General features: G+C 46.2%; 1 protein-coding gene across 2 annotated transcripts; it reads right to left on the bottom strand.

The window, feature by feature from the left end:
- Window positions 1–32,495: 32,495 nt before the first annotated feature.
- TET3 (tet methylcytosine dioxygenase 3) lies at window positions 32,496–138,745 on the bottom strand (the record flags this gene model as incomplete). Of its 2 annotated transcripts, none has more annotated exons than XM_082672455.1 (11): window positions 32,496–34,300; window positions 34,929–35,265; window positions 38,823–38,960; window positions 39,475–39,564; window positions 42,163–42,313; window positions 43,710–43,918; window positions 51,216–51,309; window positions 58,590–58,680; window positions 84,751–86,872; window positions 124,068–124,124; window positions 138,443–138,745. In XM_082672455.1, 11 exons carry the CDS (start codon window positions 138,743–138,745, stop codon window positions 32,496–32,498), a joined length of 5,397 nt encoding a protein of 1,798 aa, XP_082528581.1. The 2 variants fall into 2 exon arrangements, with proteins under 2 accessions (XP_082528581.1, XP_082528582.1); XM_082672456.1 differs by lacking the exon at window positions 138,443–138,745 and adding an exon at window positions 124,438–124,461.
- Window positions 138,746–144,179: the final 5,434 nt, after the last annotated feature.

Here is a 144,179-nt window from a genome sequence, read left to right as displayed (position 1 = left end):
AGGAAAAGGTGAGTGGGAGAACAGGAAGAAAAGACCTCATAGGAGTGTGGAGACACTAGAGAAACTGGGACTCTTGCCTCTGCTTCATCACACCCCCACCCCAGAGGACTCTTCAGACCCAGTGAAATGTGTCAGTCCTACCACCTCACATGTCTGCTCCCAAATATGGCAAGAACTTTTTAATGTACCCCCCCGCCCCCCGTCAAACACACACACATACACAGTTGTTCTTACCCACAAATTAGAAGGCAAGTTGGGAGAGGAATGACTGGGTTTCTTTTTTAGTTGACTGAATAAGAAGAAATTGTTTCATGTTAGCAGCCACGGTATATACATTGCATCTGATACAGCCAACTCCTAGAGTTTAAGTGCTACTTACGGAAACTGCTGAATTAACCTGAGACATTTTCTGAGTCAAGGGTCCTTTTGAAGACAGTGTGCAGTTTTCCAGTGGAAAATCCAAAGTGTCCTAGGGTAGGTGATTGCTAGCTAGGCAAGTCAACCTAAGTAAGAGACACTGCCGGGTCCCAGGCCTGTTTTGTTCCATGGGTTCCTGTGGTGCCCCTCTCACCCCTGATTAGAGCACCCAACTAGCAGTTGTGGGACAAGCTGGCCTGCAACCTGGGAGGGGATTAGGGCCACAAAGCCCCACCCAGACAATGGCAGTGGCAGGGGATCAATAGATTCAATTTCCTTTCATGGGAATCCAAACTGGAAAGGGTAAATGACCAAAGGACAGATAATGGTTGGTGGAAAGCTCTGGGAAAACAAATCTGGTTCAAATCTGGAAATACGGAGAGAATCAGTCAAGGAGAAGCGGAAGTTGAAAAAAAACCGGCCTGGGAGCTGTCATGAGGGGCAGTGGCAAGTCCAAGTTAAGAGAAAGTCAACACTAGGAAATAAAGACAGCGATTCTCAACCTACTGCAAGTCACAACTACCTCGGGTATTTTAAAAATCCCCATACCTGGTCCCTGCCAGGTCTAAGAGACCAGCTAGCGAGGGGTGGGGAGAGTGGATTCCAGAGCCCAAGTTTAAGACAGACTCCCTTAGTGGCCCAGGAGTCGGGACCCACCCCCTACCCTAGATCCCTCACCTCTGCCCCCCAGACGGGTGAGGCCTGCCCTGCCCAGCCCCTTTTCCCTCTAGGGAGCTGCTGCACAGAGGGCAGGTGGCCAGCTCACCTCCGCCCCCACCGTCTAGGGGGAGCCACCCCCAGGCCCCTAATTGCGCAGAGTAAAGCGTGGCAGTGCGCGACGCCCCCCAGCCAGGTGCAGCTCCGACCTAACCTGGGCCGAGGGCACGCTGCCCTGGGCGGGATCCGACCCGGGAACCAGGCCAAAGAGCAGGGCCTCCACCAGCCGCGACGGTCTCGGGGGAGCAGAGCCGGCCGCCTTCCCGCCCTGCGCTTCCTTGCGACGACTCAGACACGCCGGCCGGCGCGCGGCGGAGACTCGGGCTGGGGTCCGTGGCCACGGCTCCGCGCCGCCGAAGACCCAGCTCCCTCCACCCCAACCTCTGCGGGGCTCCCGGCGCCCCTCGCCCGGCCGGCGGGGTCTCTGCTGCTCGCCCGCCGAGCCACGCTTTGGACGCCTTTTTATTTGCATTTGTTGTGGGGGTGAAGTCTGCCGTTAGGCACCTCATTTCACGGAAGTGAGCTCTTAGGCTGTGGTAAAATACCCTGACACTGTGGATTTATTTTTTAAAATTAATTATTTATTTTCGGCTGCATTGGGTCTTCGTTGCTGCGCGCGGGCTTGGGCTTTCTCTAGTTGCAGCGAGTCAGGGCTACTCTTCATTGCGCTGCGCGGGCTTCTCATTGCTGTGGCTTCTCTCGTTGCGGAGCACGGACTCTAGGCGCGCGGGCTTCAGTAGTTGTGGCTCCCGGGCTCTAGAGCGCAGGCTCAGTAGTTGTGGCGCACGGGCTTAGTTGCTCCGCGGCATGTGGGATCTTCCCGGTCCAGGGCTCGAACATGTGTCCCCTACGTTGGCAGGCGGATTCTCAACCACTGCACACTGTGAATTTAAAAGAACATTTATGCACTTTAATTTTTTGAGGAAAATATAATACTTATAAAAGAGGCAGATAAGAGGGTACAAGTAAAACGTGCCAGATGGTTTCATTTCTTTTAGAATAAGAATAAAAACAAACAATCATGTTGATCTTTATTCAAACACAGTTTATTCAGAACCCAAGTGTCTATAGTAGTCTCATGTGTCTCATCCAGCAGGCAGCCTCTCCGGCAGTTATGAAAATAAAAAGGTCGTTAGGGAGGAGAATAATCAGCTAAACAAATGGATAAAAGAGTAAAAAGTTAAAACAACTGAAGTTCAGGTAATCACTTTAGGTTTTTGTTTTTTATAAGCAGTTTTTAGAACAGTTTATATTGAATATAAGTGTTCTTAGAACAGCTTTAGATTTACAGAAAAAAATGAGATAGTATGGAGAGTTCCTCTGTACCCCAGTTTCCCCTATTATTAACAGCTTACATTATTATGGTACATTTGTTAGTAAACCCCGATACTGATACAGTATTACAAATTAAAGCCCAAAGTTTAGTCACATTTCCATCGTTTTCCATAATGTCTTACCCAGGTATCCCCTCCACAGCACCACATTACTTTTAGTTGTACAGTCGCCTTAGGCTCCCCTCTCCCTCAAAACAGTTTCTCATAATTTCCTTGTTTTTGGTGACTCTTTAAACAGCAGTATATTCTGTGTGGCGAATTATAGATGTGTTTGATTGAAAGCATTTTTAAAAGCAAAAACAAAACCACAAAAGGAGTCATAACCCAATTGGCCAATTGGCCAATTGAAAGTTATTCTAAACATTTTGGCAACCATTAAATAATCACATGTTAGACACCACACCGAAAAAGTGCCCTAGCATTATTAAAAAGAAAACAAGTGCCCTGAGTTTTGGACCTCAGGAAATAACAGCTTCACCCAAACAGGAGGAGTTTAAAGAAATGCATTGTCTGGGGTGAGGTTTGGTAGATTTATAAACAAGGTTAGGGAGGAAAGACTTCAACACACACATTATTAACCTGTAAGTGAAACTGCAGAACATGCTTCGGGGCTTAGTAGAGCATAGGTTCTTCTGTCTCCACGCAGAAAGAATTCAGTGAGAGGCAGAATGACAGGTAAGGAAAGAGTTTATTAGACTAGGACCCTTGTGAGGGGTACAAGCAGGCAGGCAAGGGAGTGCTGCGCCGAAAGCTAGGCGGGCTACATTTTTATAATCAAAGGAAAAGCGGGGAGAGAAAGAAGACCACCTTCTTCCTCATTCTTCAGTAGATGTCAAGCTTCTGTCATCAGTTCCTCCTCCATGTCAAGCGGGGCAGTTTTCTTGTCCCTACATGGTCATGGTCAAACTGGGACTGTCATGGCACAATGGAAATGGGCAAAAAGGCAGTAACATATACTAAAGTATGGTAAATCATCTCAGGTTTCAGTATAATGTCATCTTTTCCCTGTATTTTTGTTTTTAATATGCTCAGAGGAGCATGTCCTAGGAATCATTAACTTACTGACCTCACTGGGCAGGATGTGGGTCTCAGTTCATCATTGTTTTATTGTTTGGGGGCATGTCTCATGCTTCTGTTGCATGGTTTTGTTGCTAAGCAAGCCTGCCTTCTTCAGTGATCATTAACTTACAGGGGTCTCCCACACTTTTTTTTTCTACTTACAGTCTCCTAGTGGGATTAACTATTTAATCACCTACTTTGTCCCTTCACTCTGTCCCTATCATAAGTGTGTTATTATTAACCTGTAAAATAAAGGAAGAAAACTTTATAATCAGGCTGAGATTCTTCTTCTTTTATTTAACAGAGAACTGTTGGAAGAAAAGAATATCTTGGGTGGAAAAGGAAATTCCTGTTGCTTTGGAAATTGTTCAATACCTTTCCTAATACTTCAGGCACTGACTAAAGGAACTGCAGCTACAAAATATCTTGAACTCTTTAGTCAATGTCCCATATCTCCATCTGTTTTTGGTGTGGAGGCAATGGCTTAAAATAATGATCATAAGTTTATGCACACAACACTTGCTCTATACAAACAAATCGAGCTATTTTCTGAATCAAATCTGCACAATCCTAAAGAATAAAAAAACTTCAAAAAACAGGATGTTTTTCAAGGCAGGCTTTTTAAAAACTAATGTTGACTTGGCCTGTTCTAGGCTTTTTCTGGTAGTTAACAATGTGGAAGTGAGCTCATAATCTGACATGAGAAGGTCAGATTATGATACCTTTGGTCTCCCATTCATTTGGTTAAATGCCAGAAGCAGTTAGTCCACTAGTTTAATGAGCATTACGGCTCATTAAAACAAATCTCCCTCATTTAAGGGTCAGCTGATTTTCTTGATGCAATACTTGAAAAGGAGAACTGAAGGAAACAATCCCCTGAAGCGGTCTGGATCAAGACAGGTGGCTTTATCAATATCATGTCAGTAAAGGCATAATAATGCAAAAGAAATTTTAATTATAAAATTTAAAAAATTATATATGTAGTTGTAAGTTGGGCTGTCATTAAGTACAGTCTGCTGTATCTCACTTTGGTAGCCAGTATAAAATGTAAGCTGACTGCAGCTAACTTACCTTGAAACACAGGCAGGCCATCCAGAGCAACAAGTATGAGTCCCTCCTGCCATTTTCTGGTCCTCTGATATGAACTTATGAAATGAGCCCATAAAGTAGAGGCAAGAAGCTAATTTTCCTATCTAAATGTAGGAAAGACATGAATAAATATTTTTCAAAGCCAAAAAAAAAAAAGGGTATGTCTCAACCTGACACCTTCCTTCTGACCCATTTATAGCTGGGTCTTTATTGAGGGTAATCAAACACTCGATTTGGTGGCTGACTATGCGTGTGACCAGTTTCACTATCCATCCTCCCGCTTCAGTGCCAATTTAAGAATGCAAATCCTATGTGGCCAGATTTCTTTAAAGATGGTGAGAAATGTTTATTTTATTCTGGCTAAAGTTAATCACATTTTCTGAAGTGGGCCCTTACATTTACTACTTTTTAAAAATTTCAGTAACTAAAAATTTAGATCTTAAAGATGGGAATGATTTAAAAATCTACCCTTTGGAAACAGTGTGCTGCGTTCTTAGTCTGTGTATGACTGTAGTTATCACCACACTGCATTCAAATTATAGCCCGGCCTGGGGAAGTGTGAGCTGAACACAGCTTCTCCTGCCACCAAACCTCCAGCTGAAACAGAACCTAGGTGACTGAGAAGTGGACATGTGCTGTTTTCATGTAAGTGTGTCTGTACAGCACTAGAATATCTGATCTGCAATTGGTGGAGAGCTCAGCTGGTGCCGTATGTAAAAATCAACAGGTTAATTGACCAAACTTTTATAGATTTCAATTAGTGGTTTGGGATCAAATAGACAGGCTGGGATAATCATGATGAACTAGCCATGATCTTAACCACATTTAAGCGTTTAGTACCAATGTAAGTATTTTCTTATTTACTTCTTTACTCAAGTAGGGTGAGATTTTATTTTGTTCATGATTTCCTCTAAGTGAATAGTGGTAAAGTTTAACAAACTAGCATAGTTCAATTTATTAAGTTACAAAATGTAACATTAGAATATGCTTCAATTTGTGGCAGACACTGTATATAAAGAAGAGATCAGGGCTTCCCTGGTGGCACAGTGGTTGAGAATCCGCCTGCCAATGCAGAGGACATGGGTTCAAGCCCTGGTCCGGGAAGATCCCACATGCCGCGGAGCAACTAAACCCGTGCGCCACAACTACTGAGCCTGCACTCTAGAGCCCGCGAGCCACAACTACTGAAGCCCGCGTGCCTAGAGCCCGTGCTCCACAGCAAGAGAAACCCCGGCAATGAGAAGCCCACACACCACAATGAAAAGTAGCCCCCACTCACCACAACTAGAGAAAAGCCCACGTGCAGCAACTAAGACCCAACGCAGCCAAAATAAATAAATAAATAAATTAATTAATTAAAAGAAGAGATCAGGAGAGAGCAGAAGCACCCCCAAGATGCTGTGCTTTTTGATTCAGAAATAATGGTTAGAAGGTAGAATCCAAATTTTTTGTTATTTATAGATGTTGCCCAAGGAAGAAATGTTTATCAGATTTCAAATATTGTAAGTTGTAAATTGGTAGTTGGCAGCTTTGAATGTAAAACTTCAACTTAGCAGGAGAAACTTGACTAAGTCAAAACTCAAGGAAAGGAAAGTCAAGGAAAATTAGGGGTATGATGCCTAAAAGCTCACTATATGGCTGTATAAAAATATGTATTGTGGTGCTATCCAACCATCCAGTATTTTGAAGAACTTCCTGTAATAGTCACAGTTGTGGGTAGAAACAACTGTGTTTCAACAAACTCCAGTGTTGTTGAGGTGTTTTTATTTTAAGTTTTTAAAGTAATATTAAATACAGGCATACCTTGTTTTATCTCTCTTCACTTCATTGTGCTTCACAGATACTGCATTATTAGCAAATTGAAGGTTTGTGGCAACCCTGCATTGAGAAAATCTATAGGCACGATTTCCCTAACAGCATTTGCTCACTTTGTGTCTCTGTGTCACATTTTAGTAGTTCTTGCAATATTTCAAATTTTTTCATTATTACTATATTTGTTATGCTGACCTGTGATCCTTGATGTTACTATTTTTTAAAAATTTTTATTGGGACTATAGTTGATTTAAAATATTGTGTTAGCTTCTGCTGTGCAGCAAAGTGAATCAGTTATAGATATACATATATCCACTCTTTTAAAAATTCTTTTCCAATATAGGTCATTACAGAGTATTGAGAAGAGTTCCCTGTGCTGTACAGTATGTCCTTATTAGTTATCTATTTTATATAGTAGTATGTGTATTTCAATCACAATCTCCCAATTTATCCCTCCCCCCTTTCCCTCCTGGTAACCATAAGTTTGTTTTCTACATCCGTTACTCTACTTCTGTTTTGTAAATAAGTTCATTTGTACACTTTTTTTTAGATTCTACATATAAGCGATATCATATGATATTTGGTTTTCTGACTTACTTCACTCAGTATGACAATCTCTAGATCCATCCATGTTGCTGCAAATGACATTATTTCATTCTTTTTTATGGTTGAGTTGATGTTACTATTGTAATTGCTTTGGGGAGCCACAAACTGCACCCATTTAAGACAGCAAACTAAAAAAACTAAATGTTGTGTATCTTCTGACTGCTCCACCTACCAGCTGTTCCCTGTCTCTCTCCCTCTCCTTGGGCCTCCCTATTCCGAGACACAACAATATTGAAATTAGACCAGTTAATAACCCTCCGGTGGCCTCTAAGTGTTCAAGTGAAAGGCAGAGTCACATATTTCTCACTTTAAATCAAAAGCTAGAAATGATTAAGTTTAGTGAGGAAGACATGTCAAAACCCAAGACAGGCTGAAGGCTGGGCCTCTTGTGCCAGTTAGCCAAGTTGTGAATGCAAAGGCAAAGCTCTTGAAGGAAATTGAAAGTGCTACTCCAGTGAACACACAAATGATAAGAAAGTGAAACATACTTATTCTGATATGGAGAAACTTTTAGTGGTCTGGATAGAAGATCAAACCAGCCACAACATTCCCTTAAGCCAAAGCCTAATCCAGAGCAAGGCCCTAACCGTCTTCAATTCTATGAAAGCTGAGAGAAGTGAGGAAGCTGCAGAAGAAAAGTTTGAAGCTAGCAGAGGTTGGTTCAGGAGGTTTAAGGAAAGAAATCATCTCCATAATATAAAAGTGCAAGGGGAAGCAGCAAGTGCTGATGTAGAAGCTACAGCAAGTTATCCAGATCTAGCTAATTCATGAAGGTGGCTACACCAAACAACAGATTTTCAATGTAAATGAAACAGTCTTATATTGGAAGAAGATGCCATTTAGGACTTCCATAGCTAGAGAGGAGAAATCAATGCCTAGTTTCAGAGCTCTCTTGCTGGGGCTAATGCGTCTGGTGGCTTTATGGTGAAACCAATGTTCATTTACCATTCTGAAAATCCTAGGGTCCTTAAGAATTATGCTAGATCTACTCTGCCTGTGCTCTGCAAATGGAACAATAAAGCCTGGATGACAGCACAGCTACTTACTACATGGTTTCCTGAATATTTTAGGCCCACTGTTGAAATCAACTGCTATTAAAAAAAATAGATTCCTTTCAAAATATTATTATTCATTGACAATGCACGTGGTCACCCAAGAACTCTGAGGGAGATGTACAATGAGATTAATGCTTTTTTCATGCCTGCTAACACAACATCCATTCTGCAGTCCATGGATCAAGGGGTAATTTTGACTCTCAAGTGTTAGTACTTAAGAAATACATTTTGGATTTTGTTAGGCATAGTTGATTTTAACTAAACAAGAGAAACCTGGTAATATCTATTAAAATTAAAATTCAGATAGAAAAAGAGGATTACATTTTGTAAGGCTATAGCTGCCATAGATAGTGATTCCTCTGATGGATCTGGGCGAAGTCAGTTGAAAACCCTCTGAATTGGAAAGGATTCACCATTCTAGATGCCATTAAGAACATTCATGATTCATGGGAAGAGGTCAAAATATCAATATTAACGGGAGTTTGGAAGAAGTTGATCCCAACCCTCACAGGTGACTTTGAGGGGTTCAAGACTTTCATGGAGGAAACAAAAAAAAAAGGTGTGGGACTTCCCTGGCAGTCCAGTGGTTAAGACTCTGCGCTTCCAATGCAGGGGGCGGGGGTTCGAGCCCTGGTTGGGGAACTAAGATCCCACATCCCATGCAGGGCAGCCAAAAAAAAAAAAAAAAAATTAAGTTATATATGTTGTTCTTTCAGACATAATGCTATTGCACACTTACTATAGTATAACGTAAACATAACTTTTTTTTTTTTCATTTGTGCGGTACGCGGGCCTCTCACTGTTGTGGCCTCTCCCATTGCGGAGCACAGGCTCCGGATGCGCAGGCTCAGCGGCCATGGCTCACGGGCCCAGCCGCTCTGCGGCATGTGGGATCTTCTCGGACCGGGGCACGAACCCGTGTCCCCTGCATCAGCAGGCGGACTCTCAACCACTGCGCCACCAGGGAAGCCCCGTAAACATAACTTTTATATGCACTGGGAAACCAGAGAAATTCGTGTGACTTTATTATCATATTCGCTTTATTGCAGTGGTCTGGAACCAAACTTGCAATGTCTCCAGGGTATGCCTGTATACATCTTAGCACCTTTGGCATTTTTGTCCAAATAGACTTTGACAAATAAAGTATGAATATAACCCTTTTCATCTTCATTTCTCCAAATGCAGAATCACCTTCATTTTCCTCTATAACATACAATGTTTCTGCTTCAACTGCTGAAAGAATTCCTTCATTCTGACCTTCAAATATGTAGAGAATTTTACAAGTCCCTGTAGGGGGGAATATGTTCCTTGTCATCGAATTTATTATTAAAAGTCATGACCAGACCTGCACCTCACTCTCCTGACTTTGCTCCTCTGTGTAACTGGTGTCTGTATTCTTCCAGTCTTGTGCACAGTTATTTGGGACTGAGATTTTTATGCATTACACTCTGTTGTCAGGCCTCTTCACTTGGTGCTGAGAGCCTGCCTTCAACCTCAGCTAGCCAGACTTCAAGGTTCTGGGCCTCTCGTCACAGTTTTCCTACGTATATGTATATATGTATATGAAACTCTCTCTCTCTCTCTCTCTCTCTCTCTCTCTCTATATATATATAGTTAATTTGTGACCCAAACTGGCTGGATCTCCCATTTGAGGATTCATTAGACAGTCACTCTTCATCTTTGTTATACCATCTCTGATCCATTTCCATCTGGATTTCTTTATTTAATTCATTGACTTTCTTTATATAGCTTTTTCCTTCTTTGTTGAGATGAAAGATTGCTGAAACCCTCTGGTGTTGCCCCCCCACCACCACGCTTTAGGTTTTTAAAGTGAATTTGGGGTTTGAAGATCATGAACTCATTGAAGCAATGAGTACCCTTTACTGTGTGGGAAACATTTATTTTTATGAACAGCCATAACTTTCCTTTGGATTTGCTATCAGATTTGACCTCTGTTTTGTCTACTCTGGAATTTTAAACACGATGATCAGACACAGTACACTTCATTGGCTGAGTGTCTTCCTCAGATGTCTCCAGGAGGCTCAAACTCTGACTTGAAAGTTTCTGTTACCAACTATGACATTTATCTGATCATTGATTCAGCTGACTTAACTATGGTATCCAAGCATTTCCCACTGATTACTATTGCCTGTTGATCAACATCTGCATGTCTTCATTGATCCTCCAATTCTCACTGTCCTTCTTTCTTCCATCTCTTGTATTTTCTGAAGGATGTTGGATATATGAGGATGGTAATATGCATGCAGGTCCTGGTCCAGTTTCTTGAAGACTTGGTGAGTAATCTGCTTTGCTGTCCTCTGCTATTGGTGATACTTTTGAGTTTGTTGGTGTGCCTTTTCAACACCTACCTTTTAAACACTCATGTCAGCGTGATTTTTTTTTTTTTCCAAAATACTGCTGTGTTCTGTCAGTCTTTTGGAATCTCACACATACCGTCGTTTACTTGATTTACGTTGCTTCCAGCAAGTGTCTATCGGTGGCTCTCTTTTGTGCATCACGAAAAGTGCGATATCCACTCCTGCTCTGGTCTTGAACACAGCCCGCTAACTCCACGGTGACCTGTGAGGTCAAGTTCTCCAAGGTAAATGCATGGTTGCCCAGCGTGACCGCTCACTTCGCTCACAGGGTGGGAAGGAACGCTTTACATGACGAATATACTTGTATTCTTCCTCCTTCCAGTTCTTTTTAGGTTGGTATTTCTTCAAAAGATTCCTGAGTTGCTTTGTAAAGCTGAGTTCAGTCTGTCGTTTCCCTGACAAATGTGATGTATTTCTCAAGAATACCAACTCCTCACTGCTTGTGTTTTCCTAAGTCGAACGGATCCCCGAGCTCGGTGCCCCAGTCCGGGCGCAGGGGCGGTTAGAGGCTCCCCGCGGCGGGCGCGCCGCCCGCGTCCTGCTGGGTCTCCCCCACGGCCCCCCCGCCCCGCTCCGGGTAGATCCGCACTAAGATCGCTCCACCCACCGCCCGCCGTGGCCTCTTGTGTGCTTTAGCTTGTAAATGACCCGGATGTTCTCCCGAGTCCGGAAGCGCGCGCTCAAGCTTTGTCCGGGCGAATGGCGCACGGGCCCGGAGGGAAAGACCGAGGGGTACGGACGTCGCCTGTCAACGCTACCCTGGCCCTGGACCTAGCAGGATGGAGCGCTCCAGAGGGAGGTCCGACGAGTCTCTGGGATGCAGCATCCTGGGAGGAGCCCGGAGGTCCAAGAGGCCCTCTCATGTAAGAAAGGAGTTGGCCCGTGGGTGGTCCCAGAGCGCTTCTGGTAACAGGGCCCCTGGAACACTATTGGGTCTTCCCGCTGGCACCTCAAGCCAGACTTACCTCTGCCTCCTCATTCCATCTCTCTCGACCACCCATAAACCAGACTGTACCGCCCAACCTGCTCGCCCTCTTCTGGTAGAGGTGGACCAAAGCCAAAGCCAAGCATAAAATGGAATGCCATCATCTGAGAATAAACTTCAGAGATAATTAACGTCAGTAATCTGATGTTTTATGGTTAAAAATTCAACTAAAAAACTTAAAATTATATACTGGGTTGTACAGACAACATCTCAGATGTGTCAGGCTTAGATCGTTCCTGTGGTCCTTATATTACACATTTGTGGAATGAAAAAAATGTTTATGTTCATGTCATGCTATTGCATCATTATCATTAACTTTAATTCACGACGGAGATTTTTCAGTAAAATTTTCTAGAAGGAACTTTGTTCCTAGGATTCATAGCTTGAATAGACATTTTAAAAACCCTTTGTTTTTTGCTAAAAATTAGTTGGCAGACTATAAGCTATCTTTTGTTTAAAATTTTAGCTTCCTCAAAAAGCCAGAAAAAGAACTACAAAATTAACCAAATAAAGAACACGGAAGGAAATGATAACCATAAAAGCATAAATTAATGAGGTAGGAAACAAAAGATAGTGAAAATAATAAATCAAAATGCTGGTTCTTTTGGAAAAAATTAACAAGATCAACAAACCAGTAGCTAAACTAATTGAGAAAAAAGGGAAGAAAGCACAAAAATACAAAATATAAAGGGGCATAGGGGAATTAACCATTGAAACAGAGGAAACTAAAAAAATATATGAGACTACTTTGTACAACTTTATGCAAATAAATTTCAAACTACAGATGAAATCAATAATTTCAGAGGAGAATACAGTTTCCCAAAATTGACCCTCATGGAGAGAGAAAACATTAACAGACCAATCTCCATAAAATAATAGAGAAATTTATCAAATAAATACACCATATATAGGAGAATTCTATCAAATCCTTAAACACCAGACAAGCCTAATACTACACAAATTATTCCAGGAACTAAAAGATGAAAGGAAATAGCCAAATCCTTTTGCAAAGCAAGTATATCAATTAATATAAATTAATTAATAAAATTAAACCTGTTTTAAAAATCCTAAGGGATCCACAAAGAACTATTAGAACTAGTAAATGAGTTCAGCAAGGTTGCAGGATACAAGATCAATATACAAAAATCAATTGTACTTCTATACACTGACAGTGAATAATCTGAAAATAAAATTAGAACAATTCCACATACAATAGCATAAAAAGAATAAAATACTTAAGAATAAATTTCCCAAAATGAGTTTAGGATTTGTACACTGAAAACCACAAAACATTATTGAAAGAAACTGAAGAAGTTCTAAACAAATGGAAAGACACCATGGATTAGAATATTGTTAAGATGGCAATACTCTCCAAATTGATCTATAGATGCAACACAATCTCTATCAGAATTCCAGCTGCCTTTTTTTTGCAGAAATTGACGAGCTGATTCTAAAATTCATATGGAAATGTAAGGGGCCTAGATTAGCCAAAACAGTATTGAAAAATAAGTTGGAGAATTTGTACTTCCCAATTTCAAAACTTACTACAAGGCTACAGTAATCAAGACAATGAGGTACTGGTATAAGGATAGAAATAGAGATTAATGGAATAGAATTGAAAGTTCAGAAACAAACCTTTACATTTATGGTCATTTGATTTTCAGCAAAGGTGCCAAGACAATTCAAGGTGGAAAGAATAGTCTTTTCAACAAATATCGCTGGGACAACTGGATATCCAGATGTACAATAATAAAGTTGGACCCCTTCCTCACCCTGTACGGAAAAATTAATTCAAAATCTATCATAGACCCAAGTGTAAGAGCTAAAATTATAAAACTCTTAGAAGAAAACATGGAAGTAAATTTCTGTGACCTTAGGTTAGACAAAGCCTTCTGATATATGACACTAAATGCAAGTGAGAAAAGAAAAATAAATTGGAATCCATCAAAATGAAAAACTTTTGTGCTTCAAAGACACCATCAAGAAAGTGAAAATACAATTCAAAAGTGGGAGAAAAAAGTTGTAAATAAAGGACCTGGACCTATGTCTCACACCATACACAAGAAAAATATGCAAACGATCAGAGGTCTAAATGTTAAAGATGTAATCACACAAGTAGTAGAAGAAAGCTTATATAAACAATTCATACAACCCAACAATAAATACAGATAACCCAATTTAAAACTAGGCAAAAGATTTGAATATCTCCAAAGAAGATATACAAATTGCCAAAAGCACATGAAAAGATTCTCAGCAGAATTAGCCATTAAGAAAATGAATATCAAAACTACCATGAAATTGCACTTCACACCCACTAGCATTGCTAGAATAAAAAACATGAACAATAACAAGTTTGGAGAGAATGTGGAGACATTGGAACTCTTATACATGCTGGTGGTGCAGCTGCTTTGGAAAACTGTCTGACAGTTTCTCAAACAGTTAAACATAGAGTTACCATATGACCCAGCAATTCCACTCCTAGGTATCTACCCAAGAGAAGTAAAAACATATGTGGACACAAAATCTTGTACATGAATGTTCATAGCTTTGTTCATAATAGCTAAAAAGTAGAAACAATACAAATGTCCATCAACTGATGAATGGGTAAACAAAATGTGGTATATTTATACAATGGAATACTATTAAGCCATAAAAATGAATGAAGTACTAATACATGCGACAATGTGAATGAACCTTGAAATCATTCTATCAAGTGAAAGAAGCCAGACACACAGATTATATGATTCCATTTACATGAAAATTCCTGAGTAGACAAATTCTTAGAAAAAGAGAGTAGATAGGGTTAGGGATAAGATGTGACTGCTAATGGGTATGGAGTTTCTTTCTGAGGTGATGAAAATATTCTGGAATTATATACTGTTGATCCACACACACTTTATGAATATACTAAAAACCACTGAATTGTACACTTTAAAAGGGTGAGCCTTACTCTTTGTGAGTTATATCTCAGTAAAGCTGTTAACTTTTATAACCCATATAAAAGTGGAGGTAAGGGAATAAGAAAGAAATCTATAAATTGATAAGGAATTATTTCCAGTTTATGTTGTTAAGATATAAAAGTGCAATCAACTGGAAGCAACCCAAATGTCCATGAACCAGTAGAGGGATAAACAAATTTTTCTAGCCACACAACAAAATAGTACACAACAATAATAAGGAAAAGAACAAGTAGTACTTTTAACAACAGTTATGAATCTCACTTTCATTATGCTAAGTGAAAGAGGCCAGATGATACAAAGGGCTAAATACTGTCTGATTCCATTTCTATGATAGTCTAGAAAAGGTAAAATAATAGAGAGAGGAATTAAATCTGTGTTTGCCAGAGGCTGGGAGTGGAAGAAGAAGATTGACTGCAAAGGGACAGGGAACTTATTGGGGTGCGGACATGTTCTGTATCTTGATTTTGGTGGTGGTTACCTAGTTTGATAGCCAGCATCAATCAAACTGTACACTTAAAAGGAGTGAATATATCATACTTCAATAAACCTTCCTTTTAAAAAAACACAAAAGTTTGAAAGTATATTTCATATGCTGGCTTTTGTGTAAGTAAGGGAAATAAAAGTCTATATTGTGTCTGCTTATTTTTGTAAAAGGAAAGATTGGAAAGATAAACCAGAAATTTAATGAAACTGGCTTACCTAGAGGGGCTAGGTGGGAATGGAGAGAGAGGAAGAGAGAAAAGAATGAGACTTTTCTGAATACATCTTTTTCATATAGTGTTGACTTTTTAACTGTTAATATTTTACATATTCAAAAAATAAATCGATGAGGATGGGGAAAATACTTAACATTTAAAAATGAACCTAGTTGAAAGTCAAATTGATAACAAACTCATTTATACAGAAGAAAAAAATATGATTAGTTCAAGTAATTTTGAACACCGTCCTTTTAATTGGACATATTCTGAGAATAAGAAAAAATCTACAAAGAAATCTTGACTTTTACTTGATATTTTTGTTGTTGGTAGTGGTATAAGTGTAACAACTCTGAAACTATTTTGTGTGTATTGTAGGATTGAGCAAATGACTAAATACATCAATAATGTTGGGAGTGAATGTTTTCACTGTGGAAAAAGAGATATTGAGAGAGAGAATTAGCCCCTGACAGCTGGGAGCTGACCTGGCACCGGAGGTAGGCTGTGGTGTTTATTAAAAGTAAAAATTTCACAGAACACCAACGTCAGGGAAGGCCACTCTGTGATGGTGATGGATCCAAATAAAAAGAGGGCCACCTCATAATCGTGTCCACACAGACAAAAACTTGAACATTGTTTAAAACCACAAAAATGGCCTAACCCTGTGATTGGTAGCCTTGTTCCCATGCTTCTCTCTTTCTAGAAAAGAATTAAGATACCTGCCCATAGAGTTAGCCCTGCCTCCTTACAGCCATATCCAGAGCAATGTGCACTCCCTCAAACCTTCCTCCATAATCACCCAACACAAGCCCAAATCCTGCTAAGTCCTTTCTGACACCCTCCCCCTGGGACGTCGCATGGCTCCTCAAGTTGAGCAGTTTCCCTGTTGCAACAGGTCATAAATCTAACTTCGTTTAACTGTAGGTGTGCTCCTGGTGGCCTTTAGCTGATGAAGGAAATTTAAAATACAGATGTGGAACACAGAATGGAGAGGAAAAGCCCTGTGGTGTTAGAGGGGAATTAGGGTTATCTATTTGAGCTCATGATTTTTTAAAAAAATGTGTTCATGTATCTCCTAAATCTGTCAACTGAAAGGGCTGGGAAGCGATACTCCAAGTAGCACTGGACATGACTATCTCCCAGATTTTGATTTCTAAATATTTTCCATTTTAAAAGAACCAGGGCTTCTTGGAGAAATGGCTGATTCCAGGACTGGGGCAGGGAAAGTGTGAGATAAGCCTGGAATATATTGTGTGACAGAAAACAAGAAAACACTTGAATGATGAGGACATATCAAAGGTCACAGGCATGAGCTTGAGGGGCTGCCACTGGTTAAAGTAGAGACAACTTGTGTATCAAAAATGAATAGTTTAAAAACATGCAATTATAAATAAGAATCTACGAGTTCATAGTACTACTAATATTACTACGAATAATACAAAAGGAGGGAGAAGGACAAGTGCTTTTTTAAAATAGAAGAATGCCAACCAATAAATGTAGGAATTATAACATTGGAAAATTACCATTTTTGTAACAACCATGGTTAATAGTTGATTCGCACAAGAATCAATGGAGGACTTCCCTGGTGGCACAGTGGTTAAGAATCCGCCTGCCAATGCAGAGGACACAGGTTCGAGCCCTGGTCCGGGAAGATCTCACATGCCGCAGAGCAACAAAGCCCATGTGCCCCAGCTACTGAGCCTGTGCTCTAGAGCCCGCAAGCCACAACTACTGAGCCCGCGTGCCACAACTACTGAAGCCCGCGCGCCTAGAGTCCGTGCTCCACAACAAGAGAAGCCACCCCAATGAGAAGCCCGCGCACTGCAGCAAACAGTGGCCTCCGCTCACCACAACTAGAGAAAGCCTGCGTGCAGCAATGAAGACCCAACGCAGCCAAAAAAAAAAAAAAAAAAGGCAAAGTGCAGCAGAGATTCATAAAAGTGTCTTTTCACAATGAATTCCAGAAATTGCAATTATGTCTGTCTTTTTTTTTCAAGACTGATTCTAGTGGGTTTGATTTGTCTCCAAGTTAAAAGTTTTAAACATACAATTCAAAGCGGCCACACAGAATGATGGAATTGAAATAATATGTCTATTTCTTCATCCTTACATTTTATTGTGGGGACTGTATTTCAAATGTACAATTTAAAGCAGGGTATGGCGGGAGGGAGTAATTAGAGGCATTAAGGAGCTAAAAGCCAGAACCAAAGATTCAGAACCTTTACAAATTCACTCTTAAAACATGGCGGCTAATGAAATGTGAACTTAAAATATACAGTGGAATATTATTTGGCCTTAAAAAGCAGTGAAGGGCTTCCCTGGTGGTGCAGTGGTTGAGAGTCCGCCTGCCGATGCAGGGGACACGGGTTCGTGCTCCGGTCCGGGAAGATCCCACATGCCGCAGAGCGGCTAGGCCCGTGAGCCATGGCCGCTGAGCCTGCGCGTCCGGAGCCTGTGCTCCGCAACGGGAGAGGCCACAACAGTGAGAGGCCCGCGTACGGCGGAAAAAAAAAAAAAAAAAAAAAGGAGTGAAATTTTGACACATTCTATTCCATGGATGGATCTTGAAGACATTAATGCAAAGTGAATTAAGCCAGACGCAGAAGGACAACTATTGTATGATTCCACTTCTATGAGGTACCTAGGTAGTCAAATTCATAGAGAGGGAAAGTAAAAAGATGGTTGCCAGGGGCCGGGAGGGGAGGATGAGGAGTTATTGCTTAGTGGGCACAGAGTTTTTGTTTGGGATGATGAAAAAGTTCTGGGGATGGATGGTGGAGACTGCACAACAATGTGAATGTAATTAATGACACTGAACTGTAAACGTGTAAATAGTTAAAATAGTAAACTTTATTTGATGTACATTTTACAATAAAAAATAAATTGGAAAAATTGCTAAGTAAACAGAAACCAAGGGGAAAACTCACTTTAACCCAAATAATAGTAATAATTAAAAAAAAAAAAGCATGCTGCTGAGTCTGCGTGTCAGGGGCTGACTTGGTACTAATTTACCTGCAGAATGTAATGTTTATTAAAGAGTAATTTTTAAATGTGCTAATCTGCAGGGAGATCAGCTCGGTGCTTTGTGACCACCTAGAGGGGTGGGATAGGGAGGTTGGGAGGGAGATGCAAGAGGGAAGAGATATGGGGATATATGTATATGTACAGCTGATTCACTTTGTTATACAGCAGAAACTGACACACCATTGTAAAGCAATTATACTCCAATAAAGATGTTAAAAAAAAACATGAAATGTTAACATCAAAAAAAAAAATAATTAAAAAAAAAGTGCTAATCTGAAGGTTCTTTATTGTTAAAACAGTAACCACAACAACTGTTAGACCCACAACGTGGGCTCCTTGGGGAGGCCATCTGCAAGCGCCCGCTGAAAGCAAAGACCCAGCCTGGGGTCTCCAGGCCGCCTATGACGTGAAGTTTCTCCACCGCGCTTCTCAGTGCTCACCCAGCAGACAAAACACACGTTAATGCAATTAAAGTGTCAATTCCAGCAATAAAAAGAAACGAGCTATCAAGCCACGAAAACACATGAGGAAACTCAAATGAATATTGTAAGTGAAAGAAGCCAATCCGAAAAGGCTGCACGCTGTGGGATTCCAACTATATGACATTCTGGAAAAGGCAGAACTATGGAGGCAGTGAAAAAAGATCAGTGTTGGCAGGGGTTGGAGGGGAGGAAGGGATGAACAAGGTGGCACACAGGATTTTTAAGGCAGTGAAACTATTCCGTAGGATGCTGCAATGGTGGATACATGTCATCACACGTTTGTTAAAACCCGTAGAGTGTACAATACAAAGAGTAATCCCTAATGTAAACTATAGACTTTGGTTCATTATTTTGTATCAATATTGACTCACCTATCATAACAAATGTACCACACTAATGCAAGATGTTAGTAATAGGGGAAATTGGGGAGGATGGGGTGGGTATAGGGGAACTCTCTACTTACTAATAAATTTTTCTGTAAACCTAAAACTGCCCTACAAATAAAGTTTATTAATTTAAAACAAAGCATTATTTCACTTTTCCTTTTTTGTACATTAATATTTACCTCATTTATTGCCTTAGCAATGACATTGTTTAGAATTGCCAATGCATAGGGACAGTAAAAACCAGCCGGACATTTTAGTCTCCAGTGAGGTCCTCTGCTCTGAACTGCTTGGATGTCTGGGCCTGGCGGTGTGTGCCCAGCACCCAGCACAGTAGCTGCTGAGAGCAAGGCGTTCGGTGCTGGCTATGGACTGAGTGGATCTGAGACTTGTGGGCTGTGGGCCTACAGCTTTTGCTCAGGGTTCCGAATGTAAACATGGCTGAAGAGTTGAAATGTTTTTGCAGAAGTGATTCCTCAGCCAATGAGGAGGAGGTTAATCTCCAGAACTTGGACTTCTTGATCAAATGAGCCTGCAATGCCTTGAAGGTAGCAATTCCACCTGACCTCATTCAGAACATTTTTCTTCCCATAGACCTTTTTTTTTTTTTGCGCGGTACGAGGGCCTCTCACTGTTGTGGCCTCTCCCGTTGCGGAGCACAGGCTCTGGACGCGCAGGCTCAGCGGCCATGGCTCACGGGCTCCGCCGCTCCGCGGCATGTGGGATCTTCCCGGACCTGGGCACGAACCTGTGTCCCCTGCATCGGCAGGCGGACTCTCAACCACTGCGCCACCAGGGAAGCCCTTCCCATAGACCTTTGATTACTGATTCAGAACCGTTTATTCTGTGTCCTTTATTGGGAACTCCGTATTTTTTTTTTTTTTTACATCTTTATTGGGGTATAATTGGTTTATAATGGTATGTTAGTTTCTGCTTTATAACAAAATGAATCAGTTATACATATACATATGTTCCCATATCTCTTCCCTCTTGCGTCTCCCTCCCTCCCACACTCCCTATCCCACCCCTCCAGGCGGTCACAAAGCACCGAGCTGATCTCCCTGTGCTATGCTGCTGCTTCCCACTAGCTATCTATTTTACGTTTGGTAATGTATATATGTCCATGCCTCTCTCTCGCTTTGTCACAGCTTACCCTTCCCCCTCTCCACATCCTCAAGTCCATTCTCTAGTAGGACTGTGTCTTTATTCCTGTCTTACCCCTAGGTTCTTCATGACATTTTTTTTTCTTAAATTCCATATATATGTGTTAGCATACGGTATTTGTCTTTCTCTTTCTGACTTACTTCACTCTGTATGACAAACTCTAGGTCTACTCACCTCATTACAAATAGCTCAATTTCATTTCTTTTTATGGTTGAGTAATATTCCATTGTATATATGTGCCACATCTTCTCTATCCATTCATCTGTGGATGGACACTTAGGTTGCTTCCATGTCCTGGCTATTGTAAATAGAGCTGCAGTGAACATTTTGGTACATAACTCTTTTTGAATTATGGTTTTCTCAGGGTATATGCCCAATAGTGGGATTGCTGGGTCATATGGTAGTTCTATTTGTAGTTTTTTAAGGAACCTCCATACTGTTCTCCATAGTGGCTGTACCAATTCACATTCCTACCAGTAGTGCAAGAGTGTTCCCTTTTCTCTACACCCTCTCCAGCATTTATTGTTTCTAGATTTTTTGATGATGGCCATTCTGACTGGTGTGAGATGAATGTAGTTTTGATTTGCATTTCTCTAATGATTAATGATGTTGGGAATTCTGTATTTTCAAGAGGCATTTCATTGCTCTGTTCTCATAGTCTTTTATGGGCTTGTGCATCTCCCTATGTAATCTTTTGTGTTAAATAGCTGTTTCCTGATATACCTTAGTTATTCTGTTCTCAGCATATCAGTCGTGCTTTCAGCATCGATACTATTTAGTCTATTATCGAGGAATCTTGCTTTTGTTGAGTGAGATATTCTTTTTATTTATCTATTCATTTATTTATTTATTATTGAAGTGTAGTTGATGTACAATATTATATAAGTTACAGGTTACAGTACAGTGATTCACAATTTTTAAAGGTTATACTCCATTTATAGCTATTATAAAATATTGGCTATATTCCCTGTGTTGTACAATATACACTTGTAGCTTTTTTCTTTTGAGAATAGATTGCAATCACTGTCTAACCTTCTGTATTTCTTGCAAAGGATTCATTGCTAGTCTCTGAATTAATGTTTGAGGTTCTTTGTGCAGTAAAAGTTTTTCTTTGGTTTCAGAAAACTCGACTTCCTGTTTATTCATACTTCCTTGAGTAAAATCTTGTTGATCTTTTTGTTCTTATTGATAATTTATTTGGAGTAGTTTTATAGTTTATGTAAATATTTTAATGGATTTTAAAAGGAGTGAGTTCTTGGGGGTATTATTTGCACTACCATTAGCCTGAGAGCACTTTCATATGTGAGAAGCCACCTGGCCGGGGTGGGGGCAGGCACTGAGGAGATCATCGGACAAGGACACCGAATGGGCTGTGAACTGGGGCCATGTCCTGCAGGGCCTTCGGACGGAGTTAGGGAGTTGCACCTTACCCTGTGAGCTGTGCCAAATGGAGAGCAGTGAGGAGTATTACCGGGAAATAGTATCATCCTCTTTGGTTTAAGGAAGATTATCTAGGTAAGGAGATCAGCTTTGGTGAGGTGAGCAGAGAGACAAAATGGGGGCTAGAATGCAGACTTTCCAATATTGTTACTTTTGAAAAGCTCTAAAAAGCACAAGTCTTCCTGCAGAGCCACCTTGTCCTATGCCTCTTGTACTCATAGACCTGCAGGCTGCCAGCCATACCTTAAGCTCAGCTTGTGGGTAGATTCCTGCCAGTGAGAACAATGTGTATCCCTTGGATGCATGGCTCTTAAGGTGCAGAAGAAGCAGGGGTATATTTGGACAGGGCTCAGGCTTCGGTGTCAGACACACCTGGTTTGAGTCCGGATTCTGCCACTTCCTAGATGATGGTCATAGGCAAGTCACTTAATCTTTCAGAAAGTTCTCATTTTTAGACCAAAGTATGAGAGGCCTCTTCCCTGGGCCCCTGGCTTTAGAAGGCCCTGCTGTGGTCCTCTCCTGCCCACAGGGAATCTATGCCAATGATCAAGGCCCACATGTTAGTCTATGTGAATGGTGCCCCCCAGACTTGTGCAGTGCACATCCTGTGCAACTGCCCAGTGTGGACTGCTAATAATAGTGAAAAGAGGAGGCAGGATTGAGGACACTAAGGGGGTAAAATCCAGCCTTGGCTGGTGTCAGGATGTGACCAGTAGAATGACTGGGCCATCAACAGCCAGAGGAAAATATGGCAGAGACTTGAGAGGTCAATTTTAGGTGTGTTAAGACTTTGGCCCTGCCAAACAGCCATCCAGAGCTATCCAGCAGCCCAAACTCATGAGGGTCTCAGGGCTTGACACAGCTTTGGAAATCACTGGCATCAGGGTCATGGTTGAGGCCTGGTGGCTGAGCAAGGCCTCTGAGGGAAAGCCTATAGGTCATGGTGAGGATTGAGCCTATTCTCCTGGGGGGCATATGTGTTTAATGGACATGAGGGCAAAAAGGGGCCATGAGAAGAGCAGAGGGCTTTAAGGTTCTGGGATAATGGGACGTCACTGGTGGTACATCCCAGGAGTAGAGGGTTTTGAGAGATCAGTGAAGACAGAATCATTTGCCTAGAAGACAGTTCTTTCTGGAGGAACAAAGACACAGTGAGTGAGTAGTGTGGATGTTGAAGCCAGGAGGTTGTCTACACCTGCAGAAACGTGGTGGTGATAGGAAGCAGGGAGAAAGGCGGTGAGCTTGAGGGCAGAGCAGGATCAGGCCGACAGTCCTGAGAGCACGGTGAGGGGAGGAGCTGCAGAAAGAGGATAGTTGATGAGGCATGTCAGAGGGGAAGCAAAGGGTGCAAATCAAGAGAAAATGTCCGGGGGGAGGGGAGTAGTCCCAAGGAGTAGGAGTCAATGTGTGCGAAGAAAAGAGACAAAATAGGGAAGATGTTTGAAGGGTAGGGAAGGGGTATTGGGCCTGGGTTTGGGCTTGCTGGCAGAGGAAGAGAGCAGGTATCTGTCAAGGCTTCTGCAGGTGGGAGTCAGGGTAGCATTGGAAGCATCTAGATTTTTTTTTTTTTAAGGAGATGTTGGGGGTAGGAGTTTATTAATTCATTCATTTTTGGCTGTGTTGGGTCTTCGTTTCTGTGCGAGGGCTTTCTCTAGTTGCGGCAAGTGGGGGCCACTCTTCATCGCGGCGCGCGGGCCTCTCACTATCGCGGCCTCTCTTGTTGCGGAGCACAGGCTCCAGACACGCAGGCTCAGTAGTTGTGGCTCACGGGCCTAGTTGCTCCGTGGCATGTGGGATCTTCCCAGACCAGGGCTCAAACCTGTGTCCCTTGCATTGGCAGGCAGACTCCCAACCACTGCGCCACCAGGGAAGCCCTGGATCTAGATTTTGATGAAGCTTTGATTATGTCTTCTATGGTGTCTTCTATGTGTGGTCCTCTTGTGTCTTCTGTGGTGTGCTTGTATCTCTGACGGGAACGTGCGCTGTTACATGTGTTTAATGTATTTCAGCTGATCCCCCGCTCCCTAAGGGTATCAATTCATTTCTTCTTACAGAACAATGAGTGCCTGTTATTTTCAGAGTACAATGGGAGACATAAAATGACTAACAGCTCTCCTAGGTTAAGCAGCCTACAAGAGCATCAGCAGAACTTGTGATAAGGTTGTTGAACAAGTTTGCATAGCTAGCTATGTAGGGTTAAACAATATGGACAAAATTAAGATTCAACACTGGCGGGGAGGATGGGTTCAACAGCCCATTTAGGATGGTTAAGGTTCAAGTGCCGTGTGTAGAAGTAAAAACACAAGATGAATTGCATAAAGGCTGGAGCTCGGGAGCCTGACTTGGCAGTCGTTCACATAAGAGGTCGCTCTGTGGTCCATAACTGAGTCTTGGACTCTTTAGTGACTTAAAGCTTTGTATATGCCCAGAGTGATAACGATAGCTTCTATACCTGCCACATCTCAGATGGCTGGTACTTTTACTCCTCTAGTATTTCTTCCTGATCCTCATCTCCATATTATGTGGTGTTATTAGCCTGCTTTACAGACAAAGAAAAGGACACAGGGAGATGAAACAGCTCATCTCACGTCACACAACTGGGAAGTGAGGGAGCCATGTTCTCTCCACTGAGCCACACAGCCCTCAGCGTAACTCAGCTGCTTAAAAAGCTAATAAACTTTGGTGTGTGTTAATAAAAATGGCGTGTCCAGGTTGTGGGACTCCGTGGTGTCTGTGTGCTTGGTTTAGGCCAGCCAGATCCCATCTGGGACATTGGTCATTTCTAGAGATCCCACTGTAATGAAGGATGCTCTAGGTGTGAACAGGGATATGGTGGGGGTAGTATAGGGTCACAAGAAGGTTCAGGGAATTAAGGATGCAGTCATGTGGCTCAGAGGGATGAATTGAGATGCTTCTTGGAGTACAAAGAAATTTAGTGGAAATATGATGGAGGCAGATTTAGATTAGTTCAGTTTATAACTGCAACAAGTTGGAATCTTAGAGTTCAATAGTAATGTGTGAATGAGTAAATCCACACAATGAAATACTAGGCAACTCTTTAAAAAGATGTACAGTTGACCCTTGAACAACACGGGTTTGAGCTGCACAGGTTCACTTATACGCCGATTTTTTTTTTTTAATCTTTAAAAATTTATTTTTGGCTGCACTGGGTCTTCGTTGCTGCACACGGGCTTTCTCTAGTTGGGGCGAGTGGGGGCTACTCTTCATTGCAGTGCTCCGGCTTCTCATTTCGGTGGCTTCTCTTGTTGCAGAGCACGGGCTCTCGGCACATGGCCTCAGTAGTTGTGGCACCCAGGCTTAGTTGCTCTGTGGTATGTGGGATCCTCCCGGACCAGGGATCGAACGCATGTCCCCTGCATTGGCAGGTGGATTCTTAACCACTGCACCATCAGGGAAGTCCCAATGCAGATCGTTTTCAATAGTAGATACTACAGTCCTACAGGATCCAAGTTGGTTGAGTGGGTAGACGTGGAACCTCAGATACCAAGGAGCTGCAGATACAGAGGGTGGACTAGTAATTAATCTGGGGCTCTTTGTGCAGAGGGTTGGTGCGCCTAACCACCGCGTTGTTCAAGCGTCAACTATAGTTCTGTATTAGTTCTGTATTACTGATACTTGAAGATATGTTCAGTGAAAAAAGATCACAACATGGTATTATTGTTTTATTCCATTAAAAAAATATATATATATACACACACATATGGTTATATTTAAATAGTCAGAAAATGTTTGTGACCAATAATATGTGGTTCTCTTGTAGTGGGATTTCAAATAATTTTTTATAACTCCTGTCTTCTAATTTTTCTATATTTAATACGGAATTTGTATAAGAAGAGATGAAAGCATATTTATATTACCCAGTAGTGAGTCAGTCCCTGCCGAAGCAGTAATCTCCTAGCCCCTCACCTCAGGGTCTGGAAATGGGGCCAACACCACAGGGGCTGGGAAAGGGGACACTAGGTCTCTTTCAACTCAAAGATGTCAAGTGGAAAGCAGGTTACCAGACACAGTGTGACCCCGCTTTCATAAAACACACGAACATCTGTGAGAAGCTCTGGTGACCCTGGTGTGCCCAGGCATTTCCAGAGGGTTCCTTTGCAACTGAAACAGAGAAGAAAACCCCCAAGGCTGTCATCTGGCACCCCTATTGCAATGATGGGGTTTTCACGCAAATGTCCTCAGAGAGGAGCTTTCCTGTCTAGTGACCTAACGGGATACTGGCATCAACTGGAGAGAGTAATGGACTGCGGGGTTGGCTGTCCCTCAGAGATGCTGAATGCATTTTAGTCCGATGCTTCAAGCAGAAGGGATGGTTTCTCCTCCTCCCATTTGCCCTTCTGTCTTTTCCTTTCTTCAACTTATAGTTCCCTTTTCAGCCATCAACAGAATTGGCAATCTGAATGAAAAGAGGTAGCCCCAGGCATGGGACCTTATGGGAAAGCTCATCTCTCCAAAGATAGGCCCTTCATACTGGATGTGCTGCTGAGGCCATCAGAATGGAGCAGGATGCAACAATCCTTAGCAAACAGTACATCAGAAGTGAACAGTCTTAATGGGGGCGGGGGGTGGGAGTCTCCAAACTGAATGGAAAGAGGGGACAAAAAGATCAAAGGGGAAAAACAAACAAAAGGAGAAACAGATGAGTAAAAGGCCACATCTACTTTCCCCCTTTATAGCAGCTTTAACAGCTTCCAGTCTTTGAACATCACCTTATGCGGGAGGTGGAAGGGGAACAGGCTATTAGTCAGGGCTTCCTTTGTGTACCTACAACCTGCAGGGGGAGGGTGGGATTACAGGGAATCTTAAATACCGCAATCTGGGCCCAATTCAAGGGGGTGGGTGGGGTGGGGGAAGAAGCCACACAGAATTTGAGTGCAAAAAATAAATATAAAATTTATTAAAACACCCACAATATTTTAAAGATACCAGGAGTAATACAGTTCACAAACCCAGTTGTTTGTGTAAATTATAATAAAATACAAATCAAAAAAGGATACATACTTGCAATTTCTAGGCACCCTAAATTAAATCTGCTGAAACACTGGGGGAGAAGGGAAGGCAAGGAGGGTAGCTCAGGAGGCAAACCAATAAAGTGGGAGGAAAAAATATTAACAAAAAAGTAAAAATTATACAAAATAAAATTATCAGCATAAATTTACTGTACTAAGAATATCTACAGTTTAATAATACACATCCTATTGCCTTGAGACATTGCAAAAATCTACCATTCATCCATCAACCCCAGATAAACTTCATTTCAAGTAGCCACAGTTACAAAGTCAAGACGGAATATTCAAGTATGGTTGTTAAGTTCACCTCCATTGGAAGCCAAGTAACCAAACAGGAATTCAAAGAGAGAAGAAATAAAACACACCAAAAAGCTACAGGGGTTCTAAATGAAGTCTAATGCATTAATATGCCACAATATGACCTGTCCTTGTTTCTTTTTTTTTAAAATTAGAATACGTGAAAAAGAAATCACATCGCTCCTGTTTTTCTCCTCCTTTTTCCCCTCAAAAGAAAAAAAAGTACTGGAACCAAGAAAATTTGGATGTTCAAATGAGCCAAACAGTATTTTTTAAATCCTCACGTGAATAATGATGAGTTATCCCTGAATGACAGGTAGTCAAAATGAGAAAAGAGCGCAAACAATACCACTACAAAAAGCATCCCTGATATCAGAATAGAAGCAAACAAGGAAGTAGGCCAATTCTCACTGATTCTTAGGCAAAAAGCAACTTTAGACTTTGCATTTCTGTGCTGCAGTCTCTGCTCAGGGAAGAAGCCTATTGCTTTGCTCTTGTCGGCAGCTCTGCAGAAGGAAGGGCTGGGAGTGCCAAGACAGGGGCCTCACACATGGAAAAACTCTTTGCACATGTGGGTGTGGGACTGTATAACCTATGTTGGGGGTATGCACCCCCAAAAATGTTCATTTTGGTCCAGGGTATGTTGAAGCTGGCCATGTACTACAGCAGATGCAACTGGCTAATAAAACTAGGTTTTGAGGGAGTCATTTCAAATGACAGCAACGATGACTGAAAAAGCTCAATGAGATGGGCATGGGAAATTCACATTTTATTCAAAAGCAAAAAAAGGAAATGAAATAAAGTCAACCACAGTCCTTCCTTTAGGCATTCTGCCATTTTAACTGAAGAATGAAACACAAAATGACCCCAGATTCTTCAAGGTCAGGTATGTCACCAAATGGACCACCTGTATGTATCAGACCCTCACGGAATCTACTTTACCAAAGTTGTCACGATGTCCCGTTGTTGAGGTATTTAAAAAAATTATTGTGACAGTGGATGACACAAAATGGAGCTTCCTGTTGAGTTTTTAAAATATCAACTTTTGTGGACCCAAGAAGAAATTTAGAATAGCACCAACTAAAAAGAGCCTCAGTGGCACTGAGTGAGCAAAGAAAGCTCCTTCCTTTAAGTTTGAACATGAGGGGTTCCCAATGAGAAGCAGAAGCATTGCTGGGGCAAAGGCTGTGGGGAGCAAAGGAATGAGACCCCCGCCCACCATGGTCCTGGCCAGTGCTAGGTGAGGAAGGAGGCCCATCTGGCCCACCTTGGTATGCAGAGCACCTTTGGAACCCTCAGAGACATCTACTTGGCACCCTGGACTGCAGGAGGAAAACGTGTGTTGGCTATGAGAATGCCTGCCACGTTAGAAGAGGCAGGAGTACCCAACTCCCCTTCCTCCAAAAAAAAAAAAAGAAAAAAGAAAAGCCCTTCACACCTCCTTTCTTATCAGGCCTAAGAGGACAGATGTGAAACGAGAGCGCCCCGCCACCTCCAAGCCAGGAAGGCCCATTCCCCTGTCGTAGTAAGGGGGCTGGCTGCCTTCGAGACTTGCCTTTCTATTTGGCCAGCAAGGGAAGAATAAAACAAAACAGAAAAACTGCTCAGAGCAGGTTCTAGCACGTAAACAGAGGTCTAAGGAGACAGCACCAAAAGGGGGGAGGGGGGGAGAAGCCAAGAGAGACTGGAGCCCACCTTGTTTTTGGTTGGTTGTGGTTTCAGAACCTTGATAGCACCTCAGCAGGACAGGATCAGGGACAGTCACATTAAAACACCATAGCACCATTTTATTTATACTATTTCAATTCATAAAAATGCTTCCTAGTCCATAAAACACACTTCAGTAACAAAAGGAAAGAGAGATTGGTTGAGGCACGTCAGGGCTATCATTTTAATTTTCCACAGCACTGCCTTGGTGTGAGATCTGGCGGTGGTTAACTTCATGAAGCCTGGCCGGGTTCTCTCAGTGGAATCAGGTTACCATCTACTTACTCACTGTCACCCGTCCTCGCACACCCACTGCTGTCTGGTACAAAGCAATTAAGATCTGCTCTTTCTTTCCTTACTTTAGCACTTTAAAAGTCCCTTGTTCTGCAAACTACTGTTTCCAAAAGAGGCTGGTGAAAGGACCAAGAGGGGTGGGTATGATCTCTTTCCATGCATACCTGTCATCTCAGTGAGACAGCAAAGCAGTACCCACGAAGCCAGAGCGTGGGAAACCTAGGCCCTGCCAAAAAACACACCAAACAACAACAAAAACAAGAAACCTCAAAATCCATGAAACACCTTACTCAAGATTTCTGATGGTTAGATAACGGTTTCTTGAGCTAGCACCAGTTATTTTGCGAGAACCTGCCGCAAAGCGATTTTTATTTTAAAAACCTCTTAGCACAAAACTTTGCAAGTACTTTCCTTGCAAGCAAAAGGCAGGGAAAACAGAAGAAAAGAAGAACCAAATGTCTGCACTGCATGTGGATGGCGTCTGTGGACAGGGCACACTGGGGGATGACTCTTAAGACTCCATCATTTCCGCTGCTATACTATTATTAAAACTTGATCATGTTGTTAGGTTCTTTAGTTGCAATGGCTTTATTTTTCTTCTCATGATAAAAATGTCTGTTAATCATCTTTAGGACTTAAAAAATGATAGTGCCAGTAAAAAATAAAAATTTGATTTTTCTCTTTAAGAAACCTTCAGCAGCAAGGGGGGGCGATAAAGAGCTGTGCATAGTTACTTTTTAAACATACGTCTAAAGCATGCTAATTTAATGACTGAGATTTGAGGTAGGTTATACATGTAGTGTGTAAAAATCAGCATGGGCTTGAGCATGGCAACAGCACCACCTAATTTCTGAAACACCGTTCTGAAGGGCATGGGGACGTCCAATGGAGACTGCCTCTTGACTCGCTTCTCAGCAGTCTATTTGCTGATCTAGAATTTATGAACCGAAGGCTGTTTGGGCTGGGGGGACAGACATCACATGCTTTTAGCTTGTATTGGTTTCTTCTTTCATCTAATGGCTTTGCTACCAAAGGGGGATGAGGGGAAGAGTCTATTTAACACACATCAAGGAGATTCATACATGCCAAGCATCAGAATCACCTGGGTTACACTCAGGACCTTCCAAACCAACAGCCAACCTGGGGCTTTCCCGGGTCATACAGACGGTCACATTCTCCAAATGTTTTGTAAAATATTGTATTTCTTGCTTAAGATAATTTAAAATGAAGTTTTCAAGGCACCCCCGCATCTACCTAAGCACGGAGTCAAATGAGACCTGCATAAAAGTACTGATGCGATAAGCAAAATAGCATTTAAAGGACCCAACTTTTCCTCAAAACTAGAAAATCAGCATGCTCATTAAAGACTCTGCTTCCTTTAGCTTGTCAAACTGAAGGTCAGAGGTTTTCCTATAAATCTGAGTTCTGAATAATTCGAAATCCTGATAAGCTCTTGGGTATTTATTTCAAAAGCAATAATATTTCATTTTTGTCCTGTAAAATAAATGCAACTTTACAGAATATGGTAAAAGTGAAGGATAGACAAAGCACGTTAAATATTCAGCTACTATTTACAATTTCTCCCACAATTACATGTTAAAACATACTTTTTTTCAAGTTGCTGTTTAAATCTAGGCAAAAGTGCTTAAAAAAATTTTTTTTTTCACTATTTACAGTTAAAACCAGACCACATAAATGCTCAGGACATCTCACAGCGACTCTCCGCCAGTGCTTCTGGAACAGTTACAGTAAACACCCAGCGGGTCAATTCTCAGCTCTTACACAAGGCACCTGGAAGCTCAGGAACTTGCCTTTAGCATCATCATCTGATTGTTAAACTCATTTTATGAAGACCCACATCTGAATAAAACTGCTCAATAAATATCTGATGTTTATCTCAGGGCTTGGCTGTCATTCACTGTGGGGCCACATTCCCCTCTGTGTCCTTACGAAGCCTCCCACTCACCACACACATCCACATGGGTAGCTGGATATAATTTCTGCTAATACCACAGGAAAAACAGACACTCCAAGAAGTCTGACTTGCTGTCAACGCATGTTGCTTCCACCGGTCAGGCCCAACCTCTCTCAACGATGTTGAAAAAATTAAGCACCACATTCTCATTTCAAAGAACTGAATGAATGCACCAGAATTTTAGAACGGGCATGTTCGAGTGGGTGGAGAGGGGAGGAAGGAAAGGAGAAAATGACCAAATAGAGAAATGGCACCAATTAGGGAGGACAATCATAGCGACCTGCTGAAAACGTTTGACTCTTGCATTTTAAAATCATTAAGTGTAGGCTCCACTCCCCAGATGATAGCATGGAGGGGGTGGGCTCAGGTATGAGGCATGCACCATTGTCCGATGTGAAATCCAGGGATAAGGAGATGCGTTACTGCTGTCACACTGCTGTGCGGAGCTCCTGCAGACACAGCCTGCCCGAGTCAAGGAAGTCCCAGCACAACACTACAGCACCGCTGGCTTTTCACAGCTTGGGTTCAACTTCCTGTTTTTAAAGATACAGTAGCCCTTTTCGGTATCAGCACAGACTTTGGGGCATTTTTTAAAACAAAAATCTGCCACTAAGACGAATTCCTTCGGCCAGTATTCGTTGGCTAGTCAGCTCGGCGGAAGAGGCTCCTGAGAGCCTCTGGATTCCAGCGCCATCCCGAGGTGCTGCCGAGGGGACCACGGTATCACGTGACTTGATAGCTAAGGGACAGAGAGGATTCAGTGTGGAGACTAGCAAGCTTGAAGCTGTCTACTTCCAACCTGGTTTCTGGGAAAATCTATGCCAGCATCTCAGGTGCCTGGCCTGGGGTGCACCTGCCCCCATCCCCGACTCCAAGCCGGGGACTGGAAAAGGGACCCCAGCTGTTTTCCTACAGATTCTCCCATCCTACCGGAGAGGACAGAAGCTGTCCTGAGGGCTCCCTCCCCTGAAGGGAAGGCATGTCTGTCAGGAGGGATGCAGTGGGTGGCTACAACCTGCACTTGGCTCATGAGGGGCCGATGGCTGAGAGAACCTTGTCAGCTCCCAAGAGGGCCAGGCTCACCAGGCCCAGCACAACTGGGCAGGAATGAGTGCTTCTGGCCTTTCCTGCCGATCCTTTACCATTACAATTGTCACTTTTAAAAAAATCCAATAAATACACATTTTAAATGGAATTTAAAACTACTCCTTTGTGAAAGGACACTATAAACTTTCTTTCCATTATTGTGATATACAAGGATAGAGTTTTAAAAACAAGAGAAAATAAAAGGTCCCCCCAAACAAGGGAGGAAAAAAACCAACGTGGAGATATAAATATTAAGATCACGAAAAAATCACCCGACAGCCGTAGTTTCTTCTTCAAAGTGCTGGGGAATTGGGGGGAAGGGAGGGGCGGGTCAGTTCTGAGGTTTGGACCATAAATACATATATATGCGTATCTATATATGTATATATAGATAAAAAGACTTCTGCACCCCCAACCCGCCCCCAGGTGTGAGGGCGAAAGCACCACAGAGGCAGCTCGGGCCTGGCCCGACGCTGAGGTACGCTGGCTCCCTGGCACCCTGGCGCCTAGATCCAGCGGCTGTAGGGGCCCGTGACCTTCGTGTAGGCGTACGAGGACACGGTGACTGCTGAGTCCGTGGGCACGGCCAGCGCCTGCCGGGTGGGGACAAGCCCCTTCTTTTCCTTATGTTGGGGCTCGGGGACCATGGCACCCCCCCACTTGCGCTTCTTCCCATACAGCTTGGCCTCCTGCTGGCCCAGGCCCAGCCGGGCGGCCTCCTCCTGTCTCGCCCGCGCCCTCTCGGCCAGCTGCTTCATCTTGGCCTCCCAGAGGGCCAGCCCGTGATTGGGCTGGTTGAGGTTCTTGTGCTGGTAGAAGACCAGCGAAATGCGGGTGGGGTGGCAGCGGTTGGGTTTCTTGAGGGGTGTGGTGGCGTGCAGCTCCCGCCGGGCACACTCGATGAGGATGGAGCCGTGAGCGGGGGCCACGGCCACGCCGCCGATATTCTCGTCCAGGAAGTTGTGTTCACTGTCGGACCACAGCTCCTCCTCTGCCTCCTCTGCCCCAGCAGCGCCGCCGCCTCCGCCGCCCTTCTCCTCCTTGACTGTACCCTTGCTGGGGGGCTCCTCCGCCGTCCCCTCCTCCAGGCCGAAGGGATCCCACAGCTTCTCCTCGGTCTTCAGGGCCCCAAATAGCTTCTCAGTGGGGCCCAGGGGCATGCCAAAGGACTGCCAGGCTTTGTCCAGCTGGCTCACCCCCGGGGTTGGAATCCTTCCCTCCTCCCCTTTCAGGGGGCTCCACAGCTTGTCTTGGAATCCGGGACCACCTTTCAGGGCAGAGTTGAAATCCCCGGCTCCTACCGCCCATGGCTTCTCAGTTAGGCTGGGCCCAGCCAAGGCCGAGGCGCTGTTCGCAAACTTGCAGTGGCTCCACGGCTTGCCCCGCAGCCGTCCTCCGGGCTGCGGGGTTGGCTGCTGTCCCTCGCCAGGGAATAACCCCCACTGATGCTGTCCATCTGGGAAGTGGGAAGGGGCCAGGCAGCCAGCCCCCAAAGAACCAAGCTTATCGGGGACAACAGCAGGGCTCTCTGCAGGAGGGAACACACCCCAGCTGCCACCCACACTGTGAGTCCTCTTGGGGGACACGCTCGGGCCTCCTGAGTACTGTCCCCATAGGTGATTGGGTCCCCCATTCTGAGACGCCTCAGGCAAAGGCATTTTGCCCATCTTGCCGGGCTCTCTGGGTACAGATTCGGTGTGGACCAGTGGATCTACTGGCTCTTGCTTGATGGATCTGTTGTAGCAACTGGAGCTCTGTACAAAGGGAGAGGGGTCCCTGGACACTGGGTGGAGCTGGGGGGCCTTTGGAAGCAGGTACTCCTTGGGGCCTGGGTAAGCAGGCTGCTGGTGGTGTGGAGCAGGGTGGTGGGTGTCTGTGGGAACAGCCTGGCCAGGCAGCTCGGCAAACTCAGCACCACCGTAGGCTGGGCTCAGGCTGTTGTGCAGAGCGTGGAGGTCTGGCTTCTTCTCAAAACTGCTGTTGCTGCCACTGTGCCCCCAGGTGCTAGGACCCAGGAACTGAGAGGGGAAGACGGGGTTACTGGATGGAAAGCCATAGTAGCCAAATGATGGAAGCGCGTACTTGGAGTGGAAGCCGTTGACGGAGGCCAGGCCGGGCTGTGCATAGTAGGAGTGGTAGGAGTACACGCTGTTCACGCTGTACGGGTCGGAGGGCCGGCAACTGCCCAGCACCGAGTAGCTCTCCACCACTGCGTTGCCGCTGTACTTGAAGGAGCTGAAGTGGTTCTGTGGCTCCACCTTGAGGGAGGGCTTCAGGCTTTGCCGGGACAATCCACCCTTCAGAGACAGGCCTGAGGAAGACAGGAGGCAAGACAGAGAAGAAGCACAGAGAAGCACAGAGACGGACGCTCCCTCTTGCCAAGAGGTTTCCTCTGCTGGGCGGGCGAGACGAGTGAGGCTGGACTTGCTCCCAGTGCAGCGCAGCGTGGCCCGGCCCCACGGAAGCCCCAGAAGAGCAGCCGGCAGTGCCCAGGGCTCCGGTGTTGTCATTCTTCCCGACTCTAGCGAACTCAACCCGGCCTCACTGAAGCCCCCTTGTGCCAGCCACTGCAGGGACGAGGGCCGCCCCACACCCGAAAACCCTGCTGCAGACCACACGCCTGCCGCCTCGGTACTTTCCGCAGCGAGGAGAGCCGGTGAGCCGGGGGGACGCCCAGCTGCCCTCTGGGAAGACAGGGAGACCGCCTTCATTTGGCTCCCAGGTGCCTCCCATCTGGCCTGGTTTCCCGGGGCTGCTGCAGCTATGGCGCTGACTGACAAAATTAAGACAATTGATGGTCCAGGTGGCTGAGAGACCCCAGTACTTTTCTGTATGGAATTCTACCTCAAGGCAGGAAGAGTGGTGGTAAGGGAGCCGTCCAGGGCCCCCCACCCAACAGTGCCCGTGCCACCCCCGCCGGGCACCCTCTCCCCACACACCTGGGTCAGTGGGGATGCCAGCCAGCTCCAGGGCCTCCTGCTTGATCTTCTCAGGAGTGCTCAGCTTCTCCTTCTGAACCTTCTTCTTCTCGGCTGCCGCCTTCCTGGCTTCCAGCTGCCGCTGGCGGCAGGACTTGGCGGGCTCCGGCAGGCGCCGGACCTCGCGGGGGAAGGCGGTGAGCACCTGGATGGCCCCGCTGCCCACCTTGGCGTTCTGGTTCTCCTCACTGCCAAACTCATCCGTGTTGGCCATCTTGTACAAGGGGAGTACGTGCAGCTGCTCATCCTCGGGAATCTTGCCCACGCAGCGATTGTCTTCCTTGGTCAGGGTGCAGACCTGCCCCAAACATAGAGACGGGGAGGGTGCTTGGGCTTGGGGTAGCCAGACACTGCGCGGGAGGGGCTGAGCGTCCCGCACACAAGGCCGCCCCTTCCCCACGTCGTCCCAGCCCCAGCTATCCACTATTACTTTCCGGAGCATCTAAAAAGCGCATTTGTCTAGCTTTACAGAGTAACGGTATCACCAGCGTTTAGAGTCTGCTTGACAGTTTTCAAAGCACATCCGTTCACTTTGTCTAACAAGGCTCTGGGGGGATAAGATGACCTGCTCAGGGTCACAAGGCCAGAAAGGGGCCAGGTCACGACTGGGAGATGTGCTCTGCCCTCCACTGCCATCATTGCCATTACATGTCAGCACACAGATCTCGGACCTTCCACCATTACCCTCCTTGCCTTCAACACTCAGCCTCCTTTTGCCCTTAAAATTGAAAATTATATATGCTGGTTGTAGAAAATTTAGGCCAGCACAAAGGACATAAAAATTATCTCCATAATCCCACCAACTAGAAATAACCCTTGCATATACTTGGTCATATACACACTCACTTTTTTTTTTTTAGACTTTAATGTTATTAAGAACACACTCACTTTTTAATAATTAAATAGGATCATTTATATTATGCATACAGTTTTAGAATAACTTTTTTTTCTTAACACAGTATATTTTCTTACATGTTAAGTATGCTTCCCCAATATGATTTAAGAGCCACACAATATTATTCCACTGTATCAATGTGTTAATTTAACTAATCCCTCATGACCACTTAAACCTGTTTCCCTACCATAAATAATACTTTTATCCTTTTCACTGGATTTTCTAAGACACTTAATTCCTTAGAATAAAAGCCGTAAGGGAGAACTGCCACATATTGCCAAACTGCGCTCCAAAATGATGATCGTCAGTGTTTCACTTACCCTGGCAGAATGAGTTTCAATTTTCCTATACTTTTGCTATTAATTTCTTTAAAACTTTCGCCTGTTATCAAAATGTACCTCGTCGTTGGTATGTGTTTCTCTGATTATTAATAAGGTTTGATTGATTTTTTTTCTCATTTACGTTTTACTGTTATATTGACTATATTTTATTTTCTGTATTCCTGATGTTCTGGCATTTGGGGCCTTGATCCTGGAGGGACCGTCCCTCCCCTAAGACTAGCTAATTCCTATAGATAGCAAATGATCCCCTGCCAGTGCAACTCTGATACACAAACCAACCAACCCAGAGTTCCCACCCCCAACCATCTCCTTTATAAAACTCTCACACACCAGGCAAATATTCTCTCTGCCTTAAATCACCCCAGGGCTAGGTATTGACAACTAGGGACCACCTCTATAGCCCAGAGCCCGCAGAAATTATTCAAACTCTCCACCCTCAACTTATTCAGCTTACTTATCCTACCTTGCCCATTCCTTTCCACGAAATCCCCAGGAAAGCTCTGGGCTATTCTCTCCCCTCTCTGCCTCCTGACAAACCCTGCTGCTGCCCAGTGAGCTGCCAAATGAGGACTCCAGGGCTGTAAGTGTCCTCATCCTGGGGCCACTGCACAAAGCTGTGCTGAGGACGCCCTCCCTGTGGTCTCTAGAGGAGTCCAAAAGCACTGACTGCCATCCACAGGAGACTGGTCGATAAGTGGCGGCACAGCCACACACACAGCCTTAGAACGTGCTGCCTATATCCACTGACCAGCAAGCTGTCCACCACATATTCTTGGGTTCAGAAAAGCAAGATCATGGAACAGCACATACACATAGTGTGTAAGATGTATACAACTGTGCACACACACACATTCAGGTGTCTGAATGGACGGCCATCACGATGCTAACACAGGTTACCTATGAGATAACAGGCGTTTTTGCTTTATACTTGCTCGTAGTATTAAAATTATTTTTTACAATAAATAATTGTTTAATTAGAACAAAAAATATTATTCATTTTTGGAAAAAACTTATTTTTCACTCCAAACTCCGGAAGCTCTGGGATCCAAATAACCTCACTGTGCTCCTACCTCTTGGTGCCCCACCCTCCTTCCTTGCCCCCTCTCCTAATCCTGGAGGGCCCCTCCTTCTTTCTCTGTATTTTAGCTAGAAACCCTCACAATACAGTGTAGACAGAAGCCTGCCCCATCTTGCTTCTCAGTCTTGGACATGGAAAAGGAGGACAAGGTGGAGAAATGAAATCCTAGGGTTGGGCCATTCATCCCCTTGGGGACACAAGCTATACCGACTCTGGGAGCCCCCTTTCAGTTGAATATGCCCGTGCCCTTGCCTCTTCCACAGCCCCCCTGGGAGCCCTGTCTCCTAGGACCTAGTTAAAAAGCAGAGAAGACAGCCACATTACCCCTTCCAGGGTGCCCCCACCCAAGCCCAAACCTCCTCTCTTTTCCATCTGCACTCACTCTTCTGGGGCCAGCATCCAGGCTCATGGCCCTAACTATAAACTCAGTGCTCTCCACTGGCTATGAACTCAGTGCTCCCCAGTCTCAAATTCATTTCTCCAGACCCTCCCTCTCCCCTGCCTACTCTACATCTCCACCTGGACATCTAGCAGGCATCTCAAAATAGAATTATTGTTTTTCACCCCAAAACTGGTCTCTCCTGGTATTCTACATCTCAGTAAACACCAACACTTGCCTAGTTGCTCAAGCAACTCACACATCCTAGGTCCACCCCAACAGCAATTACTCTCAGCTACGCCTTCAAAATCAACCCACAACCTGTCCAAGTACTCCCCACACCCCACCCTCACTCCTGCCCAAGCCCTGTCACCTCTGGCCTGGACAAGTGTCCCAGCCTCCTACCTGGCCTGCTTGCTCTGATTCTCCCCCACCCACCCCTACCCCAACATATTTTATTCTCCATCTGCAGGAGCAAGAGAGTGCTTCTGACTTTATAAATGAGATCTCAGGGCTTCCCATCACACTTAGAGCACAACCCACAGCCCTCCCAGCCTCCCATGCTCCCTGCGACCTCACCCCTGCCTGCCCCTCTAATCTCACTCCTCCGAGCCTTTGCCTGCGCTGGTCCTTCTGCCTGGAGCACCCCACCCTCACGCATTCAGTCCCTTACTTCCGCATCTCTGCTCAGGTGCCCCTCCACATACAGGCCTCTCTCCATGTCATCTAAAATAGCATGTGCTGTCATTTCATCCCTTACCCTACTTCATCTTCTCCTCACAGCCTTCCTTGCTACTGGACATTATATCACATTTTTAGGCAGCACTCTGTCCGGTTTATTCCCCGGCATCTAGAGCAGTACCTGAGGCACAATAAACATTTGCTCAATGCATGAATCAAAAGGTTGTTTGGACTTAAATCCTAGTGCTCAGAGAGACCTGGAGCACACTTTAGAGAACTGGGAGACACTGGGTGCCCAAGAGGCTGCATTCTGCAGCACCCAAGCCAGCCTTGCCCCTGCATTTCCCAGAGAAGTGGGCAGGAGCAGGTAGTCTGGCAGGGACCCTCCCTGCCTTGAGCCCACCTATCTGCAGAGAACAGGTGTGCGCCCTCCCAGGATCGTCTCTCAGGTGGGGCTGTGACAGGTCACAGGCTTCCTTACCACCGTGCACCCGTTGTAGAGGTTATGCTGGTCCTTGTGGGCGTGGGCACAGAAGTCCATGCAGGCCGTGACCCCTGAGAAGGGCCGCCCTTCCTTCAGCCCCAGGCGGCAGTCAATCGCTATTTCCTCATTGGTCACCTGTGTGGATGGCCAAGGACAGCTGCTCGAGTGACCTGAGGTGAGTGGCCCTGATTCGGCATGGGGGAGGCCAGGTCTTAGAGGGAAGGAGGGAGGAAGGAGGTTAAGGACCACAGCCATCTTGTACTTGGGCTGTAGGAGGGAGGTTTTCTGGCTGAAGTCCCTATAAGGGGTTACTTCCTTCTGGGTTATCTCAAGTCCCTCTCACCTCGTCTATGGGGTGCAGCAGTGACAGGTGAGAGAAACTCAAGCCTCCCCAGTAGAAACCAGAGCAGAGGAGGTGGAGGATTATTAAGGGGAGAGAGACAAAGACCAAGGATACAGGAGAGACAGCCTGGGATGTGGTCGGCTTGGTGTAAACAAGGGATCTTAACAAAGACCTTAACAAAGATCACTGCTCTAGCTCTGGCTGGGCTTTTCCCGTAAGGAACCCACTCCGCTGTTCCCCCACTTCAGGGAGCCTGGGCAGAGATGTGGGTGACATGTGGGCACAGAACAGCCCAAGACTCAGTACCTGGTTCTGATAGGCCTGGGGGGCCAGCCGCTTATACAGGGGAGCAACTTCGGTGGCCAGGTCCTGGAAACTCTTCCGGAGCACTTCTTCCTGTGGACAGAAGAACAGTCACACACCTCCAGGGCAGCCCTGCCTGGCAAACTCTGCACATGGGAAATTGACCTCCATTCTAGAACCACTGCCGGGGTGCCACTGGGAAGGCAGGAAGTAAGGTGCTATCAGGTATCTTTATGGTGTTCCCTCTGGGAGGGGTGCCAGGTCTGTTTTAATGCTGGAGACGCTGAAGCTCACCAGGAAAGACACTGCCTGAGGGTCTGGTCACCCTGACTACTAAGCACCTGTTCTGCCAGGCTCCAGCCCAGTGCTGCTCAGAACACCTAGAACAGGTTCCTGCTCTTGCTAAGCACTTGCTCAACACCCTAGGTCGGAGGTGCGGGATGGCAGGCATGTACAAGCACGAGCGGCAGGCGTGGGTCCTTCTTGCAGTGGTCCAGACAGGTAAATAAAGGCAGGGAGAGGTGGGTGAGGCCCGTGCTAGAAATCCCACAGCCAGCTAGGCCCAGCGCCCATCACCAGCCAGGTACACGGCCAGACCACAATGTTCTGTCCTTTAGACCCGCACCATCTCATGTGTTTAGCCACAAGCCATGTGTGGCTATTGAAATATAAATTCATTTTAATTAAAATTAAATAAATTTTTTTTTAAAATTAAGAAGTTTCAATTAATTTTTTTAAATTTAAAAATTTAAAAAAATTCAGCCCCTCCACTGCACTGGCCACGTTTCAAATGCTCAGTGGCTACATGTGGCTCCCGTGGCTGTGTTTTCTACAGAGAACATTTCCATCATCACAGAACGTTCCACTGGATAGCGCTGCCCTCGACAGAGCAGCAGCCCTCAGACTGGCAGACTGGCAGAGAGTTTAAGGTATCTGCAGCCTCTCTCTGGCTCTCTGAGGGTAACAAGTTGGGCTATGGGGGCTCCTAGCCAGCCTTGAGCACAGGCATGGAGAGTTTACGGAGAAGAAAGAAGAGGAAGAGGGAAGAAAAAAGGTACCAAACTCACAGAATTAGAAATGGAAGGGTGAGACCAATGGCTCAGCTGTCTGTCCAGCAGGGCGGCCAGAGTTGCCAGCCAGCCTCACTGCACCTCCCTGGCTGCCTTCCAGACGCTGCCACCAGCATAGTGGGCCGGAAGCCAGCACAACACGGGGGTGAGGCTTGTGAGCTCTGGGGAAACACAGGCCAGGGTTTAAATGCTGACTTCATCATCACTGTCACATGGCCCTGGGCAAACCATTTGCCTCACGTGTAAAGGGAGCAGTAACAGGGCCTAGATCCTCAGGCTGTCATGAGATTAACTGAGACACCTGTGAGGTGCTGGGCGGAGTACCCAGCACTTAGTGCACAGGAAATGGTAGCTGATGGAACAGGGAAAGTATTTGTGAGAAATTAAAGCCATTATTTTCATTCATGGTAATTCCTAGTTCCTGGTGGCACTGGGACTCCTCCATTCATTGAAGCAACTGCATTTGCTGCTTCTGGGGGAGGCCAGGCACTGCCATAAGTAAAAGTCTAGTGTCAAATCAGACTCTTAGACTAGGTCGTGTAATAGTCAGAAAGCTGGGCTTTGAGGGGAAAAAAGGGGTTCTAAATTTGGACGTGCTTCCTTTTATTTCTGAAAAGCAAAGCTTGGAAGTCTGAGCATAGAAATTTACATGTGGTGTAAAAAAAATGTGCCCCAGGAGAGTCCCTGTCTCCTGGAAAATGGGGAAGCCCTTCTGGTAAAAGGAGCTTGGAGAGGTTTGGAAGGTAGAGGCTGGGATCAAGGTATTGCCTGGATCCAGTACCCCTCTCACAGTAGCAGAGGCAGAAGGCAGGGAGGCTGGAGGAGACATGACAGAGAGACCACTCAGGCCTATGCCTGCTTTGCATCTGGACTCCAAGTGGAGACCCCCTTGGGATGGCCCTCATAACCAGGGCAACAGAGAAGTGGCAGAGTGGGAGGTGACCTGACCTGACGCTTCTGGTTCCCAGCCTAAGCTCGGCCTGCAGAGGAGACCTTGAGGCCCCTTGTGCTGCTGTCACTGGGTTGGGGAGGAGCTCTGGTGGGCGGGAGGAGGCCTCAGGCCTAGTGGCCATACCATGTGGATGCCAGACCAGTGCCCGAGGACCGTGCCAGGCCCCCAGCAAGGAGACACCAAGGACCTAGACAACTGGACAAGTGCACAGAGATGTGGGCCCAGCAGCCGGGCAGGATGAGGGACACCTCGGGACATCCAGCATCGGCCAGAAGGTGGCCTGAGGGCCAGTGGCCCCTCTTTGTGCCACACGTCACACCCAGAAAGATGTCTTGAGAAGAATGGAGGGGAGAAATAACCCTTTAAGCGGGTCAAGTTCTAATGAGGAATCTGAACATTTACCTTAAAGAGACTTTTCTAAACTGCAAGAGTCTGAGGTACCTGTAATTGGTAAGTCTAATTTTTCACTCATCGTATTCCTCCACACTACACCCCACATACCTTATTTCACTGCAAGATAAGGTCAGTTCAAAAAAAAGAAAGGAAGTTCCATTTTCTACACATCTGAGTCACAGTGTGCTAATCCTACATCCCACCGGGACTATTAAAGGCAGTAGGTGGAACAGGGTGAGTGGGAGGGTCTCATGCTCCCTGTGGGGCTGTGCTCACCTCTTTGGGGTTGTCCCCCGCGAGGCGGAACTTGCGAGGAGTCTTGCTCCGAGCATATTTGCAGCCATTGAAGTACATGCTCCAGGAACAACCGAAGGAGAACGAGGCACCACAGGTATTTGGGTCTTTGCCTTGGCAAGCGCAGGTACGGCTGCAACATATATCACATGTTAGGCATACGAGGCACATTTTTAGTTCTGGAATTTTCCCCCTTCCTCGGGGGGAGGCCCTGTTGAGGCCTGGCATCCACTGGCCTCCCAGTGACGGCCATGACATCCTTCCCTGACCTCAGCTCCTTTCCCAAATCTCTACCCTTGTGGGCAGGGAATCAGCTCCGAGCAGCCTGTTTGGCTCCCACCCGAGCCTGAAGTCTGAGAGTGTGCTGCGGGGAGAAGCACACGGGCTGTTTGAGATGGCTGGGGAGGATCTAATCAAAAACCCAATAACGTTTACACTTTGCCTTAACTTTAATATCCTGACCAGCTCCAACACAGACCACACAAACGGGAAGAATGTGAACCACAGAGTTTGAACATGCCTGCTTCTTGCAGGCCCAGGTGCTGACAGGCCTTTAAACCAATGAACACTGACTTTACCATCCAACACTTAATAAAATCCAGAAACAACCCAAATGCCCTCCAACTGGGGAATGAATAAACAAATCGTGACACACCCACACAGTGGAATACTGCTCAGTGGTGAAAAGGAACGAGCTACTGATACACACATCCATAGATGAAACTCAGAACACTGTGCTCAGGGCAAGAAGCAAGACTCAGGAGGCTACATGATGTATCGTTCCATTCATATGACATTCTCGTAAAGGCAACCCTACAGGGACAGGAAATAAGATTTTTTTTTTTTCCCCTTCGGTACGCGGGCCTCTCACTGTTGTGGCCTCTCCCGTTGTGGAGCACAGGGTCTGGACGCACAGGCCCAGGGGCCATGGCTCATGGGCCCAGCCGCTCCGCGGCATGTGGGATCCTCCCGGACCGGGGCACGAATCCGTGTCCCCTGCATCGGCAGGCGGACTCCCAACCACTGCACCACCAGGGAAGCCCCAGGAAATAAGATTTGTGTTTGCCAGGGGTGGGGAGAAGCGCCTGGCTATAAAAGGGCACGGTGGAGTCTGGGGGGTGATGCAACTCTTCTATATCTTCATTGTGGCAGTGGCTACATGACCGTAAACATCTGTCAAATTCTTCAAACTGTACACCTCAAAGGATGAATTTTACTGTAAGTAAAAATATCTTAATTTAAAAAATGGGGGAGGGGACCCTATAAGGGTAGGTCTTGTGAGTACCACTGATGCCTTATATTAGCGGGGCACTCACACTTTTCCACACTTGTTACCACTATTAGAGCCTCAGAGTCAACCTGGGGCGGAAAGCAAAGCTAAGCTGAGTCAAGAGAGCCTCCCCAGCCAGGGCCAGACCCCAGGCCAGATCCGTAGGTAAGCATTCTTTCCACCACAGTCCTAACTTGGCAGGACACACAGGGCCCTGACCCCACTGCCCCACCCCTGCCCACTGGGACCGTCCACATACTCATCGTTGAGGCCACATCTCCGGCTGGTGGGGTTCCCGTACTTCCGGAGGGTATCGGTGAGCTCCTGGTAGAGGGTGTCTCCGAGGCTTCGGGGGATGCCCTCCCAGGCCAGGATGAGGATGACGATCACGGCATTCTGGCAGTGGTGGCCTGCCCGGTGCCGCACCAGGCAGAGCAGCTTCTCTTCCAGCGTGTGCCTGCGGATCACCTGCAGGGAGGTGGGGCGGGGGTGCTGTGAATCACAGGAGCCGGGCACCCATGATCCTCTGCATGGATGCCACACCCCCTCACCTCTGCCCAACAGACCTGCGGGCGCAGATCTTTAGGGCAGTGTACCAGGGGCGTCACGCCTCGGCGACAGCAACCACACAGGCTAAAGGACCATTATAATTAGGGAAAGAAAAACATTAAATAGCAAAATAAAAAAACAATTACTACAAAACCTGAGTCATTGGTGATGTATATAGACTTAGGGATAAGAATATCGAGTTGGCCAAAAAGTTCCTTCGGGTTTTAAGTAAAAATAAAAGACATTTTTTATTTTCACCAAGAACTTTATTGAACCATATATTCACCCTTTTGTTCCACTACCTTCTGCCATTTTTCAGGCAACTTCATAATTCCATCTTCCTGAAACTTTTTTTTTTTGAGCAAAGAACTGTTCCAGGTGCCTTTTACAGTCTTCCAGGGAACTGAAATTGTTTCCATTAAGAGAATTTTGTAAAGACCTAAATAAATGGAAATCCGAAGGTGCCATGTCTGGTGAATATGGCAGATGAACCAGAACTTCACAGCCAAGCTGTAACAGGTTTTGCCTGGTCATCAAAGAAACACGCGGTCTTTCATTACCCGGATGGAAGATTATGCGTTTTCTGTTAACTAATTCTGGTCGCTTTTCATCAAGCGCTGCTTTCAGTCGGTCTAATTGGGAGCAGTACTTGGAATTAATCGTTTGGTTTTCAAGAAGGAGCTCATAAGAGAGGACTCCCTTCCAATCCCACCACATACACAACATCACCTTCCTTGGATGAAGACTGGCCTTTGGTGTGGTTGGTGGTGATTCACTTCGCTTGCCCCACGATCTCTTCCATTCCACATTATTGTACAGTATCCACTTTTCATCGCCCGTCACAATTTGTTTTGAAAACAGAATGTTTTCATTAAGTTTGAGTAGAGAATCGCACGTGGAAATACGGTCAGGAAGGTTTTTTTCGCTTAACTTACGTGGGATCCAAACATCAAAGCGATTCACGTAACCAAGCTGGTGCAGATGATTTTCAGCGCTTGATTTGGACATTCTGAGTATGTCGGCTATCTCCCGCGTGGTATAACGTTGATTGTTCTCAATTAATATCTCGATTTGATTTGCTATCAACTTCCACAGGTCCACCCGACTGTGGAGCACTGTCCAGCAAGAAATCTGCACGGAACTTCACAAGCCACTTTTGACACATGTGATCAGTCACACCACCTTCTCCATACACCACACAAATCATTTTTTGCGTTTTTACCTTTCTTGAAATAATAAATCATTATATGCCAAAAATGTTGTTTTTCCTTCCATCTTCAATATTAAAATGTCTACACAAAAATTCACCAATTTTGATGTTTTTTTTTAATGCACTCTGATATGACAGCTGTCACAATCCAATCCAATTGTTTCGAATGAAGTTAAAGACAACTAAACGCTACTAGAGCCAACTGACGGAAAAAGCCAAACGAACCTTTTGGCCAACCCAAAACATAGATAAAATTATAAGCCAAAACATATTCAGAGATTTTTTATGTTGTCCTAAAACATCTGCAGAGAAAACGGTGCATATCTGTATGTTTTTAGTTAAAAAGCAAGGGTCTTGATGCTGTGGAAACCAGTTTTTGGTAGTTCCTCAAAAATTTAAACAAATATAACCAGGCACAACTAAGAATACACCCAAGGGAATTGAGAGTAGGGATTTGGACAGGTACTTGTACCCCCATGGCCAGAGCAGCATTACCTAGCAATAGCCAAAAGGCAGAAACAGCCCAAATGTCCGTCAACTGACGAATGGATGAACAAAATGTGGCACGTCCATTCAATGGAATATTACTCAACCTTAAACAGGAACGAAGGTCTGACTCATGCTACAACATGAGTGAACCCTGAGAACACTATGCTAAGTGAAGCAAGCCAGACACAAAAGGACAAATACTGTATGATTCCACTTACGTGAGGTACCTGTACGTGTTAAATTCATAGAGACAGAAAGTAGAATGGTGGTTACCAGGGGCTGGGATGGCGGAGAGAGAGGGTTTGGGGAGTTATTGTTTAATGGGTATAGAGTTTCAGTATGGGACGATGAAAAAGTTTTGGAAATAGACTGTGGTGATGGTTGCATAACAATGTGAATGTAATTGATGCCACTGAATTGTACACTTAAAAATGGTTAAAATGCCAAATTTTATGTTATGTATATTTTAACACAATTTAAAAAAATAATAATACCAAAACCCATTGAACTATGTACTTTAAATGAGTGAATTGTATGGTGTGTGAATTATATCTCAATAAGGCTGTTTAAAAACAAAAAAGCGGGCTTCCCTGGTGGCGCAGTGGTTGGGAGTCCGCCTGCCGATGCAGGGGACATGGGTTCATGCCCCGTTCTGGGAGGATCACACATGCTGCGGAGCGGCTGGGCCCGTGAGCCATGGCCACTAAGCCTGTGCGTCCGGAGCCTGTGCTCCGCAACGAGAGAGGCCACAACAGTGAGAGGCCCGCGTACCGCAAAAAAAAAATTAAAATAAAAACAAAACAAAACAAAAAAGCACAGGCCTTGGGCATTGCTCTCCTCTTCACTCATTCCCTAAACACCGTCCTGGCTCACACAAAGATGTGTCAAGGCAAAGGGTCCAGGAGTGGGGGATGAGGTGGCTGAATCTCCCCCCAAAATCCCAGGGAATTCTGTGACTCGATAAGATGTGGGGACCTGTGAAGAGGGGAGACTGGGAAGGGCTCTGAGTAGCAGGAGGAGGGACAACGACTCAAGGCGGGGCTTCTACAAAGGACTATAAGCAGGGGGCTCACTTATATACATAACTACATGTTTTAGCAAGGGGCGCAGATAGTCGGGAGAGGGGTGAAATGGGGAGACCACTGACGTAACACAAGCAAAACAGATGAAGTCGGAACTAGAACAATGGGGGGAATGAAACAGGAAAAGGAATGGATTCTAGAGACCTTTAGAAGAAAGGGAACTTTGGGACCACCTGACTATAGGAGCTGAGGGACAGGGAAAAGTCTTAAATCACTTCCACGTTTCGTGGCGCAGAAAAGTGGGTGAGTGTGGGCCGTGTTTCCTGGCAGGTTAGCAGGGAGCATGCTGAGGCCAGAGGCACTCTGGAACACTGGAGTGGCTATTCTAAGCAGCCCCAACAGAATGGGTGTGGAGCTCAGGAGATGTCTGGGCTGGAGACAGACTTGGTCATGAGTACGTCAGTGCAGGGAGATGCTGAGAGAGCCACCGGGCAGGAAATACCAATAAGGAAAGCAGGCCAGATGTACAACTGAAGAGTTGGGGGTGGGGGTGGGGGTGGGAAGCCAGACCTCTCTCCATCAACCATTGCCTGGTGGGAACTCCAGCCGAGTGTACCTACCTCTTCCAGTTTTGCAAGAAGAAAACAGAAATCCAGATTTTCACATGAAATCTCTCCTTTTAAACACAGGAACACCAAATTCAATTTTTAAAATTGTAGTAAAATATATGTAACTTAGAATTTAGCATTTTAAGTGTACAGCTCAGTAGCATTAAGTATATTCACGCTGTTGTGCAAAGTATCACCAGAACTTTTTCCATCTCCAGAACTTTTTATTTTCCCAAACAGAAACTCTACACCCATTTAACCCTAACTCTCCATTCTCCCCTGCCCACAGCCCATGGTAACAACCATCCTACTTTCTGACTCTATTAACCTGACTACTCTGGGTACCTCACAGAAGTGGAATCATACAGCATTTGTCCTTTAATAACTGGCTTTATTTCACTTAGCATAACGTCCTTAAGTTTCATCCATGATGCAGCACGTATCAGAATTTGCTTCAAAAATTTAAAGGACACCTTGTATGCTACACAAAACATATAACTGGGCCAAGAGTTCCTGTTTTGAGCCACAGCAATAATGGTGTCCCCCACCCTCACCCTTTGTGGAAGCACTGATTACATCATTATTTATAAAATTGTTTTTGTGGCTCAGTAAATACATGAACATGCCATTAATCACATCCCTGTGTGACTGGCCTACTGCAGACTGAGCCGGGCATTTCATGGGCATCTGCACACATCGTAGGTACTAGGGTTTCTGAGACACCACTGTCCACCTCTGCTCACTGCCTGGGCAGTGCATCGACTAATTGCACTCATGTGCAACACACGTTCAGAGCACACAGAGACACCCGACCTGTCAAAGTCGAGATTGAGGTCACGCCCTTTGGGTTTCCCAAGTGACAAACACATAAAGGTGCCTAGGCATGAGCAGACAGCCCTGTGGCACCCTCACAGGTCTCTGGGTACACTCAAAAAAGCTATAACAAAGCGGAGCTCCCTATCCACACTCTAGGAAGGAACCCAGCAGGGTGAAATACACAAAGTGCGAAAGTCAAAGGCCAACGTAAGGTGTGAACAAACCAACACTCGAGCACGGCAACGCAGACTGTTCACACGCCATCACAGGACTGTAAACAGATCACCTAGACTGTGGGCAGGAATTCCCTGAGCGCTGAACCTAGAACAGCACCAGGCAGAAACTCAAGTCTATTCCCCCATAACTCTCACCCTCGGTACTTAGTTCCAACTACTGGGGTTCCCCAGCAAGTCTATTCTACCATGCCCCTGAAGGGTCTTCAAATATCCGCCTTCTGACCTGTTACCTTTACAGGCTGGCGAAGCAGTATCTCTATGATTCTTCTACCGAAAGCCCATTTTTCCCATGTGCAGTGTTTGCTTCTGGCTGCCTCTGTTTATTCTGAGCCTTTGGAATGCTCCGTGGGTCACCCCCTTACTCCCATGCTTGGTGACTTCCATACTTTGTACAGGCCACCTTAAAATCAGAGACTACCAGCAGGCTCTCTGGGTAGTCCCCATTGCCTTCTTAGATCATTCTCTCAACACACATTTGCTGGACATCCATGAGGCACCTCAGCTTTGTCCCCCAAGATCCTAGCTGGTTAAGTCTAGAGCTTGTCGGGTACACTGCTTGTAATGAAGGTATTGGTTGGGGGTTCAGGCTGCAAACACAGACATGAACCCCAGTTGGAAAGAAGACCCAGGCTCTAGACATGGGACAGGGGAAGTGGGGAGAGCCACAGAAGGCACTGTCCACCACAGGCAGCTGGATGCTCCCAGTCCCCCGTGGCCAGGGACCACTTCCTGCGCTCTTGATGCCATGCCGCCACCAAGGATAATCTGTCCTTCTTAGCATTTGTGGGTCACTTCCCCAGGGGTGGGGGGCAGGGAAAGGGAACACCTGCCTCTCCTCTAACTTCCAAGGAGGTGGAACTCTAGATGAGTTCTACAACCAAAATACATAGGGTATTTGGTGGCTGTGTAGGCAAAAAATAAGAGAAGTCCACCACACTATGAGAGATGGTTATAAAAGAGGAAAAAAAAAAACCCCACAACTCAGCACGGCCTTTTTCTTGCCACTGTAACAGTTCTATGATCTACCACTCTTCTCATAAAAAAATTTTCTTTCCTCTCTCCTTTTATCTTCACTCATCAGATACAGAATTTCCTCACCTCTCTGTCACTATGTATTCCCTTCTATCTAAGCTTTTCTTTCAAAGCTGGCATCCCCCACCAGACTTGGTGATACCCACAAGTTATTCCAACCTTTGGACAAAGCACTGTGCTACATGTGTCCCGCTCTGGGCATTTGTCCACAGACTCTGGAGGACCAAAGTTCTGAGGACCAAGTTCCTCCCCCATCATTCTGCTTTCCTCTCACAGCCCCAGAAACTGATCTCACGCTTTACCTGGGCAACTTCCTCCTCAGCCCTCAGCAGAGACATACAAGTGCTGGTCAAGAGCTAAAGCTTGACCATGGGTGTCCGGGGACTGGAAATGCATGTTCTCATCCTCAACACCATCCACATAGCCAGGTGTTTTCTTTCTTTAAGGTGCTGTTTCTGAAGCCGAGAAGTCCCTCTCTCTACCTGCGCCCCAAGGATCTTCAGTTTCTTGCCCAAGACTTTGGAATTCCTCAACAACTGCCTGAATTAGCAGGAGAGAGGGACAATGCCATTTCTCTGACAGGTTCTCTGGGGGGTAACACCCCACCCTGCTCAGCCGCAGACATAGTCAACCTCCCACTGTAATGACCGTCTTTCACAAGGGTGGGGACAACATGCTTCTACATACCTGTGAATACTCTTAAGTATTCCAAATTTTTCCAGATAATTCTTCACTGTCTGAAAACGGCTACAAACGGATATGTGGTAGTTCAGGTTCAGACACCTTTTATTTTCGTTAAACATAAAGGTGCAAAGGCATGTGGTACAGACCAGATAAAAACAGGCATGTGTGCAGACGGACAGAGGATGACAAAGGTCATCTTACCACCATCCCTCACCCAAAGTGAGCCGTGTGTATGTTCACCCAGCCTTTTTGCCTTTGTCAACATGATTCTCCTCACCAGGAATGCTGCTACCTTCTCCTGGCCCATTTAGTATGGCCCCACGCATATCCACCTTCTCTGGGAAACTGCCTGAACACTCCTCCTGCCAGTCATGTCCCTTTTGCCCCTGAACGCTACAGCACCAAGTCTGCCTCTCAGTGTTAAAGCTCGATTATTCAAGTCTCCATGATCTTACTTCCTGTGTCTCTACATCATAAGCAGCTTGAACACAGGGATGGAGCCTTCTATGTTCCATGCGTATTCTCCCTACCAAGCACTGAGCAAACAGCTACCTGATAACCTTGCTGCTGCTCTGGGCACTGGTTCCACAGGGCTCTATGAGGACTGGAAGGGCAAGGTCAGAAAACTTTGGGTGAAACTGGGGTCTGAGTTATTGACCTCCCCTCTGCCAAGACACACAGGCTGCCTTATAGCAAACAGTGGCTCAGAAGTAAAACAGAAGCAACGCTGTCCCTGCCCCTGCCCAGAGGCTTAGTTCTTGTGGACAGGAGACAGGAACACCTGCAGCTCCAGGGCACACAAAGTGGGCAGAGGAGTCACAGGGACCGTGGTGGGGCTCAGCCTTGAGCAAGATGACATCTCCAGCTTCCGCTTCTCCTCCCTCCCTCTGCAGCCCTGAACCACAGGGGCAGTACGAGCTGAGCGTAATGCCCAGAGCAGTTCCAAGGCCAGCCTTGGACATCAGAGGCTGGCATTTAAACAAAGTGAGGACTAACAGCTGAGGCTGGGGGAAGATGACCCTAACCAGCACCAGATGCTGGCTCACAGCTCCCTGGACAGTGCACACGCCTGCCCTCCACTCCCCGGCCCAGCTTGGGCTGTGGAGCTTTGATACGTACCCACTTTGCGATGGGACAGCCACGTGAGCTCTTCCCTTCCTTCCCCGTGTAGATGACCTTCTCGATACGGATGGCTTTCCCCTTCTCTCCGTACCTGGAGAGGGAGACAGAAGGCACCATTAGCACAGCTGAAGCCCAAAGGAGAGCAAGTCTTGGTAAGAAGGCAAGCCTCAGTGTGTTTCAGCTAGGGTTTCTAGTTACTGTGGGGCAATGGAGAAGGAAGAGAAAGATTTAAATGTTTATTCCGTGTGAAAGCCTCTGCGGACACAGCTCCACTTACAGACTCCCAGGGCCTCTGGTCCACCCGGCTCCGCTCTGTCCCAGGGCAGAAGGTCTCTGATTATTACCTCTGAGCACTCAAACCCAAGGCTCAACACAGGCATTTGTATCCAGCCCTGTTAGCAGAGTTAGTTATTTATAAATTCAGTAAAATGCAACAGACAAAACAAATGGGGAAACCCTTATTATTCTCTTTCAACAATCCCCAACTGACATTTGAACAGATGAGGACAAGATAGCTGAGGCCAGGGGGAAGTGACCCTACCCAGTACAAACTGGCTCTGAGATTCCCTTGGACAGTAAACACGTCTGGTTCCTGCATACACCCCTGCCCTGGCCCATACATGTGTGCACACACTCAGGGACTCACCACATTCAGAGGTGATGAAACTGTGGCCCCCAGAGCTGAACTGACCTGCCCAAGACCACACAGCTACCTGGGGGCAGTGGTGGTTAAAGTGCAGCCTTGGAGGTCAGAGAGCTGGGGCTTGAGTGCCAGCGCAGCACTTCCTTGTTACAGGACCATGGCCAAATGACTGAACTTCTCTAAGCCTCAGTTTCCTCATCTGTAAAATGGATATAAAAATGGTTCCTGTCTCCTAGGCTTGGGAAAAGATCAAATGAGATAATCCACAGGGAGTGCCTTAAAGTACTCTGAAGTTCCTGGCATGAGGGAAGAGCCCAGTAAATATTAATTATTCTTAATACTGTAAACATCCATCTTGCTGAATTGTCTTATTTTTAATAGCTTTTTAGTTTCAAGTACAATAATATTATCGTCTACAAGTACTGGTTATTTGCCACCTCCTCCTTTCCACTTTCCATGCCTCTATTTCCATCTCTTTTGTGTCTGTACTGGCCAGCCCCTTCCAAAGCACTAGCAGGCATCTTTGCTTATTTCTTGACTTTACTGGAAATGTTTCTAACTACTCATCCCTGGGCATGAAGCTCGCTGACTTTGGGACAGAGATAGAGACTCCCTTACTTTGAAGGGCTCTACTAAGGGTTTCCTGTTCTAAGGATTTTTTTCTTTTCTTTTCGTTTTTTTTGCTGCATTGGGTCTTCGTTGCTGCGCGCGGGCTTTGTCTAGTTGCGGTGAGTGGGGGCTACTCTTTGTTGTGGTGTGCCGGCTTCTCGTTGCGGTGGCTTCTCTTCTTGCAGAGCACGGGCTCTAGGCACGCGGGCTTCAGTAGTTGTGGCACGTGGCTCAGTAGTTGTGCACGGGCTTAGTTACTCCGCGGCATGTGGGATCTTCCCGGACCAGGGCTAGAACCCATGTCCCCTGCAATGGCAGGCGGATTCTTAACCACTGCACCACCAGGGAAGTCCTTGTTCTAAGGATTTTTAATCAAGAATCGATCAATTTTATCAAATACATTTTTAGCAACTAAGGACACAGATGATTGAGTGGTTTTTTTCCTTTGGTCAATTAACAAGGTATGCTATTTTAACAGACTGTCTAAAGCAAACAATCCTTATATTTCTGTAATAAATCCAATTTGGTCACAGCATATTTTAATATACTATTTAATAGAGGATAATGTTATCATAGCTACTACATATTCTGTTTTACATATTCTTTATATAAATACATATATAGTTACACATAATTCTTTATCTCATCCACTCTACTTCTAGGAATCTCTACCTCAGACATAACTGTACAAATACACCAAGATTTAGGAACAAGATATTCATTGTTGCATCTACAAGAGAAAATTTAGAAAGAACTTAAATATCCAGTATAGGACTGGCTAAATAAAACATAATAAAACAAATGTCCATGCAATGGAAAACCATGTAGTTGTCAAAAAGGATTCTACAGAACTGTATGTACTGACACGAAAGAAATTAAGTGGGGTGGGGGGTAATAGCTACAAACATGGGGATAGTATGCTTGACCCCATTTTGTTCAAAATTTCTCTATATACATATGTGTCTCTTCACAAATGCTTAGAAAAAATAGTAACGTATGCGTCAAACTTTAAAAAAATTTTTTTTCTTCTAAGAAGGATAATTATTAGAGAGCTTTATTCACTCTAGACTTTTAAAAAACAGACTTTTATAGACATGTTTTATTTTTGTAATTGGAAAAGAAAACAAATATTTAAAAAAATGCTTCTGGGCTTCCCTGGTGGCACAGTGGTTGAGAGTCCGCCTGCCGATGCAGGGGACACGGGTTCGTGCCCCGGTCTGGGAGGATCCCACATGCTGCGGAGTGGCTGGGCCCGTGAGCCATGGCCGCTGAGCCCGCGCGTCCGGAGCCTGTGCTCTGCAACGGGAGAGGCCACAACAGTGAGAGGCCCTTGTACCGCAAAAAAAAAAAAAAAAAAAAAAAAAAAAAGTGCTGATCTAAGGTTTCTCTGAGTTCAATGTTCTCTATTTCACTCAAGACCTCAGGAATGAGGTGAAAAGCTGATAACTGCCACATTAAAATTCTAAGGCTACGTTAGTCCCTTATAGAATGTGTTTGGAGACAGGACTCTGGGGAGTTTATATAGCGTGGTCTGGCTCAAGAGGAAAAGACCAGATAGTGCTGCTTTTGTTTGGTTCCTGGAAAACTTTCAGCTCCACAAGCATCTATCAGGAGCGCAGAGCCTGGACACTCAGTGTGTCCTGGGGTCGCTGTGGGAAGAACAACCTGAGGTGACCATACTGTTCGCACTGGAACGGACAGGATATCGTGTTCCCCACAGGAGGGTGAGCTGAGGACACAGACCAGGGCTTTCTGACCAAGACCTTTCCCACCGTCTCATCCTTGTGAGAAATGCTTCCTGCAGTGAACTTCATATTTGAGAGCAAATAAAAGGGCCAAGCACTGTCTGATCAGTTAGAATTTTTTTTTTTTTTTTTTTTAACCAGAACCATCTCTGTGTTTAAAGACAACCAACCAACTCTGGATTTAGTTCTTTTTTCTTAAATGTCTTACTTTCCGGCCTATCATTAAGAGGCTAGGATACAGGTGAACTCCTAGACCCTACACTAAGTCTGGAAGGGTAGGCTGAAACCTTATTCTAAAGGGTAACTTCATCGTCTTAGCCAGTGATTCTCAAAGGTGGTGCTGGGACCAGCATCCCCTGGGAACTTGGGAGGAATGCAGACTCTCGGGTCCCATCCCAGACCTGCTGGGTCAGAAGCCCTGGGGTGGGGCCCAGCGATCTGCGCTTTCACAAGTCCTCCAGAGACCTGAAGCATGCTCAAGCTTGATAACCGCTGATCTAAAGTTGTGATTCTTCAGAGTTACCTTTATCACACATTAATAAGACCAGTTCCCCCCACACTCAGAGGATTTGCTGGCACGGTGTTGGTGCTTTCATTCCTAGCATGAACATTTAATGAACTCCTAGGCTGCAGAGAATCCCCTTTCCAGTTAGAGGACACGTGGCCCTGTGCAGCAGGCCATTCTCAGATATGGGTTTGAACACCTGACTCCAATTATCTATGACAACAAGGACCTGGGTACCCAGGAGGTATGGAACCCATTAACAAATCTGATAATATTTTAGGACTTGCTTTCAACCTCCTCCTTTCACAGTCTTTCCCAGATAAACTAAAAGCACCAACATCCCCTGGATTTCAGTTTTCTTCCCTCTTTGCCTTGGCCAACTCCTGGCAGTGGAGTGGTCCTGCAGAGTAAGGGTTGGGCGGGAAGTCTAGAGAAAGAGACAGCCTGGATCATTCACAAACTAGACCCCCCTCCAGGTGATTTTCAGCAATCATTCATTCCCCTCCTGTTCCAGAAGGAGCTTAAAAAGATGTCTATGTGATAAAAATAACAGGTGATGAAATCAGAGTAAAGGGGGAAACAGATAGACATGATGTTGTTATGCAAAATGCAGATGGTGGGATCTTGTGCATATTTTTAAGAGATGAGCCTAGAACATTTCATCACATGAGAAATCAAGGAAGCTAATGAAGACTCCTTAGGGTCATGTCAAAAGGACTCAGGAGTGAACCTGAATAGGCTCCCACGGGCCAAAGATGAGAAATTACGTTCCTCCTAATGAGGATACACAAATCTGGCTCTAAGCTTACAAGCAGCCAACATAAAGATGGAAACACAATCTGTTCCATGATTTACAAGGCCCTTAAGATAAAAATAAACCAGTTGCTGAGGAAAAACACAAGTATTCCTGGTCTTGAGAGGAATTCCTCCCTTGGATCAGTTTCTGGAGAATCTACACTTGGCTGTTATTTTTAAAGCAATGACAAAAAAAAAAAAAAGGACAAATCTCAACTTTATCATTATCTCTTAATCCTTATTTCAAAACATACTCTTCTATAACTAAAAGTTATTGAGAGAGCTGTCTAGAAATCTTGCAAAATTGCTACCAAAAAACAAACACACATAAAAACTATCCCAGATCAAACCTGTACATTTGACTCCCCTGGAGCCCTCAACCTGTAAACAATAGTGTCAAGATTCCTCACAAAAATCGCTGGCCAAAAAGAATGCTCAACATCATTAATCATTAGAGAAGTGCAAACCAAAACTACAATGAGGTATCATCTCACACTAGTCAGAATAGCCATCATCAAAAAACCTAGAAACAATAAATGCTGGAGAGGTTGTGGAGAAAAGGGAACCCTCTTGCACTGCTGGTGGGAACGTAAATTGATACAGCCACTATGGAGAACAGTACGGAGGTTCCTTAAAAAACTACAAATAGAATGACCATACGACCCAGCAATCCCACTACTGGGCATACACCCTGAGAAACCCATAATTCAAAGAGTCATGTACCACAATGTTCATTGCAGCTCTATTTACAATAGCCAGGACATGGAAGCAACCTAAGTGTCCATCCACAGATGAATGGATAGAGAAGATGTGGTACATATATACAATGGAATATTACTCAGCCATAAAAAGAAACAAAATTGAGTCACTTGTAGTGAGGTGGATGGACCTAGAGTCTGTCATACAGAGTGAAGTAAGTCAGAAAGAGAAAAACAAATACCGTATGCTAACACATATATGGAATATATGTTCCACATATATATGGAATCTAAAAAAAAAAAAAAAAAGGTAATGAAGAACCTAGGGGCAAGATGGGAATAGACACAGACCTACTAGAGAATGGACTTGAGGACACAGGGAGGGGGAAGGGTAAGCTGTGACAAAGTGAGAGAGTGGCATGGACATATATACACTACCAAACGTAAAATAGATAGCTAGTGGGAAGTAGCCGCATAGCACAGGGAGATCAGCTCGGTGCTTTGTGACCACCTAGAGGGGTGGGAGAGGGAAGAGGGAGAGGGAGGGAGACGCAAGAGGGAAGAGACATGGGGATATATGTATATGTATAGCTGATTCACTTTGTTATAAAGCAGAAAGTAACACACCACTGTAAAGCAATTATACTCCAATAAAGATGTTAAAAAAAAAAAAAACTCGCTGGCCAAAATAATGCCCGCTCCAACCTCGAAGCTGTAACACATACACATGTGGGCACATGCAGGCGTGCGTGAATAACCCACACACTGTTGTAAATGTTTCATTCTCACCAACAATGTACTAGGGTTCCCTTTTCTCTACATCCTTGCCAACATTTGTTATTTGTAGACTTTTTGATGATTCTTATGGACTCAGAGGTGCTCTTTCAATCAGTCTTGAATTTACAGATTGGGTCCTGGATCAAATGCTTTTCTGATGGGCTTCTATGAACATAAATGTTTCCAGATGGTACACGATAAGTGTTTACAGCAGATCACTGTGCTCCATCCATCTTACCTTTTATTCATTCAGGGATATCACTACAGTTATTTAGTTCAAAATCATGTTCCCTGCTATATTAATGACAGTATTAGTTACCCTGGTCAGACAAAATCTGGCCCCCAAATTTGTAGAAATTCTAAGCTATAATTCTCAGCCCCCAGCCTTCCACACATCTGTATGTCTACGTATATGTATGAGCAAACATGTTTATGTCTTACATAATTTACGCCTTTGCTATTAAAATACTAATGTTTGTTATAAAAATGCAGTCAGTAAATGCAGATATGATGTAGACACCCTGTATGTAATATTTACTAGTAAGCACTATGTGCTTTCCAGACATCAATTCAGTTTATCCTCATAACTCTCCTCCAGTGTATGTACTTTTATTTTCTCCATTTTGCAGATAAGAAAACCGAGTCACAGAGAAGAAAAGCAACTTACCAAAGAACTCATCAGTAAGTGGAAGGGCCAGGACTGGACCTTAGTCTAGCTCCAGTGTCCATGTGCTCTCAATCACCAAGCTATTTTTACCTCTCTACACACTGGAACTCACAGTATTTAATAGCTACTGTGGACACGTACATAGATTTTAAAGTTTCTATCGGTACAAAACTGCTTAAAAAAGCAAAACAGAGCTGTCAAGTAAAAGCCCTATAGTCTTGAGTTCGAATTGGAAGTGTATATAAACTCAGTGTATGTATTTAATCACTAAACAGTAGCAAAACTAAAAAACCTACACATACCTCTTGGCTCTTTCTACTGAAATGGCCTAGAAAAATGAGCACCCCCAGCACCCAGAGTCTGTTTTCTAAATATTTCTTCCCCCAATAAAAATACGAGAAATCAAGAACTAGGATCATGTCAAAAGGACTCAGGAGACAATGTGAATAGGTGCCCACTGGCCAAAGACGAGGCATACATTTCTCCTCTTGGTGGTACAAAACACCACCTAGGAAGTAATTTTGAAAGAAAGAAACAATCTGATTCTGATCAAGCCTTTAGATCTAACCAATTTACACGACACAGGGCAGAAGAACCTGTTAAACAATACCACAGGAAAGGTAGCAGCAAACTTCAGACCATGAGAAACTCTACAGGACATACAACTATTTAACCCCATTTCTTTAATAAAAACTGTTTCAAGAAAGAGTGAGATAAAAGGGGGTTATGGGGATCTGTAAAGGGCAAACCTATAGAAAAAAGAAACCCTGGGCCCTGGGGGTGAAAATCCCACATTCAACTTTTCAGTCTGTGTATCAGGGATTCCTTTCTGTAGGCTGTCTAGTATAAGGCAATGAAAACGAGAGGTGCTTAAAAGCCATATTCTGTTAACAACTTGCCCACTTCTCCTTGGACATCTGTGCATCACTCACCGCTCCTCCATGAGTTCCCGGATGGAGGCTACCGTGGGGCCAGATCCCAGATGAGTGTAATACGGACCTTCATCTTTCTCCACTATTTGTTCTGCAGAAATACAAAGTAAACATTATTTGGAGACATCAATTCATTAATATTAATTTAGGAAGACAAACCATCAATAGGAAAATTAATGGCATAGTACAAAACAGGAAATTCAATGGCTTATACACATGTGGAAATATGTTCACCCCCATTAGAAATCAGGAAATACAAATTAAAATCACAATGAAACACCATTACACACAGACCAAATTGGCAAAAATTTAGAAATCTGATAAAACTATGCATTATCAAGACTGAGGCTTAACCACTCTGGAATTTAGTTTATCATTATACATAATCTAGACCAGAGGTCAGCAAACCACTCCACTCCTAGATACAGACCCAAACCAGCTGAAAACAAGGACTCAAACAACACCTGTATGCAGTGTTCATTGCAGCATTATTACAAGAGCCAAAAGGTGAAAACAACACAAGTGTCCATCAACAGATGAACAAAATGTGGTATATCCATACAGCAGAATATTATTCGACCATAAGAAGGATTTATTCTGATACGTGCTATAACACGGATGAACCTGGAAAATGTTAGGCTAAGTGAAATAAGCCAGACACAAGAGGACAAATATTGTATGATTCCACTTACAGGATATATCTAGAATAGGTAAATTCATAGAGGTAAAAATTAGATTAGAGGTTACCAACCGCTGGGAGGAGTGGGGAATGGGAACTTATTACTTAATAGGTAGAGTTTCTGTTTAGTGTTGAAACAGTTTTAGAAATAGTGGTGATGGCTGCACAATATTGTGAATGTAATTAATGCCACTAAACTATACACTAAATAATGGTTAAAATGGCAAATTTTATATTATGTATGTTTTACCACAATTCAAAAAAGAGAAAGGAATAAGTACTGATACATGCTACAATGTGGGCGAACCTTCAAAAACATTACAGTAAGTGAAAAAGTCAGACACAAAATATCACATATATCGCGTGATTCCATTCATATGAAATAATCCAGGATAGGTAAAGCCATAGAAGCAGAAAGCAGAATGATGGTTGCCAGAGGCTGGGAGGAGGGAGGAATGGAGAGTTACTACTTAATGGGTACAGGATTTTATTTTAGAATGATGAAAGTGTTTTGGAACTAGATAGAGGTGATTATTTCACAATATTGTGAATGTACTAAATGTCAGTGAATTGTACACTTTAAAATGATTAATTTGGGGGGGGGGGACCTTCAAGATGGCAGATGAGTAAGACATGGAGATCACTTTCCTCCCAACAAATACATCAGAAATACATCTACACGTGGAACAACTCCTACAGAACACCTACTGAACGCTGGCAGAAGACCTCAGACCCCCCAAAAGGCAGGAAACTCCCAACATACCTGGGTAGGGCAAAAGGAAAAAGAAAAAACGAAGACAAAAGAATAGGGACAAAAGAACGTGCACCTCTGGGAGGGAGCTGGGAAGGAGGAAAAGTTTCCACACACTAGGAAGCCCCTTCACTGGAGGAGACGGGGGTAGGCGGAGGGAAGCTTTGGAGCCACGGAGGAAAGCGCAGTCACCGGGGTGCGGAGGGCAAAGCGGAGAGATTCCCACACAGAGGATCGGTGCCGACCAGCACTCACCAGCCTGAGAGGCTTGTCTGCTCACCCGCAGGGGCGGGCGGGGGCTGGGAGCTGAGGCTCGGGGCTTCGGAGGTCAGACCCCAGGGAGAGGACTTGGTTGGGTTGGCTGCGTGAACACAGCCTGAAGGGGGCTAGTGCGCCACAGCTAGCCGGGAGGGAGTTCGGGAAAAAGTCTGGACCTGCTGAAGAGGCAAGAGACCATCCTTTCAGCGTGCACGAGGAGAGAGCATTCCGCCCCAGTGTGCCCACAGAAAGGCAGAGCACCGCCTAAGCAAGCTCCAGAGACGGGCATGAGCCGCGGCTATCAGCTCAGACCCCACAGACAGGCATCAAACACTAAGGCTGCTGTTGCAGCCACCAAGAATCCCGTGTGCGAGCACAGGTCACTATCCACACACCCCCAGGAGCCTGTGCAGCCCGCCACTGCCAGGGTCCCGAGATACAGGGACAACTTCCCTGGGAGAACAGACGGCGCACCTCAGGCTGTTGCAATGTCACGCCGGTCTCTGCCGCTGGAGGCTCACCCTGCATTCCAGTTATGACTACTGTACCGCTCCCTCCCCCCGACCTGAGTGAGCAAGAGTGCCCTAATCAGCTGCTACTTTAACCCCCTCCTGTCTGGCCGGGAACAGATGCCTGAGCGTGACCTACACAGAGAGGTGGGCCAAAACCAAAGCTGAACCCCAGCAGCTGTGTGAACAAAGAAGAGAAAGGGAAATCTCTCTATGCAGCCCAAGGAGCAGCATATTAAATCCCCACAATCAACTTGATGAACCATGCCTCTGTGGAATACCTGACTAGACAACGAATGTTCCCAAAATCGAGGGAGCGGACTTTGGGAGCAACAGTAGACTTGGGGATTGCTGTTTGCAACTGATTTGTTTCTGATTTTTTTTTTTTTTTTTTTTTTGCGGTGCACGGGCCTCTCACTGTTGTGGCCTCTCCCGTTGCGGAGCACAGGCTCCGGGTGCGCAGGCTCAGCGGCCATGGCTCACGGGCCCAGCCGCTCCATGGCATGTGGGATCTTCCCGGACCGGGGCACGAACCCGTGTCCCCTGCATCGGCGGGCGGACTCTTAACCACTGCGCGACCAGGGAAGCCCTGTTTCTGATTTTTATATTTATTTTAGTTTTTAGTGCTTGTTATCATTGGTGGATTTATTAGTTTGGTTGCTCTCTTCTTTTATTTTTATTATTTTTTCATTTTATTATTGTATTAATTTATTTTTTTTTCTTCCTTTTTTCTTCTTCCTTTTCTTCTGAGCCGTGTGGCTGACAGGGTCTTGGTGCTCCAGCCGGGTGCCAAGCCTGAGCCACCGAGGTGGGAGAGCTAAGTCCAGGACATTGGACCACCAGAGACCTCCCGGCCCCATGTAATATCAATTGGTGAGAGCTCTCACAGAGATCTCCAGCTCAACACTAAGACCCAGCTCCACCCAACGGCCAGCAAGCTCCAGTGCTGGACGCCCCATACCAAACAACTAGCAAGAGAGGAACACAACCCCACCCATTAGCAGAGAGGCTGCCTAAAATCATACTAGGGTCACAGACACCCCAGAACGCACCACCAGACACAGCCCTGCCCACCAGAAAGACAAGATCCAGCCCCACCCACCAGAACACAGGCACCAGTCCCCTTCACCAGGAAGCCTACCAGAACACAGGCACCAGTCCCCACTACCCACCAGAACACAGGCACCAGTCCCCACTACCAGGAAGCCTACACAAGCCACTGACCAAACCTCACTCACTAGGGGCAGACACCAAAAACAACGGGAACTACAAACTTGCAGCCTGCGAAAAGGAGACCCCAAACACAGCAAGTTTAAAAAAATGAGAAGACAGAGAAATATGCAGATCAAGGAGCAAGGTAAAAACCCACCAGACCAAACAAATGAAGAGGAAATAGGCAGTCTACCTGAAAAAGAATTCAGAGTAATGATAGTAAAGATGATCCAAAATCTTGGAAATAGAATGGAGAAAATACAAGAAACGTTTAACAAGGACCTAGGAGAACTAAAAAGCAAACAAACAATGATGACCAACACAATAAATGCAATTTAAAATTCTCCAGAAGGCATCAATAGCAGAATAACTGAGGCAGAAAAACAGGTAAGTGACCTGGAAGATAAAACAGTAGAAATAACTACCACAGAGCAGAATAAAGAAAAAAGAATTGAGGACCGTCTCTGAGACCTCTGGGACATTAAATGTACCAACATTTGAATTACAGGGGTCCCAGAAGAAGAAGAGAAAAAGAAAGGGACTGAGAAAATATTTGAAGAGATTATAGTTGAAAACTTCCCTAATAGGGGAAAGGAAATAGTCAATCAAGTCCAAGAAGCACAGAGAGTCCCATATGGGATAAATCCAAGGAGAAACATGCCAAGACACATATTAATCAAAAACTAAAAACAAAGTTATTTAATTTAACAAAAATTAAATACAAAGAAAAACATTAAAACCAGCAAAAATATTAAAAGCAACAAATAACATACAAAGGAATCCCCATAAGGTTAACAGCTGATCTTTCAGCAGAAACTCTGCAAGCCAGAAGGGAGTGGCAGGACATATTTAAAGTGATGAAAGGGAAAAACCTACAACCAAGATTACTCTAGCCAGTAAGGATCTCATTCAGATTTGACAGAGAAATTAAAACCCTTACAGACAAGCAAAAGTTAAGAGAATTCAGCACCACCAAACCAGCTTTACAACAAATGCTAAAGGAACTTCTCTAGGCAGGAAACACAAGAGAAGGAAAAGACCTACAAAAACAAACCAAACCAATTAAGAAAATGGTAATAGGAACATATATATCAATAATTACCTTAAATGTAAATGGATTAAATGCTCCAACAAAAGACACAAACTGGCTGAATGGATACAAAAACAAGACCCATACATATGCTGTCTACAAGAAACCCACGTCAGACCTAGGGACACATACAGACTGAAAGTGAGGGGATGGAAAAAGATACTCCATGCAAATGAAAAACAAAAGAAAGTTGGAGCAGCAATTCTTATATCAGACAAAATAGACTTTAAAATAAAGATTATCACAAGAGACAAAGAAGGACACTACATAATGATCAAGGGACCAATCCAAGAAGAAGATATAACAATTTTAAGTATTTATGCACCCAGCATAGGAGCACCTCAATACATAAGGCAAATGCTAACAGACATAAAAGGGGAAATCGACAGTAACACAATAATAGTATGGGACTTTAACACCCCACTTTCACCAAAAGACAGATCATCCAAAATGAAAATGAATAAGGAAACACAAGCTTTAAATGACACATTAGACGAGATGGATTTATCTGATATTTATAGGACATTCCATCCAAAAACAACAGAATACACTTTCTTCTCAAGTGCTCATGGAACATTTGCCAGGATAGGTCATATCTTGCGTCACAATCAAGCCTCAGTAAATTTAAGAAAATTGAAATTGTATCAAGTATCTTTTCCGATCACAACACTATGACACTAGATATCAATTACAGGAAAAAACTGTAAAAAATAAAAACACATGGAGGCTAAACAATACATTACTAAATAACCAAGAGATCACTGAAGAAATCAAAGAGGAAATCAAAAAATACCTAAAAAAAATGATAATAAAAACACGACGACTCAGAAAGAGTAAAACAAGTACCATATGCTAACACATATATATGGAATCTAAAAAAAAAAAAGGTTCTGAAGAACCCAGGGGCAGGACAGGAATAAAGATGCAGACCTACTAGAGAATGGACTTGAGGACACAGGGAGGGGGAAGGGTACGCTGGGACGAAGTGAGAGAATGGCATGAACATATATACACTACCAAATGTAAAATAGCTAGCTAGTGGGAAGCAGCTGCATAGCACAGGGAGATCAGCTCGGTGCTTTGTGACTACCTAGAGGGGAGGGATAGGGAGGGTGGGAGGGAGACGTAGAGGGGGGAGATATGGGGATATATGTATATGTATAGTTGATTCACTTTGTTATAGGGCAGAAACTAACACACCACTGTAAAGCAATTATACTCCAATAAAGGTGTTAAAAAAAAAAGCACAAAACACGATGACCCAAAACGTATAGGATGCAGCAAAAGCAGTTCTAAGAGGAACTTTACAGCAATACAATCATATCTCAAGAAACAAGAAAAATCTCAAATAAACAACCTAACCTTACCCCTAAAGCAATCAGAGAAAGAAGAACAAAAATACCCCAAAGTTAGCAGAAGGAAAGAAATCATAAAGATCAGATCAAAAATAAATGAAAAAGAAATGAAGGAAACAATAGCAAAGATCAATAAAACTAAAAGCTGGTTCTTGGAGAAGATAAAATTGATAAACCATTAGCCAGACTCATCAAGAAAAAATGGGAGAAGACTCAAATCAATAGAATTAGAGGGGCTTCCGTGGTGGCACAGTGGTTGAGAGTCTGCCTGCCGACGCAGGGGACACAGGTTTGTGCCCTGGTCCAGGAAAATCCCACATGCCACGGAGCGGCTGGGCCCGTGAGCCATGGTCGCTGAGGCTGTGTGTCCAGAGCCTGTGCTCCGCAGCAGGAGAGGCCACAACAGTGAGAGGCCGGCATACAGCAAAAAAAAAAAAAAAAAAAAGAATTAGAAAGCAAAAAGGAGAAGTAACAACTAACACTGCAGAAATACAAAGGATCATGAGCGATTATTACAAGCAACTATATATGCCAATAAAATGGACAACCTGGATGAAATGCACAAATTCTTAGAAAAGAACAACCTTCCGAGACTGAACCAGGAAGAAATAGAAAATATAAACAGACCAATCACAAGCACTGAAATTGAGACTGTGATTAAAAATCTGCCAAAAAGCAAAAGCCCAGGACCAGATGGCTTCACAGGTGAATTCTATCAAACATTTAGAGAAGAGCTAACACCTATCTTTCTCAAACTCTTCCAAAACATAGCAGAGGAACACTCCCAAACTCATTCTATGAGGCCACCATCACCCTGATACCAAAACCAGACAAAGATGTCACAAAGAAAGAAAACTAGAGGCCAGTATCACTGATGAACGTAAGATGAAAAAATCCTCAACAGATTATAGCAAACAGAATCCAAGAGCACATTAAAAATATCATACACCATGATGAAGTGGAGTTTACCCCAGGAATGCAAGGATTCTTCAATATACACAAATGAATGTGATACACCATATTAACAAACTGAAGGATAAAAACCATATGATCATCTTAATAGATGCAGAGAAAGCTTTCGACAAAGTTCAACACTGATTTATGATATAAACCCTGCAGAAAGTAGGCATGGAGGGAACTTACCTCAACATAATAAAGGCCATATATGACAAACCCACAGCCAACATCATTCTCAATAGTGAAAAACTGAAACCATTTCCTCTAAGATCAGGAACAAGACAAGGTTGTCCACTCTCACCACTATTATTCAACATAGTTTTGGAAGTTTTAGCCACAGCAATCAGAGAAGAAAAAGAAATAAAAGGAATCCAAATCGGAAAAGAAGTAAAGCTGTCACTGTTTGCAGATGACATGACACTGTACATAGAGAATCCTAAAGATGTTACCAGAAAACTACTAGAGCTAATCAATGAATTTGGTAAAGTAGCAGGATAGAAAATTAATGCACAGAAATCTCTGGCATTCCTATACACTAATGATGAAAAATCTGAAAGAGAAATTAAGAAAACATTCCCATTTACCACTGTAACAAAAAGAATAAAATACCTAGGAATAAACCTACCTAAGGAGACAAAAGACCTGTATACAGACAACTATAAGACACTGATGAAAGAAATTAAAGATGAAACAAACAGATGGAGAGATATACCATGTTCTTGGATTGGAAGAATCAACATTGTGAAAATGACTATACTACACAAAGCAATCTATAGGTTCAATGCAATCCCTACCAAACTACCAATGGCATTTTTCACAGAACGAGAAGAAAAAGTTTCACAATTTGTATGGAAACACAAAAGACCCTGAATAGCAAAGCAATCTTGAGAAAGAAAAACGGAGCTGGGGGAATCAGGCTCCCAGACTTCAGACTATACTACAAAGCTACAGTAATCAAGACAGTGTGGTACTGGCACAAAAACAGAAATATAGATCAAGGGAACAGGATAGAAAGCCCAGACATAAACCCACATACATATGGTCACCTTATCTTTGATAACGGAGGCAAGAATATACAATGGAGAAAAGACAGTGTCTTCAATAAGTGGTGCTGGGAAAACTGGACAGCTACATGTAAAAGAATGAAATTAGAACACTCCCTAATACCATACACAAAAATAAACTCAAAATGGATTAAAGTCCTAAATATAAGGTCAGACACTATCAAACTCTTAGAGGAAAACATAGGCAGGACACTCCTTGACATAAATCATAGCTAGGTCCCTTTTGATCCACCTCCTAGAGAAATGGAAATAAAAACAAACAAATGGGACCTAATGAAACTTAAAAGCTTTTGCACAGCAAAGGAAACCATAAATAAGACAAAAAGACAACCCTCAGAATGGGAGAAAATATTTGCAAACGAAGTGACTGACAAAGGATTAATCTCCAAAATATACAAGCAGCTCATGCAGCTCAATATCGAAAAAACAAACAACTCAATCCAAAACTGGTCAGAAGACCTAAATAGACATTTCTCCAAAGAAGATATACAGATTGCCAACAAACACATGAAAGGATGCTCAATATCACTAATCACTAGAGAAATGCAAATCAAAACCACAGTGAGGGGCCTGACTTCACTGGTGGCACGGTGGTTAAGAATCCACCTGCCAGTGCAGGGGACATGGGTTCAAACCCTGGTCCGGGAAGATCTCCCATGTCGTGGAGAGGCTATGCCCATGTGCTGCAACTACTGAAGCCGTGTGCCCTAGAGCCCGCAAGCTACAACTACTGAGCCCATGCACCGCAACTACTGAAGCCCGCACAACTAGAGCCTGTGCTCCACAACAAGAGAAGCCACTGCAATGAGAAGCCTGTGCGCCGCAACGAGTAGCCCCCACTCAATGCAACTAGAGAAAGCCTGTACGCAGCAACGAAGACCCAATGCAGCCAAAAATAAATAAATACATTTATAAAAACAAACACACAAACCACCATGAGGTATCACCTCACACCAGTCAGAATGGCCATCATCAAAAAATCTACAAACAATAATTGCTGGAGAGGGTGTGGAGAAAAGGGAACCCTCTTGCACTGTTGGTGGGAATGTAAATTGATACAGCCACTATGGAGAACAGTATGGAGGTTCCTTAAAGAAACTACAAATAGAACTACCATATGACCCAGCAATCCCACTACTGGGAACATACCCTGAGAAAACCATAATTCAAAACGAGTCATGTAACACAATTTTGACTGCAGCACTATTTACAATAGCCAGGACATGGAAGCAACTTAAGTGTCCATCCACAGATGAATGGATAAAGAAGATGTGGCAATATATACAATGGAGTATTACTCAGCCATAAAAAGAAACAAAATTGAGTTATTTGTAGTGAGGTAGATGGACCTAGAGTCTGTCATACAGAGTGAAGTAAGTCAGAATGAGAAAAACAAATACCGTATGCTAACACATATATATGGAATCTAAGAAAAAAATCGTTCTGATGAACCTAGGGGCAGGACAGGAATAAAGACGCAGACGTAGAGAATGGACTTGAGGACACGGGGAGGGGGAAGGGTAAGCTGGGACAAAGTGAGAGAGTGGCATGGACATATATACACTACCAAATGTAAAATAGATAGCTAGTGGGAAGCAGCCGCATAGCAGAGGGAGATCAGTTCGGTGCTTTGTGACCACCTAGAGGGGAGGAATAGGGAGGGTGGGAGGGAGACGCAAGAGGGAGGGGATATGGGGATATATGTATACATATAGCTGATTCACTTTGTTACAGAGCAGAAACTAAGACAACATTGTAAAGCAATTATACTCCAATAAAGATGTTAAAAATAAATAAATTTTATGTTATGTGAAGTTCTCCACAATTAAAAGAAACTATTGACTCACACAACAACATGGATGATTTTTAAATGAGTTTTTCTAAGTGAAAGAAATGAGACTCAAAAGACGATGTAATAGTAACTCTGGAAAATACTACATTGACTGGATACTATAAGGCTGCAAACGAAAAGAACTTTACACAAATACTGTACTACAGTGCGTAAATTTGTTTCATGTCTAGGGAGACATACAACTAAACGTGATGTGTTATCCTGCAATGGGTCCTATAACAGAAAAAGGACTTTAGTGGAAAAACTGACGAAATCCAAAGTCTATAGTTAATAGTATTGTGCCAACATTAACGTCTGTTTTAAATGTACCATAAATATGTAAGATGTTTATATTATGGGATGCTGGATAAAGGGCATACAGGGACTCTCTGTGCCAACTCTGCAAATCCTCTATAAATGTAAAATTATTTCATAGTAAAAAGTTAATAAAACGAACAAGCAAAAACAAGAAACTATGCAGGGGACCCTAATTTGCTGATCCTGTCCTAGAGGAAATCTTGGCCACATGCATCAAAAAATGTACAAGGATTTTCACAGCAACATATTTGCAGTAGTCAAAATGGGAAACAACCCATAATCCAGCAACAGTGGAATGGATAAATAAAACACAGTAGAATCATATAATGGCATATATCCAGCAATGAGAATTGACAAACTGCAACAAAATGGTTGAATACCATACCACCATAGTTAGTGAAAGAAGCACAGCACAGAATACAGTAAGATTATATCTAAATGACATTCAAAACCAGGTTCAACCAAACTATACTGTTTAGAGATCCATACATAGGTGGTAAAATTATTAAATTGAAATATAAAATATAAAAAAATGATTTTTTGCCTACAGAAATGGCAATTTCATACAGCTCAATCTTTAAGAAATACAAGGAAATCATTGTCACAAGTCAAGAGAGTGGTCGCCTCTGGGGGACAGGAGAGGAATGTGATTGGGAAAGGTATACAGGGGACTTCTGGGGAACTGGAAAGGGCCTACTTTTTGATTTAGGTGATGGTTACACAGGTGTTCATTTTATAAATTTTCATTAAACTGTACATGAATGCTTTGTGTACTTGCCTATATACGGAGTTCACAATTTTTAAAAGGTAAAAAATTAATGTCATACCTGTTCTATGCAGAACATCATGCTCAGTTTTATCGGGAAAGCGAGAAGGACAAAACTAATTGGGGCTTTAAAAAGTGTATGGTCTAGTTGGGTAGATAAGACCCATATATAAGAAGATACCTTATAGCATTTCCAGTCAATGGGGAAAGATTAATTTTTCAATGCATGGTGTTGGAACAACTGAGGAAAAAATTTTGCTCCACACTTAATAACTTACCCCAAAATACATTCCAAGTGGTTGAAAGATTTAAATACAAAAAATTAAACTATACAAGTTCTAGAAGAAAAACAATGGATGAGTTTTTAAAAATAATCATAGAAGTGGGAAGGTCTTCTCTAAGTATAACATGAAATTCTGAAGCCAACACACACACACCAAAAACTCTGATAAATATAACTAGAGAAAAATTTATAGTAATAACTACCAAAAGTCAAGCCAAAAGACAAATACTGGGGAGAAATATCTGGAACTCACACCAGACAAACACTGCTTTCTTTAACAGATCAAGAACTCCTACAGCTAAATAAGGTCAATAATACAAGAGATAAATGAAAAAAAGATAAAACTGGTTCTTTGAAAGGGAATGAAAATGGGTCAAACATATGTAAAGGTACAATAAAGTACCAGTTTTACCCTTCAGATGAGTCACCATCAAAGTCTGATAACTCCTCCTGTTGGTGAGGGTACAGGAAAACAGGCAGTATGGAAAGTAATTTAGCAATATACTAAAATTACAAATGCCCAATCTGTTTGACTCAGTAATTTCAAAGAATGTCAAATTCTTCTAAGAATTTATTTTTAGGAATTTGGATATACTTGCATATGTACAAAGTGATATTGTATATACAAGAATACTCACTGCATCTTTTTTAAAATAAATTTATTTATTTAGTTTTGGCTGTGTTGGGTCTTCATTGCAGTGCACGGGCTTTCTCTAGTTGCGTCGAGCGGGGGCTACTCTTTGTTACGGTGCGCAGGCTTCTCATTGCGGTGGCTTCTCTTTGTTGTGGAGCACGGGCACTAGGCGCGCGGGCTTCAGTAGTTGTGGCACGCGGGCTCAGTAGCTGTGGCTCGCGGGCTTAGTTGCTCCTCGGCACGTGGGATCTTCCTGGACCAGGGCTCAAACCCGTGTCCCCTGCATTGGCAGGCGGATTCTTAACCACTGCGCCACCAGGGAAGTCCCTCACTGCATCATTTTTAATGGCAAAATATCAGAAACTTAAATGTCCATAATACATTATGTATTATAAATACATTATAGCACAACCATATAATGGAATACTAAGCAGCTATCAAAAGGAGTTAGGCAGCTTCAGATATACTGACCAAAAAATAACCTCCGAGATATTTTAAGTGAGGAAACAAGCAAATTTCAGTATAGCATGTGTAATATGCTATAGTTAGTATACACACACAATCACATATACATTAGTATATACACACACATATGCAAGCCTAAAGGTGTATATGTCATTACCCACACTAAGAATAAGGGTAAGAGTAAGACTCATGTTGTGAAAATGAGTTCAGCTGTATTCCTAGTTTAAAACAAGCAAACAAAAGGTTGGCAATGGTATGTGCATCCCAGTAGATGAACTGATGCAAGTTGTCTATCACTTATGGTTTCTGCTCATGGAGACTCTTCATCCCCCCTTGTATTATTGTCATGGTCTCCTAACTGGTCTCAGCCCTCTGAGGTCATCCTACCTAATACCACCAGTTATACTTCCAAAACAGAAATCTGATCAGACCAGTTCCCACTGATGACTCCATGCTAGACAGAAGACAGAACCCAAATTCCAGAACACAGTCCACAAGGCCCCCGAGGAGCCATCTCTGCACACTGCCCAGCCTTGCATCCTGCGACAGCTACCACAGCTTCTTTTACACAGCCATGCAATACTCCTGTGTCTTGAAACACGTTTTCTCATTGACCACAGTGCTTTCATTTCTTTCCTTCTTTGGAAAAACTCATGTCATAAGGCCTAGTTTAAATGCCACCTTTTCTGTGAAACCCCACTGGACTTCTCCTTTTCCCTCTGGACTCCCAGAGCACCTTTCATACAACAAAAATATCACATTTTTATTGTTACCATGTATCACATTTTTATTGTTACCATGTCACAGCAGAATGAACACAGATTTTACAGAGACCTGGGCAACTGTGATGAGTTATCTTCCCAGCCTCTCTAATCCTCACACCTTCTTGTGTAAAATACATAAAGGGCCAAGTGCAGTATTTGGTGTATAATATGAACTCAGTATGTAGCTGCTGTCTAGGCTCTGCCAAACAAATTGTATGATTGTGACCAAGTTACACAGCCCTTATGAGCTTTAGAGCAGTGAAAGTAATGTTTCTATATTTTAGATTTGTTGAGGATTAGATGATATGTAAGGTACCTAGCACAGTCCTCAACCTATCCATGCTTAAATGTTTTCATCCTTTTCAACTAAATGATTAAAAATTACTTGCTCCAAATATGCACTGTTTTGAACCATAAGACAGAGAGGATTATAGAAGGATGTATGTGAAGTGGGGGAGGGAAAGAGACCAAGGTTTGCGTAGGGAGAGAGAACGTAAGAATATGGGTGTTGGAAGTAGTGGTCTGAAATCTCTTTACAGGTGCTAGAATACTACAGCCTATATGGAAAATAGAACACAGGAATATGCCAGAGCTTCTGGGCTCTTTTCTAGTTTCTACTGTCTGGAGAAAAGTCAAAGTAATGGATTGACTGTAGGGTGTCACACTGGAACTAGAATATAATGTAGTTTTTGGTGATTACCTTCTGTCCCAAATCAGAAAAACTCAAAATTACAGTTAAAGGCAGAGAAAGGAGATTTTCAGAAGAAAATCTTGGCAACTCTATCCTAGCAGCTAGGGGAAAAGATATGAAGCTCCAAAACCAAGCTAACCTGAAAATTATAATAGATGGTCAAGCTCCTCTGGGAAGGCCACTAACACACAAAGGGCAGACACAGCTCCAAGTGTCAAGCAATACCAAAGTCATTCTCTCCCTTTTGCTGTTTACAAGGCATCCCAAGTAGTTGTTTAGAAGTCTTGTTTTTCTTAATTACATCCCTTTCCCTGATTATACATATATATATATACACACATATACATGCATTTCCCTTTCCTTGATTAGATGTCTGTACGGGGGAGAAGATATTCTATGGGAAGAAACTGGACTTACAGCCTAATATGCTTAGTTATAAAACTAGTAGACATTCCCAAATTTAATTCTCCTAATTTGTATATATATTTACATATATATGAGGATATATATCATTATATATATATCCTCATTTTATATATATATCTTTAGCGTGGCAATGGGCTTGTAGTTAGTTACAGTGCCAGACAGGTGACAATACTCTGCAAGGTTGGGGTAAGGTTCTATAGAATATAGTATATGCTCTGAATCAGTGACAAATATATGCTTCTGTTTTCCCATAGTAAAATGAGGTTTATTAACATTCTTAGTGCTGTCTAGTGCTATTAATCAAATCCAGTAGATGAGTTTACCCTATTTATACTTATTACTGTAACATGTACATGGTCTTCTGTCATTTTATATTTTCCATGTTTATGTTTCCTTGTTTTCTTTCCTTTTTTTTTTTTTTTTTGCAGTATGCGGGCCTCTCACTGTTGCGGCCTCTCCCGTTGCGGAGCACAGGCTCCGGATGCGCAGGCTCAGCGGCCATGGCTCACGGGCCCAGCCGCTCCGCGGCATGTGGGATCTTCCCAGACCGGGGCACGAAGCCGTGTCCCCTGCATCGGCAGGCGGACTCTCAACCACTGCGCCACCAGGGAAAGCCCTCTTTCCTATCTTTTTAAATAGATTTTGTATTTTCTTTTACTTCCCCCTGCCCCACCAATCTATAGTATGCTTTTAGTAATGCTAATGGTACTGTGGGAAAGAAAGAAGTCAGCACCCTTATACAATTTCTCACACCTCTTCCCTCACTTTACCTCCTGCTTTTTGTTGGTATCCTTGTGAACATATTTCACCCCCCATTATAAAAGAGATATTTAATATAAAACAAAGTTCTAGTATAAATAAATACATTACCTTTTGTTTCAGAAAAATAATACATTTAGCGTTCACTGCCAGCCCCTTCACAGTACAGCTTCCCCGATCTGTTACTTATTTGATTCACCTCCAGAAAATTTAAGTTCTAATATATTTGGAAATGTTTTTATGAGGTCTTTACACATGGATGGCAACTTTATTGGGCATAGAATTCTTAAGCCAAACATTTTATCTCAATATCCCGAGAACTGCAATTCATATATCCAACAAAGAACTCACATTACTGATCAATAAGAAAAAGACAGAAACACAACAGAGAAATGGGAAAATGGCTTGAACTCTACCAAAGAGGACATATATTAGTGATCAGGGAAAGGTAAATTAAAGCCACAATGAGGTGTGATGATATACCTACCACAATGGCAGAAAGTCTTTTGATACCATTTGCTGGTTTAGATGTGGAGTACTGCTGGTGGGAGTTTAAACGGCTACAACCACTTTGGAAAACGGGCAGTACCTACTAAAAGCTGAACACATACAATTTCAGTCCTAGGTATACACCCAATAGAAGTATATAAGTGTGTACATACATGTACCAAGGGATGTATATAAGAACGTCTTATAGCAGCATGCTTCATAATAACCCCAAATTGGAAACGATCCAAAAGACCATCAACAATCTAATGGATAAATGGTGGTATATTCATATTATGAAATGGAATACTATATAGCAATGAGAATGCATGAACTACAAATATTGCTACACAACACAGATGAACCTCACAAATACAACACTGAACAAAAGAAGCCAGAATATAAAATACGTACATGTGAAGTTCAAGAACAGCCCAAACTGATCAACGTGGTTAGAAATTAGAATAGTACTTACCTTAGGACAGGAGTCAGTAGACTTTTTATGTTAAGGGCCAGATGACAAACGTTTAAGGCTTTGCAGGGAATGCAGTGTCTGTGGCAACTGTTCCTCTTTGCTAATGTAGAGCAAAAGCAGCCACAGACAGTACGTAAACAAATGAGGGTGACTGTGTTTCACTGAAACTTCGACATTGAAATCTGAACATCATATAATTTTCATGAGTCATGAAATACTATTCTTCTTTTGATTTTTAAAAACAATTTAAAAACCTAACAAACTTGTTTTTAGCTCACAGATGTTAACCAGACTTGGTCTGCAGGCCATACTTGGCTTTAGGGAGTCAGGTGTAAGTGACTGGGTGGGGGCATATGGAGGTTTCTGATGTGATGGTAAAGTTCTGTTTCTTGATCTAGATGTGGTTACACAAGTACATGCTTTTTGTAAAACTGTACAGGCATACGTCATTTTATTGTGTTTTGCAGATACTATGTTTTTTACAAACTGAAGGTTTCTGACAAACCTGCGATAAGCAAGTCTATCAGTGCAATTTTTCCAATAGCATTTGCTTCTCTTCGTGTCCCTGTGTCACGTTTTGGTAATTCTCACAATATTTCAAACTTTTTCATTATTATTGTATTTGTTATGGTACTCTGCGATCTTTGATGTTACTATTGCAAAAAAAACTACAACTCGCTGAAGTCTCAGATGATAGTTAGCATTTTTTAGCAATAAAGTATTTAAATTAAGGTACTTTTTTATTTTTTTTAAGATATAGTGCTATTATACCCCTAACAGACTACAGTATAGTGCAAACATAACTTTTACAAGCACTGGGAAACCAAAAATTCCATGGGACTCACTTTAATGTGATATTCACTTTATTGCAGTGGTCTGGAACCAAACCCACAATATCTCCGAGGTATGCTTACAATTTACATACCTTCCAATATGTGTTTCAATTAAGAGAATGCTTTTAAAAAATTAAACATTAAAAATGTTTTTTTAATTAATTTATTTATTTAGGCTGCGCCAGGTCTTAGCTGCAGCAGCATGTGGGATCTTCGTTGAGGCATGCATGCGGGATCCAGCTTCCCAACCAGGGATTGAACCCAGGCCCCTGCAGTGGGAGCTCGGAGTCTTACCCACTGGACCATGAGGGAAGTCCCTAAGAGAATGTTTTTGAAAAGTATATCTTAAATGGTAAAAAAAAATTAAAAAAAAATTTAAAAATCCAAGTATGTATGACCAACTTAATTTTTGGTTAATTTATTTGTAGGGAATTCTTCATCCTTGGAATTCATCTTGAAGTTCATCCAGATTATTTGTCAATTTTTATTCATTTTCTTTCATTTAAAAAACATTTTCTATTTTATCTTTGACTCTTGCCTGTGTTCAATTTGTTTCATGATCTTTGCTGGAAACACCAGCAAATGTTCCCAATATTCCCGACAGAATGAATCTGTGGAGGATCCCTCCTGCCTCTCTTCTGTATCCCTTATCTCCACTCTGATTATGTTCATTTCTATTTTCTTCTTCTACTTTGGAGCAGTCTTTCAAGCCTGTCCTTCTTCCTCACTGATTGGCTTTTTCTGTAACCCTGATTCTGCTTTTTGCAGCTTCTAGTGCACTGTAAGTGCTTTGTGAAGTGGCACATTTCTGCAGTTTAATCCATACCTCTTGTGACTTCTTTGTCACTTTAATCTAGGACCTCATCTTTCATTTCTGGTTTCACAATGAACATTTTAGTCAACTTTCTTGAAGGTATAAATTAGTTGTTCAAACTCTTCTTGTATTTCCTAATGTAAGTCTTCACTTGAATATCCTATTTAATCCCTCTACTTTTCCCCACAGAATCTGAATGGGTTGCACGTTGAATTTTTTGTTTGTTTGCTTGTTAATTGGTCTTTCAATGGAGTTTAGCTCCCGGCTTTCTCCCCCTTGGCACTATTGACACTTTGGACTAGATAATTCTTTATTGGGGTGGTGTGGGGGGGGGCCCGGGGGGGGCGTCCTGTGCATTGTAGAATGTTTAACAGCATCCCTGGCCTCTGTCCACTAGATGCCAGTAGAACCACACTGGTGTGATAACCAAAAATGTCCTCAGACATTGCCAAATGTCTCCTGGGGTGAAGAGGGGTAAAAGAGCACTCAGTTGAAAGCCACGGGTCTAGACTCATTTGCCCAAAAGCAGAATGCGTAGAATCTCCCTATTCTTCTGTATTTACCTGGATACTACTCAAATTCTTCCCTTAGAAATTAAGCTTAGAGAATTAGATGTTGTGGAGGTTTCAATTATTAGTTCAAAAGTTCAGTGGCCTATGAGGATCTGGGGCTGGCTGTGGACAGCTGCAGCTGGGAAATGTCATCTCTACATGCCCTCTGTTTCTTGGAGCCAATGCCTCTCAATGTGTATGTACGCTCGTGTGTGGAGGCTTGGGCTGTGCTCTGTCCTGATGCTAAGATTTTGGTTTATTTCCTCATATGGGAGTGGGCTGGTCACTCTGACAAGACATCAAGTTGAAATAAAGCCCCATGGTTTGCAGAATTTTTGTTTGGTGGTTCAGCAAATATTTTCCTCTACACAATGGCCTTTGTTTGGTGCTGTTGGCCCTTGGCTGCAAAGCTGGCTCCTAAGATGGCTTCTCATATTCTCCAGCCAACCATCCTCACCCCAGACCTTAACCCCATCAGAAACTGGAGAAGAGCAGGAAAAGGAGACTTTCCAAAGTGCATGCTTGCTAGATGTGTGGTCTCCAGCCCACCTCTCCAAGTTGGGGAGTCCTTTTGAGCCTCCACTGTTGTTTTTCCTAACCCTGGGAGTTGTATATACCTCATGTCATCACTGTTTTCAATTCAAATTCATCTTTAGTTGGCAGACAGCACTTGGAATTCATAGTTTAAGACTGGGGCCATTTTCAAATTTCAGTTGATGAAATTTCCTCTTACATTTTTGTTTGTCTTGGTCCCTTTCACCAGGTTTCAGAAAAGGAGTATTTTGCTATCTTACTGTTAAGTCATCATTTTTCCTTTTAGTCCCCAGTGTACTATTTCTTCCTTTTCCATAGAGGTTAAGTGACAGGGCAAGGAAATGGCTTAACTCTTCCTAAAGTAAAATCTCTTTTACGTCTCTCTTTGAGCAGTGAGGGAAGCGACGTTTTTTTCCTAAAATACATAGTAGAAAGCTCTGGGGTAGAGCTCAGGAGAACAAGATCCAATTTTTGAGGAAATGCTGGTTATGTGGCTCTAGGTGCTTTTTTTTCCCCTGTGCACTTAATTTTATACTCAAAATAGAAAAATATGATCTGTTCCACTTTTGCACTAGGCTGGGGAGAGAATGAAATGTATCCTTTGTGCTATCAGCAAGAGATATTAAACACAAGAAACTACTCATTACTACCTAGCAGAAAGAGGGGTCCTTAATTTCTAAATGAACCTTCCACCTTCTCTACCACCTTTCTACACAGAGACTAGGGCACCCACACTTTCCCAGTGGGGAACCTCACAGCCAGGTATAGGTATAGGCTGAAGCATTTCTTTTCTTTATGACATTGATAAAAAGAGACGGTTGATAACTGGTGTACAGTTAATGCATAGGTGTCAAAATCACACAAAAGGTTTTACTGTACCCATCTTCTTTTTCCTATATAATGCTCCAGTTTCCTGATGTAATTTTAGTGGACGTAAAGCCAAACACCTTAAGTTTATATAACTAATTCCACTTGCATGAAAGTCAATAACTGACGGCTAGAACTTTGCCTCCTGGCAATCACAAATCCACACCGTGGGCAGGCAGATGGTTGGGCCCCACCCTGGATCAGGTGTGCCAGGTGAACTTTTTTAAAACTAAAATCTCAGGTCATCTGCCTGTGAGTTCATGGGCAGCATGCTGGGTCTGCTGGTAGCAGAAAGACTTTCATAACAATGGGCACACTCGGGCTTCCCTGGTGGCACAGTGGTGAAGAATCCGCCTGCCAATGCAGGGGACACAGGTTCGAGCCCTGGTCCAGGAAGATCCCACATGCCGCTGAGCACCTAAGCCCGTGCGCCACAACTACTGAGCCTGTGCTCTAGAGCCCGTGAGCCACAAGTACTGAGCCCGCGCACCACAACTACTGAGCCCACACACAATTACTGAAGCCCGCATGCCTAGAGCCTGTGCTCTGCAACAAGAGAAACCACCACAATGAGAAAAGCCTGCCCACCGCAATGAAGAGTGGCCCCCACTCGCCGCAACTAGAGAAAGCCCGCAAGCAGCAACGAAGTCCCAACGCAGTCAAAAATAAATAAATAAATAAGTTAATTAAAATAATAAAAAAAAAACAATGGGCACACTCACTGATGACAAAGATTAAAGGTAAGGAGATCATGCCCAAACCTATCTGACGTCTTTGTAGAATTTAATATGGAGGTAGAATAAGGCTGACCAGTTGACCAAAAAATATGTAGAGCACCACCATATGATCGGCACCAGTTTAGATGTTTTAGAAATACAACACTGAGTCCCTGTTCTTAAGGAACCCGGGATTTAACTGAAAAGACTAGTATGCATATAATAACAAATCACATGAGACCTTAAATACTGACCCTTCTTCAGTAGTGATGTTGTTGGCTCTCCCAAACTATCTCTTTGTTCTAACCTATCCTCTCCTCAGTTTCTTCCCACATCTCTTCCATACTTCCCTCATGGCCTCCTGTTTGAGATTCTCTACCCTAAAAGACAGTATCCTCCATTCTTTTTTTTTTTTTAATATTTATTTATTTGGTTGCACCGGGTCTTAGTTGCTGCAGGCAGGCTCCTTAGTTGCGGCATGCGAACTCCTAGTTGCAGCATGGGTGTGGGATCTAGTTCCCTGACCAGGGATCGAACCTGGGCCCCTTGCATTGGAGTACCATCCACTGCGCCACCAGGGAAGTCCCAGTATCCTCCATTCTTGATCTACATAGTCAGCCTGGTGAACTGTGTATAACTGAGACTTCAACTACCATCAGTTTGCTGAAGAACCTCCGATTCGCAGATCCAACTGGATGCACACCTGCTGGTCCCCCAGACATGTCAAAGTCATACACCCAAACCTGCTTCCCCGCCAGTATTTCAAATCTTGGTGAATGGCGCCACCATCTACCCAGTCATCCAACCTGGAACCTCAGGAGTCATCTGTGACTGCTTCTCCTTTACTCCTCCATTCAACAGGTCACTGAACCAGTTAGTTCTTTCTCTCATTCTTTCTTTTATCCACTCCTCCTCTCCTTCCTCCTACTCAATGTCATTCTTACTTCAGGCACACATAATTTCTTGCCTGTGCTTGCAAACTCTCTGCCTTTGGTATCATCCTCTCATGCCCTGAAACTCTCCTCTCCAGCCACTCCCAATCTTTCATCTAACACACCAGTCATACCAGAACTACTTGTATTTCTCCATGTTTTCTCGCCTACACGTCTTCATGTGGTTTTTCGTGTATTTTTCATCTCTATAATCTTCATGTCCCTTTGCCTAGAACACTCTACTTTCTCCCTATTAATCTATTAAACTTCTGCTTATCCTTTAAAACTCACATAAGACATCGCTTCATCCAGGAAGTTCTTTCTGATACCCTCCTACCCAGAGTCTTATTCCCCACTTTATACTGGTATACAAATACTCTATTGCCAAAACAATATTTTAAAGACACGAAGTTCCTATTCATCTCAAACTGCATACAAAGGAGGAAAATACATTCTCATAAAAACTACAGGAAACAGACTTTACTGTAAACAGAGGTCAGTCTCTGTGTCCCCCTGTTCAGAACTGTGGCTCATACTGAAGTCACCCAGTGGGTGCTGCTATCAGCCACGTCTGCTGGGCAACATCCCTCCCTCACCCAAACTTTTACCATGCTTCAGGCAGGCAAAGGAGATGTTTTTCTTGTATTCACCTTTGGCTACTTCTTTAGGGCAGGATGAGCAACTGGATAAAAATACAGCATTCCTATGAAAACAACCTCTAAGATCTATGTCTCAGTTTATTGCTTTTGCTATGGTTAAATGTCTCCAGCTACCTGTGGACTGCTCCTCAGAGACATCAGGACAAGACTTGAAAGTTAACACAGACCTGTTTCCTTATCTATAAAATGATGAGCAGATGATCTCAAAGGATGCTCTTCCCACTAAAACATCATCTGGACTCATTCCCTGTCCTAAGCTGGCTCTCCCTGTGAATGTCCCCATTTCTGAGAATAGATAAAGTACATAAAGGGCGTAGCCAACAGGCATTGCAGTTCATCATCCTGCCTCTGACAGAAGTGTTACAGGAAGGCTAAGTGGTGGTTAGGGGAATCTCCAATGTGTGCCCCTACATATTAGGAATGCGCCAATACTCTCTTCTCCCAATAATTCAATGCAGAACTTCAACTTGTGCTGTTTTCTCAAGCCTGTACCTATCATACTACCTTTTGGAGTACAGCATTTCCTTTCATGTCTTTTAAATTTATTTCTTTGAAGCCTCAAGGGGTACCTTTAATTCTAGTATTTCAAGATTCAGAGAACAAGTAGATATGGATCCCATCCATACCTTCAGAACACCTGTAATCTTCATACAAGTGTAAGACAATGCTCTTGGTGTTTGGCAGTTTTTGGTTACCTGGTGATGCCCACATTGGCCAAAATTGCTTATTTGCCAAAAATCACCATGGAGCTTGAATATTAGGTTTCTTTTGCTATAAGACCTTTCCATGTTTTTATAAAGTTGTTTCCATACTTAAATTGCCTGTTATGAGCGCTTAATGGCATCTCCAAATTTCACTGTCGCTTCTACGGAAAATTCTTCATTATAGTGACCTACAATCTGCACCTTTCTATCTACCACTGTTGAGGGGCTGAGTTTCTGGAATATGAGATGGTTCCTAGCTAACATTAATCCCAGAGTGAACAAGCTTCGTTCCTAACCCTTGTCCCGCCCGAGCCTGAGTTCGCAAAGACAAGTTCATCAAACCAGTTGATGAAAGCACCTGTCCAGACGTGGAGGCTTTCCCTAACACAACCTCAACACCTCCAGAAACTGTTTCCAAGTGAATGCTTTCTTCTTTGGCCCTCTTCATGCCTAATACCACTGTTTTAGAAGGACTCATTTCTCAGCTAAACAACTTTAATCACAGTATGACATGGTGGTCCAGCTGCCTAGGTTCAAATCTCACTTCTACCATCCGCTAGCTCTATGACTTGGGTAAATCACTGAATCTAATTTTGCTTTCTTCATCACTCAAATGGAACTACTGACAGTACCCGCCTCATATAGATGTTATAGAGGATTAAATGAGGTAGTGACTACAAAGCACTTGGTACAGTGCCTGGAATAGGGCAAGTGTTTCATATTCTATTACTATTGTTGTGGTGGTTATTGCTATTCTCAGTAGCTTCCTAAGTGGTCTGCCACAAGATTATCACTCTTCACTCTTCTGTGCTACTTCTAGGAGGAGGTACTTTCAAAAATATTTCTTGATTATAAAATACATATGTCATTAGAGAAAATTCAGAAAACGTAATGAGGGAAAAGTCACCCACAGTCTGAACAGTGATACAACCACTGGTGGTATATTTCCTTCTAGTCTTTTCTCTATTTTTTTTAACCTAGGTGAGCTGATCATTTAACTACTCTTTGTGTCTGCTGTTTTCACTTCAGTGTTTTCCCATAATTTAACATTTAACAACACAAGGGGGGTTTGCTTCTAATTCTTTGTTTACATTAGATAGCATACAAATATTTTATCTGTATTACATATAAATAAACTACAAATGGGAGCAACAGATGATTGGTGGTGGTGGCTCACCTTACCTCTTGCCCACTGTTCCCGCCATCCAATTGCCTGCCAAGGCAACAGGTTGCCAGCATGGCCACACTGGGTTTCTCTGATGCTGACAGTCTACTGCCTGTGCTTTTTGCTCACTAGCTGAGACTTGTCCCCTCTGCTAGGGGGCTCCTCTGGCCTAAGGAATTAAGGAGAACACTGAGGGTTTGGGTCCACTGTGTGCTAGTGGCCTTACCTCATGCGAGGTTGCTCATGTATGCTCCTAGACGGTGCTCATAAATTCCTCAGTCTGGAGTGGCTACCTACTCACCTCTCCCCATCTGTGTTCATTACAGTTTTCAAAACCCAGCTCTGAATAGTTTCCTAAGTAAAGCATTACCCTCCATGATGACAGCCAAGCCTGGTATTTCAGAGCACTCTGACAGTTCAACCACTTCCATATGACAGCACAGACACCTGGCAGATACCCGCTGATTGGGCGACTGGATATTTCATTGTTTGTGTTGTCTCTTCAAGCAAACCACAAAGTCCTTCAAAGATGAACCGTTTCTCTTAATTTTTATCTTATTGGTCACTAGGACTGGGCTAGGTAAACAATAAATGACTGATGAATAAAGTAACAGCCAACACTTTTCTCCCTTCATAATACATATGTTTTTACACCTTTCTGTTGCTTTTTTGCACTTGATAGGCTTGGTAACAGCTAAGCACACTTACAGTTCTTCCTACATGCCAGTCACAGTCCTAAGGGCTTTATACATATTAACTAATTTAATCCTCAGATGAACCCTGGTGAAAGGGTACTATTAGCACTTTCATTTTAGGCATGAGGAAGTGATGGGATTAAAATTCAAATTAAATAAAAAAACTAGCTTGACCAAACATAATATCTATATAATTGAATTCCACAATTAAAATATTTATTATGCATCAACTATGTCCTCAGCCCTATAAAAGAATATTTCCTACCCCGGAGGGGGAGAAAGAGCAAATGAGGCCCTAAACACAGGAAGATAGGCCAGACACATAAAAACACAAAGAGAGAAAGTGGGGCCCCAATTCCTATGATCAGAACAAGTCTCTCCCAAATGGTGGGAAATTAGGGGCATTCAAAGTCACATCATTATTAAACCCGGTAACGAAGAGGGTCAGCCCTCGGTGGAAACCACAATCTCAGAGCACGTCTGTGAGCCTTTGGCAGGATGCTGCACATCTGTTCCCCCCAGAGAGAAGCACTGGGGCCAACTTTTCCTTGTTCCCCAAGTGATTCTTTGTCACTGGCCCCACTGTCTTGTACCCCAGGATTCTGGGGTAGCTGGAGCGGACAGGACAGCCCAGCTTCTCCTTACTGACTGGGGTACAACATCCCAACAAATCACACAATTGACCGGATATTAGTGTATTTAAACAAGCAGAGAAGACAGGCTTTTCATAAGACCTATTTGTGTGTCATAAAATCACAAGAATTCAACATGCTCAGCATCAGCATCGTGTGTTTTGCGAACATCTGCAACACACACATCTTTTATGGAATGCTTGGTAAGTAGCAGAGGACCACAGCTTAGAGTGGACCTGGAGTTTCCTGAGGCATCCACAACCTCCCTGGAGAGAGCTGACATCCCCAGGAACAGTCCTCAGAGGCCCGGGGCCCTACTTCTATTCCAGAAGACAAGGCTCAGAAACAGACCCAATTCCTCAGTGCTCTTACCCACACCATGGCTTCAACCATCACCTGAATGCTAACTACATCTAAACCCGTTAACTCAGAGCCCGACCTCCAATCTCTCAGCCCCTTCAAACTCAGTCGGTCCGAACAGAACTCGCCACTTCTCCACACGCGTGTTCTCAGTGCCCCCCACCACCAAGGCGGAGACCTGAGCGGTCTGCATCCCCATAGCCCCCCTCCTCAGAGGCCACTCACTCTGCAGCCTCTGCCCACCTACTCTTTCAGTACAGGCCCTTGTTATTTCTTGCCTGGCTCACAACAATACCTTTCTTACAGGCTCCCCCGCCAACCTTTCCTCCCCACCACAAGCCGGAATAGTCTTTCAGAAGCACAAGGTGATGACTGGTCATCACTTGCTTTAAAACCCTCAGGAGCTCACGATGTATTACCAGAGATCAAGTCAAACTCCCGACTGTGGCTCGCTGGGCCCCGCAAGATCTGGCCCCTGCCTGCTGCTCTAGCCACCTTTTGCTCATCTCCACACAGACTCCTCCCCTTTCGCTCCCCCAGAGCATAAGCCCTCTAAATTAGCACGACCCTGTCACAGCCACCGAGCCGTTGCCCAAGCTATTCCCTCTTCTCAGTATGTCTTCTTTCTACCCGACAGCCCCACCGGCCTCAGCACAAGCACCACCTCCCACGGGAAGGTTTCCACGATGCCTTCACCTCAATCTGTATGACAAAGCGCCTCCACCGACACACAATACACCACACGGCATCACCATCAGTTTCCTTCAATGTCTTCTCCACTAGCCTGGAGCTCAATTCTGTGCCCATAGGCCCCGGTGCGGTGTCTGGCCCACAGTGAATGTTTTCCAGATAAAAAACAGTGCCTAGAAATCCAAGCCTGCCAGGTCACATCCCCTTGCCCTTCCCTGACACCCAGGAGGACTTACCTACGCAATCACAGGTGGGGAACTCGGCCTGGGCTCTCTTGGCAGGTGTGTCCAGCAGACTCTTGGTGGGTGTGTCCAGGTACTTAAGAGGTGACTCCAGGAAGCCACTGAGGGTGGGTGTGAGTGGGTTCTCGGCCTTGGTGGGTGTGGCCTCCTGGCCTCCCTCCTCTGAATGGAAGCAGGTGGTTGAGAGCACAGTCACAGCCCCTGAAGATTCGATCTTGATTTGCTTGGGAGAGCGGGTAGCAAAAGGGCTCTCGGGGGCTGGGAGACAGGTTGGCTGGTTCTCGGGGTCCTGAATGGGCACAGACTGGGGGCCAGGAAGCCCAAAGTTATCCCCAAATTCAGCCTCAAACTGCCGGATGAGCTCTTCCAGCTTGTCATCGGCAGGGGGAAGAGGGCCAGCGGAGCCTGGCTGCAGGGTTGCCATGGGGCTGGGAGACCTCATTTCCTGAGTAGGGGCCAGCAGGCTGTCCCCGGAGGGACTAGGTGCAAATAGCGCAAGAGAAGGTTCTGGGGGCAGGGGGACAGCAGAGCCCTGTGAGGCAGGAACGGGGGCAGGTGGATGTGCCTGCACGTCCTCAGAGGCTGGGGACCTCAGCCCTTCCAGGATGATTTGCCGCAGAGGTGGGAAGAGGGGCTGTGCTTCCCGTGGCCTGGACTTCTTGATGTGAATGGACTTCCGGACACTGGGCTTGATCCCAGGGCCAGCTTTGTCTGTTCCCACGAGACCTCCAGCTGGTGCCAGGGGCTTCCTTTTCTTCTCCTTGGGTGGTCTGTCGGATGGCTGTGAGGCAGGTGAGCTGGGTGGTGCCCACCAGCCGGGAGGAGGCTCTGAGGGAGGGGGGAGGGAGGCATCGTGGGCCTGTTCCAGGAAGAGACTGCGCTTATGGTGGAGGTGCTGCTGCAGGGCCGTCTGGGCCTTCTGGTGGGAATCGGGCTCTGAGGACGGTGTGGGGGCCTCCCTTTGGAGAATGGGGGATGGGGAGGAAGAGGGGACCTCGACCTTGACCTTGGGCTTGCTGGGCAGGGCCTCGGGCCGCTTGAATACTGACTGGATGTAATCACTGGCGCTGCCCAACAACTGCTCCAGTTCAGCCATGGGATCAGGGCTTGGGCGGGGCATGGGCCAAGAGCTCCGGGGAGTTGCTGGTGGGGTGTCAGTGCCCCAGGCTTCAGGAAACTCTGTTCTAGGAGTTGCTGTAGGGAAGGCAGGGCTATCAGGAGCAAAGGATGGGTGCTCTTCAGGAGGGACCACAGGCCATGACGGAGCCCGGAGGTAGGACTGGGGAGATCTGAAAGGGGCAGGAGGGGACAAGGCCTCAGGAAGGGGGCAAGAAGCCTGGGAGGTGGCATGAGAAGGTTGGGGGAGGGCAGAGGAGAGTTGTGTGAGGGCCTCAATGGCAATGGCGGTCTGCAGGCTGATGTTTTTTTCCTTGGCGATACTCAGGGCACTCTGGGACAGGGGCAGGCCCTCCAGAGGAGGAGGTATATGAGGGACCTCAGAGCTGAGGAGTGGCCTGGTGATTGGCACCAGAAGACCAGCCTCACCAGAAGGCAGAGTCCCTGGGAGCCTGGGCCGTTCCTCCCCTCCCTCCACAACCACAGACTTGATCTTCCCCTCCAGCCACTCGAGGTAGTCAGGGCATTCTGGGCCATCGCAGTTGCAGTTGGGTGGTTTCATGCCATGCCGAGCGAGGGCCAGGGCCGTCTGCAGCGTGTCAAGGTCTTCGCTGCCAGCAGAGCAGCTCTCGGGCCCTGACCGGGGTCCCCTGCTGTTGTTCCCAGCTTCGCGACTCATCTCACGGTTGAAGGTTTCATAGAGCCGGGTGCTAAGGGCTCCATAAGAGGACACAGCTTCGGCCACAGCCGAAAAGGCCACCAGATCGTGGGCATCTTCCAGGCGAGCAGTATGAGCTGGTCCTGGGGTCACGTCCCAGTCGGGCTTCTGCTCTGCTCGCCAAGGACCCCCAGTGCCCAGCAAACTGGGTCCAGCAGGTTCTCTAGCACCATTGACTGGCGCCCCTGAGGCGCTTAGCTGCCGTGAGTCCCCATCGTACACTGGCCCTGAGTCCATCTGACCTGGAACAGGTCCATCAACTGGGCTGAGCTCTGAGCCTGTCTGAAGAGAGAGAGAGGAGGAGGAACAAAAGGGGAAAAGATGAGCCACAGTATTTGAAAAGCACTGTCCTGCACCACACCACTCAGAGGCACAACTAACCCTGCTTTCCTTGCAAACCCTCCCTGTCTCTGATAGAGCTTGAACCTCAGCTCATCTTCTCGCACCTCATGGCTCAGCTGGCTGCACTGCAGAAACAGAGAGCAGGTCTTTAAGAGCTCCTAACGCAGAATTCTGAATGTTGCTCAGACCCTTTTTGAGCCACACCGATGAAACTCCCCTGAAACCAGGCATTTGTTGAGGACACACAAAGAGGGCTTTAACTCACAATGACCAAAGTGACACCAGAACCTTTGTTTTTTGTCAGGAGGAAAAGAAAGCTAACTAAGCATCCGTGTAACAATGCACCAGAAGTGCGAAGGCTGTGTGTGAACGGGCAGGGAAGGAGCAGCTTGGACTAACGAATTCAGCCTGGACAAGGAATCAGTCATGGCTTCTCAGGGGAAGGAACCCACAGTTCTTTTCTCTGCCCATTACTGTCCTCGCTTAAGCTCAGAGAGCTGACAAGACAACATTCCCACCCAGCCCTAGGCCTGAGGAAACTCTGATCATCCAATACAGTGTGTGTTTAGCCCCACGCCAAGCCAGTCACGCCAATGACAAGTGAGGTGCTGCCTGGAAGAAGAGCCAAGCTTCCCAGGAACCACCATTATTCATCTAATGTCCACCCAAAGCACACTGAAGGTGGAGAGAACGAGAGGAAGTGGGCCCAGAGTCCAGTCCAGCAAGTTAAAAGGTAATACGAGGCAGATCTGAGTTTGCAAGAATTCATCCCACCGGAAAGGAAAGACCTTCCTTACAGTAGAATGCCAATGAAAAATACAGAAGGACATAGAAGGATTTAGAAACTCATCATGGATGCTACGAATAGCAGGTGAAAGCTTGATGAAGCACAGGATATATACATGGCCTCAAAACATCTCTTCAGGGCTTCCCTGGTGGCGCAGTGGTTGAGAGTCTGCCTGCTGATGCAGGGGACACGGGTTCGTGCCCTGGTCCGGGAAGATCCCACATGCCGCGGAGCGGCTGGGCCCGTGAGCCATGGCCGCTGGGCCTGCGCATCTGGAGCCTGTGCTTCGCAACGGGAGAGGCCACAACAGTGAGAGGCCCGCGTACCGCAAAAACCCAAAAAAACAACACGAAAGACATCTCTTCAAAAATAACTTAAATACAACAGCAACTTTATAGTGGAGAAATAAATCTGGCTGACACCACCTTTACCAAATGATCAAAGTTATCATCATCACCAATATTGGGAAAAAACCAACATCATGTGTCTCTTGATATGATAACATTGAGAAGGAGAATATAACATCACTCACACAGACGTGCAGCCAGAACATATAACCTTAAATCTAATCATAGGAAACGTCAGATAAACAGAAACTAAAGGGTATGCTAGAAAACACCTGGATTGTTCTCTCCAAAAATTTCAAAGACAAGAAAAACAAACATCTCTCCCAGCTGACACGAGACTAAAGAGACAGCAAAATGCATGCTCATGGGTTAGATCTTGGAGTGGGGGGAAATAGCTATAAAGTACATCATTGGGACAACTTATGAAATTTGAATATGGATGTGGATAAGATCACATCACATCAATCTCTGTGTTCTGGACATGGATGACTATACTATGGTTATGTAAAAGAATGTCCTTGTCCTTAGAACACATACACTGAAGCATTTAAGGATAAAGGGTATCTCCAACTTAATCTCAAATGGTTCAGGAAAAAAGTATATGCATATATAAAAATATATTCACACAGAGAAAATGATAAAGCAAATACGGCAAAATGTAAACAATTTTGGGTATACAGGAGTCCCAGGTACTCTTCTTTAACCTTTTCTATAAGTTTTTAAATTCTATCAAAATAAAAAGTTAAAAGAGAAATTAGGGGACTTCCCTGGTGGCGCAGTGGTTAAGAATACGCCTGCCAATGCAGCAGACGTGGGTTCGATCCCTGGTCCGGAAAGATCCCACATGCAGCGGAGCAACTAAGCCCATGCGCCACAACTACTGAGCCTGCGCTCTAGAGCCTGCGAGCCACAACTACTGAAGCCCGCGCACCTAGAGCTCATGCTCCGCAACAAGAGAAGCCACTGCGATGAGAAGCCCGTGCACCGCAACTAAGAGTAGCCCCCGCTGGCCACAACTAGAGAAAGCCCGCGTGCAGCAACAAAGACCCAATGCAGCCAAAAATAAATAAACAAAACAAATAAATTTTTTAAAAAGACCTGTAAAAAAGAAATTAGTCCCTCAGGTAGAATATACAGTATATTAAACAGATGGTTAAATGATACTAGTCCCCAGATTGTCAAACGTGGCCATCATGGGCTCCAAAGCGGTAGCGGGGAGCTGGGATTTGGGACAGGCCTCTGGGAGATGAGCAGAGGCCCCAGCCTGTGGTTCCCATCTCATTCTCATCACTGCAATTCTGGCCACTAAGGACCCTCATGCTTTTCCAACATGCTTTTCTGAGCTTTGCACACGCAGTTCTCATTGCCTGGAATGCCCTTCCCAGCTTCTGTGAGGTCTCTTTGGCTTATCCCCTCAAGCATCAGCTCAATGTCACCTCCTCTCTGACCTGGTTCGCAGATTGACCGATGCTCCTTCCCCTAGGCTCCCACAGCACCTTAAACGTGCCTCTATTAGCACTTATCACCTGCCAAGCAGCTGCCTCCCCCCACCAGATGGTAGTTCCTTCAGCACAAGAGCCCAATCGTAATGACTTCTGTGCCTCCTGCCCAGTCCACCGTCCGTCTGCCCCACAGGCCATGGAATACGCCAGCCTCTCCCTGATGCCGGTGGAAGACTACTATCTTTCAGAACTAGAAACTAGGAACAAACACCTTTCCTCCAGGAATGTGGCTGATCACCCAGTTCTCCCTTCCTTCCTTCTTCGAAACCTAAACTAACGTGGCTGCAAAGGCTACAAAATCTGAAGTGATCAAATTTTACATGTTTACATGTTTATGTATAAAAGACAGAAGAAGCAGGCATAAACAAGAAGAAACATGAGAGAGTAGCATGGATTTACAAAAACAGTGTCAGGAAGACTAATGCTGCATGAGCTGAGGCTTCCCCAAATGGTCAAGACAACTAAAAGGATTTTTTTTTTTTTTCCTGCGGTACGCGGGCCTCTCACTGTTGCGGCCTCTCCCGTTACGGAGCACAGGCTCTGGACGCGCAGGCTCAGCAGCCATGGCTCACGGGCCCAGCCGCTCCGCGGCACGTGGGATCTTCCCGGACCGGGGCATGAACCCGTGTCCCCTGCATCGGCAGGCGGACTCTCAACCACTGCACCACCAGGGAAGCCCTAAAAGGATTTTTAAAAGTTATTTTTGGTGTGTGAGTAAGAAGAACAAGGAAGGGCTAGGCCCGCTCTTGTGCCTGTGAATCCCCTGGGAAGGAAAATGCTCTTCAGACCAAAGAGAAAAGAAAAGGAAGAGTAGATACAGATAAGAGGAAAGTGAAACCAAGCTGGGTGGGAGACTTTAAGAAACTCTAAATTCCAGTTTTCCCAGCCAAGGGATCCCACTGACACATTCCTCACACCTGCCAGTGATCCTGGAAGAAACTTGCCGTCAGGAGAAGGTGCCAACAACAGGTGAGAAAAGAGCAAGTATCACCCCCAACTTTCGGAACACTGGGTGAGTTCAGTCCGTGTGAGAGCCCTGAGTGGGTAACCAAAGGGACCTCAAGGAGTCAGGTTCAATGAAGGCCATCAACCCATCAACACGCAACTAATCTTAGTGCTTTGTGTTGTGTGGTCACGGGACCAGGAGGTAAGGATGTCACAAACTCAAGGGCTGCAGGTCAAATCTGCCACAAAACAAATCTGTTTTGTTTGGCTTTTATGTTTGTTTTGCCAATGTTAAAAAAAAAAATCAAATTTCACATGAAACCCAGATTTTCTTGAAGGTCCACACTCCTGCCCGGCAACCTCGTCTACCACTGAGCACTGACTACTGCTCCAGCTCACCCCCCGCCACATCATTTGCACTGCCTTCTTGAAACCCAGGCCAGGAGTGAGGGATTATTTATTAATTGCCTGAATTAATTATCACTTCATTCATTTGTATTCCTTGCCAAGGCCCTGGGTTTGCGAATCAGGTTGCAGACACTGAAGTTCCACAAGGCTGGCTGTGACCCCTTTGAGGGACAGCTATGGAAAATGACAGGCTGAATGGGCTGGCTCACCAATGGCTGAATGGCCATGCCCCGCTCAGAGTAAGAGTGGTGTATCGACTGCGGGGCGGGGGGGGGTCTGTAGTGGCCTGCCACAGGGCTCTGTCCTCGGAACTGTCCTGTTCAACAGATTTATTAATAATGATAGTGAAGGCACACTTATTAAATAGAGAGATGTTGAAAACAGGAGGGATAAAACTACGTTAAGTGAAAGGACCAGGTGCCAAAAGGTCAAGAGGCAGGAGAGAAAAAGATCTAACAGGGTAAATAGGGTCCTAAGCCACATCTGTGCAAATTAAAGATGGAAGAAGCACATAACAATGGCAGCAGTGCACATGAAAATGTCTTAGAAATCAGGAGGGATAAAAGACTTACTGATGAGGGACTTCCCTGGTGGCACGGTGGTTAAGAATCTGCCTGCCAAGGCAGGGGACACGGGTTCGAGCCCTGGTCCGGGAAGATCCCACATGCCGCAGAGCAACTAAGCCCCGTGCACCACAACTGCTGAGCCTGTGCTCTGGAGTCCGCGTGCCACAGCTACTGAAGCCTGTGTGCCTAGAGCCCATGCTCCGCAACGAGAAGCCACCACAATGAGAAGTCTGCGCGCAGCAACAAAGAGTAGCCCCTGCTCACCGCAACTAGAAAAAGCCCACGTGTAGCAACAAAGACCCAACACAGCCAGAAATTTAAAAAAAAAAAAACGACTTATTGATGGTATACGCAATATGATGTGATCTGACAGCTTCAAAAGGTCTTATTACTCAAGGTTTCTTCAAACTTTTTTTACTACAAACCACAGTAAGAAATACATTTTACACTGTGATCCATTATATCCTTATATATATGACAAGTTTGTAAAATAGTATTTCCCCTTACTAGATACACAAACCCCTCCCTCCCTCTTTCTTGCAGGTTGCAACAATTTAAGTTCATTTCACAGTCTACTAACAGGTCCCAACCCATTTGCAGTTGGACACACACAGATAGGAACTGACCGGAACAGGACAGGCAGCACAGGCAGCAACAGCCCTGCTCTGCCTGGCCAGTTCCTACCTGAACTTCCCTCTGGCGAAAAACTTCCCAGGCTTCCCTCTGGCGAAAAAGGAAGCAGGACAGTTCAAAACCATAAGAGGAACAGGTCCCTTTTGGTTCTGAAGAAGACAAAACTCAAGAAGACCTTTAAACATCTGAGGGCCTATCATTTGGGGAAAAAATTAAACTTGTTTCAGGTGGCCCCAAGAAGTGGAAGAAGAGAAGACTTAGGCTCAATTTAGGAAAAGTTTTAATACTGAGAGATACTAAAAAATACACTGAAATCCTGTCCCCCTACCAAGCAGGGGGTATTGAAAAGGAAACCGAGCAGTTATTTGATGATTACTGGCAAGGCGCAGGACGATGCTGGCGGAGGATGGAGGCTAGTCTAGGTGCTTGCAAAGTCCCAGCTAGACATGCCCCAACCCTAAAGCCCTCCACACTTTATATCCCTTACTTCTCACTCCCCTCTGGGCTGCAGCAAGCACCGCTCTGAGGGTGCTCCTTGAAGTTTGGTCTCCAGCTGCCTCTAGCCCCTGGAACACGCTACAGGCCCACTGAGAGCAGCCTGGATAAAACAGACCAAACTCCCCATCCCACCTCCAACAGCTCCGTCCCCGACTCCTATTCCCACGAGTGTCCCCAACCCCGACATCCTCCACGTCCTTCTAATGTGACCAGTCACCAGGTCCAAACAATTCTAAACATGAGTGCCTCTCTGTTCTATCTCCTCCCTTTCCCTTCCTGCCCTCCTAATTGGGAACTTGGTGTGCGTACACACTTTTTAATTGTCCAACTTGACAGGAGCTCCCCAGCCCCCCACAGTCTTTTCTCCACCCTACGATCTGCCTGTGGATCACATCCCTCCCTCGAGACTCCCAGCGCCAACTTCACAACACTTCCTCATACGCCACCCTTGCTCAGCCTTCAGAATTTAATAAGAGTGCCCTCTGCACGCCCCCACTACTTGGCAGGTGTGGCAGAGTTTACTTTCCAAAGATGGACACCACAACCCCTCCACCCACATGCACTTCTCCCATGGAGAGGTGGGGTCTACGTTCCCTCCCTTTAAATCAGGGTGAGCTCGTCACAACGGTCAAAGTGCCATTGTCATGATTTTCAAAGCTAGATCATAAAAGATAATACAGCTTCTGCCTGATTCTTGGGGACACCCACTCTTGGTGCCCAGCTACCACACTGTGAGGAAACACAGGCCATGTGGAAAGGCCACGTGAAGGTGTCCGTGGACCTTTTCAGCTGAGGTGCCAGGCAACAGTGGGCATCAACCTGCCACACGAGTGAAGGAGCTCTGCAAGGATTCCAGCCCAGCTGTCCAGTTACCTCTAGCTTTTGAGACTTCCCAGCTGAGGCCCTACACATCAAGGAGCTGACACCAGCTACCCACACTATTTCCTTCCTGACTTCCAGGGCCAAAGACTCAATGAACATAATAAAATGATAGCTGTTTCATGCCACTAAATTTTGTGGTGGTTTCTTACCCTACAACAGACCAGACTGTATATTTCAGGAGCATCAAGAAGTTTATAAAGCAAAAGGCAAGAGACAGACCCATAAACAAACAAATGCCCTGGAGCATACTGGCACCATGAGAGCAGTCTACCCAGGGCCTGGGGCACAGGGGCCGCTTCTCTCTGGGAAGGTGGACGTGTCTGTCAAGAAAGGTTTCACCTTGAAGAAACCTTCAGGACGAGCCTTGGAAGATGGGTAGGTATTTTGGAGGAGGGGAAGGAGGAGGAATTCTAGATGGAGGGACTCACATAGGCAAAGGCACAGAATCATGAGAAGGCCCGGTAGGCCGGGGGAAGGGTGAGCTGCTGGGCACATCCTGAGCGTGAAGCGTGGGGAGGGCAGATGTGTGGCTCAGAGCATGAACACACAGGAGCAAATTTACGTTTCAGGAGGGGCGCTCAAATGACTTCACAGAGCACTGACTGCAGACTTCAAGGCTGGTGGCGTGAAGACCAGTTAGGAGACTAATGCCACTGTCCAGATCAGTGATAATAAGGGCCTGAACTAAAACAACATCAGAGAGATGGGAATGAAGTGTGATTATGGAAGCAAATGATTAGATGTAGGGGGTGAGACAAGGAACAAAATAACCGCCTCCTGATAAAGTCCTCCTGGACCAGTCCTGCTCACCACAGGTCTGAACCAGATCCTACACGGTCACCACATACAGCCACCTTCAGCTGGGGAAACTTTTCTAAGAGAGGATGACCAGTTACACTATAAAAACTCCTAAGGGACAAGGCTTCCATCACATCTTCAGAATCTGACAGAGTGCTCAGTATGTGCTCAAAATGGTCTGCTGCTTCTTCCTCTGGGGACCTACTGGTACAAGCCTCTTCACCCCTGGACTGTGAGAGGCTGCCAGCTGAAGCTCTGGGCAGAGTTTGCAGTCCTCCTCTCTAAGGCGCCTGTCACGGTGCACACACGTAGAGGTCTGCAAAGCTGCCAATGCCATCAGCAACTGATCTTGAACGACCTGCACCCCCATCTGCCTCCACAGAGAGGCCCACCAAAGGTGTCGGTGCCGCCCCTTCTCAGAGCCCCCTTCCAGGCACAGAACCCCACCCTGCCCTCACTGGGACCTGCACACTCAGTCTTACCAGGTCTCTTCTCTGCTTTCACTAGGAAAGCTCCAGCCCATCCCAGGCTTGGTGTGGACAGGTTGGGGGTATGCTCCCCTCACCAAGCGGTGGGCAGCAGGGGTTTGTCACTGGAAGACAGGCAGAGTAGATGCCCTTCTACAGCCAAGAGACCTAACCCCTCACCTACTTCATGAAGGGTTGGCATGTATGTACAGCATCGCCACCTGCAGAAGACTCCAGGTCTTCCTCCAGGGGCCCAGGAACCCTTCTGGAATTCGTCCCTGTACCCTGCTTGGTCAGGACTCCCAAGGTCCCACATCCCTCCTCCTCTACAGGCTGCTCCTTTCTAAGCTCCCCATCCCCACAGCTGGTCCCTCAGACAATCTGCAGGTACCCAACAACAGCAACAGCCTGCCTCCCCACACCAGGGGCTCCAGAGCCCCCTGGATGTCAGGCAAGGCTGAAGAAGTGTGGAACTCCACCCCCAAACACCTCATTTTATCCACAACACAATGAGAGGCGTGGAACTAACACCAGGTTTTCCGAGTCTTTCCTGACTCTCAGAATGCCAACACATGAAACCAGATCAGCAATCCTCTATGAAAGGGAAATGGAAGGAAGGCCGGAAGATAAAGGCTACTACTGTGAGAGATCAAAGTCCTCATTCACCATCCTTCTTAGGGCCTCTGGGAAAGGGGATATTAGAAGAGGCAGAGTCCCAGGGTCTGTCCTGCTGTTCAGCAGTTATACACCGTGTTGGAAGAAACATGTCCAAGAAGGTGTTTTTAGCCAGGATGAATAAGCCTGCAGGCAGGCTCCACAAAGGCCAGTGGCCAGGAGGCAGGGCCAATCTGCGGCACATCCTCTACAGAGGCATCTCCAAGAATGAATTCTCATGGGACTCCAGGATAAGAGTGGCTGCTCCCCAGCCGGCTGGCCAGCAAATCCCAACCCCACACTTTCCCAGCTGCCCGCACCACCACCTCAGCTCCTCTGCTCCTCCAGCAGCTGTTCAACGGCTGCTTTCCAGCTCCATCCTTTTCCCCAGCCCTAGAGTTCAGCAGCCACCTCCGCATAAAACCAATTCCTTCCTTCCCTCCCCGAAATGGATGGCCCCACTCCACCCCCCAGTAGCACAGGGGTTGTATTTATGGCATTTTCTGTCTAGAGTTGATCAATTATTCATCTCTTCAGAGAATTCTCCCCTCCTGGGATTTATTGATGATACAAATCTATTAAGTAGGGAAAGAGACCTTTTTAGGGGAACCCTTTCAGAGGATGCACACATCTGCTTGTTTTTGCAGGAGTGAATGTGAGAGAGAGAGTGTGTGTGAGTGTGAGTGTGTATGTGTGTGTGTGTGAGTACACACGTTGGCTAACCCAGTCCCTTGTCTACACTCTCCACATCTGAGCTCTCTCTGTAGATGGCAAATCTCAGAAAGTTATACCTAACTTCTAGAGACTGTCATGTGTAGCAGTGGGTGTCCTTGTGTGAGTGGCAGGAGGTAATGTTTCATGTGGTTACTACGTACATACCAATAACATATTTTAAAATCTAACTTTTTTCCTACTACAGAATGAACAGATACAGCAAAGCTCAATGGTTGGGGTGATGCTCAGGAAGAAGCTGAAGCAAGGCCTAATTCCCTGAGGCCATCGTATCTGGCGGAAGCACAGGACTGTGACTGTTCATGCCCCCGATCTAAGAGTAATTAATGTGGTTTCGGGGAAGAAAGGAAAAGAAGAGAAGCGACTCGGAAAAGTCTCTACGTAACTATGATGCAGTATTCTTATGATAGGCCGAGTATCATGCTAATCACGGTACACTCATTAACCTTCTCCGGTCTCATAAACTCCCAGAAGGCAGAGGCTCACCTCCACAGATGAGGACACAGTATCAGATAGCAATCCAAAAGAGCAGACATTTTTAACCGCTCTCAATCTCACTTACGGAAACGCAAACAAAATAAATAAGACAACAGAAGAAATATTAAAATTATATGTGCCAAGGATTCTCCCCGAAGCATTCATGGTAAAGAATTACAAATAACCTAAGTGCCCCAACAATAGGTGAATGGTTTTAAAATGTTTCTTTTCATGAAAAGAGAATGCGGAATAAACGTAAGTAAAAAAATACTCAACTTCATTAGTAAACAGAAATATAAAATAAGACAGCTGTGAGAGTCCATTTTATATCCATTACAGAGAATTTAAGAGCAAGTATGTTTAGTGGAAATCTTGCCGCCACCACTTACTAGCTGTGTGACCTTGAACAAGTTAATTAACCTCTCTGTTCTTCATTTTTTAATCTGTATATCTGGGGTTAAAAGTTGACCTCTCTATGCCTCTGTTTCCTCATCTGTAAATCAAGGATTAATAACAGTACCTAACTTCACAGATGGTCATGAGGATTAAACAAATTAACATATGAAGAACACTTAACAGGTACAAGCACCAAGAAAGGGTATTTTAGTTTGATACCAAGTGCTAGTGGGATTTAGCAGGAACTTTTTCTTATGAACCACTGGCAGAGGGCAAAACAACCATTTTGGAAAGGTCTGTGGTGCTATCTTTTAATGGTAAACATGCACATACCCTATGATTCTAGTCCTAGAGACACGCTGCATATGTGCATCAGGAAATGTGTACACAAATGTTCATAGCAGCATTACTCATAAAAACCAAATTGTGGAAATATTCTAAGTGCTTACCAACCACAGAATGGACAATGGAATATTATACAGCAGTGCAAATGAATGAACCATAGGAACATGAATGAATCTCAGAAACTACACTGAGTAAAAAAAAAAAAGCAAGCCTCAAAAGACTGTATATAGTTGACCAATTCTAAAAAGCTCAAAAAAAAAGCATATATAAAAGTATTGTGTAAGAATACAAACACATGTAATTAAAACTTTTTTAAAAAGGAAGGGAATGATAAACACAAAAGTCAAGGTAGTGGTTGCCTCTGGAGGTGAAGAAGGGGGACAGGGTTGGGGAAACATCCAGGGAGTTTCAGTGATGTTAGCAACATCCTAGCTGTTAATGCAGGTAGGGAGTTTACATGTGTTTATTATTATGCTTTATATTGCAGTATGTTTAACATATATGAAACACTATGTCAAGTATATGTTTCAAATAATACATAAGAAAAATTATAATATTCCATCAGTAGATATATGACTACTTAAAATGATAAAGAATGAAAACACAGGGAAATGTCTTCAATAAAAAAAGAAACTCAAGAATGTACTTACACTCATAAATAGATGCTTTCTGAGGGTTTTTATGACAGGGGAAGTGTTTACACTACTTGAAGTGGAAAAAAACAGGATTTGAATTATTGCCCAATTTAAGAATCCAATTCTGTTAACAATGCATGTCTGTGCACACAAAACAACAGGAGGAATTATGCAGAAATGTTAACAGTGCTCATCTCTGGGTAGCAGAGAATGGGTATATTCTCGTGTTCACAGTCTCCAGAATTTATTGTAGGTATTACATTTTTATTTAGGGGGGAAAGCTTAAGAATAGAGTACCTACAACACACCTGAAAACCCTGCACAAACTATACAGGCCTCTGAAGAAAAACTGGAGCCTCACGGAGAGGAATTCGTGGGTGCATTTTCTTCTTGCTATTTCTGTTGCGAGAGAGAGAGAGAGAGAGAGAGCGCGCGAGAGAGAGAGAGAGCGAGAAAGAGAGCGAGAGAGCGAGAGAGCGAGAGAGCGAGAGAGCGAGAGAGAGAGAGAGAGAGAGAGAGAGAGAGAGAGCGCGAGAGAGAGAGGGAGAGAGAGAGAGAGAGCGCGCGCTGAGCAGCCCTCTGGGAGGGAGACTGGGTCTGGCTGAGGCGGGGTGCCAAGCCCGAGATTCCCCACCCATGAGAAGTCCTCTGTAAGTCACTGTGCCCAGCAGAGCCCTACCAGGCCGACCCCTGCAGCAACCCCTCGCCCCCCAAGCAGCTTGCTCCTCCCCACAGCGACCCCGGCGGGGGCGGGGTGAAGCCGAGCCCAGCCGGCTCTCCAGACGGAAGCCCCTGCCTCAAGCAGCAGCCCAGCACGAGGCCAGCGGGAGGAAATGGAGCCGACCACATCTGAGGCCTGGCGAAAGGAGCGGCAGCTGCCTCGGAGGCCGCCAGCGCACGAGAACCAGAGAACCAGAGAACCAGGTCAGGATGCAGAGGCGGCCCTTCAGCCAGACAGCGAGACAGCCCGTCTTCCCCAGCGCGCGCGCGCGCACACACACACCCACACACACCCTGCACACACCCCCCACACACAGCGCCACAGCCACCGAGACCATCGCCCAAGCCACGCAGCGCGTGTCCCACAGCCAGAAAAGCCCCCATCAGTCCCCACCCCGGCCGCGCAAGCCCCCGGCTCCACCCACCCAGCTGCTCGTACTCAGTTCTTACCACCCACCTCCTACCCTCAAAGTCTGAAAAACTAAGGAAGTGAGAAACTTTGCCAACATCACAGTCCACTGACAGAGAGCCAATCCTTGACTAATAGCTCCATGCACTCTCCCTAAAGGTGCCCCAAACCCCATAAAACCTACGGGCAGTTCCGGTGTGTCAAAAGGACCAGCACTAGAGGACGATGATGAGAGCACAGCTAACAGTTCTGAGTGCTGGGTACTGTCCTCTGCATTAAGAAAGCACTTTCATGTTTAAACAGAACCTTTTCAAGTCTTCCAACAACCCAACCCCCATTTTAGTGGATGAGCAACTGAGGCATGGAGAGGTTAACTAACTTACTCCAAAGGCTGGAAATGGGTGAGTGGCAAAGGCTAAATCTAACATGGGGCCGACAGTGGATGCCCATGGCCTCCTAGCTACCAGGGTTCTAGTCTTTCAGAGAATGAGTTCCCACATTTGCAGGAGAGTCTCAATAACTATGGATTTCAGCCTCCTACTTGAACCCCTGTTGAGTGAGTTTGCCCTCATCCATTCCTTTCTCAAAGACTCGAGAGGACTTAAGTTTTTCTCATTCAAAGAAATGAATCTTTAAGCCAACACCCAAAAATCTGTAGGAAAAGTAACTTTTGACAGAGGAGGCTGGTGGAGGCCAGCCGTAAGACAGTCTTCACATAGTGGGCTAGGAAATGGAAAAAGGGGGAAGCTGACATTTAGGGAAGCCAGAAGGCAGGAAATTGGGGAGTGCAAACAAGTTCTATTTATCCTAAACCCCTGGAAAAAAATCACACAATACATCTCAGTGTAAAGTCTTGTTATCTGCAGTCACTGCAGGTCTGTTAGCCCAGATAACTGAAAGATGCCAGTAACCTGGGTTCTTGTACATGTTCATCTGAAAGTCCTGTCTTCAATGTTGGGAAAAAAGGGAAACAGGAACCTCAGCCTTTCCTCGTCCATTTTCTCCTTCCTGAGGTCAGGGGTGATGAGGAAGTCGGTAGGAATCCCCCTCCCTCTCTGTGGCAGACCCCCATTCTCCCACCCACCCCCACACCTCCTTCCCTAGGTTTTTGTGACGCTGCTAGATCCTGGTCCTCCTTTGTCCCCTCCACAGAGCTGCTCTCCACCCTTCCGCACTCACCCTCTCAGCCCTCCTGGAAACCTCACCTACACCCAAGGTTCCACTGCTCAGCCTGCACCAATAACCCAAAAGCTTCCTTTCTCCTGGACTGTTCCGCAAGCTCCTGCCCTGCTCTCCAAGCAGCACATGTTTCCACTTGGGTGCAACTTAAGTCCAACACACTTAAAACCTAATCCAGCACCTGTCCCCCTTTTCCAGCAACTCTTCCTCTGGACTTTCCTTTCTTAAAACTCATGTAAAGAGTCATTCTCTTGGGTATCCTGGCTCAAACCTTCGGTCACCTTTGAAGTCCTCCTCTTTGTTTCCCTATGCAAGCAGACCCTAGTCCTGTCAACTGCTCCTCTGGACAGTACTGCAGATCTGCCTTCTTTCAGTTCTCTCCTTACTTATCTCTCACAGGGACAATCAATCGTAGGAGGCTCCTTGACTGGCCAACCCACCTCTGCTTTTGCCCCAGCACATCACCCTCAGAATCAGATTCAATCCACTAAACCTTGAGCCCACATCCCCCAACTCCCAGGCCAGGGTGCCCACTAATTCACTACTTCAATCTTCTCTTTTGATACGACAGAAATAAACGAGTACATAAGCAAATAAATAGACAGATAAATGTATCAAGGGCAATAAAGACCTTTGCATCTCATAGTGCTGCTCCTGGAAACTTAAGTTTATAAATTTGCACTTCAAAAAATATTTTCTACACTTTAGTGAAAACTGAAAACTCAGGATGAGGGGAACAGTTTAGTAAATTATGATACAACTCAGTGGAATATCATACACCCATGAAAACCCAAAAATTATGAACACCAGGGAAAATATTGGGTGAAGTGGCAAGTAAACACCATACTGTATGGACTATGTAAAACCATGCATGCAAATGATAAAAGAGGGAAAGCAGGGTTTTTAAAGTGAAAATAGCTATAGTAGCCCCGAAGAATTATGAAATTTCACCTGCAGATGCTATCAGCACATTTTAACAATCATACATTTCATATATGAATATATAAAATTATGCATTCATTTATTTATCCCTCCAACAAATATGTACTGAGCACTTACTATCTGAGTGTCAGTTTTAGGCACTGCGGATACAGCAGTGACCGAGCAGTCCCTGCCTCATGGACAGACTTTTTAGATGTTTGGATTTGTCTTGGGTTCCATTCAAAGGTAAGTTCCTTCAGGGCAGAACACGTACCACTATCTCTAAAATGTGTGTAGCAGTATAAATCTGTCACGTACTCTGTGACTTTGAGTATGTGATGAAAGCAATGAAAACTGATATTAACTGTAAGTTTATCTCTAAGTGAAGCTGCCCTTGGTGTAATTACTGATAGAATATCAAAGGCATACTAAAACTCATTATAGAGCCAGGGAAAACCCTGGTAGATGACCCAAGAGAATACAGAAAGATCATAATAGACGACAAGGACAGTAAAGAACAGTTGTAGAAGATACTGAGAGAGATGGAAGAAAAGAAACTTCTGTCATTGCAAAGTGAAAAATGAAGAGGTAGGGACCTCCAGGGTGGCGCAGTGGTTAAGAATCCGCCTGCCAATGCAGGGGACACGGGTTCGATCCCTGGTCCGGGAATATCCCACATGCTGTGGAGCAACTAAGCCCATGCACCACAACTATTGAGCCTGTGCTCTAGAGCCCGTGAGCCACAACTACTGAGCCCGCAAGCCACAACTACGGGGCCCGTGTGCCACAACTGCTGAAGCCCGCACGCCTAGAGCCCATGCTCTGCAACGAGAAGCCACCACAATGAGAAGCCTGCACAGCACAATGAAGAGTAGCCCCCACTCACCACAACTAGAGAAAGCCCGCGCACAGCAACAAAGACCCAACGCAGCCAAAAATAAATAAGTAAATTAATTTTTTTAAAAAAATGAAGAGGTAAAAACAAGAAATTCAAAACAAAACAAGAAACTCCCACTTCCCAGAGATGACCATAGTTTACATCTGGCACCTTTTTTCTCCTATGCAATGTACACAAAGTTGGGGTCACTGAGTATATCTGGGTTTTTTAAAATGATAACTTCTTCCCTACTGTATCATAAGTATTTTCCCATAGCGTTAACTCTTCTTCAAGAATTTCATTTCTAATAATCTTACTGCTTTCCCTGGCACATATATAGCACATGTACAGCCCCTGATGTTGAATATCTAGTTCTCTCACATTTTGCTACATTCCCATGACACATACTAACTGTCAGAGTAGTTTCTTTCCTCCTTCTCCCACCTCTATTTGGGCCTGTGATTCCTCTGAGGACAGGGATGGAATACCGGGCACTAAGTCAGGGCTCTGGTCCGCTAAATGGATGGATTCTAACAGCCCCAGAGGCTGTATATGTAACAACCTTGATAAGAACGGTAGGATTTCACTCACATTAGCACAAGGGTTTCATCTCATTTGGGTGACAACTTAGAAGGTATCTCTAGTCTGCCTTTGGGGAGGAATACTATGCAGCGATGAAATGGAATGAAGTACTGATACATGCTACAACATGGATGAACCCTGAAAACATTATGTTAAAGGAAAGAAGCCAGACACAAAAGGCCACATGTTATATGATTCCACTTACATGAAATGTCTAGGGACTTCCCTGGTGGTCCAGTGGTTAATAATCCGCCTTCCAATGCAGGGGACACAGGTTCAATCCCTGGTCGGGGAACTAAGATCGCACATGCCACGGGGCAACTAAACCCGTGTGCCACAACTAGAAAGAAGCCCGCACACCACAACTGCTGAGCCCACGTGCTCTAGAGCCTGTGCGCCACAACTGGAGAAGCCTGCATGCCACAACTAGAGAGTAGCCCTCAATGAAGAGCCTGCACACTGCAACGAAGACCCAGCATAGCCAAAATTTAAAAAAAACAACAACAATGTCCAAATTAGTCAAATTCATAGAGACAAAAACATTAGTGGTCGCCTAAGACTGAGGGGATTGGGGGAAACAAAAAGGGCGTGAATGCTAGTGGGTAAAGTTTCTTTTGGGGATGACAGAAATGTTCTTAAATAGGTAGTGCTGACAGTTGACCAACTCTGTGAATATACTAAAACCACTGAATTGTACACTTTAAATGGAGAAATTGTGTGTTATGTGAATTAAATCTCAATAAAACTGAAATTTTAAAAAAAACCTTTAGAGAAAACCTTCATTTCTATCTCTGTAAGAAGCTTCAAGACAAAAGCAGAAAATGAATACTTGCTCCAGGAGGGGAGAGCTGAGCTGGTGAGCCCACCCCAAAGGTGGAGGGAAAAGGATGGAGGAATGACAGGAATATCGTAAAAAAACTCTTCTTAGTAACTCCCTCACATAAGTGTTTATCACTCCTCTTATTTCCTCATTGGGTTACAAATGAAAGTGAAAACAAGAGGCCTTATCTCAGGGAAAATAGTGGTAGTCAAGATGGGGAGACCACCTCCCACTCCACTGCCAAGTTTTGAAGGGAAAGACCCCTTAGGACAGCAGGGTTATAACTTCTGAGAGGAATGGCAATCAAGCTGGTGTGGCCATGAGCTCTGGGTTGAGGAAGAAAGAGATGAGCTCTGAAAATGCATATGCCAAGGTCCCCCAAACCAAGAACCATTGACATAAAACCTGCTGAGCAGCTGAACAGAGTCACAGATGAGTCAGACAAGAAATGTAGGATGGTTCAAAAGGTCCTTATTATTCTAAAAAAGGGCGGGGGAGAAGTTTGCAAGAGATTCAGTAAAATAACAAATAAGATAGAGAATATGTATTAAGCAATTAGTATGCCCTTAAAAAGCTAAGTTTTTTAGTTGTTTTTGTTTGTTTGTTTTTGCGGTATGCGGGCCTCTCACTGTTGTGGCCTCTCCCGTTGCAGAGCACAGGCTCCGGACGCGCAGGCTCAGCGGCCATGGCTCACGGGCCCAGCCGCTCCGCGGCATGTGGGATCTTCCCGGACTGGGGCACGAACCCATGTCCCCTGCATTGGCAGGCGGACTCTCAACCACTGCGCCACCAGGAAGCCCAAAAGCTAAGTTTTGTTGAAAAAAATGAATCATGTTTTTAATACCCACAATACAAGAGGGTGCTGCCACGGCAAGATAACTATCTGTTCCATGTCCCCCTTGTGATGCAAATGACCACTCCAGAACCTCCACAGAAGGACCTGGGGCCTGGTGACCTGCTAGCTCTGGCCAAGCCGTGGGACATATCCAAGGCTCCCACTTTTGGCTGTCTGGCCACTAACCTAAAAATTGCCAAAGGGGTTAATCCCACACCTCCAGCCCAGGTGTCACTCCTCAGAAAGCAGCCATGCCCCACCCAGGGCAGGGAGATCCTTGCTCTTCAGCCCTTTTCGCAAAAGGGAGTGGCAGTGGCAGTGGCTGCACCAGTTTTTCTGTTTGTAGAAAATGAGAAGCATATTTTTATTTGGCTTCAGTTATCAGAGCATTTTAGTGTGAATTATTTAGATATTTGGGGATGTTTTTCTACTTGACTCAGAGGCTGGACAAATGCTAACGTATATATAACACTTTCTACTTTCCAAGCATGTTCTAAGAGCTTTACAGTTTTCATCCTCATAACCCCTTATTTTACACAAGAGAAAACTGACGCATAGGAGGTGAAGCAACTTGTCCTGAGGTAATGCTGGCTGGACCAGTTTTAAAGTCCCTCTCTCTCACCACCTCTGGCCATGATCCCTGGCCAACACCAAACCAGCTGAGGAAGGGGTGGAGAGGGGCGCTGTGGTCTGGCATTGCAGATAGAGGGGCAAAGGGAAGTGCAGAAGGCAGTTCCCTGGAGAACTGGGCCCCGTGCCACCTCTCTGCCTGGGGAGCTGGCAAATGAGAAAGTCCTAGGAGTTAAGTGATCACCTGAGCTGGAGGGGCATGTGACCAGGAGCACTTGAGCAGAGAGACCAGATTCCTAGCCCCAGCTCTTCTAAGACTGCCTGACAGTGAGTCCTGGACAAGTCATTTTATCTATCTGGGCCACTTGCTTTAAAAAAAAAAAAAAAAAAGTCAGGGAAAACTGAGATTCTGCTACAGACAAAAGGAGACTAAAAAAACCTGACCAATGAATATGTGTGATCTGGGGTGTTTCCCCCTACAAAAGAGGTAGTGACAATGGCAAAATTTGAATAAGGTCTGCAGATTAGTGTTATTAGTGTTCACAAGATTAAGTCTACATTGGTGTTGCATCTATGTTAATTTCCTGATTTTGATCATTGCACTTTGGTTATTTATGTGATTTTAGAAATTCCACACTCAGGTATTTAGAAGTAAAGCGTGTCGCATTTGCTACTTACTTTCAAATGGTTCAAATAAAAATTATAGAGAAAGAGATAGAAAAGAATACGGCAAATGTAGCAAAATGTTAACATTTGGGAATCTGAGTGAAGAGAATTCTTTGTACTATTCTTGCAACTTTTCTAAAACTCTGAAATTGTGCCAAAATCGAATTTTTTTTTTAAACTTATTTTTGGCTGCATTGGGTCTTCACTGCTGAGTGCGGGCTTTCTCTAGTTGCGGTGAGAGAGGGTTACTCTTTGTTGCGGTGCGCGGGTTTCTCATTGTGGCGGCTTCTCTTGTTGTGGAGCACGGGCTCTAGGTGCACGGGCTTCATCAGTTGTGGCACGTGGGCTCAGTAGTTGTGGCACACAGGCTTAGTTGCTCCGGGGCATGTGGGATCTTCCTGGACCAGGGCTCAAACCCATGTCCCTTGCATTGGCAGGCGGATTCTTAACCACTGTGCCACCAGGGAAGCCCCAAAATATTTTTTAGAAGAGTTATGTTACTAGATGATCTCTAAGACTCTTCCAGTTTCTGTGAAAAGGTAACATTATCCGCATCTTACAGACGAGGAAGAGGAAACAGGGTGAGCACAGCTCCTCGGCAGCAGGAGGAAGGCTCTAGAACTCAGGTCTCTGATCAAGTCCTGCCCCGCCACCAGACCCCAAGTTCTCCCCACCGCTGAAGGACAGTGAGCCCCACACGCTACCCCAGGCACTGGATGAGAACTGCAGAGCAGAAGGCAAGTAAGAAATAGGACACCTGGGCAGTGTCAGGCTGGCTGTCGGGAGAATTGGAGAGCCTCAGGATGTGGGCTATTCCACTCCCCACCTAGACCCCTTCCCCCTACATGTACAGAGCACACCCCAGAGGGCTAACCTGAAGCTTTAGCAACACACACAAGCTCCAACAGAACACACAGGCTCATGTGGAGCACAGAATCACAGCCTGAGCTGACAAGCAGTACAGCCCTGGGAGGGCGGCCTTTGGCCCTCTCTGACCAAAAAGAACACAGCATCTGGAAATCTTAAGTCTCCTAAATAACTCTAGGGTCAAGAGGAAAAAAAAAATCAAAATCACAGTTACATTTATTTCCAATCTGTTTATGCTAGTTGTACTTGTTATGGTAAGTATGTACTTTAAACATCATTAATATATAATCTGATATGAATATAAAAATAGAGTTGTTTCTGTGGGAAAAAGGTCACAATTACAGATTTGAAGATTAATTAATACCAATGAAAACATCAGTTATTAACAGAGAAAAATTCATGCTTCTATAATACTTTTGTTAAGTAAGAAGGTAAACAGAGGTTTCAATCCAAGAAGCTAGAAAATAAGAACTAAATAAAAGGCAGGAAAGAGAAATCAGTAAAGACAGAAACAGCTGATTAGAAAACAAAATGTAGTCGTATTTATAAATGACTCTAATAGATGGTTCACCAAAAGGCCAATAAAATAAGCAAACTTCTGTTGATGATTCTTAAAAGAAAACATAATAATTTACATTAGAAATGTAAAAAGAATATAACCATCATCAGTGATTAAGACATGAAGTACTTTACTAAAAAGTTTGAAAACATGGATGAAAGAATGATTTTCTAGGAAAGAGGTGGGAATATTAAAAATATTAATCAGGAAACAAGTAGAAATCTGTCAGAGAGCTACCCTCGAAAAAAGGCACCAGGCCCGGTACTTGTTTATTACATTATTTTTCTAGCTCATAAAAAATGCTGATCTTTCTTATTCTTTTTTCTTTTTTTAACATCTTTATTGGAGTATAATTGCTTTACAATGGTGTGTTAGTTTCTGCTTTATAACAAAGTGAATCAGCTATACATATACATATACCCCATATCTCCTCCTTCTTTGATCTTTCTTATTCTTTAATTATCCCACATCCCTGTGAGGTAAGCGCTATCTCTCTGTTTTATAGACAAGAACTCCAAGGGCTCAGAAGGGTCAAGGCACTGTCTCTCAATCACCCAGCCAGATGTGGCCACAGCCTGACATCTCCAGGAGAAGGCCTAGAAAATTCAGTGTTTTAAAATGCTCCTTAAGAACCTCTGTGATCAGCCAGGTTTGGAAACTTCTGGCCCTTACTACTTAAAGTGTGGTCCAGGGAATTCCCTGGCGGTCCAGTGGTTAGGACTCTGCGCTTTCACTGCCGAGGCCTGGGTTCAGTCCCTGGTCGGGGAACTAAGATCCTGCAAACCTCGCAGCAGGGCCAAATAAATAAATAATAAAGTGTGGTTCAATGAACATCAGCAGTAACATCACTAGAGAGCTTGTTAGAAATGCAGAATCTCAGGCCCCACTCCAGACCTGCTGAATTAGAAAATGTATTGTACAGAAATTTCCAGGTGATTTGGATGAACATTAAAATGTGAGATGCATAGGTCAGGCCTATATCTGTCTGACCTTGTCCAATTCCTTTTAAAATATGCAAAAGCAGTGATTGTTCTTCTTGGAAAAACCAAAAACCAAAAAAACTGATAAACTACTAGAACTAGATTTAATCATACAAACATGTAAAAAAAAAAAGTTTGGCAAAGTAAAACAAAAACATTAAAAAAGTAACACACACACACACAAAAAAAGTAACAGACATTTGTAATATTTGCCAAGGTACAACAAAGCATTAATACCACTAACACAAATATAAAGCTCTCTTATGAATTCATAAGAAAAATCACACAAAAGAAAAACAGGCAAAGCAAAACAATATATTCACAAAGAAGTGCAGATCACAACTAAATATAGCAATAAAAATTTTGCAAATCAAAACATTTTACACCAATTTTTATACCAATTAAAAATAGCTTAGGGCTTCCCTGGTGGTGCAGTGGTTAAGAATCTGCCTGCCAAGGCAGGGGACCCGAGTTTGACCTCTGGTCCAGGAAGATACCACATGCCGAGGAGCAACTAAGCCCGTGCGCCACAACTACTGAGCCTGCACTCTAGAGCCCATGAGCCACAACTACTGAGCCCACATGCCACAACTACTGAAGCCTGCGCGCCTAGAGCCCCTGCTCCGCAACAAGAGAAGCCACCGCAATGAGAAGCCCACGCACTGCAACGAAGAGTAGCCCCCGCTCGACGCAACTAGAGAAAGCCCGTGCGCAGCAACAAAGACCCAACGCAGCCAAAAATAAATAAATTTATTTTAAAAAATAGCTTATAATAAACATGCATTATTTTTATAATCGGGGGTAAAAATCAATAAAGACTTTTAAATTTTAAAAAATATGACTGCTATAAAAAGATTATAAAATTTTAAAAGCTATAAAAATATTAACAGGAGTTCTGAGTGGTAAAATCACAGATGTTTTATTTTCTCTATTTGCATACCTGAACTTCCTGATTTTTCTACAATGAACTTGCATTCTTCGTAATAAACAACAAAAAAGTTAACAATTTCCTAGAGTTTGATATTATCTGAAATTTAATAGCTTTTACACTTAGTCTCTCTTGGTTTTTCACAAGTGTTTGCATAATGCCTTTCCACAAACCATCAGAGCACTTAAAGGCATGTCTTTTCTGTCCTCATCAAGCACTGGGAGCCCCAAATAATCAGAGCCCCTTTTACATTACTCCATAGACTGGCAGGTTTTCAAACTCCTGTGGACAGAGGAATTACCTGTAGGAAGCTGGCCGCAGATGCAGATTCCCAGGTCCCACCCCCAGATAGCAACCCTGTGTGTCTATGGAGGGGATTCAGACACAGTGGTCCTCAAACTACCCTTTGAGAATCCCCCTCCAATAACCCTATGGGAGTGAGGGTGAGTGCAGAAAAGCAGGAAGTCCCAGCTAGTTCAGAAACTGGGTGAACTGAGTGTCTTCCTGGTTGGCAGGGAACATCAGTCTCTTTCCACCCACCATGTGCACACGCAGGCTCCACCTGTCAGGGGTCAGTGCCCCTACTCCTGGAAGAGGGCGACAAGCAGGTATGGGTCGGGCCTAGGAAAAGGCTTTCTCCAACAGGTGAGCCAAAGCCCTGAGCAGCCCCACGTTGCAGCGTAACTGCCAGAATGCACTCTGCTCTGGGAGAAGCACTTGGACCAACTCCATGGGTTCACGGAGGCCCATCTGTCAAGAGTTTCTGCTCAGCACCCTGAGAAGGCAGCTCCTCCAGAGCTGGCAGAGATGCAGCTGGGGCTGCCACAAGGAGCTGGAGGACTCGTCATGGCCCCAGCAGGGCCCATGGCGACCTCCTCCACCCCAGCTGGGCACTGGAAGAAGGAGTAAGACTCAGATGGGGCAGGGGCCCAGAGCAGTGCTCCCGCCTCCTCCTTGGCCTCATGGGGGTACCCTGGGTTCCACCGTTTCCAGGGGTTTAAATGAACTAGCAGAAGAGCCAGAGAAAGAATTTCTATCTCTCCTCTGCCGCCCTGAGCATTGAAGGAGAGGGCGAGCACAGACCACAGGCTAAATGAGAACCATTCACTGCTGCAGTAAAACGCAACGCGGTGACACACTGAACCAGATGCACAAGGGTTGGGAAGTGGCTCACAGCCCACCTGTAATTGCTATTTCTTTCACATGCACGAGCCAAGCTGGTTCCCTCCCCCACACCTTTTTTTTTTTTTTTTTTTTTTTTTTTGCTGGCTGCTTGGAGTTTATTTTCTACTTGGTGCAAGGCACAGGTTAGAGGGTGGTGCCGGGAAGGCTCTCCTGTGGCTTGGCCCCACCTTCTTTTTACACAGGCCAAGAGGCAGAAATCCCAACCTCTGCTTAACGGCAGCGGGGATTCTCGTGTCTCCAGGTCTGTAGACCCCATGCCCCAGGGATGAGGAGTCCCTCATTCATGGGTCCTGGTGGGTCCAGCCTTTCTAGGCAGCAGCAATCAGGGACCTGTGGTTATGGTAAGACCGGCAGGGCAGCAAGGCAGAGTGGCTTGCACTGGACAGTTCCACCAAGAAAATGTGCCTTCCATTCCCCAGTTACAAGTAAAAACTTAAAATGAAAACACAATGAGAAGGATTAGCACATTGACAGGAATAAACTTCACCTAGAAATCCTGGCCGGGGGGGTGGGGGGGGGCGGGGGGCGGTCATAGACTCTGGAAGAGAACAGTAGAGAGAAGACACTACATTTGAGAAAGGAGACCAGCCACACAGACGCGGAGCCAATTTCACCAGTGGTCTTACAAGCTCTGCTTCCAGCCTTGATGAATCCTCATCCCCAAAGAGCAGTTGCAGATAAGTTTGTTTTATGCCGTCCTCAGGTATCTGGAAACCACGAGGGCAGCTCTCCCTATTACTTAGTGCTAATGAGGGTTAATGACCAGTGGGCATCAGCCCCAGGGTAATTATGAGGTATGGGTTCAGAGGGCTCCTCCCTGATATCGGCCTGTGGGAAAATGGCCCAGGACCTTCTTTTTACTGTGGGGACAGGGCAGGTGCCCCGTCTCTGTTACCCGCCTCACAGCTCCCAGGCTTGGCTGCCAGGGCTGCTTTAGATTCTGCTCCTCACGTTGGCCTAGGTTGTCACACTTTGAGGAGGTGAAGCTCATTGTCTCTGTCATCAATTTGATTCCACAGCATTTATTAAAAGGATTTACTGCATGCCAGGCTTTGTGCCAGGTACTAGGGAACGAAATTGAGCAAGATGAGCACCTCACCACGAGGAATTCATACCAGGCACTAAAGTATCACTGCATTGGTACAGACAGTGCATACAGGGAGTGAGGGAACAAGGGGCTGCTTGGCCATCACAGAGGAGCCGACAAAAACCAGAGCATTTCTAATATACCTGCAATAGCCGGCTAGAAAGTATAAAGGCAAAAACAACAACAGAATCTACAGTATCCAAGGAATAAGCTTAATGAGAAATGTATAAGACCATATGAAGAAAACTTTAAAAAACTTTGATGCACACAAAAAGACTAGAATAAACAGATACACTTCCTATTCCCTGGATAGGAAGACTCATTATAAAGCTGTCCATTCTCCCCCAAGTAATCTATAAATTCCATGTAATCCCAATTGAAAAATCCCAACATTTTTCACAGAACTTGACAAATTGTTTGTAAGCATATTTGGAAAAGGAAATCATTTGGCAAAAGAAAAGCCAAAGAAATGTTGTGGAAAAAAATGAGTTTGTTTTCGTTTAAACCAAATTGTTACATAAAAATTGCAGTAATTAAAACAATGAAATACTGACACAGAATCAGACAAATAATTCAATGGAACTGAAGAGAGGCCCTAAAACATTTGCTCATGAATATATGGGTATTTATAAAATGCTTAAGGTAGAATTATAAACCATTTGGGAAACTATAAATATTTAATAAACAGACTGGAGATAACAGTCTTTCTATTTGGGAAAAATCAATCCTTATCTTATTCCATATACAAAAATAAATCTCAGCTTAAAGAGATCTAAATATGTAAAATAAGACTATACTATAAAGTAAAAACTTGGGACTTCCCTGGTGGCGCAGTGGTTAAGAATCCACCTGCCAATGCAGGGACACGGGTTCCATCCCTGGTCCAGGAAGATCCCACATGCCTCGGAGGAACTAAGCCTGTGCACCACAGCTACTGAGCCTGCGCTCTAGAGCCCGTGCGCCACAACTGCTGAGCCTATGCACCACAACTACTTAAGCCCGCTCGCCTAAAGCCCGTGCTCCACAACAAGAGAAGCCACCGCAATGAGAAGCCCGCACACCGCAAGGAAGAGTAGCCCCCGCTCGCCAGCAACTAGAAAAAGCCCACGGACAGCAATGAAGACCCACCGCAGACAAAAATTAATTAATTAACTTAAAAAACAAAGAGTTGCATGGTTCTCTTCTAAAAAAAAGTAAAAACTTGGATGTCAAAATACTGATGAATTCCAATTGTACAAAAATCAAATTCCATTTGACAGACACAGTGAAAGACAAATGAGAAGCCAAATTTTTTTTTCAAAATATAATAGAGGTTAATGCTGATAATATATTAAGAACTTTAATGGATCAATAAAAAGACAATCTAATTTAAAGTAGGTAATGGACATAACAGGTAATACACAGAATAAGTGCAAAATGGTTAACATTTAAAACACTCTCAGGAATTCCCTGGTGGTCCAGTGGTTAAGACTCAGCACTTTCACTGTGGTGGCCTGGGTTCAATCCCTGGTCAGGGAACTAAGATCCCGCAAGCCGCACAGTGCAGCCAAAATAAATAAATACATAAAACATTCTCAAGTTCACTAATTAAATACACTAATATGATATATCTTTTTTCACCTACCAAATTGGCAAAAATTAAAAACTGGTAATTCCTCATTCAGTGTTAGTAGGAGAGCAAATTTGATAGATATTATCAAATTACCTTTTGGAGGGTAATTTGGTGGTGTCAATTAAAACTCCATTCATATGATTTTCCCCTATACAAACACCTGAACAAAGAACCCCCAAATATATGTACAAATATGTAAACTACTGCATCATTTATAATTGCAAGAAATTGTAACTATAAGTGTCCATCAATAAGGAAACAATTACAATTAACCCATAAAATGAAAGACTCCACAGCCATTTAGAAGGCTAAGATAAGTGTACCAACACTGAAAGATAGCCTCAACATATTATGAGCAAATAAAAGATTGCCCGATATGTATATGTATAACTGATTCACTTTGCTGTACAGCAGAAACTAACATTTTAAATCAACTATCCTCCAATAAACATTTTAAAAACAAATAAAACATACTGTATTTAAAAAAAAAAAAAAAGATTACCCCAAAAAAGGTATGGTATGAACACATTACTGCAGGAAAGGCATTACGTTCATGTGCTCATTTTGGGGTCATGTACTCATTTTGGATTGTTAATAGAGATTATACTGGGATGGAGAAGATAAACGGATTTTCAGTTTTCAGTTTACATACTTTGATATTATTTTATTTCTTTAAATGGGCTTGTACTACTTTTATTTAAAGTCCCAAAATTTCTTTTCCACTTTGGAGAAAAATAGAAAACGAAAGAATAAAAATAATTTTGTCATCGGTCTCTAGGTTGAATTCGAAGTTCATCCCTTCTCTGTCCCCTGCCCATACCCTCCCCCTGGCCTTTAGTGTCCTCTAGGGAGTCAAGATAAAGGGTGAGAAACTCTACCCAGCAAGGTGCTGCACTGTCTTCCCTTAGTGTGACCCCTGGGCCAAGTCCTTCTCTGCTGGCTTGAACAAGTTCAGGCTGGCTACAGAGGCCTCCCCACACCACACCAGGCCCTGCTGCACCCAGAGAGGGGAGACTCTGCCTTCCTAATTGGAACCATTGTTGCCAGCACTCCGAGTTCTAGGAGGGAACACAGAAACGGATTTTCAGCGGAGCACAGGAGGAGATCGATGCCCACCCTGTTTCTTCTAGCACTATGGATCCCTCACTTGTCTTCTACTGTCCTCTCCATCTTAGGACATTATTCACAGCCTCAAGGACACCAACTGGGCCATAGCTTCTAGAGGTGCATGAAAGAACAGGGAGCAAGACTTGAACCTGCAGCCTAGGCCAGCTCAGCTGGGCCATGAGCTCTAGGTCAAATGTTTCTTTCTCTCTATCCTTAGCTTCTAGCTTCATTTTCTCCGGTGCTAATGTGTGAGGCTTTTCTAAATACTACTAAAACTTCAATTTGGGCTTAGGATATGCTCTGGTCCTAGTAATTCAAATTGATTTTGCTTGTTGGGTTTAAAAAAAAAGTTTTCCACAGGTCCCGTCTGCTAAGTTGGTAAGCTATTACTAGATCCCTTCCTAGGGGTTTGGAGACAAAGCCCCCAAAAGTAAGCAGGCACTGCATTGTCTGGCCTTGACATTTTTCCACATACAGGGATTCTCTACTAGGCCTGTGTTAGGACGAATGGAGTCAGGCTACATCAGGACGTGGTATTTTCAGGTTGGGTAAGCCATCGGCATCTCCCCAAGAACTCCAACAGACATAAAATATCAAAACCTGGAGAAGGAGGCCACAGTATAACTTAGAGAAAAAGTCATATTTTTAAATGTGTTTGTGATCAAAGAAGAAAAAAGCAGACAAAGATAGAAAAAATAGAGTGTCCTGAGGATCCAACTGAGAATCTAGAAAAAGCACATACTGGGGACTTCCCTGGTGGCACAGTGGATAAGACTCTCTGCTCCCAATTTAGGGGGCCTGGGTTTGATCCCTCGTCGGGGAACTAGATACCACATGCATGCTGAAACTAAGAGTTAGCATGCCACAACTAAGGAGCCCAAATGCCGCAACTAAGGAGCTGGTGAGCCGCAACTAAGACCCAGTGCAACCAAATAAATAAATAAATAAATATTTTAAAGAAAGAAAAAGTACGCACCAAATAAACCTAAGAAAAAGACAATTAATAAAGATGAAAGCAGAAATTAATGCTTTAGAAAACAGAAAGCACAACTGACAAATCTGCTTTTATATCACATAAAACTGGCAAAGCTAAGGAAGGAAAAGAGACAAAATTAATATACAACATTAGAAATTAAGAAAGTGAAAAAATCAGATACTGAGGAAACTGAAAACCAATAACCATATATGCATTATGCTATCAATAATAAATCTGAAAACAGATCTCATGGAAAAGGCAAAGTAAGTGTTTTGTACCAACAGCCACAGGGGGAAAAACATCTGAAAGCTGCAAAGACCCATCCATCAAAAAAGATACCAGGCTCAGACAGTTTCACCAGCAGATTTTTTTTTTTCCCAAATCCTTAAGGAATAAAATGACTATTTAAACTGTTCCAGAGCATAAAGAAAGAATAAAAGTTTCACAACGCATTATATGGAGTTACCATTACTCTAATACCAACATCTGACAATAAAAACACAAAATGAAAATTATAGATCAATCTCACTCACAAATATAGATGCTAAACTCCCACATTAATAAATCAAATCAAAACAGCATGTTTAAAAAAATTCCCCATTACCGGGCTTCCCTGGTGGCACAGTGGTTGAGAGTCCGCCTGCCGATGCAGGGGACACGGGTTCGTGCCCTGGTCCTGGAGGATCCCACATGCCGCGGAGCAGCTGGGCCCGTGAGCCATGGCCACTGAGCCTGCGCGTCCAGAGCCTGTGCTCCGCAACGGGAGAGGCCACAACAGTGAGAGGCCCTTGTACCGCAAAAAAAAAAAAAAAAAAAAAAACTCCCCATTACCAACCATGGTATATTCCAGGAATGCAAAGATAGTTCAGTATTAAGAGTTGTATTAACACAGTTCACCTTATCAGTAGGTGAAGGAGAAATATCTTTTATCTTCAAACCATGTTAAAAAGACATCCCTGGCCTCGATTCCAGCTCCACCCCCTTATGAAACATGGGCCCTTGGTCATACTACTGTCCTGAATCTCAGTTTTCTTATCTGAAAGGTGGGGCTACCACCATCTGACTTGGAGCTGTCATGAGAACTATGAGAGAGAGAACTATGAAAACTTTGCCCCATGAGACACACACATGGTAAGTGCTCAACAGATAGCACTGCAGTGAGTTATTATGTAGGGAAAAGTGGGCTATAATGCAGCATGACTCCAATTTTATAAAGAACACGGAACAAGCATCCAGTGTGCATAGAATCGAGTGCAGAGGGATATTCCAGTTAAAAATGGTTAAACAGGTTGTGAGTTATGGACAAATTTCTTCCCTTCTATTTATTTCTATTTTCTAATTTTTCCAAGGAACATGTAGTATCTATACAATCAAAAAAGAGATTAAAAAGCCAAAAGATGTTACAGACTTTTGGATTTAGCCAAGATTGAGGACTGGCAAGCCTAAAGGCCAAGGTGGAAAAGAAAGTAAAGGGTAGACAGAATAGAGGGTAACACCAGGGAGGGGCTTGCAGGACTCCTCTGCCTTGCGCCCTATCACCTCGAAATCCACTCAGTTTCAGGAACACCCACACAGGCATGTAAAGGTGTTCCTGAGAGAGGACCAGCTGAAGTCCTCCAGGCCCAAAGCAAGCAAACACTGCTATACTAAGCATAGCTTCACCTACTTTGCCCAAATGCCTCAGAAATTCTGAACAATGGCAATGGGGTGAGGGTACTCATTTCTTGATCCAGGTGCTGGTTACACAGGTGTACTTACTTTGTGAAAACTCACCAAGCTGTACACAGTATGTGCTTTTATGGTGTGGATGCTATCCTTCAATAAAAGTTTTTTAAAATTAAAAGCTGAGAGGAGAACACTGAGTTTCTGTCATCAGCTACAGAATTTCCCTCTTAAATTCTGGTTTGAATATGAACTTATGGATCAGAACACTCAATCCAGTATTTTGCCTGACATGTCTCATTGTCTTAATAAATACAGCATCTGGGAAGATTTTCACTATAATTATCAATAGATGAGAAAAAAAATTCCAGGGCAAGCCAGGGATATAGGAGACACAGGGAAAGCCAAAATGAATGAGGGCAGTGGCTCTCAACCCTGAGTGCACATTTAAGTCACCTAGGGAGCTGTGAAAAATGCTGGGGCCTGGGCTCCACCCCAGACCAGTTACATCAGATTCTCTGAGTCTGAGGCCTAGACATTGATATTTTCTTTTTCAAAAGCTCCACAGACGATTCTAATATGCACTAAACTAGTTGAACCAGAGGGCCCGGCCGCTGGCAACTCTGGAGGCAAGCTGAAGCGTGGCCCCTGCGCATCCTGGTGGAGGCTGTGGAGGGGAGCAAGTATTTAGGGCTGAAGCGCCCTGCCACCCGCCCAGGTCTCCCTCCACATGCCGCTTCCCCAGACCTCAGCAGAGACCCCCACATGGAGGAGGCAGCCTCTGGAAAGTAAGGGGGAGGGGCTTCCCAGGGGCTGGACACCGAACCCTGGGCTCTGGCTCCCAGCTGGGTGTTCAGACTGCTCCAGATCACTTGTCAATACAGCCCCAAGGCATATACCACTCCAACCACACAACCCCAGAACTAAGCCCTAACTACTACCCAGGGTCCAAATGACACCACTGGGAACCCACAGCTGGAAAACAGGAACCAAGGAGAAGTAACAGTGGAAAAAAGGGCCACAGGGCAGAGGTCAGTGTATAGCTCAATCATCAGGTAGGACCTGACTCAGGGACAAGCGGTAGGGGCAGTGAAAAGGGGATGCCACGCAACCCACCTGCTGAGAGGTTCCAACACTCACCTCTGGGGCTCCCACACCCAGTCATCCTGCATCCATTCTACCTAGTTATGTGACTGGAACCCACAGGAGTGACCCCAACAGATGGCTCTCTCGGCCTGGCAGCCCTGCAGCGTTTTTACAAGCTCCTAGATAACTCTGACACAAGGAGTCCTTTGCCCATGCCCTGCAAAGCAGTGCTCTTGGAGGCCCTCTCTCTGCTCAGTCTACTTAGGGCTGAGTTCAAAGCACGAGGGGTGAGAATGGGGATGGGCTGAGGCTGTGAGAAGAGCATGTTAGGATGGAGAGCACAGGTGGAGAAGAGAAAGGAATCTGCAGTGCCAGGGAAAACAGGGTAGGCATCTCTTGAGCACAGCCTCCAGCACTCCACTGGAAATCCATTTCTGTATTCCCCCACTAGAGTTCTGGTACAGGGCAACAATGATCCCAACTGGGAAGGCACGGTCTCCTGGCTCTGGCTCCAGCACAGCCTGGTACAGTCAGGCAGCACCCTCTTCACACAGCCTGAACTTGTTCAAGCCACCAAATGGAGAAAGCTCAGAAGTCAAGGTACCCTGCCCAAGGCAATGGAACTTTAGTGTCTGGCAGGGCCCAAGTTCACTCTGGCAACTACAGGGGCCTGGCCTCTGCCTTAACTGTTCTCTTCCTCTAAGTCATGCAGCACACAAACACATACACACACACACACACACACACACACACACACACACACACACACACACAGTCCTGCCCCACAGGTTCTGACGATCCACCATGAGAACCTGAGACTTGCAGATATAAAAGGACAGACAGGAGGCATCCTTATCTACAGAGGCTGAGATGCAAGTAAAATCTTTTGAGGTATTCCAAGAGAATTCGGGGGCAGCAAGATCTCTACTCTTCCAAGTGGTGGCTCTGTCCCCAAGATTGAGACTACGGAAGACAGGGGTCAAAACAGAGACCCTCTGCTCTCCCAGAAGCAAAGTTCTAAAGTAATGCTGTTCAGGGAATGGCCCATAAACCGTTTATCACCAGTTCACCACAACATAAACACAGGAACCAAGAATAAGCCTTTAGAAACCAGCACTGCAAGTTGAACCTGCTGCTCCGTCCAAGTATACATTCGCTGGACCATCTCATCCAATGGCTAACAGATTGGTCTAGATGGTGCTGAACTCCTGAGGGGAGCCACACGTGGCTAGAGCTGCCAACTAGTTGTACAAAGTAGGACCTGTTTTGGTCTGCAATATTTTGGGAATTAGGAAGAAGGTCCTTCCCCCCTTTTAGTTTGAGAAAAACTAATTCTGGAGGCAACCCCTTCATTTTACAGAGGAGACTAAAGTCCAGGGACTGCCGCATGGCTAATGAAAGAACCCAAGAGTAGGAGAGTTGGGATTAGACAGGAAAAGAAACTGGACAACTGCACTTCTCATCCTCCTCTTCCCAGCCAGTGGCCTCATGGGCGCTCCTTAAAGCAGTAAGGGCTCCAGGACCCACACACTTCAAATGAGTAGAAGACAATTTCAGGTTCAAGGTAAACTGCCCAGGCACAGTATTTTCTTCCAGCTTTTCCTGAATCTCAAACCCAACACATCTAAAGCCAACACCTTCCTTTCAAAATTAAGCTATCAGGACTTCCCTGGTGGCGCAGTGGTTAAGAATCCGCCTGCCAATGCAGGGGACACGGGTTCGATCCCTGGTCCTGGAGGATCCCACATGCCGCGGAGCAACTAAGCCCGTGCGCCACAACCACTGAGCCTGCGCTCTGGAGCCCACGAGCCACAACTACTGAAGCCCGCGCGCCTAGAGCCTGTGCTCCGCAACAAAGAGAAGCCCCCACAATGAGACGCCCACGCACCGCGACCAAGAGTAGCCCCTGCTCGCCTCAACTAGAGAAAGCCCACGCGGAGCCACGAAGATCCAGTGCAGCCAAAAAAATTAAAATAAAATTTAAAAATTAAAACAAAACAAAGTTAAGCTATCGTCTCAGCAGGTCCATTTCTGACCCCCACTACGCTAATCTGTACTCGCCAGATCCTGGAAACACTAACTTATTGAACATACGGTTGGCATGTTGATGCTTCCTTCAAAGTCCTAGGAGGTCCACTAAGTCGACGATGAAAGCAGATGTAAAGAGCAGGGCTGGCTGGGGGTGAGAGGCTTGGTCTGCCCCGTGCCAGTTCACAACCACAGCACAAAGATCAAAAGCATTTACTGTATTTAAAAACAACAACGACAACACCTGCCAGTGATGGTTTTCGCGCTCAGTGTTACAGTTTTAGGCAACTTGGTCGATGTCTCTTACTTCTAGTGATATTGTGAACATCAAATCATAATTTCTCTTATTTTTCAGGACCTAGTACTATACCTGGAACGTGGTAAACACTCAGTAAATGCAGAAAGACAAAGGGAGGAAGAAAGGGAGATAAAGTGAATGGGAAGAGGATCACAGTTCTGGATAGCGTGATAATCTGTGGATTTTAACTGTCTCAGCCACCCCATCTCTATTTGCCCAAAGGCTTCCTAAACTAATCGATAAGGAAGCTATCTCCTCCTCAGAAGCTCCAGACAGGCTGGTAATGAGGGGGAGTCCTCAGCTGACTGCCAGATGCCAGAGTAGGAGAGAAAATGAGGCCAAATGCCCAGGAGGTCAGGGTGGGAAAGACAAGATACCCAAAAGCTGAGCCAAACCAAGGCCTCCCAATACTCCCTGCCCCCATCCCCAGCCAGCCAAACCATCTGCTACAGCCTCGGGGGCATGGGAGGGGACTTGGCAAGACCACAATGATGGTTTCTAGCAGAAATGTCCATCTACAGCTGGAGGGAGCCCAGCACCTAGGTCCCTCCTCAGCCAGCCCAGCAAGGGGGCTAAGGAGCCATCACAGTGACCCCTGCAGGTAGCTCCAGGGCCTGCACCGTGGTGGGCAGGAAGGCTCTCCCTTCGGCTCACTCACCTACCTGTACTACAAAGTCTTCCCGCTCTCCCACAACATTAAAACATGGCTGGGGTCACCAAGGAGGTGGAGCTGAGCTCTGGGACTCTAACTCTACCACTTCTTGTGCATGGTGAAGCCCTCTCTTTCCATTCTCAAACTCAACTCTGAAATCCTCTTGGTTGGTTCCTTTCCTACCATCGTCTGATATGCTCACCTGCTTCCATATCTCCCCAAGTTCACTACTGCTTGTAAACATACCTCAGAGAGAAAAGACTTCCTGCTGGACCCACACAGAGGGCTGGAGAGTGGGAAGAGCAGGCGAGAAAGAACTAGTAGGAGTGACCCACGGTGTGTGGCAAGTTGAGGATCACAGATCCTTGACAAAAGGAGCAGTGGCCCAAAGGAGAGACAGAAGGCAGAGATCCCGGGCACAGTTCCAAAACAGTTTCCACACATCCTCAGCCAGTGGAGGGTTCCCATGGGGCAGAGTATGGGAGCAGTGTGGGAGCCCGAGAGCAGGGCAGCCTGGTGCTCTCGGCACTGGGCACTCACTCCTGTCCGGGCTGCGAAGAGGGAGGCAGTGGCAACAGCGTATGCTATGGCATGTTCCTCGGGGTATCGTGAGTAGACATGTAACACGCTAGACAGTAAATGACCACGTGCGTTCATCAAGCTCAACTCTATGCCTGTGACAGGCATGACGCACACCCTACATCATGAATATTCTTGAAACCCTGGCAGGACTCAGCACACAGTAGATGAGCACATTCCCGTTGGTTGCTGGATACCCTTCACCCAGGGGGCTTACCCATCCTGTGCCCATCCTGTGGGAACACAGACTGGGAGACCCCTTTGTCCTGTGTCCCAGAGTCTTTGCCTGATCTGAATGAGCTCACACGCCACACACATCTTCCTACACCACCACCTCCTGACGGAAGAGGATCTAGCAAAACTGCTCCACCAGAGTATGTGGGACACCACACTCAACTGGCCACCTAAGAAAACTATCTGGGGGGAAGGTGGCACCAGGAACAGGGGCTCAGATCCAAGTGCTTGCTGGCAGTGGCAACCTGGACCAAGAGGAGGCTAGGCTTTTCCAACAGACAACGATGAAAACGAGCACAAACACCTCAGAGCTTTAAAAACGCTGCCCGGGACTTCCCTGGTGGTCCAGTGGTTAGCAATCCACCTTCCAATGCAGGGGACGCAGGAACTGTGATCCCACATGCTGCGGGGCAACTAAGCCCGCGCTCTAGGGCCCGTGAGCTCTAGGGCCTACGCGTCACAACTAGAGAGCCCGCGCACTGCAACGAAAGATCCCACGTGCCACAATGAAGATCCCGCGTGCCACAACTAAGACCTGACGCAGCCAAAATAAATACATTTTATAAAATAAATAAATAATAAAAACGCCACCAGCTCAGGCCCCACTCTGAGAAGGGGGAAGGAGGAAGACATGTTTGAAGGGCGTCCTCTGTTTTTCCAGGCAGCCCTGCTCCATGCCCACAACACTAAGGGTGGTGGTATTAAGCTGGGAGCTTCCATCAGGACGGCAGGGACAGCAGAATGCAGGCAGGGAGGAAAGGAGAACACACTTGGAAAGACCTGAAGAGAAGCCATCATTAGGCAGGAGGGGGTGCTTTCCGGAGTAAACAAACCTGCCAGCAGTCCTTCCTCCCAGCAGAGAGAGAAGCTCTGGCTGACAAGGCCAAAGACACAGAGGAGGGAGGGAGCTGCCCCTTCCCTGAGCCTACCTGTCCTCATCCCCTTGTCCTGCTTTCCCCAGGGTGGGGGGCAGAACAGGTGTACTCCATGATCTCCGTGTCCACAGCCCTCAACAGCACACAGGTGATTACAGCAGTGGGCGGCCAGAGGCGGAAGTGGAGGTGACACCTGGGGGTTTCACCGGAGAAGGGGTGTGGAGTGAGCTCACAGCTCTCTCCTCCCCACGCACAGCATCGCCAGTATCAACCACCTCTGCTTGCCTCAGGGGCCTACCACGGTCTTGTCCCAGGTGGTCACCCACTACTAGCGTCCTCATCAAGGTTTGCCCAGCTCCCCAGGAGAGCCAATGCCACCTGGCCCTTCTCCTTCTCCCAGAAGCAAATTTCTTGCCCTCCCCCAAGTACTTCCTTGATGTAAGTTCCTTTGGGAGGAAGCCAGGGAACCACCCCAGCTCCTGATCCACCCCGCAGCCTCACCCAGTAGCCCCCATCCCCTCTGGGAAGGCAGAGCCCCTCCCTGACAGCGTCCCCACCCAGGCAGTGAGGGTGGTACTTCCAGCGCCTCCAGGGAGCTTCCCGCAGTTTTCCCAGGAAGCCAGAGGAGGATTTCCAGGGAGAAAAATCTCAGAGCATCTGGGGACATGAGCAGCTCACCCACCTGCTACCCAAGCAACCAGATTCCCCCAGCTCCTCACAGGCTCCAGGGGCTGAAGGAGAAGACAGAGCTGAGGCAGGGGCAGGAATGGGCTCCCTCCTCCTAGAAGTCCCATCCAGTCCTGCCTTGCCTACCTGTCCCTACACTCCTTCCCCAGCCTCTCTTCTCTTGACTTGAGAGGCAGCCACACTGAGCTGCCTCTTGCTCTGTTTTCTCCACCCTGGGCCAGCAGAGGATACTGCTGAGTAATCCCAAACTCACGGCGGATCCCCAGCCCTGAAAACAGGGCAAAGCCCAAGGAAACCTACTGATCCTGGTCCTTGCCAACCAGGGAGGAACATCTGTGTTTCCTCGTAATGGCTTATATTCCACAGACTCTGCCCTGCCCCAAATACCCCAGCCCTGGCCCCGAGACAACCACACGGAGAAGCTCAGTGCCCCCTTCTCCACTTCCCACGCACCTGGTAACATTCCCTTCCAGTCCCCCAGACACCAAGCTGCACAGAGTAACAGCAGTCGACCGCCTGCAGGATTCCCAGTCATGATGTTGCATCAGCCCCCACCCTACCCAAAATATCCTCACCCCCACCACCTCCTCTCCTCCAGCCATCTCCATGGTGACAGCAGCATGACTAATGACACCCTATCAGCTTCAGACTCAGGAGCACAATTCCCCCTCCCCCTTAACCTCTCCCCCCGCCCCCCCCCCCGCCCCAGGATTTCTGCAGATTGGATGCAAACCAACAGTGGCAGGGACATTCTCGAGAGATTTCCAGAGGCAAAGATGGGAGTGGGTTGCATGTCTTAAAAAAAAAAAAAAAACCAGTTCAACAAACCCAATCCCAACTGCACCCAAACCATCCAGCTGAGAAAGCAAAAAGAATCCAAACAAAACCCACACAGGCCTGAGAATTCATTGGCCGCCCACACCCCCGCCGCCCCTCCCCCTCAGCTGCTGCTACACACACAGTGGGAGATTAAGGGATCACCAGAGGAGACCCTTTATTTTTATCCAATCCCATCAAACACTTCACCTCTACCACACACACACACACACACACACACACACACACGCACACACACAAGGTACCTTGACAGCAGCCCCTTGCCCCCACGGCCCGGCTCCTTCACCAGCCTTTATTTCCACCTGCAAAAGAAGCCGGAGAGACTGATGAGCCAGGCTGACACCAGGAAAGCAGCAAAGTCCTTCTGCTGCACCCCCAGCACCGCTGCAGGGAAAGGGGGAGAAGGGGAGGCACGGGGCCTCGGAAAGAAAGGATAGCAGGGACCATCTTCCTGCCTCCAGCTGCCACCCAGACGCGCGGTGGAAGGGCTCATTCGCCTTCCAGAGTGTTTTTGTTTTCATTTCTCCTTTTTCCACCCTCCCAAGATCCAGGAGGGCTCTGCCCCTCCTCCTGCGTCCGGTCTAGCCTCGTCCCTCCCCGCCCTGCCCGCTCTACCTCGGCCGGCCTCCTCTGGTGCATCGGCCGGCGGGCCTCCCATTATCCCCGCCGGAGCGCACGGAGGGAGGCACTGCAGAGGCGGCGGCGGCCAGCTGCCGGCTTGGCTCCCCTCCCCGCCGCCGGCGAGGCTGGTGTGGAGGGGGCGGCGCGCTCGCCAGCCAATCCCCGCCGCCGGCCGAGCGGGGGCAGGGCCGCCGGGGGTTGGACCTGCCCAGCCGGGAGGCGGGGGCACAGCCAAGGGTGCCGGAGCCTAGCTGGCTGTGGCCCAGGCCCGCCGCCGCTCCCCGATAGGCGGGGAATCCCGGGACACCCTCAACAACTCCCGAGTCGGGGACCAGAAGGTAATACCCAGAGGCATCCTCTGCATCTACAGGGTCAAAGGCAGACTGCGTCGGGGTCGAGCAGATGCTGGCAGGCTTCCCCCTCAGGCCACTCTCTAGCCCTAGGACACCAGCAAACTGCCTCATCCTAGCAGCAGCTAGGACAGTGCTAGGCGCTATAAAAGCAATAGCCCCTGCAATCTTAGAAGAAAAAAATAAAGCCTTGGCAGTATGAACCTTTACCCCATTTTGCAGATGAGGAAACAAGGCAAGACAAGTGAAGTAACTTACCCAAGGTGACACAGCTAGAAAACGGCAGCACTGGGACTCCAAGGCAGGTCTATCCGGCTCTACAGACCAGACTCTCAACCATTATGCAGTCCTACTCCTCCCTCCCTCCAGCAGATTTCCTCTTGAAGCCAACATTGCCTGTGGCTCAAAGCCTCACCAAGTCAGACTTGCCCTCCCTTGCACACGAACACCACCTCACCCTAGGAATACTCATCCCTAGTGCCTGAACATAGGCCACCCCCTCCAGACAGCCTCACCACCACCACCACCCTCAATGTTTCCTCCTCTTTTAGAAAGGCCACAGGAGGAGGCGCCTCCAGACTTCAGGGCTTCCCATCCCCTGGAAAGGCTGAGGAGGGGAGGCAGCCCAGACTCTGAGCCTCTGAAGGCTGCAGCACCCAGGAGACTGAAGGAGAAAGAACAGAATGGGGAGAGGAAAGCCCTGCAGTTCCTAGGCAACCCAGGAGACATCCTGCTTCACCCCATCCCCTCCCTGTAGCTGAACACCCCAGAGCTTCTGTCTTCTAGGAGGGGGACCCTTATATGGTCTCTGGTACTCATGTATCTGGTTCAGTTTCCTGGCTCCACTATCTAGCTGCAGGACCTTGGTGGTGGTACCTTACCTCCCTTAGCCTACTTTGCAGTTCTATTTTACAGAAGCAGCTACCTCATACAAAGGTGTGAGGATTCTGTGAAAAAATGCAACACAGTGCCTGCCACACTGCAGGTGCTGCTAGCTACCACTCAATTTCTGAGAGAGTTCATTGTGTGCTACTTTTCAACTCACAGATGTGACTTGTAGGACTAGTTAGGATGTGGGAGAGCTCATTTCAGTGATGTGCTCTGCTACCAACTCCACCACACCTGCCCAATTACTGCCCCCTCCCTGAAGCTCCAAGGGGGTACTCAGAATGGGACGAGCTGCCTCATGAGAGACAGCAAAGCTGGGCTCTGGTGAGGAGACTCCAGAAGGCACCAGGACCCACACCTGCCTCACCTCTGGGGGCAAAGAGCAGCCCTACGGGGCTCCTCCCCAGGGCAGGGAGGAAGGCAGGTGACAAGGCAGGGCAAGGAGCACTGTCCTGAGCCATGGGCTTCTGCACCCCTTGGCTCTTACCTCGGCCAGGCCAAGTGAAGTCCCTCCTTTATCCTAGTCCCCAAAACCCCTGCCCCACCCACCCTCATACAGTCTGCTGCTGGATAAGAGCAACTAACACTGCTTGGACAGTAACAATCAATACCGTTGCTGCTGTGGCTGCCACAGTTTATCAAGCCCCTGCTAGGTACCAGGCCCTGTGCCAACCATGCTGTGGGAGCATCTCATTTGACTTGTCCACACACAACCTTATGGGAAAATGGGCTTAGAGATGTTGTTACTTGCCCATCAACACACAGCTGGTGAGTGGTGAGCTAGAATTCCAACCCAGGTGTTTCTCATTCCAGTTCTTTAAGCCCTCTCTCCCAGCCAACCTCAGGGAAACTTAAAGAGGGATAGGGTCTCTTGAACCAGACCACTTCCCTTTAAGCTATGGGTCTAAGAACAGTAATATTTTCATGCCTCAGAGACTTGGCGATGCTGCTCCTTGCCTAGGTTCCCTTCCCTCTCCCCCACCTGGCAAGCTAATATGGTACAAGGCTTAATCGAAATGTCACCTGCCACTGCTACCTTCCCAGCTCATCTAGCCCTCAGGAGCTTCACCCACTCCTCCTGGGGCCTCCTCTAGAGCCGTCACTACCAAGTGCAGTTATTTATTTACACGGCCGTCTTCCCCACGTGGGCAGGGGCCCCGTCTTCCCTACTCACTAGGCTCTGCACAGAGCTGGAATGTGCTGAGCTGAGTTTCTACACAAGGAGGGTGGAGAGGCAGGGGGTTGGGCACTGAGACGTAGAGGACACTCTCCTGGTCGACCTGTTCTCTGAGGTCCCCAGGGATCAGAGGAATACTTGCTCTCCTGGGAGGGCACGACCTGCCATCTGAACTATAGCCGAGGCCGAGCCTTGTTCAGCCAGCACACGTCTTCCTCACAAGGCTGCAAGAGCCACCCTGACTCTCTGCTTGAACCACAGGTCCCGCCTCACCCCCCGCAGACTGCAGACACCCTAGCAGAGCCCGTGGTCCCCAAGGCAGGGCACCTGCAACCATCTCTATCCCACCCTGGCCTCCTGCCCTTTTCTGAAGCACCTGGAACGCTACAGCTCCAAGGAGACACAGAGGCGCATGCTGGGGCCACTCTGCCTCCAGCGGGGACATTCTCCACACCTCACACCTGACCCCCTCCCCTATCTGCCCCTCTTTCTACACTTGGGGCTTCACAGTGACCAACCCAGAGGTGCCTGGGACCCCTCTGCATAGGAGCTGGAGGTCCCTCCCCACCTTCCATCATGACCCCTAGACACCACTGCACTCCCAGCAGGAGGAATGGGGCCACAGCCCTCCCCACTAGGGAGAGGTGAATGGATTAACTCACTCTCAGAACCCACAAAATACCCCAACACAGAGAACCTCAGAAACACAGTTACCTACAGGCCAGAACCTACACAGATATATAAAGACTAGGAAATGGGGATGCATCCAGAGACAGATTTGGGGGGGTTTATAGGAGGATCAACCAAGCAGCAACGCCACGCCAAGCCCCATAACTGGACCATGATGTACTGTATCTTATTTAACCCTCAAAACAAACCAATGAGACAGGAATTATTAATGCCCATTCTACAGATTGAAAAATTGGGAGACTGAGCAGGGCTCTCGCCTCCCCCCGCCCCCGCCACTTGTAGCAATACAGCTGGTGCTGCTCTGTGTAGCTCTATGATTTTCTTATCAACCTACCTTTTCTAGAGTTGGCAGGGGGCAGATGACAACTTCTCCTCTCTTGCCATGCCTGTGTCCTAAAGGAGGTCACTCCCCACAGGGCTTTACTTCAAAGCTCAGTTCAAGCCCCACTTCCTCCAGGAAGCCTTCTCAGGTTACCCTAGACCTCTGCCAGCTGACAGCACTTCCAATGTTTCTCATTTGACACTTGGTACTGCTATCTGTCTCTGTGTGTCCTGCCTCTCCAACCAGAATGGCTAGAGTCGTGCCTCTTCAAAGCCCCGGGGTTTTTTTTGTTTTGTTTTGTTTTGTTTTCCCAGCATTCCACACACTGAAGGCACTTGGAATCGACTGTGGGGGAAATCTGTGACCTTCCCTTCCCTCTCCATCACACAAAGGATCTGCCAAAGAAACCCAACATCCTCTCCACCTTCAGAACCTATGTTTGAAGTCACCAGTGTCCACACATCAATTTCCACCCAAGTAATTGCAGCCCATCACACACACATCATCCCCTATATTTCAAACTCTTTGCAGTTGTCATGGGAACTGCCTTTGCCTTCATTCACAGATCAGGCCTCACAATTAGCTTTGGCAGCGGAAGTCTGTATCAACGGCAATCTCGGGGAGGAGAAAGACAAGGAGGTGAAAGAACAGCAGCAAAGGAAGAAAAGGTGCTCCTCCTTGGAGATGCAATAGAACCAGACTGAACTCAGGCACCCAGTGATGTCAGAGGGAAAGCAGAGCCAGCCAGCAACTCCACCTGCATATTTCCATACCAACAAACAGAATGCACCCAGACCCCCCCAGGCTGACAAGCAGCAGCTGTGGCTCTGCCCACACCCCACAAGCCATCCTAACTGCTTGTAAGAAGGTCTTATATTCTATGAACCTCATCACGGTCTCCCCACCCCAAATTCAATAGCCTTGGACCACCAAATGTTCCAGGATCCAAGCAAATAACACAGAACCTTCATTGAGAAGCTGAGACAGGAATACTGAGTGGTTTAGAAACCTGGGGGCAGCCCCAGGGGAAGACTACCAAGAATAATTAACACAAAGCATCTTACCTTCCACCTTGAGGACCCATGAACACCCTCAGCTGGTGCCCTGTGGTCTGTCCGCGTCCTTCCACACCACTGCCACCAGCCGTGAGCATTCGAGTAGCATCTCTGCACAGCTCAGTTTCAGGGGAGATGCCTCCCTCCTCCTAGAAGTACCCCCCCTCATCTTTCACATATCCCTACGCTGAAACTCTCAAAACAGGTCCCTTCCCTTCCACGATGGTCTCTCTTCACCTAACAGTGACTAAGGCTGGTCTCTGCCCTCAAGGCATCCCTCCCTTGTAGCCCTACCAGACTAATAGTTTGTTGCCACGCTTGCCTCCCTCCCCAGACTGTGAGCTCATTAAGGACATAGTAAATGCTGCTTCCCCTTTACCGATGGCTCAGGCTCAGCGCAGCGCCTCGCACACAGCCAGTCCCAGGCGAGATGTGCTGAAGGAGGCTGGGAAGGCAACTTGCAGGTATACCAGTCAAAGCAGATGACGTCCTGTCTCTGGAAACTTAAGCGACGCCAGAGAGAGAAGCTGCCCTCCCCCGGCACAGGGGACACTGGAGGTCCTGGGACTGAGGAAGCATTCCAGGAAGGTGCCTCTCCTCCGTATCCTCCTAGCACCAGCTCTTCTCCTCTCACTGGCTCCCAACACCCCCACCGCATCCTGCAGCGTCAACCATCCAGACAGGACCCAGGCTCATGGTGAGAGGATGCCATTCCCTCTCTCTTCTGGGGCTCCAGGATCATTCCCAGCATCAACCAGGGAACTGGGGTACCCAGAACTTACTCTTAAAGGGCAGAGAAATCAAGAAAAAGACAGAACAAAATGAGACCAGAGAGAGCCACCCAGTGTCCTTCCCACAAGAAAGGCTCAGAAGGGAACAGACTCTATGGTCCGGTACCTTGCTACTTGTTTTTGACCCAGCATCTCCACACCCCTTCCTGAGGCTTCCTCTGGCAGTAATTAAATGGGGTGGGGGACTATGGGACACGTGCATTCTGGCAAACGCTCTCAAATGACTCTACCTAATGCAACTCCCTTTCCATTTGGAGCATCTAGAGTTGCTGCTCTACTAGTAGTGGGAGGTGCATTATTCTGTCCACGAATTCCCTGGCTGGGTGTGGGGAGACAGGGCACAAGGGAGTTAGAACATGTACAGGTCAGAGCCAGCAGCGCAGGAACAGAGCTTGTGCGACCTGAAGCAAGCAAGCAACCCCCCGTGGTCACCGGAAGGCTGGCCAGTTACCCCACACTGGGGCGCCGGCTTTTTTTTTTCCCTCCCTCAGTGACTAATAAAAACTTAGGTTATCAGATTTCTTAAGCAAATGACAGGAGACAAGGCCACAGAGGGGTGTGTCCACTCCAGGTGTGCCAGCAGCCTGGGCCCTGCACAGACACACTCAGGCAGAGGCCCAAAGCAACCCTAAAGGACTCTCCCAGCCAAAGTGCAGCAGGGCTCAAGGTAGATAAAGGGGTCGTATTCCTCTCCAACACCTTCTCTCTTCCTGAGCATCCTGCCCTCAGTCCACAAGGGAACGATAAAGAAGTGATGGGAGGGGGAGGAGGAATCAGTGACAACTCCCGAGACTCCTGATGTGGTCTTTCAACTCACCCAGCCACCACACTCCCTTCTCCAGGATGAGAGGCCCAAGGCAGAGAGGTGACTGCTGACTTGGGGTGGGGCATGTGCCCGAGTAAGAGCCCTCAGGCAAGGTTCACCGGGGCTGCTGGGTACGAGTGAGGGTGGGAGAAGCCACTTTCCCCCAGGCAGCTTCAGAGAGCACCTTCAGATGGGGAGCCACACCGCATTCCTATTGTTTTTCCCCACAGCAGATAATTAAAACATGGCCCATGCCTTCAAGGGAAGCAATAAATAAAGAGAGCATGCTCAGTTAAAAAAAAAAAAAAAAAAATGCAATAAGCTTTGCCGTGGGTTGTTTAGAACCCAGGAAAGCATTGCCCCCTCCATACCCCTCACCACTTACCTTGGGGTGGGAACAGGAACCCTATCCCAGAATATCCTTCCAGGAATAACCAACTGGGACAGCTATGTCTCCAACCCAGAAACAGTCTTCAGTGAGGGTTCAGAGACCCCGCAGGGAAACTCCATGTCCAGTAGAACTACTCATATTGATAAAAAATCGAACACACAAACCACCTGAAAGGCAGCTAGTGTGCCTGAGTTTCTGAATTTAATTTTCATTAATTTTAATTTTTGTAGCCACACATGGCTAATGGCTATCATATTGGACAGCTCAGGTAGAGCATGCTTCTTAAATTTGGGAGGTCATGAATACTCTTGAGAATTTGCTGAAAACCACAGCCCTCTCCCCTGAGAAAATATACCCCTGCACATTCACACACTTGGCTGAAATTTTCAGAGAGTTTACAGACCATATTCCAACCCAGGTCTGAGATCAATCAGGTCTAGAAATTGACCAAAAACGTTATGGCCTAAAAGCGATGTTTCTTCTGCAATGTAGTTGTCTAAGGAATATGTTATACTTTACACAGTTTGAGCAAGAGACCACCACGTGTGGAAGACCCCGCCTGACAGAGGACGTCCTTGTAACATCCCAGCCAGAACATCCAGCCTCTACGCAGACCCACGCAGGCACAGGGCTGGTTCTTCAGTCTTGGAACAGCTATAAATGTTAGAAAATTCTTGTTTTCAAACATGGATTCAGGGAGATCAGCTCAGTGCTTTCTGATGACCTAGAGGGATGGGATAGGGAGGGTGGAAGGGAGATGCAAGAGGGAGGGGATATGGGGATATATGTATACATATAGCTGATTCACTTTGTTGTACAGCAGAAGCTAACACACCATTGTAAAGCAATTATACTCCAATAAAGATGTTAAACAAACAAACAAACAAACATGGATTCAGTCTACCTGCTAACTTCTACCCTCGAATAAAAGTTCCACACATTCCCCTACACAAAGGAACTGACTCCCTCTTCCACACAGGACTCATCTTAGCCTGCGTTCCTCCACTCATGTCCAAGCTGAACAACTCATCTTCTTCAGTTGTCCTGCATGTGACTACTCTGACAGAGCTCCTAGAGACAGGCTGTCAACACACCTTTCAGAGTTTCAGCTATTCCTACCTGCTATTTCTTTGTTTAAAAACAAGTGCAGAGCTTTGGATTTACCCTGATTAAATTCCATTGAGTTTGGCTGAAGCCCATTGTTCCAGACTGCCCCCAATCTTCTTAACCCCTGTTCTATCATTCAACTTAAATATCTGCATCACCACTACTACCGCTGCCACCACCCACCTACCCACTGATCACACCTGCTCCTACCTACATCTTAGGAAGAGGGGGCACACATCCCTTCAGCTCCTAAGCCTCCAGACCCTTCCATGAGACCCCGGTTTCTATGGGTGTGCTCCTCCTGTTCACAACTACCACCAGCTAATACTCTCTCGTGGGGCTCCCATGTTCCAAGTCAGACTGCTGAGCAGCAGACGTCTTCTGAGAACCCTTTCCCAACTGTTCTCAGAACACACACACAAGTTCTTAAAGGGCTTATTTTATTGATAACTCACTAGACTAGAAAGAAATGGACTCCAGAAAAACAAGAATAAACATGAAGTAAATCTCAAGATGTTCTCGTCTCCCTGGCATACAGGGTAAATGGGTTGGATCACCCTCCTTACCCTTGTTGACAACTGGAGTTCTTTTTTTTTAAGTGTAATATATCAAATTTTTATTCCCATTACGTCTTTTTTCTTTAAAGATTTTTTTGATATGGACCATTTTTAAAGTCTTTATTGAATTTGTTACAATATTGCTTCTGTTTTATGTTTTGATTTTTTGGTCACGAGGCATGTGGGATCTTAGCTCCCCGACCAGGGATCGAACCCACACCCCCTGCACCGGAAGGCTAAGTCTTAACCACTGGACCACCAGGGAAGTCCCTGCAATTGGAGTTCTTTACCTCTGTTCATCAAGACTTACTTCTGTCCCCTTCTCCACTCACAGAAATGCCATAGACCAGCTCCGCAAACTCTCATGGACATACAAATCACCTGGGAATGTGGTTAAAGTGCAGATTCTCATTCAGTCATTCTGATGTAAAGCCTGAGATTCTGCATTTCTAACAACCTCCCAGATGATGCGATGCTGCTGGGCCACTGATTAGCAAGGAGGAAGTATGGCTGTAAACCATTCGGGTACCCTAAGACTCAGGTGAGCAATTTGCAGTAAAGAGTCCAGGTGGGTGCCCATCATTCAGCTCTCACCTGTGTCAGAGGAGTTCCACTGTAACTACACATTAGATACACCTGGGGAGCCCCAGCCCAGTAGAGATCCACCCAAGACCAATCAAACTAGAATCCCTGGGGGTGGGATCCAGGCGATCCCAACATGGAATCCCTGATCCACACTGGTTGATTAAAAGTTTGAACAAGGCAGTTATACCTGTGCCCTCTTCAGGATGACTTTAAATAAAAACTGGTCCTCTGATCTGTCCACGAAGCTGGCAGGAAATAACATTTATCTGCAGAAATCCAGGCCCATTGGTTTGACTGAGTTTCTTTGTAAAGAACCACAGGGACCCTCAAAGCTCACCACTGTCTTTCTAAATCTCACGAACCACCTTTTAAAAAATCTGCTCTAGAACTGTCAAAAACTGACATTGGTTTATAATTTCCAAAATCTCTTTGAAAAATGGAACTTTCTGCCTGTCTCTGGTCTTTTGGCCCTCTTCCAACCATCAGAATTCCATAACGATATCATTCCATGAGTATATCTGAAGGTGTGCAGTAGGGAGTGAATGACTCAGATTCAGGTAGGGTAGCTGGCTCTCCTTTCCTAACCACACATGCTGTGGTCTCTCCCCCGTTTATACTCCCTGGCATGACAGGGATCTAGTGGCTTCTCTCTCTCTGTCACTAGTTCTGCTCCAAAGCTGTAAGACTGTCTCTTCCTTCTATGCTCTTGCTGGGAATATATAAAAGCCTTTTATTGTCTTGAGCATTTTCCACCACCTCAGCACATTCTGGCCACTGGACTCTCTTATGTCCCTCTTAAAGCGTCAGACTACACTTGAAGCGCACCCCTTTCCATGTAAAAAGCACGGTCTTTTACTATCTGCACTCATAGACAGCAGCCCAAGCAGCCACATGGACGGTTCAGATCTTCCCCAGTCCCACCACCTTCCTCCTTAGGGCACCATTTAGGACAGTTAAGTCAGCATTTCCTTTTTCAAAAGCAATCTTACCCCTCCAGCTAACTTCCCTTTTAGAGTCTGTAGCCATGGGGTTAAAACTGTTTACAACCGAAAAACTATTTTCTAAAGTCTATGGTAAACACCTCTCCTTGCCCAAGCTTCTCACTGGATTCAGAAATGCTGAGATGGGGTCCCTTTCTCTAAAGAGTCTCATCACTTCTACTTTACCAATCAATTCTTCCTTTGCTGGTGGGAACTGGTGCCGCCTGACAGCATCCCTCCTCATAGCCTCCATCTTCAGGAAGCCAGAGCTACTAGCAGGTGAGGCAAGAAGTGGTCAGGTTCTGATATTGTTGAGAGATCCCCGATTCCAAGGTATCCTGTCTCAAAACTGGCATAGAGCTTTGTTTCAGCCACTAAATTCAACTGGCTGAGGGCTAGACACACCATATATATTTCTATTTCCCTTCATTTCTCACCCATTCTCGGTCATGCTTCCAGCCTTATGTATACATACTTCTAGGGAAGTTTTTCTCACAAAGGGGTTTTCTCCTACCCTTTTTATCAGACATTTACGTCCCTCACCATGAGCAACTTTTCAGTCAGGCCCTGGGCCACAGCGGCTCCTTGCTCCTGGGTGTCCAGCCTCCTCCCCCAGCAAAGAGGCCGGCAAATGTCTCCCTCCCTTTGCCTGGCCCCACAGTTCTATGAGCAAGTAGGGATGTCTTGAAACAAACATTTAATAAACAATTAAAGCTCAGAGACTAACAGACACAATTTTTATGCATAAAGATTAATTCTTTTCTAGATGTTCTAGGAATGTGTTGTCACCGTGCACTGATTACCTACCATGTGCTAGACGTTCTGCATATTTTATCTCAATTAATCCTCACAAAGAAGGGTTATCCCATCTGACATATGAAAAAACCAATGCTCAAGAGAGTCAGCGGCACAGCCCTTACTTTGGGTTCTGTATCTTCACACTCACCAAATCCTACTTTTCTAATCAGCCGTCTTCACTGTGCTACAAGCCACCACTCAGGTAAAAAGAATGTGGAAGTCAAATAGCCTCCGACATCAGCCTAGGATCTCAATCCTCCCTGGAACTAGGAAGGAAGACCTCAGTTACAGGAATGAACACCTTCAGGTGTGTTACCTCTCTTTAGGGCCCAGAGAAGTAAGTAGTCACCTACATCTGTGGTGGACAGGACCAGCCCTGGGAGCTGCCTCTACTACTAAAATGCTGAACTTTTCTGAGTAGATGGGCTCTGCTGCACCACCTACCCGCACTGGGTAAAAAATTGAGGAGCAGGGAAGGAAGACAAGATAGTCAAGGTAATGTTCCCCCCTCACAGGATGACACAAAGCAGCTGTCAGCAGATAGCTCAGAAGAAGCCCCAAAGGAAGCTGGAGGACGTAGAGACAGGATGGAAGTAAAGAAAGGTGCCCAGAAGAGGAGACGCTGAGAAGCACAGGTGCAAAGAGAGGGTCTGATTCCCAAGAGGCTCCTGGGATGCTGTGTCTTGTCCCACCTGAAGAGCAGGGGCCAAGTTCTAAAGTTCTATGGGTCTCACAGATGTAGAGAACAAACGTACGGACACATGGACACCAAGGAGGGAAAGTGGCTGGGACGGGGGTGGGTGGTGGTGGGGGGATGAATTGGGAGATTGGGATTGACATGTATACACTAACATGTATAAAATGGATAACTAATGAGAACCTGCTGTATAAAAAAATAAATAAAATTTTAAAAAGTAAAATAATAAACAGAATGTACAGCTTGAAAAACAATAAAGTTCTACGGGTCTCCTCCTTTGCTGACCTCCCAAATCCTGGGACAGGTCCCCTCTGCTACATGGCTGCTCAGACCTAGTGAAGGTCTCAGCAGTCCCCTGGGGGCTGTAAACGCTGGGCTGGTTCCCTGGGCTCCCTCACTCAGGCACAGCCTCTCGGGCCTGTCAACTCTGCCAGAGATACATGCGTCAAATGCAGTGTAGCCTGGACAGTGGTTCCCACAGTTTCAGCCTTCAAGGACCAATTTAAAAAAATTGTGGAGACAGACACTAGTTACCATTTTGTATTTTGCCAAGTAAAGACTTTAAAAAAAATAGATCTAATTTTTATCAACACCTCCATTTCATTTTAAAAAAGCACACTTTTAAACATCAAGAAATAGAAAGTATCTATCCTTAAAACAAAGTACTGCTCTTTAAGTCAAAGAAAGTTAACTTTAAGACAAAGCTCACTCCATTGTCCCCTTTCCATTGTTTCTCCAGAAACTGGGAGAACTCTGTCATGGGACAGCACAGGTGCACAGATCAGCACGTGGACCCTCTGTCCAGGGGGGATCACAGGACACCAGCCACATTTTCCTGACCCTGGGGGCCTAGAGGGGCAGCCGGCCACGGCAAGGTCCACAGGGATGCAGACATCTCTCCGCCGGGTTGTCTCTAAGCCTGAGCCAAGCCAGATCCCCGGTCTCTTAACCACGACCACCGGAAGCCCAGGCCAGCAGCTTACACGCAAGGATGACAGGCCCCTGGCTTCACTCCCAGCCCCTTTCACTCAGGTATGCCTCATTTTTGCCGAAAGAAGAGCTTAAACACAGTTCACAAGAGCCACGTGTTCCAGCCCAGAAAGCTGAGCCCGCTTCATCCCCCAGGGTTTGAGAGGAACGGAGTGAGAGAAAGGTGGAAGAGAAGGAGGTAAACCCTACCAGGAAGCAAGCAAAGGAATCAAGCTTCACAAGGTAGCCGAGGCAGGTCCTACTTATACCAAAACACGAGATCTCATGCCCAGGAGTGAAGCCTACCCCTGATCCCACCCCCCTTTCAGAAATGACTCACAGAGCACTGGGCCAGCAGGATGCCAACTCCCCCAAACACCAGCAACATAAAGGAGCTGGACACGGTCTCCCAGGCTGGGCTGGGGAGCTGCAGATGTGATCCAGATGTCTGCTTTAACCTGAGACCGGGGAAATACAGCATCAGTCCGCCGTCCCTGGACCGTGATATGCAGGTTCCACAGGGAGTGGGCGAGACAAGGTGAGAAGGGGCAGAAACATCCCAGCAACACCCACTTTCCTGACCAAAACACTTGGATCTTTCTTCCCAGCCACGGGACCACAGCCCCACCAAGCTGGCGGCACAGCTCTGAACTCAGCAGTCAGGGAAATCCCGAGTGCAAGCCGCCAGCCCATGGAAGCCACAGGTACCCCGGCTCTCAGAAGTACAGCGGTTTCCAGCCCAGCTAGAGAGGGCTTCAAAGGCCATCAAGCACAACCCCTGCATCTCCCCAGGCAGAAGACAGACCCAGAGAGGGGACCTGAGTTGTCCGAGCCCTCGGACAAATCAGTGGCAGAGCGGGGGAGTCCCACAGACTGTGCAGGCCTCCGTCTCTGTCCAGCGCCAGTTCCGCTGCCTGGAGCAACCTCGGCCGCTACACTGCTCCTCCCAAGCTGCTCAACTTCACTCGTCCCTACCTCTGCCAACTCTCCGCTGTTACAGCTGCTACCAACCTCATGCTGGCAGCCCACCACCAGAATGGAAAGGAAAGATGGCCAGTGCAGGGTCACTGCCTCTCCACTTCCTCCTCTGCTCTCATTCCAACTCCTTCCCTCTCTCTGCCTCCCTGCTCATAATTAAGGAAGTACTCCTTCCTGGGGTTGACAGTGTCTCAAAAACAATCATTCATTCATTCAATTAGTATCTGAGTGCTTACTACACACCAAGGAACTGAGCCAGGCCCTGAGAACACAGAGATAAATGGTCCTTGACCTCAAGAAGTACTGTTTAGTAGGGGAACCCAAATCATGGGTTTCTCATTAAGTTCTCAAACACTTTTAGGTATCATCCCAAAAATGATGGTACCCAAAAAGATTTAGGGAAAGAAACATCCCACTCCATCAGGGAAGCATAAAAAACACCGTGTCACTCCAAATTTTCATTTCCAAACCCATCAGCCTCCAACCCTTACCTGACACCATCACTCCCCACATCACCCAAGCATTGGTGTGACCTTGAAACACATCTGAGGCTTCAAGCAGGACAAGAAACTTCTAGAGATAAAGCTGGATATCATTGTCCTGCATCAAATGCAAACATCAGAGATGAGACTGCTAGCTCAGAGCCCTCTACAACCCGGTTCCTCTCCCATCAACTGTCGGCCCGGCAAAGGAGCCTAAAGCAGCTTCCAAAGACAGCAACACTCCTATTTATGGCCCCACTCAAAGCTGGACCAGGAGGATCAAAGCGGGAGAACGGGCTTAACTGGCTTTAGCAAGACCCCTGTGAACACAGCACCCTCAAGGAAGGGTCAGGGCAGCCACGCAAGATCCATCTTACCTCCTTGAGAAGGCCCACTTTTTTCTTCAGCACCTCACACTTGCGCAGTTTGCAGATCTGATGTGTGCGGCGGTTGGTACAGCTGGTGCAAGCCCCACAGTTTTCTAGCCGCCGGCAGGGCTCGCAAGTACCACACCGTTTCCTTTTCTTCCGCCCATCTCCACTCCCTCGGAGTTGCGGTTCACTCCCAGCCATTGGGAGCCCAGGCCCCTGGAAGCCCCCTACCATCACCTGGCCCTGAGGGAAGTCATAAAGGCCTGGCAGGTCTGGCTGCACTGCCAGGGGCACCTGAAACTGACTCATGACGCTGCCAGAGGTGGGGGCATAGGTGCTGGAACAGAGCCACAGTCCAGCTTCCTGCCTCCAAAGGCCACCAACAGGTCCTTCTCTCCTAAAGCAGTCAAAATCTACAGGGTGAAGGCAAGTAGCTCCAGGCTCCGGGATGGGTGCCTCTTCTCAACCCCTCTTCACCTCCTCTGCAGCAGTCTGATAGGACTCAGTTGGGGGCCACTCTCCCACCTGATGGGGCCCGGGATCTGGGGGAGGACACCAGCGGCAGTCCCCAGAGACGGGATCATCTTGGATGGGTGGGTTCTTCACCCTCACCCACTCTGGACCCAGGCATGAGGTGTGCCAGTAGGTGTGTGATGGGGGCAGGGCAGGGTGAGGAGTTTCTCCTCCTGTATTTCTTTTCCCGGGTCAGGATGATGGAGAAGGCAGCGCTGCCTGCAAAAGAGACAGAAAGGGGAAGCGCATCACTCGGGGCTCGGGGACAACTTTCACATGTTACCTCTTCCTGCTTCTGGGAAAAGGGAAGATGGGGGAAGAGAATGGGCTTGCTCTCATGAAGTTCTGCCCAGAACCTCTGGCAGGGCACACTAGCACCCGCTCCCTGAGGGAGAAGGCCTAGGGCCTGACGAGGTGGTAAGGAAACCTGGACGGCGAATTTAATGGGGTGGTCAAGGTGAGATTTCTAAGAAAGTTGTCCTCTGCCCCACCCCCATGGGCTTGGGAGAGTTTTGCCAAAATTCCCACACACCCCTCACTGGAGGTCGCTAGGCCCTCCCCAAGGGAGCACAGCTTTCAAAATAAAGTTTGCAGAGAGCTTCACTCGGCGGGGCTGCCCGGGCGCCCCCTGCACGGAAGCGGCCTGGAGAGGGGCGCGCCCGGGGTAGCCCGCGCCGGCCGCCCAGCCGCGCTCCCCGCCCGACGGCCGGACCCGTGAGGGCGGCCCGCTCCGACGAGGGGGCGCTAGGAGGGGGGCGCGCTCCGGCTCAGGCCCGGCGCGCGCGCGCAGCCTCTCGGGCTCCTTTGTTCTGGGGCCTCGGCCGCTCGGCTCCGGCGGCTCCGCAGCCCCCGCCCCGCCCCGCCGCCCCCGCCCGGCTCCGCTACACTGTGATCCACAGCACCCCCGCCTAGTCTCCCGCAACAAAGTAGCGGCCCCCCGGCCGGCCCCCGGGCCGTCCCCTCCCCCGCGGGCCGGGCCCCCCCCCACGCCTCCCCTCCCCCACCCCGGAGCCGGAAAGGCACCGACTGCACCGACCTGCCCGCCGCCTCCGGGGCGGAGCGCACAAAGGGGCAAAGTTTCCCGGCCCGCGCCGCCGCCACCACCGTCGCGGCCGCCGCCGCCGCCTGGGGCGCCCGCCTCCTGGAGCGCCTGGCCCGGCCGAGCTCAGCGCACGGAGCCCCCCGCCCGGGCCGAGGAGGGGACGGCGCAGGAGGAAGGAAGAGGCAGCGGCGGCCGCGGCGGCAGCAGCAGCAGCAGCAATGAAGGCGTCCGCGGGACTCCCCGCCCCCCGCGCGCCGCGGCACGTGCTCGCCCGGGGACTCCCCCGCCCGGGAGGGCGCGCACGTGCGGCCCCGCCGAGCCCCGCCGAGCCCCGCCGGCCCCGCCGCCGCCCTCTCCGCCGGGCTCGGGGCTACGCGAGGGGGGAGTTCCGCGGAGGGGGAGGGGACGGCGCGGGCAGTCCTCGAGCGGGTGGGGGCAGGGCCCGGCCCGGACGCCGCGCCTTTGCACCTGCAGTACTTCCCCTCCCCAGCGGTCGGTCCTCCCGGGACCCGGCCGCCCTCCTCCGGTTGGCCGCCACCGCCCTCCGGCGCTTCTGCAGCCCGGGCGGGCGCGGCGGGCGGCGCGGGGTGGGGCACGCGGACCTCCCAGTCTAGGCCCTCGGCGGAGCTGGCCTCGGTGTCCCCACTTCCTGCCACTCCCTGCGGGCCGAGCGGCCTGGGACGGCCCCGGCGCCCCCGGGAGTCCTGAGCTCCGGGCCCGACTGACCCCCCTCTCCTGGCAGCCGCTCGCTCGCTCATTCCGAGGCAGGACAATGGGGTACATCGCGCGTTTGCGTACCGAGTCAGCCTGGCCGGCTAGGAGGGGATACCCGCGAGAAGAGGCCGAGGGCCAGCCGGGAGGCACCCTCGCGGGGGTGACGACCGAGCGCCCTACCCAGGCGGACCCCGGGCCCCTACCATCGCGAGCCTCCCCCGCGCCGCTCTCGGCTCTTTCGCTTCGAAAACAAAGACTAATCCGATACCCCCGCCCTGCCTCCCAGAGGAGGGGAAACGGGCGCGTCGCGGAGGGTAACCGAGGAGGACAGCGTTCAGGAGGGGCTCGGACAGCCACCGAGGGGGCCGTGGCGCAACCGAGCCCTATAACCCAGCGCAGACACTTTGAAAAGTCACCCCGGGCTATTTTCCAGCCAAGGGGCAAGGCTTAAGAATATTTTCCAGTTGCCAAACTGCCGGTTCTCTCTGCTGCTTTTTTTCCCCTCACCTGTTGTTCAGGCCAAGTTGAAATTCCAGGTTAGATTAATTCAGCTCCACCCATCGGGCCTGACTGCCAGGCTGGTCCCCGAAGCTTCCTTCCACCTACCTGGGTTGCTGGGGAGAAGGGTGGGTCTCTAACACACACACACACACACACCCCACACACACCCAAACACGGGCAAGTCCTGGCAGAAACAACCACGGGCGGACTGGCCTGACCAGTTTGGGAGGTGTTCAAGGAACCAGGTATCTGGCAGGCGTCGCCACCGGGATGAAGCTAACAACTCAGCCAAAACTGGAAAAAGAGCATTCGGCCGGTTATTTAAAAGAAGAAGAAAAAAAAGTAATTGATCTCAAGTAGCGCTGTCCAGAAAGCCCTAGGCAGTAGGAGAAGCCCGGGTTCCGTCTGGAACTTCCCTCCCCACAGGCCTGATTTTGACAGCCTGCTCCAGTGGCCAGGTTGTCAGCTGTGGGAGGGCGGTGAACATGGCTGCAATACCTACTTCCTACTCTGGCCTTTGAGAGTAGGAAAGAATTTCTGTTCAGGGAAGTAAGACTAGAACTGAGAAGAGATACCAATAGAGTGCAATTTTCAGTCAAACATGAGAACAGTTTGTGGACTTTGTTTTTTATGTAATGAATGTTTAACGTTTTAAGTATTTTATTTTTAGCAAAAATTATGTATATTAAAGAAAACAGGCAATAGAAAATTAGAAGACAAAAATAACCCCAATACAACATTTAACCTTTTGCTATATTTCCTTCTAGCCTTTTCTATTGTAGATTATTTCCTTTTTTAAAATAATAACATGGCTGCACTCACACTGGTTATGCAGCTTGCTGTCCACTTTTTACTTAACATTATATTGCAAGTATTTCCCTATTTGATAGACAATCTCCAGATAGTGTGACAATGAAGAGGGTGGCTTAGGAGTCAGGGAACTGTGGGTTCCAGGCCTGGCTCTGCCACTTGGTAGCAGAGTGACCTTGGACAAGGTACTCATCATCTCCAAAGGAATCCAAGTAAAGTACTTAACATAGTGCTTAGTAAGTAACAATTATTGTTTAATCCACATAAAAACCCTGTGAGGTACTATCTTTAAACCCACTTTACAGATAAGGAAATAGATTAAGTAATTTGCCCAAGATTACTCAGCTAGTGAACTGTAGACTCAGAATTTGAGCCCGGCATCTTTCCTCCTGTTTTCTGTCTTGGTGAATGGCACCAGCAATTTGCTGTGCCAGTTTACTCTTCACCAGCTATCTATGAAAGGGTCATTTTACTAAATCCTCTGGCTTAGGTAACAAGATGGATGCTGGTGCCATTCACCAAGGCAGAGTACAGGAGGAAAGATGCCTGGGGACATCTGCGTGGAGCTGAGCGTGGAGCTGAGGAGGTGAGGCTGGGGCTGTGGGCCCCAACAGGGAGCAGCTCGTGAGGCCTCAGGTGTGGAGGACCTCACTAGGAGTGGACATGGAGAGTGAGAAGAAAAGGCAGCCAGGCCAGAGCCCTGGCGAACACCAGCTCATGAGGAACAGCAGCTGACAAGGGGCCAGCAAAGGAGACAGAAGGAGCGGCCAGAGAGGTAGGAGGGAAAACCAGTCCCAGGTCTGAGATGTGCTGTCAGTCTCTCTCTGGAGCCTTGTATTTCAGCAGTCTTGTCATTCATTCCTTCTACCCAAGGAAACCCCTTCCCACTTCAACCCCTTCCCAGTTACTCCTTCTACCCGCCAAGTTCCCATTCATCCTGCAGGTCTCGGCTTAAATGCCATGAAACCTCTTCCAGCTCTTCAGACAGATTCCAGAGTCCCACACACTCTCCCTCCCCAGAAGTTTGACGCTGCCTCCCTAGGAAAATCTTATCAGTATCGTAATCATTTGCACATTTCCCTCCCAGTTACTATGAGCCCTTGGAGGGCTGGGACCCTGTCTTTTCACCTTTGTAACTCTAAAGCTAAGCACCCAATCAATACGTGTTCAATGCAGACACGAGGTCAGTAGAGCCTGATAAATGAAATATCCCAGTAACGCCAAGCACCCACAGGCTTCCAAGGTTTATTCCTGCTTGCTTTCCTACCTGCACGAACCCTTCAGGGGCCCTCAAAATGCACTCCAAACTCCTCAGGCCCTGCCTTCCTAGGTCTGCAGCCTCCTGTGCCGCCGGGTTATCCCTACTGGAGGAGCGCTCAGGGCAGGAGAACAGCTGGGACCGGCGTGGAGGTGGCGAGCGAGCCTCTCTATCTGAAAGCAGCCTGAAACCAGAGGCAGTGAGTGGTTCACTAAGTGTGGTCCCAGGTCCGCAGCGTCACCAACACCTGGGGAACTTGTTAGAAATGCAAGCTCTCGGACCCCACCTTAAACCTACTCAAGCAGAAACTCTGGGGGTGGGGCCCAGCGTTCTGTTTTAACAAGCCCTTCAGGCGTTGCACTCTCAAGTTTGAGAAGCGGGCGAGAAGCAAGTTCAGCACCTAGGCGCCGGCCAAGATCACGCCGGAGGCGCTTAGAGGAGGCAGACCCCGGGAGGCTCCTTTTATAAATCGGCTTGGCGGGCCCCACCCCCAGTGGCCGAGGGCAGAGCCTTTTAGGCAATTGCTCCGGTGAGGTTAGGACCTGGCTGCGCTGCTGCCTCAGGGACTAGAAAGGGAAATCCCGTCTCGAGAAGGAAGAGCCCGAGGGACTGCAGGCGCTACAGAATTGGCAGGGGGCGTTTCGCTGGATGGGGACGGAGGTGGGGCTGGGGAATAAGTAGGGCTTCCATTGATGAACTGAAGTTAATTCCGCACTGGGCAAAGGACACAAGAAGTGTAATTGGATGTGCGCGCGTGTGGTTCTTCAGGAAGCCACTGCGTGGAGCCGCCACTGCTGGGTGTTTGCCCAACCTGCAAATGACTGAACGTGACTGACCTCCTCTGAGGCACTTGGCTTCACTCCTTCCCTTTAGCTAATAAGCAATTTGTCCTATTTGAAGAATGA

This window comes from Grampus griseus (genome assembly GCF_964374135.1).
Source record: "Grampus griseus genome assembly, chromosome: 15".
NCBI classification, from domain to species: domain Eukaryota; kingdom Metazoa; phylum Chordata; class Mammalia; order Artiodactyla; family Delphinidae; genus Grampus; species Grampus griseus.
This window is presented reverse-complemented; position numbering and strand designations above follow the sequence as displayed.